Below are 144179 nucleotides of genomic sequence, written 5' to 3' on the forward strand. Positions count from 1 at the left end.
TCAAAAAGCATGTTGCAGTGCATTCTGGGAGCCACCAATCAAAATTCATCCATGGCTCCCATCATGCATTGCTGCATGAATAAATTATGAGCTTAATTGTCTTAGTAATTTCCTTTATTCTCATATTTTATTTTGTTCTGTTTCATGCAACTTTTTAGTAGCTTGTTTTCTAATGTTCGGAGTTGATCTGTTGATCAGAATATGTTGCTTGTCACCATCATTGAGATTCACAGGCTGATACTTGATATCTGTGTGTGCCTAAGAGAAAGATTTTTTATCATGTGAAATCCTTTATATTATATTGATAAAGCAGATCTTGTGCTGTAGAATCACAGTTCTGCTGTAATCAATAATGTAAATCTAACTCAGAGATTGGGCTCTAAATGAGTTCAGTGATTCCCAGACGAGCAAGTTTAGCTTTGGACTGAACTGTAATATTGCCAAACCACACAGTGTATCCATAGTATATTACACTTTCAATTACAGCCTGGGAAAAGATGTACATTATTTTCTGTTCTACCCCATACAATTTTAATCTACATAAGAAATGTAACCTCTTTTGCACACGACAGCATACACTATCCACATGAAAACCAAACAGTAAACAGTTAAGCAAGTTATCCATGTAAACACCCAGATATTTGTAAGAACAAACCTGTCCAATAGGTATGTTATGAATAGATATTGGTGAATAGTTCCCTAATGACCTCGGGTCAAAAATCATTTCCTTTGTTTTTTTAACATTTATGACAAGATGATTCATGTCACACCAATTCACAAAATGTTTTACCTCTGAATGATACACAGAACGATCAGTATTATTATACAAGAGGCTAAGCAAAGCTGTATCATATATTTAATTATGAGGTTACTAGGATCATAACTACATTCATTTGTATAGAGGAATCGGGGAACTAACGCAGCCCTGTGGCACACCTATACTTGTCCTTCTAACATTTGATACAGTATGGTTGACCTTAACCTGCTGTGTTCGATTGGTTAAGAATGAATAATATCATTTAATTAAAAAAGGGTTCACACCCCACTGGTTCAGTTTTTTGATTAGACCATTGGACTTAATTGTGTTAAAAGCGGAGCTAAAATCAACAAATAACAACCTTGCATATGCTTTTGGATTCTCCAGATGTTTCACTATAGCATTAGTAATAGTGTTAATAGCATCCTCTGTACCACGACCCTGTTTATAGGCAAACTGAAATGGGTCTAAAACTGATTTAACCTCTTTCTTTAACAAGGACACCATATATCTCTCAAAGCACGTCATGACACATGTCAAGGCTATGGGCCTATAATCATTATTTTCCATTGGACTCGACTTTTTTGGTATCGGAACAACAACAGATTTTTTCCAAATATCAGGGAGCTTATGACAATCCACAGATTGTTGGAAAATAGGACACCATGCATGGCTAAGCTCCTCCGCACATGATTTTAAAAGGTCCTGGTTCTGTTGACTTTCTTATATTAATTTGACTAAAAAGTGAGTAAACCTTTTGAGGGTCAATTTTCACTCTGAAAGAAGTATCTACATTTACAACAGTATCTAAAAAATGTGTATCTTTCTGGGTATAAGCCTGTGTATCAAGCCTAAGATAAAACTCATTTAACTCATTAGTCTTTTAGTCTCACACAGACATCATGAATCAGCGTATGAACCTCAACAATGGTGACAATAAACAAAAATCTTTTTTGTGACTTTAGCTTGTTTTGTGATGCTCAGAATTGATCTGTTTATCTGAAAATTTTGTCACCATTGTTGAGGTTCATACGCAGAATCTTGATGTCTGTGTGTCTTGTCTGGCTAATTTCTGCCCAATGCAATAAAAACAGTAAAAGCTTTAAAAATATCTAATATCTTTTATGCATTACAGAAATGAACAATATTCATAGATCCGTGAATAAGGCCACTGTATGACAATAAAATCATCAACAATGAGCAACCCAATTCCTTTGAAATGTTCTCTTAAAAAATGCTCACAACTTTTTAATTTGTAATAAATGTGCTTTAGAAACACACAGATACAAGAACCGAAGAAAAATTTAATACATCATGGGTCAGGAGCCCAACTAAAACAAGCGCTTACCTCCGTAACGGTGACTTCAAACTTTACAATTTTTAATAAAACATCAACACCTCATTAAGAAGTTTTGTATGAAAGAAATAAAGTCAGATTGGTGTTACGGCCAGCTCATTTCTAGCCACAACATAAAAAATGGATAACACACCACCGTGCAATCAATACAAATTAATTTATTGATTTAACAAACATAATAATCACAAATAACAAACATAAGTCTAGGGGGGAAAAAAGTATCAAAGGAAATAACAAAAACAACAATAACTAAATCTTAAAGCTACAAGATATAAGAAATATATAAATAAAGAAGAAAAGAGAGAGATGTCACAAGAGCTGCTCCTAGGAGAACGATCCCACCAAGAGTCCTTCTCAATAAACAAGTCCTTGTATAGTCTACACCCCTAATCATTATTAATTAATTCATTAATCTGAATTGACACAGATTTCCCACACAGTCTGCCACCAACAGGTAGGGAGAAACACTCAGGGTCTTCACAGTGGTTTGTAATAAGTGAAGATGCTGAGATCTAGAGAGATCTGTTAGTGTTTAATGTTCTGTTTCTGTTGTCTGAGATTTGTGAGGTTATCATTGTGCTGGAGAGTAGAGCCTGTGCTTCAGTCAGTGATGATCCAGAAACACTGATTTTGTGCTGTTTGCTTTTTTTTAAAGGCAGTATAAAATCAACTATAGTTGCTGATACAGTAGTTACATTAGCTCATATGTGTGCGGTTGTCAGCTAATGACTTATTGCAAGAGGTTTGCATTTCACAGAAAAGGTTTCATAATAATAATCCATGAAATACCTCTAAAGAGCTTATTTTTTCTTTTTTTTTGTAAGACATTTAAGAAAAATATGTTTTTGTTTGAACAGCCACTAGTCAATTTAGCTCAAATTTTCAATTAATTTTTTTTGACAAGTGCAGCAGGGACAACATTTCAAAAGAGAACATTTCCAAATAAATTATGGTTCCCTAAACTTTCCCTGAATGTTCTGTGAAGGTCCACCAAACCTTAAAAGAACTCCACATTGTGACCGTCTGTGAACGTACTGGGAACATTACTAGGCAACATCCTTAACACCAGTGGGGGCATTCTGAGAATGTTCTGGAAACGTAACATTTCTAGCAGGGTAAAGACATACTCTTTTTGTTTTTCATTTTTGCGATTTTTTTCATTTAAAATATTAGGGTAATGTCTGACAACCTCCTCAAACAGTTCAATGGATTTCATAGCCAAAGTCTTCCTTTCCTCACTGTTAGATGGTAAATATGTAAATCAGTTCAACCGTCTGAACAGCCAATCAAATTACAGTAGGTCAAGCCCACACAACATTATCAATATCACATGCTTTAAATGTTACTTATCATAAACAAAATTGCAGAATCAAATATATTCAGTCCCTTTATATGCCAAAAATGTCTTGAGGTGTAGGCCGAAAACGAGGTAAATTATATTGAAAGACCCAATGAAACTTGAAACTTGTAAAAAAAAAACTTTTTTGGTTTTATAGAAGATTCAGAGAATGGTTTTCAAGAGGGAGAAAATTTTCCCACCTTCACTAAAATTTTCAGAATTGTGTCAAATTTATACAAATGGAAGGATTTAGTTTGTTTGTGTTTTGATGAAGTGTGACATTTTAATCAGAAATATTAATTCTCTCCAGAATAAGCAGAATTTCCTCACATCGACGGCTTCTACCTTTTTCCACAGTTTTTTGAAGAATCTTCATGCTCTTCTGTTTGTCAACTGAATCACTTGGGATTTTTGCTACTTTCATGTGATATTCAACTGATTCATCATACTGTCTGCAGACAAATAGACGATAGGCATAATTGTAGTAAATATGCTGTTGCCTTTCAGGAGAAAGATCCTTTATCTCTGACAGGAGCTGCTGGTAAATCTCATCTGATCTCTTCCTGTTGTGTGCATATTCGTGCATTGATGCAAGGGCTATCTTTACTTTGTATGAGTAAGGGTTATGTCTGACAACCTCGTCAAAGAGCTTAATGGCTTTCCTAGCAAAAATCTCCTTTTCCTCACTGCCTTCCATGCTGTAAACCTTCCATTTGTAGCTGTTTGCCAAAAGTTTTGATGCTTTAACTGAAGAGGGGAACTTGTCCTGAACCGTCTCTGCTATTTGAAGAGCTTTATCAAAAGAAATCTCTTTTCTATAATACCTGAGAATAATGTGCAAACCCTCCAGGTTTCCAGTTTCAAGAGTTCTTTCTAGTAAATCTTGCATCTCCCTTTCAATGTTTTCTGATGACAAATTTTCCTGATCAGATAGTTTTAGTAAATAATGAGCATGAAGGAACAAACTATTCGGGTCTTTCTCATGTGCGATTTTCAGTTGCTCTACAATCTGTTCTGGAGTGAATTGTGCAAATTCCATGTTCATCACCATGGCAAGTCCTTTGTGCCATTCCTTCCTATCTGGTTGTGCTTTTAAAGCCATTTTAAAGTAATCAATCGCCTGGCGCTTCTTTGACAGGTCAAACTTCATCAGCGTCCAGCCCTTTTCTCCACTGACTTCAGGGTGTAAAGTGCATCCAGGTGGAGCAGGATGCATTCGCTGAAGCCTCTCCACCTCTTCTAGATATTCTTTGCTCTTCTCCATCTCTCCCAAATGGAAGTAGACCCAAGCCAGGTTAGCTTTGTTGACCTGCAGCCGGACTCCAGCTTCTTCTGTTCCCTGCTGGATCACACTTTCTGCTTTGTCCAGGTTCATCAGCGCCTCTGTGCTGGAGCCAAGAGCCTGATGGATGTAGCCCAGCAGGTTGTAATAGTGAACCAGCCAAGTGCACGTTTCCTGGTCCACATCATTCAGGTTGCTCAGTAAATCCTGGAGTGTATTTGTACTGTACTCCAGGTCCCATGTGAAGTGGCACTCCAGCTTCTTAAGGCATTGTTTTAGACTAGAGTTATAGACACATTCAGGAAAAAAAAAAGATTATTAATCTTTTAATAATGAAGTTACAAATGCTCTCTTTTTGTTTATGTACAATAAATCATAGCAGGCATGGGACAGATAATCAACAATTTCAAATAAGCCACAACATTTTTACACAATCTTGAGTTTAGTCTGGTAAATCACTTTAAATTCCTACATTAGACTTTTCATATTTGAATTGGAAAAGTACTTACTCCATAATAAGAGTTAGTGGTGGTCTGGTTTGAGATATGTTTCCTCTAGCAATGCTGATTTGAGCTTCATGTGAGTTGCTGAGAGATCATGGTGTACTTATAATGATCAAGCTCATTCTTATCTACCTGAACAAAGTCATTAAACGCGTCAGCTCCGGATTCTTTATCCTGGAGTCCTGTCTAAGGTTTTGTTTTTTACTTCAATGAAGTGTAGTTTACATAATGGCAGTGACAAAATGCAGGTGACATGCATAATTATTAGATCATAATTTCAGAATTTATTTATAACTTGAATCATTTGATTTTATGTCGGAGTGACCTACTGTATTTATAGCTGGCTTTTCGAATGGTTGATTTGATTTGCAAATGAAATTAAACATTAACAATAAGCAATACATTTGTTAGTGTTCATTGTTACAGTGTTTATTAAAGGGTTAGTTCACCCAAAAATGAAAATTCTGTCATTTATTACTTACCCTCATCGTTTATCTTCAGAACACAAATTAAAATATTTTAGTTGAAATCCGATGGCTCAGTGAGGCCTCCACAGGAAGCGATGTCATTTCTTCTCTCAATATCCATAAAGGTAAAGTTACTAAAATCATATTTAAATCGGTTCATGTGAGCACAGTGGTTCAATATTAATATTATAAAGCGACGAGAATATTTTTAGTGCGCCAAAAATATGGCCGTCGATTTCAAAACACTGCTTCATGAAGCATCGGAGCACAATTGAATCAGTGTGTCGAATCATGATTCAGATCGCGTTTCAAACTGCCAACGGCTGAAATCACGTGACAGCAGATTCGACACACTGATTCACTGTGCTCCGATGCTTCCTGAAGCATTGTTTTGAAATCGGCCATCACTAAATAAGTCGTTATTTTGTTTTTTTTTGGCGCTCCAAAAATAATCTCATCGCTTTATAATATTAATATTGCACCACTGTACTCACATGAACCGATTTAAATATGTTTTTAGTACCTTTATGGATCTTGAGAGAGGCCTCACTGAGCCATCGGATTTTAAGTAAAATATCTTAATTTGTGTTCCGAAGATGAACGAAGGTATTAAAGGTGTGAAACGGCTTGAGGGTAAGTAATAAATGACAGAATTTTAATTTTTGGGTGAACTAACCCTTTAAGAATTGTTAGTTTTTAGTTCATGTTAGCTCAGTTCCATTAAATGGTATTAACAAAAACAACTTTTGATTTTAATAATGTATTAAGTGTATAAGTATGTTTAATGTTAGTTCATGTTAAATAAATGTATTTAACTAAATGCAACCTGTAAAGTGTTACCAAAAACTTAGTTTCTGCTTCACTCTCAATATGTGCTACTGTTTACAAAGTTAAACTCACTATCATTTGTTTTGTTGCATCCAGCTGATTTTGCTGCTACATCTTTCCTTGTCAGATTCAGTGTGTATTTAAAATCAGTTAACTCTTTCCTACATGAACAGAAACAGGAAATGAAACGTTTTTACAAGTTCCATGTAACAACAATGGGATGGAAAATTGCTGCAGTTTTACAATGTGTCATTGGATAGAGATAACTCATCAGCTGATTCAGCCATTCTGTCAAGAAATACAGGGAAAGCTATTTTTATATTTACTTAATATTGTGCTCGTTAAATGTTGTAAATTCAGGGGTGAATAAAAGTGAAGTGTGACACTGTTTGTTTGAGGTTGTTATAAAATATGGCAAGTGCCTTACAAAATGGCATTTAAAAATGTTCTTAAGATAAATGAAAGAATTATTGAATATAAATTGTTACAGACGCCATTGTTTATTGGCTACTACTGACAAAGTACTCTTTATTAGAAAAGTAAAGCCACAACATTAATGTATGTATATGAAAAAAAAAAAACATAATTTTCCTAAGTTACCTTGTTTTTTGCTATTGATATTAAATGTATAGCTGTTAGATATGTAACGTGTGAGCAGAGACGAGGCAGAGAATCCAAATGCAAGCTCAAACATTTAATAAAACATAAAGGCAGACAATCCAAAGTCTTGTGTTGGTGATTTGATGTCATGGTAACTAATGAAGGTAACTATGGCGACACACATGGTACAAGCCAAAACAGGAAGTGAACACAGAAACAATGAGAACTAAGAATACATCATAAAAGTCCTCAAAACACAAGACAGTACAGGGATCGTGACAATATATCAAGCAAAAAAGAAAATATGATTTCTTCATTTTTTGATATTCTATGATACATGTACAATATACAAATAAATCTCCACCTTTATTTAAGCTGCATGTGGTTACATTAGCAAAAGTTGGTGAAGTTTCATCCATCATAAATCATGGTCAATTTTCATTAGTGTAAAGATGTATTAAGCAGTTCACACAAGGTGCTTTTTAACCAAGCAGCTTTCTCTTGATCAGTGCAATGAATCAATGACCAACTTGACCCCATTGCAAATTCTTTTGATCACGTGGATTCTTATTGAAACGACTGGTTTTCACCCCTGAAAATTCACGAAACAATGATAAATGTGACTGCACTTTTGCACTTGATGCGTAACACCTATTGAGACGTATCTAGTAGGTTGAGTGATTTTTAGATATTATTTACTCTTGTTGCGTAAATTAAGTGAAATAAAGAGAATATTTACTCATCTTTGAGAGCATTTTTTTAGAAATTCTGAAATTTGTCTACATCGAGGGTTTCTGCCCTTCTTCACAATTGTTTTAAGAATCATTATGCTCTTCTGTTTGTCTTGTGAAGTGTTTTGGATTGCTGCTGCTTTCATGTGAAAGCAGATTGATTGGTCTATGGACTGCCCATGCTGAAATAGATGGTATGCGTAACTATAGTACAGTAACTGTTGGGAATGAGGAGGGAGATCATCTTCCTCTGATAGGAGCTGCTGGTACATCTCATCGGCTCTCTCAATGTTGTGTGCGTAACGGTGCAGTGTTGCAAGGGAAATCCTTCCTCTGACACAATCTGGGTAATCTCTGACAACCTTCTCAAAGAGCTTAATGCATTTCTGAGCCCAAGCCTGCCTTTCCCGACTGTCTTCCTTCATGGCATGGAGAACACTTTACATTTGTATACATCTGCCAGGATTTTCAAAACTTTAGTGGAAGAGGGGAACTTTTCCCGAAGCCTTTGTCCCTCTTGAATAGCTCTCTCAATGGAAATTATTTTAAAGTATTCAAGAATATAACCCAAACCATCCAAGTTCCCTGTACTAAGGCTTCTCTCTAGAAATCTTTGTACCTCCTCATCATTGTTTTCGGCCTGCACCTCAGACTTTTTTAGTATATAGAGGGATTGAAGGAACAAATCATTCGGGTCTATCTCTGATGCCGTTTTCACCACCTCTAGAATATCAGCCTCCAGCTCTGGACTGAGTTCAGACTTTATATATGCCCTGCTCATGGCTACAGCAAGACCTTTGTGCCATTCCTTCCTATCTGCTTGTGCTTTTGCAGCCATTTTAAAGTAATCAATCGCCTAGCGCTTCTTGGACTTGTTAAACTTCACCAGCGTCCAGCCCTTTTCTCCACTGACTTCAGGGTGTAAAGTGCATCCAGGTGGAGCAGGATGCATTCCCTGAAGCCTTTCCACCTCTTCTAAATAATCTTTGCTTTTCTCCATCTCTCCCAAATGGAAGTAGACCCAAGCCAAGTTAGCTTTGTTGACCTGCAGCCGGACTTCAGGCTCTTCTGTTCCCTGCTTCTGGATCACACTTTCTGCTTTGTCCAGGTTCATCAGCGCCTCTGTGCTGGAGCCAAGAGCCTGATGGATGTAGCCCAGCAGGTTGTAATAGTGAACCGGCCAAGTGCACGTTTCCTGGTCCACATCCTCCATGTTCCTCTTCATCCCCAGAAGCTCATTTCGATGTTGCCCCAGATCCCATGTGAAGTGGCACTCCAGCCTCTCAAGGTTGCTTTTCAGTGGGGAACTGGAGTTACAGAGAAAGAGAAATTAACCTTACAAAGTCATTTACTGCTGACACGTTTAGATCCAAGGATATGGAGCTGTTTGACATTAAATCCTCAATTAAAGAGAAGAAGGAGGCAAGTCATGGCAAGGAACCTTAAATTAAAAAGTTTTATGTAAATCTTTAAGCATTTAAAGCTTAAATGAATCATTGGAAACAGAAAATAATGTAATTTATATTTTTATCAAACTTTTTATGGCATCTCTGATTTTTAAATATCCACATCAGAAATTTAAAATATCCACATTGTAAATCACAGTTTTTCCATAAATTAATTTTAAACACTTACTCCATCATGTTGGGCAGCAGTGGTAGATGTTGGTAGATGTTGTTTTCTCTCCAGCAGTGGTGATCTGCTCTTTGCATGAGCTCACGGATGTATTTATAATGAAGAAAACAAGATCAGTGAACACAGGCTCCTCCTCGTATAAGTTTCTGTTGTTCACAAGGTTTTGTTTCATGTGAATGAAAATGCACAAGGTCCACAGTACATTTCAGGATTATACGTAATATGTATGGATAAGGACTAAGCTATTTATGACATGCACTGTAAAAAATGAAAGTAAGTTCCTGTATTATATACAGGAAAAACAGTAAAAGCTCTTACCAGACATTTTATGTAATTTACAGTCAAAAACTGTAAACTGATATTCCCACAATTCCCTGTGTGACACTCCACATTTGAAAGTATTTTGTTTAAATAATCATGTTTCTTAATAGTTTTTATGTACATTATGGTTTATGTTACATCTTCTGTTGTTTAATGAATGTTTATTGCATTGTGTAAGTGTTGTGGGTTACCATGATGGTGTTTTGTGTTTGCGTGAATGACTCTTTGCACCTTCTTTATATTAGTATATACTTCAGCTCATGGAAAAGCTGTGATGTGATCTTCATGTGGCTTTCTCTTTTAACACCTGCATTATTATGGTGGTTGTCAGTATATGTTAAAGGTACAAAACAGATTTTAGCAGTAGTGTGCATTGTTGAATTTACTGGTTTACATTCAAATTTTCTTGTTTGTAAATTACAGTTTTATACTGTAAAATGTAGTTTGTTAGGTAAATGTGTTTACAGTTTTTATAAAATTATTCTGGCAACCACAGCTGCCAAAACTATTTTGTAAAAACTACAGAATATTGTTTTTACAATGTTATTATAGGGCAGACTGTTAATGATCTACATATAAAAACCATTGAAACATGATGATAACCTTATCAGAAAGCTGAAATAAATGCAAAATAATTGCACAATATGCTGGATTAATTACAATTTGAAGGAATCTGATTGAGTTTGAGTCACTGTGTCTCTAAATAGTTTTTATTTTGTACAGCAGCAAACAGGGCTGCATACTTGAAACATCACCTTTCAGCATTTCAGCAAGTGAAGTTACCCAGCACTTACATACTGTAGCATATAAAACAAAGATGCAAATTCATTCTGAAAGCATATCTATGATGAACAATATAAAACAGGATAACATTTTAAGTCATAAAAAACAACATTACCTTAAAGTCAGGGTGGAGGTTTATTGAGTAAAAAAGAAATTTGACTTGAGAATTGAGAATTGACTGAGAATTTATAACCAAATGAACTATACAAAATAAAGACGTATGGGGGGTACTCTCTATTTTTAAGATTGTGCATATTTATTGTACATTTCCTGTTCCGTTTATGTCTCTTTTTTTAGCCTCTCCTTTCTCAACGATTTGCTTGATCTCATCTGCTATTCTTCTTTCCTTTATGGCAAAAAGAGATTTGATGAGAGCTGGGTAGGCTTTATATAAACCTTGTGCCTGGTGCCATTCCTGCAAAAGTTCATAGGTCCGTTGTTTCGGATCAGCAGGGTAACTATTCTCGTGATTGTCAATAGTAGCTGTAGTCATGCCACTGTGCTGGGCAACACGTTTCATCACTTTCCAGCTCAGATGATCAACAATTTCTGGCAGGTATTCATTCATGTCTACATCTACACCTACACAAAAAAAGAAGACATCACAGATTTAAGCTTCTTAAGCTGCTATTTTTTTAAACCAGTGGTTCCAAAACGTTTAATAGAGAAAAATATTTTCAAGTGCAGAACATGCATCAATTATTTATAACTATCCACAGCTCCCTGCAATACTCAATTCTGATTCTTCAAATCACACCATCTAGTGGTCTGTTATTCCACAACAATAACACTAACCACTACAACTGATAACAGAATGCTCAAGCAGGTATTGTGTCATCTTGAGGTAATAAAATATCAAATTTATATTTTGTTCAGCACCTTATGTGGCAATTAGTCACACAAGCGGGATAATTTCGCAGTGGGGTCTTGTATCACCAGGTAGAGGTTTCTTTTGCATAATCTGCTGAGTGTACACCATCCCTTAGTCTATCCACATCCCCCTCCAGTTTGGGAACCACCGATTTAAATGTATTTTTTGTTCCTCCAGGCACTTTCCAGGAACAAATATAACAAATGTATTAACATATAAAATAGCATTTATTTTTAACAGTTCTTTTTTCCCCACAAAAATTAAATTCTTAAATTCTGCTTTTTCTTCATTTAAAAGGGGTCATGACATGGAATTTTGTTCCTTGAGGTTTGCTTATAATGATAAAGTTTTTTGCACACACACTGTTATGATTGGCTAATACGACAGCATAAAAAGTATCAACACCCAGTTGATATTGCACTTATAATGACAGCACTTTCCATATAATACAGACAAAGCATTATCAAATTGTTTACTTATGCTTTGTGATGTAGCTGCTGTTGAACATCTTTCAACAAAAATTTCTTTGTTAACTCTCCATTGCACTGTCTCTCGTTTACAATACAAAAAAACCTGCAGTCAAATGCTCAGGACAAAAAAACCCCTCCGACGTGATCTGGGACCCCACACAGATGTCCTTCTGACATCAGTACAGAGACGCAAACAAGCTGTTTAAACAGGAAGCGTCAAAGTGAATGTTTGTTTACACTTCCATTTGACTTGTCAGCATGTGGAGTATGTAAGAGATTGAAAGGGCATCCAGTGTAGACAGCATCAGTGATTGTAATGGACGATAGAATGCAGTCAGCCGCAAATCAGCTGAACGGCAGTGGGCGTGGCTTATGGTGCGACGATGTTGATGATTCGTCAATGTCTTGCTCTAGAGGCAGTCATATGCAAGATGTATTTGCCTGTGTGATTTCACAGAGCCTACAGCTTGGTAAAATAAATGCTTTGTTTATAAAGAGGAGGATGTTTTAAGCTATGAAAATTGCAGGATGTTTTACATGTCGTACATGTCAAAAGATCAAGGCAAATTTGATTTCTCATGGCATGACCCCTTTAATGTGAGGTTTTAAACTATACTGTCCCAAGGATTGCAAATGTTAAAATTGATGTGTGCGACTTTGATATTCAAAGTCATACATTGAATAAACATCAAAATTAAATAGTTAAAATGTAATAAAACTTAAAAAAAAAAAAAAAAAAATTAAAATATTTCTCTTTCATTTATGGGAAATGTGTTTATTTTATTTTTTTTTATTTTGAGGACTTCTTGGGGCCTGATGTGATACAGATATTGATGCATTTTAATAATCTACTTTTCATGCTAACATATATAAAGGTACATGCAAACTTACCTTGCAGAAATTTTTCCTGCATGAGAAAAAGGAAGACAAACAATCAGGCAAAAATGTTTTGAAATACACTAGAAATTAAACTGTATGAAATTTTCATATCATGATCGTAGTGACCCGAATTATCATGGTTATCAATGTTATCTTGGTATTGTTAAAATGTGCTGGAAACATTTGAAAAGTACTACACACAGGGAAATCATTTTGCCAAGATTTATGCCGAAACCCAACAAAAAAACAAATAAAATTAGCAGTAATAGCCCAAATAAATACAATAGGACAAATATACAAATAAAATAACTATATGGTTTATTTAAACAAATGATAGCCTTGCTTGTGCTTCCGCTTTCAGTATTCTTTCAAAAAGCTTACGCTGTATGTCCTACGCGTTCCCTATTCAACTGACGGAACGAACAGTTTAGTTTCTTTCCGTAAGTAGAATCAACATTGCCAAATGAGATTGGCAAGCAATAGAAAATGTCAGGAAGGTAACAAATCACTGGATTTGTTCAAAAGACGAGCAACATAAAATATTTTTTAATTTTTTAATTTGACTTCAGAGTTGAAAGTGGGTTTTAAGGGTACATGGGCTTAATGGGTACACTTACCCTAAATGCAAAATAACACTGCATAGTCATCATAGGGGTGTGCAGCAGAGGCACAATCTGTATCTGTATTTGCAACAATCCCAAAATTATTTGTATTATTATTCGTATAAATTCGGAAGTGGGTGGAGCTTTGCACGGAAGTTTGTAATTACTTAAGAAGACCGTTTTACTATGGTATTACAGCATATATCTGTTTTCTTTGTAGATATCACTAAAATATGCCTTGTTTAACTGAAAAAATATATATATATATTTTTATGATTATAACATTTAAATATCTTCTGTCTGAGCTGATAGTCTTGATGGAAGTGCTTCTAGATGTACGTGCAGTTGTGCTTCTGATGACACAAGTTTGAATCCTAACTCAGGGACCTTTTGTAAACATAGGCTATTTAACAATATTCAAAATAAAGCAGTAAGGGTTTCTACACAGTTCGGAAAAGTATGGAAATTGATTTAAATAATTTTCAGGCCTGGAAAGTATGGAAAAGGCAACAGGAACGTGGCTAAAGTTACTTGATTTGCATTTAGTTAAATTCATAGAATTTACACTCATTCCCTTTGCACACACATTGCGTGGCGATTTTAGAGATAATATCAGCTTTATTAATCATGTTTATTCTATCAAAAGAGTAATGTAACTATGGCTATTTTGCAAGTTCTTTACCAACCTACACTTCACCCAAAAGGCCTGTAGGTGGCACAAAGACTTAAATTTAACCAACTATGATAACTTCGTTAGATGGTAAATCAATACAAAACATGGTTTTGGTGAGCGCTTTGTAATATGTATTCACATTAGATTTTAAAGCAACACAATTCGTTTGCAATAAGACAAACCAGATTCAAATTGCCCGGCAAATTTGTAAAGCAAAGAAAAATCATTTCTAGCTGATCAACATTATGAAAACTGGTAAAACCTTTAGGAACTTCAAAAGATAAAACAGCGAAATTCCTAATATTACTTCCAATATTTCCAAATTATGTTCATTTTCATAGAGCGGGCCAATATCATGACGATTATTTAAAATCGATCGAGAGAAGCAGATATCGTTATCGTGATAAAATACGATTAATCGTGCAGCCCTAATTTAATTTAATTTAATTTAATTTAATTTAATTTGACTTGACATTTGATATTCAACAGTATCCTTGACATTTATTCAACAGTGCTTTTGATCTGCCTGCATTGACACTATTCTTTAAAAGGAAAAATTGTATACCAATTATCAATGTAAAGCTGCTTTGACGCAATCTGCATTGTAAAAAGCGCTATATAAATAAAGGTGACTTGACTTGACTTTCCCTGCATGCTCACCGGTTCCTATGCAGCTTGGAAATGTATGAAATTTGATTTGTGTAATTTCCAGGTCATGAAAAGTGTGGGGAAAACAAAACAGCATGGAGTCATTGTTTCAAGACTATTTCCCCTATTCAGTTTTCTAAATATAAAATAAGCTAATAATTAAAATAATAATAATAAATGACCGTACAAGCAGAGTGATTTCATTACAAAGATTTCATGTAGTGATTTAGAGAATGTCGTACACGACTGAATGAATTCAAAACTTTCTCTTTACCATAAGCAAGTCTCTTTTGAACTTCACTAAACAAATGTGCTTGTGCTTCTCAAACCAGAAGCAGATAAAGGAGCAAACATGTTGACTTAGTAGAAAATGTATAGCCTATGTATAGTTGATTATCTTGACAGAGTTTGTTTCTCAGAGATGCGCAGAGACCTAGCGTAATTTGCCTCTTGATTTTTACCTATTTGATTTGCGTTCGTGCTGTGCTAATTGCATTCATTCATATCGTGCAAGGTTTACGTCAATTAACCCTTTAACACGTACGATCACACCGGTGTGATCAGTCTTGTCTGGTCCCAGGAGCGTACGATCACACCGGTGTGATTAGAACGTTCAGCGCATCGCGTGATCAACTGCCAAATTCAAATGTGCGTGCGCGCTTTGGCTGGCGCTAAACCAGAGACGGACGCGTGCAGCGCTTTTCATATCACATATATGCAGTGTTTTCAACCAAATAATGTTTATTTTAGATTTCAGACATTTAAATACACACGAGTACTAACAAAACAATATATTTAGAGTTTGTAAAATACACAATGGTGTCTATAGAAGCGGAAATAACAACCCTTTCCATTATAATTAGACGACACGTTTTATTCATATCAGATACACATTGTGAAAGTAACTTTAAAGCTTACTCTATTCTTCCCCAGTTCACCGACTCACTTACTTTCATGTATTTCGGGAGAAGTGGATAAATTCACGGGTTGTAAATCCAACAGATCCGATTCTCTGTGCGGCGCAAACTAACATGGCGGCGCCCATCGCGCATATGGCTCAACTAACATGATGTTATAAAGGTGTTTAAACAGCAAAACACATCCACTTGCACATATTTGGCAATCGGAACATTAGATATTTCATGCTATAGTCAACAAATTTGTGAATATTATGAATAACAAAGGAAAAATTAAATGAAAGCAGATTATCATTCATACAGTGCTGCGGTGTGTCACATAACAAGCAATGACGCGTCACCATGGAAACCATAAAGTGATACGTTCTAAATAACGGTCGCTTCAAAAAACTCACGCTGGGGGGTCAGCCAGAATATTTAAAACTTACGTGCGAAAGGGTTAAATATACTGAACGGTAAAACATGTGTAGGATGTAGTATTTTATCCTGTGAAGCTCTAATTTCAGAGAGACGCAACAGCAACGCAGTTTTTTGATTTGCGCTCATTTCATTCATAAAGTTCACATGCATTCGATTCACACTCATATACGTAGTGATTTTAGAGGTTTATGTATCGCGCTATGATCCCCTGGTACTGATCACGATACAGACGTTTCTTTTTTTCAAGTTGAGTACGACAGTCCTTTAAAGCAGGTCATTTTAAAAAAGTTGAGCAAACAAATATTGCTGTGGCTGTGGCTGACTATTTTCTTGCTGGTTTGGTGTCTCCTGCCACAAATCCAATGACGCTGATAGTGGCTCTAATCTCTGATAGACATCAGATTTTAGTATCGGTACGGCACGCTTGGAACCTCAACTGAGGTGGTACTTTAGAAAAAAGAGAAATTACCTCTTCCTTTGCCATTGGTTTGTCCTTTTCTTGTCTCCGTTTATAGATGATAAAGAGAACCACACCAGCCACAATGATGATGATGAGTACCACAATCGGCACCACAATAGCTGCGGGCTCTGAAACACAGAAGAAACCATAGATAATTGTCTATTACCACCCTCTGTACTGTACTTTGTTTATACTGCATAAGCTTTACATTACATATTCAATCACTGCTTATACTGTGTGTGTATACAGAAGGGTACTCAGAACAGGGGCATTTTAACGAATTATCCCTTGGATATGCCTGTGGATGCTTGTAGCTTGTGAATATACATACCGCTTGATTTTGGAGTGGCATCTTCGCACACTGTGTTGTTGGTTTCTGTGCATTTTATTTTCACTTCATTTTCACACCTTTTGGATAAACATGAAGACAACAGAGAGAAGACTGAATACTGAGCTGAGAGCAAAGGTTTAAAATATAAAGTTTATTATATGCAGAACGCTAAAGAAAAAATACAGATATTGGAAGAACTGGGTCCTCATGTTCCCTCTAACTTTTGCTCTCCCTTAGCAAACCCTTTATAAATTAAATAACCATTTATAAAATAAATCTTTATTGGGCATATCCTTCGGGTGCCCTGCGTATCAGAAATGTGAAGCTCTCGCAGACTCCCTCTTTAAGCAGGTTTCATTTTACCCATAAACAAATAAACAAATTTTTATGACTTTTTATGATTTGCACAGGAGCAACATAAGAAGTGTGCGTCTAAACACCTCTTTTAAGAGGGAACACTGGTCTCCTTTACATTATTTCTTCACACACACACACACACATTCGTTTTTGTGAATTATGGGGACATTCCATAGGCGTAATGGTTTTTATACTGTACAAACTGTATTTTCTATCTCCCTACACTACCCCTACCCCTAAACCTACCCATCACAGAAAACTGTGCACATTTTTACTTCCTCACAAAAACTCATTCTGTATGATCTATACGCCTTTTGAAAAGTGGGGACATGGGGTAATGTCCTCATAAGTCACCTCTTTTTGTAATACCAATGTCATACCCATGTCACTGATATGTCACAAAAATGCGCGCGCACACACACACACACACACCTGTCGTTCTGTCCAGAGAAAAAAAAGTTATTTGGCTGACTACATACTTGCCACACGCCTTACAGAATTTGCAGTGGTCACCCTTGTCACAGTAATGGTCATCCAGGCACCTGCAGACAGTGTTGGAGTATTTAGAACATCTCACCTTCTCCTTCATGTTTGCTATTACAGGGAAACAAAGCACAAATTAGACGTTTTGTCTGTCCTTCCATTCAAGCCTTAAGAAGCACCATGCTACCCACTGAAAACAGTCCCACCTCTGGCATTAGAGATTTTGACTAATATTTTAGTAGTGGCTGACTGGCTACTGCCCATTTGTTAAATCTGAATGGTTATTGCATAGCATAATCGAAAAATGGCCATTCTGAATTGGCTTTTCCTCATTGCATCATCAAATAAGCAATCAAAAACATTTGCAGAAAATAACAATTAAAGGCACAGTATTAAAATTTAGCCACTAGAGGTCGCTTACTCAAAACAATAACAAAGGCATAGCTTGATGTTCTGGATGAGCTAATGTATTACATTTTTATTAATGCTACTGTTGTATGAAGCAGGGCAGGACCAAGAGCCTGGGACGTTGCTGGTGTTATTATGCTTATATGCCACAGTGACACTCCTATCGTTTTGTTGTTTATGCATATTTTATGATTAATGTTATATTTAACATCCACCTCCTCCTTGCCTGAACTTGAACTTTGTTACAGTTACATTTTATCACTTAAAATCACATAATTGTATTTCATTCTAATGAAACAGCCTCAAGTGCTGAATTTCTAGTCATACAGTCACTTTATTTGATAAATTAAAACTGGAGGGGTAACGCAGAGCTGTTTTACTTTTTACTCAAAAAAAAAAATCATACTAAAAATACATTAGAGTGTTTGAAGGTTATGTTAATGTTATTCTGTGCGTTCACTCAGTGGCTGGTATGAGACACTTGTGCACATTGGAGTAAGTTAGCTTGATATTAGAATAAAAGCTGGATGACTGCTAAATGGCAATGCGATTTGAAACACTGTATGGTGGAGAAAATGCTTTTTTACTGATTCTACAAATAAAGATCTTTCTGATTAAACTGTTAGCCACATGACAAAAGAGGTTTGTTTGATTTACTTTTTGGGTACAATCATGTTACTTGCGGCAAATCAAGAAATTCAAGAAGAGACTCAAACAATAATGACCTACCATTAGGATCGCAGACATCACAAAGCTGGCAGGAGTGATCACCGTTCGGGTGGTCCATATAGGTGCCAGAATCACACAGCTGACATTTCGTATTAGTTTTGTCTGTGGCTGTGCAGTGAATCAAGACCCGGAAACCTGTGACATACAAATACATACACTTGATTGCATTTAATCTTGACAATATCCTACCTATTCCGTTTAAATCAAGATAATTGGTTCTTTGAAATACTTTGAAATAATTTAAATATCTACTGGCTGCTAAATTTTTTATTTCTAACAGTACTAGCTGTCATCTCTTATCACTCTGCAGTCTGGGGAAACAAAAAGTGTTTTTAAAAAAATGCAGGTAAGAAAGATTAATGTGGAAGAACCTATGTACTGTACTGTAACTGTACCTAAATATGTTGTCTAAGTCGTCCATAAAAGTAACTTCGTTTGCAATTACTATACATCCATCTAAACTCAAATCAATATTTGAAGTTAACCACATAATAACAGGGATAGGCGATCACTGAAGAAAAATAAACCCCTGCTGAATGTACATAAACCTTGGCCTTACATAGCGCTATCCAAAACCTAACTCTACACTTCTGATGCGGAATAAGACACGAACCTCGATAAAAAACAACTGTTTACACCCTATACGATCTTACCTTTAGGACAGAGGCAGCAGGTTTTCCCCTCATGTTGGTAAGTCCCGTCTGTACAGTCGGCGCTTCTCCTTCGCAGGCGCCTGCCGTCTGATACGAATATCTGAAACGTGGAAAACGCATTTAACAGATAAGATAAGAAATTTAAGTTACGTTTTCTTATTAAAATTATTTTCAAGCAAGTTTTGTTAACCACCAGTTGGGTGACGACCTCACGACAAAACGAAATCGAAAGTGAAACTACTTGTTTATTATCATTTTTAGCCTAATATTTTCAACCAAATCGGCTTTAAATGGCCTGTTTTTATACTGACTTGAATACGATTAACAAAGATACAAACCAAGTCTATACGTTTACGTATTCCTCTAGTGATTTTAGTCGATGTAGAACGTTGACCTATATCTTTTTCACATATACAGTATAAAATTGAATAAGTGTTAAAGATATTACTTACCACACAGAACAGAAACACCAGATTAACGTACATGTCTAATGAGTAAACAAGAAGCGCGGTATATCCTTCCACCTAGTTACATGAACAACTCCTTGTACAGTGAATAAAGAAAATGAGGAGGAAGTGTTGAGTGTAGAATCCGATTCGTGAGCAAATTGTTCTTTTGAACCGGATCTTCTCAATCGGTCTAATCAAAGCCAGCCAATCTCGGTCCAAGCTTTTCTTGAGACTATAACTAGCTACTCACATTGAACTGCAAAGAGTTTTAATAAGTAGTAATTATTGTCCAGAGCACAGGAAGAGCACGATTTCCTGAATGCGGTGTGACGTAAATGAATAACCAAAATGTTGTTTTGAATCGGTTCATTGAAACGAACTGCTCAAAAGAATCGATTCGTGGTACCAGCTGCAAGAGAGCTGGTCATGTGATTTACAGTACTTTATTCAAATAATTGTTCAATGCAATGCCAGTTACCCTCAATTTGTCGTCACTTCCCCTGTGATTCACTGTGTGAATCCAGGACATGTCAGTGCAATTCATTTCACAATTCGTTTGGGTGTTGTGTTACCATAAGTTGCACCATCTTGTTTTTTCTGAGACACAGAGGAAGGTGACACTTATCAGGCTCAGGTGGAGGGAGGAGGGCGAGATGGTCATTTCATATCTACCCTTTCATACCTGAACAACAAAAACAAGTTTCTCAGCACACACACATTCTTTCATAGATGGACTCTCAGCTGTGTGACCCAGCTTCTGTTATTTTCTTATTGGTTGAGCCCCTGCTGCGAATTATGGGATGTTTTACTTCTGCTTTGTGACTGGCAGATGGCACCAGAAGACAATACTTCTCACTCTGACAAATATCTATGCGGCTCACGGTATGAACAAATGAAAACGAGTAGGCCTACTTTTAAATTTGGTTCCATGAAGAACCATTAACATCCATGGAAACTTTCCATTGCACAAAAGGTTCTTTATAGTGGAAAAATGGTTCTTTAGATTATTAAAATGTTTTTCACATTAAGAAAAAAGTGGTTCTTTTTAAGATTGTTCACTGTAAGGTTCTTTGGGGGTATTTGTGGATTATTTGCATCACTGCAAAAAAAAAAAAAAAAAAATCTTTTGGAACCTTTATTTTAAGAGTGCAGGAGAGAATTATTTTGATATGAGCAAACGTTTAAAAAACAATTATGACAACACTTTCCTCTTTCACTTCACCTTTGTAGACCATAAATCAGACAAATATTTTTTATATTTATCAAATATTCTTAAAACCCCTCACCAAATGCAAACCAGGGTGTCTGCCTGACCCTCCAAGGTAATAAAACTAGTTTCCATGGTTTTACAAGCAGAAGCTATGCAGGCCTCTGGTTAGTTCAGTCATTGTGAGTCAGGCTAAAAAGACAAGACAAAGCCTGTAAAAACAGACTCTCCTGCATTAATGAATAGATTAACTGTTCTATAAGTGAAATAATGCAAAATGTCACTTGTATTTTATGCATTTTTATGACAAGAACTACTAGTTCATGTAACCTCACTTATATCTCGTGTCTCCTATCAAATTAATGCTCATTTTTTATGTATGCAACTTCCTCTTTGGATGCAGTGTGTGTTTGTTGCATTAATGGGAGAATAAATGGACACAAATCCACACGGCCCAGTTTTTTTAATCACACTCGGTCTTAAAAGTCCCCACAGGAGGAATGTTGTCATTTGGAAAATAACCTTCTCATTGGTCAGGTCAACCCTAAAGCCCGAGATACACTGCACGATTTACTGCACGATTTTTGGCTGTCCCAGACGAAAGATTGCCATCGTGAAACAATCATGACGATTTTTGTGATCATAGCTTTTAATCGGTGGTCCTATGTCATACAGTAAGAGAGGTTCAAAGTTGGCCGTTTTCCTGGTCTTGCGACCAAAGATAATTTTCTGACAGTGTCAAAAATTCAGCATGATCATCGCACAGTGTGCTAGAACGACCTACGTCTGACCAGCCAATAAAAATAAAACATGAAATCAATGCGACATGGTGTTAAAACTTTAAAAAGGCGAGCTTGAGGTAAGTTTTTTTTTTTCATTTTAACACATATAAAAACTACAACTGCCAAAGTGTGACTCAACATTTAACCACTAGTGCACGCCGATGACGTTTTATTCTTCTAGAAACTTGCATTGTAGCCTACGAGTCAATAGGTGTCATTGTCGTACAGTCTACATGCTTGTCGTACCCAAGTTTAATAGATCCATGTCGCACAGTGTGATTTGTAATGATCTTAAAGGATTGCAATAATCGTGCAGTGTACTTAAGAGGTGTGGCTTCGACCAGAGGTTAAAAGCCAGAGCACCATACTCCTCCCTCTCGCTGATCCAACTGCATCTGTGGGGGCTCTGCCTCTGCAAGGCCTGTAGGCCTGCCCTGCAGCCATGTGCTTAACTGGGAGAGAAAAGGACTCTTCCCCATTAAGATTCAAAGTAACCATGCCAGTTTGTCATTGGTTCTTCATTCAACGCAGAAGACATCAATTGCAACTTCAGCACAATTGGACTGAATTCTCAGGACTTTCTACTGCCACAGTGTATCCAAACGCTCTTCAAAAAGGCAGAGGTATATCGTAAGATTAACTAACTAGCAGCAATTTAGTATAAGTTGTGAACCTCCTTTGTTAACATAGGAGCTTTGTAATGAATATTGATGATTCTTTCCAGATTTTTGATTCTTCCCCATAGCTCTTCATGTTTCCCAATTCCGGTCTCACTCAATCATTCCTCATTTTACCCATGTACGTGTGACTTGTATGTATGTGTTTGTTAGTTTAGTTATGTGTTCGTGATTTAGTTAATAAAACTTGTGCACAATACATATTTGGTTCTGACTCTCTGTCTGCGACAGATTGTCTCTTAAATGATCAGATCTTATTACCAGCTCTGAGCACTGTAAATGCTAAGAAAGATTTTTTCTGTGGCCATGAAAAATACCATTCTCTTAGAATTAATTAATAATCGATTGTGTTCACAGGATGAACTGATTTATTGATTGTAATTTTAATGTAGCTACATAAGTTAATCTGATTAACTGATTAAAATATTCATAATTAATAATCATAATGAGTTATGAATAATTATTAATATTTTCCCTTTGAGTTTATTTGCTACACATTCATTGATGTCTCACCTTCTTGGTGACACGAAGACCACAAAACTTACCTTAAGCCTCAACTGTGGAGTGGAGAACTGACAGATTAAGCTTTTTTTCTACATGACAAGCATTACAAGTTAGATACCCAAAAACAAAAAAACAATCTGGGGTCTAGTTTTTACATTAGAAAAATCGAGTCTGCATCTGCAAACCTAGGCAGCGGACTTGTTGCCTCACTGCCTTATCAGACAGTGACTTGTAAGGCAGCATTTGTGCATGAAGATACCTCACAAAACTGATTTCGGACAGGCAGCGTAACTGTTTAATGATCTACAGCAAAATAACACAAGCTTTGGTGAGAACTAAAATATTTAATTACTACAGTAGTAATTTCTCGCTAGAAAGACATCAAAAGTGGAAAATGTTGGTGAAAAACATTTACACACAAACAACTTTCTAGTGCACAGAATGGAACGCACAGGATTGTGGGATATCATCTGCCTTCAGATGAAGGTATCTCAGGAAACAGGAAGTGAAGCTAACATTGGTTTTAGATGTGCCTTGATGCCTTACCTTGAAATGTGTCCTCCAAAAGCAGCATTTTCCAGTTTTCGGATGTAGCCCTTCATTTGTGCTTGGTGTTTAAAGACAACCCATTTCCTCTTTTATGAAAGTCCTTAAATACTACACAGCCACAATAACCCAATAAAATCCTGTTCTTATGCTTGTTTGTGTTCATAACATGTTCTCTTTAGCTCTTTAAAAGTTTTATGTGGTTTTAAACAAAGCTGCATGGGAATGACTGTGTGTACAGGCCCGTCTAGTTGGTGCTATCTTTATCCTTGTATGTGTCGTTAGGTATTAGTGTGTGTGTGTGTTTATATCATGACGTGCTAATGTGTCACATCAACAAAGATTGAGAAGGTTTCTGGGGTTTTCATAATCTGGGGTCGACTTTAAGCCATTTCAGACCTCTTTATGATCGCCTTTGTGCGCATATGAGATGTGTGACAGTAAGCCGGGTTCATGGAGAGGACAGACTCCTCAGCGCTGATACGAGAAGTGTTGGTGTCTGTTATCTGAGCCCCATATTAATTTGGCTGTGACGGATGTTAGCCTGGTCTAGCGTGGCCGATCGTCTCTAGGGAAAACACGCCATAATCCTCTAATCCTTTTCCTTTCGGATTCTGTCTAATCAAGCGCTCTTTAAAATGAAAGAGCACACACACTCTGAATACAAACATCCATACATTGCAAATTCTTGTCCCTCAGAATCGGCCACAGCTCTTCTACAAGTTCAGTGCTGAGATTTTCCTTCAGACACTTCAAGACATTTCAGTCGAGTGTCTATATTTGTATTGTTTATAGATATTTTCAGGTAAGCTATTTGATTTAATCATGGAAACCTGAAGAGGTGGTGTTTATTTATTGATATCGGCGATAGTGTGCTGTCCACAAACACAACCCTAATGTCCGAGCTTGACAGACCTTAAAGGATTATTTCTGGCTCAACAAAAGTTAAGCTCAACTGACAGCACTTGTGGCGTTATCCTGATTACCACTAAAATTAATTTCCACTTGTCCCTACTTTCATAAACACATAAAAAAGAAAGCAAAAATCTGGGGCAATTCGTAAATGTAAAAATATTCACTGTTTCAACAGTAGGCTATAGCAAAAGATGTAAACAATGAGTGTTGTCACGATGAAACAGAAGTAGTGACAGCTTTTCTCCTGTATGAACACTGTAAAAAGTGAAAACCTACCATTGTTATGTTAAAAAGCCATTTCTACCTGATCTTACCCTAAAATGTAGTTTTGTTAGTGTAACCTAATATTTTTAGGTTTATTCAGAAATGTTAAATAACATTTAAATAAAACCAATTAATTTTGATGTTACCACATGAAGCACATTTTTAGGTTACCATTTTTTCAGTGTATGGAAAACAAGTAGGGCAGTGAATTGGTTAGTGAATCCATCAGTTGTTGAATGGATTTTGAGATGTGGGCTTTGCAGTCAAAAAATGAATGTGAACTTGCAGTCCATTGTGGAGGGGTGGGGTTTAAGTGGACTAAATGATTGGAAAAATTTGGTGTATATCACCAAAGAGAAGTCTGACGTTTTTGCTGGAGTTATGATATTAAAATTAAAAGGTGAATTAAAATTATATATATAAACTTTAATTCACCTTTTAATTTTAATATCATAACTCCAGCAAAAACGTCAGACTTCTCTTACAACCAATTATACAACTTTGTATAAATCATTTTAGGCATCACATTGTTTGCTCAAAAAATACAAATTTTAACAATCAGTTTAAAGGTGCCCTAGAACTTTTTTTAAAAAAGATGTAATATAAGTCTAAGGTGTCCCCTGAATGTGTCTGAAGTTTCAGCTAAAAATACCCCATAGATTTTTTTTAATTCATTTTTTTAACTGCCTATTTTAGGGCATCATTATAAATGAGCCGATTCAGGGCTACTGGCCCTTTAATTCTCCTACTCCCCGCCCACGGAGCTCGCGCTTGTCTTGAACAGGGCATAAACAAAGTTTACACAGCTAATATAACCCTCAAATGGATCTTTACAAAGTGTTCGTCATGCATGCGTCGGATTAAGTGAGTATTGTATACTGTTATATTGTTTATCTTGATTCTGAATGAGTTTGAGGCTGTGCTCCGTGGCTAACGGCTAATGCTACACTGTTGGAGAGATTTATAAAGAATGAAGTTGTGTTTATGAATTATACAGACTGCAAGTGTTTAATAATGAAAATAGTGACCGCTCTTTTCTCCGTGAATACAGTAAAAAAAAGATGGTAACTTTAACCACATTTAACAGTACATTAGCAACATGCTGACGAAACATTTAGAAAGACAATTTACAAATATCACTAAAAATATCATGTTATCATGGATCATGTCAGTTATTATTGCTCCATCTGCCATTTTTCACTGTTTTCCTTGCTTGCTTACTTAGTCTGTTGATTCACCTGTGCACATCCAGACGTTACTGGCTGCCCTTGTCTAATGCCCTTCATAATGTTGGGAACATGGACTGGCATATGCAAATATTGGGGCGTACATATTAATGATCCCGACTGTTACGTAACAGACGGTGTTATTTTGAGATTTGCCTGTTCTTCTGAGGTCTTTTAAACAAATGAGATTTATATAAGGAGGAGGAAACAATGGAGTTTGAGACTCACTGTATGTCATTTCCATGTACTGAAATCTTGTTATTTGACTATGCCAAGATAAATTAAATTTTTCATTCGAGGGCACCTTTAAGTGCTTTTATAAAATAACAGAGGTGAGAAAAAAGTCAAACGATTCATAAATTTCAAAATTCTAAACGTCTGTTAACGTTATGTTGACAAAACAAAGAACAGAGTGCGCACAGTCTCGCAACGGGACAAATGAAACTTACTTGACAATAACAGTTCCATAACATTTTAACGAACAGAAAATAATGTATAATGTTTCAATAATGTATAATTGGCTTACTGGCAGTCCATCAAAGGTCCATCTTTTTTTGTCATTTTTATACATGAGAAGCACATTCAGCGTGGACTCTGAGGCGGTTGACGTGGATATATTGAACAATATCTGTTTTTAAAACCGAATTAACATGCCCTGTATCACCAAACGATCGGTGGCATCGGCCACTGTTTGGAACCAGCTGATAATCACATTTTGATGATCCAAAGGACGCCTTCATGCTTACGCTGTGAGCGTGTACAAGGCGTGTACAATTTAAACTACCCTATAAAATAACTCCACTAACATTAGCCGCTGTTCAATTTGCATACTGCTGCCCTCTTTCTACTCTCTTCTGAACTCTTCCCTCTCCTTCAGTAAAGCACCAGGTGAAGGGTTGCCAGATGTCACACAAAAACAACCCCATTAAAATTATTGGGTACAGTGATTAACTACAGTAAAACTGTACCAGGGGAACTTATATAAACAATATAACTAGTATTACCAATATCCTAAAAAATTATAAAGGCAGGAAACGTATTTTATTATGAATAAAATAGTGCAATATAAAATATTTAAAAAATATAAATTGATTGATGAAGTAAAACAATAATTCAATTAAAGTTTAATTACACCTATGAATATTTAATATCAATCAAATGGGGGCATTTGGGGTTCTCATATATAAAAGGACAATTAAAATTCTAAAAGATGCATATATCGAATCGAAATTTGATTCAAAATCAAGAATCGATTTTTGATCGAATCGTGAGATTCCAAAAGATTCCCACACCTATAAAATAATCATCACATTTCTGCATTTGAATCCTCTGAACACTGGCCCCATTCATTTTCCATTTAAAGTGCCTCACTTTAACCTTGATTTTTAAGAAAAATCGTTTTTTTTGGTAATTAACATTACGCCACAAATGTTGTCAACCGGGCTAAATTTATTAAACCCAGAATTTTCTTTTAAGGACAACTGAGGCCATTAGGTTAGTTCTGAAACAAGCCTACACTTTCTGATTTTATCTCTGACCACAGCTATATTTTCTAAAAATGAAAAAGAAAATATAGTACAGCACCACTACTTCTCTCAGAGCCGTTTAGCTATTTTAAAGAAATGCAGAACCTGCCACCCAGGCCAGTTAATCCCCACTTCCTGTATCATTCTGGGCCTAATCCAAACATAGCACAGCTGTGCTCTAACAGCAAGTTTTTGCTAGATTAGTTTCACACTGTCCCAGTGTAGATGAAGGGTTGCAAGATCGAGCAAATACTTTTCAAAGACATGAACACGCCAATGCTGCAATTAGATGAACTACTGTAGTTTGGGTCAAAGCTAAGAGAATTTCCTAAATATAATCAATTCACATCGCTGTATAAAGCTGCTCGTAAAAATCCCCTAAAAATATTCATAGCAGGGTACAGCGTTTGCCATATTGTCGTGGCATTGCATCAGCAGCAAGTTCTAAGTAGTAAACTGGAGGCGTAGCCGTTCTCGGTGACTGAACCTCTTCCTGATGAAACAAACCGTGCTTGCCGACAGAGGAAAAGCTCCTCATTGGTCATTCAGGGCTTGTTTCTATGACTCCCCGATGGGCAACCAATTACGTTATAGTGGAACAGTTCCTGTCTCCATCATTAGCGGGCGTGAGTCTAGTTTTATGTTTTTATCAACATCAGACAAAGATATACGACAGCATGGAGTGAACGGACAAAGGGGCATAAAACCGACAAGGAGGAGAATCAAAAGGAATAGGGAAAACAGAGCGATGAGGAGAGGGGCGGATTATGTATCGTATCTCCTCTTCTCTTTGTTATGAGATTTATATTTCCCTTCATGTCTGCATGCTCTAATCTAATGACTGCTGAAAACTACAGATATGCAGAGACAGCATTACAGCTTGACAATTATATACAGGATAGACTAGTCAGATTACTGATTCCCACAGTAACTATCAAGATTTTTTATAATCGTAATTATAAGAGTCAATTTTAATATCAAGCACTAAGCCCTAAATTGCTGCCTGAACCAACATCTGCTTCAGAGCACTAAAGTGCTGTGCCTAAACCCATCACGGGGATTTGCATCATGTCATCCTAAAAATATCCTCATCAACCTGGAAACCGATAGAAGACCCCAGTTTTGAAAAATGTATAACACTCTGCAATATAGTAGTAATAATTTTGTGAAGTGCATTCTCTATTCACAACATAATAAAGTTATAACAGCCAGATGACAGAATGAGCATCCACCAAGGACCGTGTTTGAAAAATAAACTTCAACTTAAAGGGGACCTTTTATGCAAAATTCACTTCAAAGCAGTTTGCAGATTCTGTACAAAGTAACATCACTTTGTACAAGGCCCCACCCATAACTGTTGACGGACACTGCCGTTTTAGCATAGCCCCCACCCTGAGCGAATTGTACACAGTCCGCCATTGTCTCGACGCCAGAGCAGTTGTAGTGACAAGAATGTCTTGTAAGCAATTGATGCATTTTGTTTTTGGATGTAAGAGTGAACATAACAGTCTTCATTTACTTCCGACATCTGAGCCACTGAACTAGATTAGTTTGATTTTTGAAGGGAATGCGCCACAGATCTAATATACACATACAATTTCTGTCCCTAGCTGCTGTTTACGTTCACAGACATAACACACTGTGTTTGTGAACTTTGTTTTTGACATAACCTTGTGTATTTAACAATAAAATGTGAAGTTAGTTTAATACTCATGAGACATGCTGTCTAACAGCCAGCTTTCTGCCTGTGCTTCAGATGTGTGCGCTCAAATTTAAAACTGAAACCGCTTTAAAACACGTGCAGATAATAAACTTTCATGATGAAGAAGAACTGTAATGTCCGTGAGCATGATCGCAATATAGATAATCAAAACCAAGCAGATGTCTTGTTAGTATTTGGCAGACTATCCGATGCATGCAGGAGCTGTGAAAAAAGGAAGTGCTATTCTGGATAGAGGGCGGGGAGCAGCAGCACATTTGCATTTAAAGACAGGCACGAAAACAGCACGTTTTTGCTAGCACTCAAAAATGGGTATTTACAACATGGTATAATCAATGACCTGTGTGGTGTTTTGAGCTGAAAATTCACACACACTTGCTGGGGACATGAGACCTAAAGGGATAGTACACCCAATCTGAAGCCATCCTAGGTTTATATGACTCTCTTCTTTCAGACTAACACAATACGAGATATATTTAAAAAATATCCTTAGTCCTCCAAGGTTTATAATGGTTGTGAATTGGATCCCAAATAAAAAAAAAAGGGGAAAAAAGCATCCATCAATAAAAAAACAAAGTAATAAACTCCAGAGGGTTAATAAAGGCCTTTTGAAAAGAAAAGGCGTTTTTGTAAGAAAGATATCCATATTTAAAACAATTCAAATAACTAGCTTCTGGCGGACAACGTACGCATATTATGCAAGTCGACTTGCGCCAAATGAGTAACCCCTTGAAGCGATGTATGACGCATGTAGGAGTATCGTAAGATTAGACACCTCTCATGGTTTAAACAAGTAAGGCTGGGCAACAAACTCAAGCTGCTCTTCTCTTATATCGAAATCCTCCGACATTTCTCTTTAAAATTTCTAGTTTTAGACCTCTAATTCGTGCTGTTTTGTTTTGCTCTCTCCTCTGCGCCTCCGCATTAGTCATTGCGTCAAAGGTTGCTCTTATCGACTTGCGCAGTATACGTACGGTTGTCCGCCAGAAGCTAGTTATTTGAATTTATAAAGTTTTAAATATGGATATTTTTCTTACAAAAATGCATCGCTTCCCTTCAAAAGGCCTTTATTAACCCTCTTGAGCCATATGGATTCATTTTATGGATGAATGCTTTTTTTTTTTTTTTTTTTTATTTGGGTTGCCATTCACAACCATTATAAACCTTTGAGGACTAAGGATATTTTTAAATATAACTGTGTTCATCTGAAAGAAGAGATTCATATACACCTAAGATGGCTTGAGGGTGAGTAAATCATGGGATAATTTTCATTTTTGGGTGAACTATCCCTTTAAATTTCATCTTGTAAAAAGGGGCCTAATAAGTGCCCTTTAAGGAGAAGACTTAAAAAAAAAAAAAAAAAAAAAAAAAAAAAAACCCTGGAAATTCTCAAATGACAAAAACACATGTTCAAAGAAAATGAGAAAAAAATAGGGATATGTTGATATTAATATTCATGTTAACTAATAAATAGCAAATATTAAAATTCTGTGTTATATTTTACACTGTTCAAAAGTTTTGGGTCAGTAAGTTTTTTTTTTTTTAATAAAATACTTTTATTCAGCAAGGATCCATTAAATTGATCAAAATTGACAGTAGATATTTATATTGTTACAAAAATGTCTATTTCAAATGAATCCTGTTCTTTGAAACTTTCTATTCATCAAATAATCCTGATAAAATGCATCACAGTTTCCACAATAATATTAAGCAACACAATTGTTTTCAGCATTAATAAAAAAAAATAAGAAATATTTCTTGAGCAGCAAATCAGCATATTAGAATGATTTCAGAAGGATCATGTGACACTGAAGACTAGAGTAATGGATGCTGAAAACTCAGCTTTACCATCACTGGAATAAAGTACATTTTAAAATAGATTATCAAAAAAAAGTTATTTTAAATTTTAACAATTTACAGTATTACAGTTTTGCTGTATTTTTGATCAAATAAATGCAGCCTTGACAAGACTACTTTCAAAAACATTAAAAAGTCTTATAGACTCCAAACTTTTGAACTGTAGTGTATAATTTTGTAATAATAATAATTTAAAAAAAACTATAATTTTAAATGGTACAAGTGAATTTAGGCCTCACAACATTGTAATGTACAGTATGAAGAAAATAAATATTAATTTTCTGAAAATTATTTCCTGAAGATTACACTTAAAAAGGTAATTAGTTCACCCAAAAACAAAATTTGTCATCATTTACTCACCCTCAAGTGGTTCCATACCTGTATGATTTTCTTTCGTCTGCTGAACACAAAAGACGACATTTTGAAGGTGCCGGTAACCCAGCAGTTGATGGGCCCCATTTACTTCCATAGTATGGAGAAAAAGAAAAAAAAAAGAAAAAAAACAACTACATAAGGCAATGGGGCCGATCAACTGTTTGGTTACCGACATCTTTTGCGTTCAGCAGAAGAAAGAAATTTACACAGGTTTGGAATCACTTGAGGGTGAGTAAATGACAGAAACTCATTTTTGGGTGAACTATCCCTTTAAAGTGTTGTTAAATTATTAGTGTTTTTAAAAATTATGTTTAAGCGAACATTAGATGACAGCTAATGTAAATATTAGCATGTACTAAATATCTAACTGATAAAGAACACATGGTACTTACATAGTGCTTCGCTAAAAGTTATATTAAAAAAAAAAAAAATTACAGCTTGAGGTTTCGAAAGCGATTTACCTTTGTGAATTGATCTCAGACGACCGTTTAAGAGAGTTCTGACACTTCTGTTTTAATAAAAACACATCATATAGCATTTATTAAACATGGACACTGACTCCAATGACATGCACACCAATTTATCCTTTAAATGTTGAGTGTTAACATTATTGCAAACACTGTTTCCCTGCGCTTTCATGTATTATATTTTTTTATTATCTTAGGATAAAAAAGAAAAAATAAAGAAAAAAACATCGACAATTACATGGGATGTCGTGTTTTTCTGCATAATTTATCGTTATACACAGTGGGGGGAGGGGGAGTGGGCCGGGTCGGGAGACTAGGAAAAAGGAACGCTGGCATGCCGTAGCCTTTGTACAACAGCCTGAAGGACTACGTACACCAGCACACACTGTGCAGGAAGGGGTCAAAGGTCTTAGCGCCTGCGGACAGCACGAGAAGCATTCACAGTAAGGAGGGGAAGAGCGAGGGAGAGGGGGAGAGGGTGATTGCAGCACTGGCCTGGGTGAAGACAGGGAGAAGGAGAGATATGTGGTCTGCTCTACCTCTCCTCCCCTCCCCTCCCCTCTCCTCGCCTGATTGCCTAGATTTTTAATCGTCTTTGACACAAAAAAGGGATTTTATATACACAGAATAGCTACAGGACCCTCCCTCCCACCTCAGGCAATGGTGTCGTTATCCACACACAAAACTCATCAATCAAAATGAAGTAAAACAATGTATTGGTCAGGATATTTTCTTCATTATGATCAATGGCGTTCGACATGACTGTCCTCGAGCTGTTGGAGGGGTGGGGAGGAAGGGTCCTTTTCTCTTCAGTTTATTTTCAAGTTTTCTCCTTTTTTTTTTATTTCACTGGTGTTGGTTGTTTTTTCTTTTTGTCCGGCATGTATTTGTGTGTGTGTGTGTGTGTGTGTGTGTGTGTGTGTGTGTGTGTGTGTGTGTGTGTGCAGAAGCCAAAAAGTGTTCAGACTTTTGTAATCTGTGCGTGCTGTTCCTCATCAAAAGGTTCGTTTTCCGGGTCGGAATCAGTGGTGTCTGAATACCGGTAGTGATCTGGTTCATTATCACTCACATCCGGAGTGACAGAAGTTGAAGTGCTCGCTTCTGAGTTTGAGGGCTCCTCCACTGTCTTGGTAAAGTACAACTTCACCTGAGAGAGAGGGGCAAAAGACAGGGTAAAATAAATAAGAGTCCTCTGGAGTACAATTCAACTTATTTTCTTTTTATGTACACTACCGTATAAAAGTTTGGGTCTGTAAGCATTTTTGATGATGTTGAAAGAAGTCGCATATGCTCATCAAGGCTGCATTTATTGGATCAAAAATACAGTCAATAATATTGTAAAAATGTTTACAATTTTTAAAAAAAACTTTCTATTTTAATATTTTAAAATGCATTTTATTCCTGTGATGGAATTTTCTGCAGCAATTTACTCTAAGAAACAACTTTTATTATAAAGGCTGAAAACAGTTGTGCTGCATAATATTTTTGTAGAAACATTTTTTTTTTTCAGGAGTCCACAGTATTTTAAAATAGTAATAACATTAAATTAGGGCTGCAACAACCAATCAATAATAATCGATAATGAAAATCACCGACAAAAGCTACGTTTACCCAAATAATCACCCAAATAATCCATTTGTAATCGGATTGAAAAACGTTCATGTAAACAACTTAATCGATCCGAATGAAATTTCGATCGGATTGGAAGGGGTGGTTTATTCCTTCTCTAATCGAATCCTACAGCAAAAAATGACCCTGTAAACGCTTGAATCCGACTACTTTCTCAATCGTATTCAGAAGTCTCTGGGACAAAAGCGCATTGCAATGTTGACACGCATTACGCAGTGCGCAAGTTCACGTTCACATCTTTAGTTGTAAAGATGTATGCCAACAGGCAGTGGCGTAGCTGTATCCCTTCATCATAATATTGGAAATCTTTCTGTTTTAAAACAAGAAGGGGAGCCAATGGATATCACACAAGAAGCAACGTACAAACTTTGCTTAAGAGTTATGCCTGTGAAAAAGTCTCAACCTCGGTCAGTATTCACTACAGAAATTGAAAATAAAAAGTGATGGAGCTGTCTGACGCTGCATTAACGGAGCATATTCTCTCAGAGACGAATTTCAACATGATATGCTGATAATGGTATATAACTGTCTTAATTTATTCCATTATTTCTCTAGTGGCAGTACATATAGGCTAGTGAAACAAATGAGAATAATAGTATTTCATGTTAAACAGGGTTTTTTTTTTTTTTTTTTTTTTTTAAGTCGGTGCATGAAGTAAAACGGAGCTTATTTTTAATTATAGCACTCTTAAAGGGTCATGAGATGTTAACACATATGTATAGGCTGGACATCATTGAAAACACTAAAGGTACTCATTAATGTTTTTCATAAGTGAAAAATAGTTATTTTTGCATTTTTCAGAGCGATTTCTGTCTTCCAGTTTGAAAAGCTGAGTCGGAGCAATGTCACAAAATCTGACGTAATCGTATACTTTCGGCCCAAGTATGGGCATGGCGAACATGCTGACGTAGACTGTTTCGAGTGATTCTCAACATATATTCATGACATAAAGCTCATTTAATTGAATCACTGCGCTGTAATACGCATAAGATTATAATTGCGGTATTATGCATGACTAAGTATCACTTCTCTCGCCTCAGTCTCGTCATTCAGAGACATACAGTATCGTTGGTGCTCGTTTCCTCAGTGCTACAACACAATGTCACAAAAGTGCGGCGTTTGAATACAAACACATGAAAAATACGATTGTTATGATATACATGTGGAGCGTGCATATGATCGGTTTCAGCGTGGAGCTCCGCGATGAGTTTAATAACACTAGCCACGTGGCACATAGCTCATACAGAATAAAGTATCCGTGTTTAAAGTTATTTCACACATTCTCTTGCACCAAACATTAACTAGCACGCTGTAGTTATGCACACATAATTAATTTGAAGAAGACTTGATGAAATATATGTGCAAACTGGACACTGATACAGTGGTGTAGCCTATCTGAACGTGACGACACGATTATTCTAATAGACAAAAAACTGATTTTGAGACTGCTGTGCTCGTGAATGTAATCAAAGTAGCCTATTAGCCCTATTAAATATTCTTTCACATTTCTCCCTTGTGCTTGGGAGTTTGTTGTCATTTTCTCCATGCTCATATTCATTATTCTGTATAATGAGTGTGTTCTATGTCTGCGCTTCATTGGTTGTTCTCTCCCCTCTTCTCCCCCTCTACACTCCCACTTTTCCAGAGCTTTACACGCCCATTTTAACAGACTTTTTTGAGCTTTGAGGTGTGAACGACCAGGGTAAAACAGGGGGGTTTCATGACCCTTTAATAATTTTAATTATAGGCCTATAATTCATTAATAAACCTAAAAAAAGGTAAAACATTTTCAAAGATAGCTAATAGCCTAAATTTTTATTATCCTCACAGCACGTATAATATTAATTTAATAATAAAAGAAGCTGAACCTAATAGCTATAATAGACTAGAAGAATGTAACAGGCCTACATTAATTGGAAATACCAAATCCTCTTAATATCGCCTAGATTTTATGCTTTTCACAATATCTCTGGCTATCGTCGATACATGATCATCGTGTGTTGACAACACGGGTAACAGCAAGTGTGATTGATACAACGTCACACACGCAGAGTGTGCGCGCAAAAGTTTTCATCGGAATGTATATAAAACACAAACATATATTTGAGTCATATTACAATGTTTAGAGTACATGTAAACAGATCTGCAAATCGGATTCAATTAATTCAGATTAATGAAAATCGGTGTATGTAAACGTAGCCAATGAATGTCATTATCGTTTAAACGCAAATGCCAACCATTCACAGAAAACTTTCACTAGTCACATCAAATTAGAGCACCGAATAAAGCATTTCTATTAGGGCTGGTACAATACATCGATTATCGATTTGTGGTACAATGAATCTGGAAAGATTCTGAAATTTTCTGAATGTATTGCAATTCTCTCTCAAAAAGATTGAGCTTAGTTTTTAATAGCAGATGGCACTACGTGCTTTAGAAACATATGTAATGTTACTCTGCTTGCTTCCAGTTCCTTTACACACACAAAGTTTGAAAAGGTTGAAGTGATTTGCAAGGGTGTTTGCATTAATCTCACGTTATAAAAGCATTCTGAGTCAAGGTGCAAATGTATTTAACCACTTACATGACTCAGCCGAATGCACTATAGTACTCTCCAGCAGCCTTCTTCGTGAGCATTTGAGTGTGTGGTTAAAAACCAGCCTAGAGCACAATCTGCTGATAAAACTAAGCTCAAAATCGATTCGAGAGGGAAAATATCAGGATTGAAATATCAGTTTACTGTGTCCAGAGTGAATGTGTGTGTTCCTCTTCCTATTTGTTAAAGGTGCCCTAGAATTAATTTAATTTATCTTGGCATAGTTAAATAAGAGTTCAGTGCATGGAAATGACAGAGTGAGTCTCAAACTCCATTGTTTCCTTCTTATATAAATCTCATTTGTTTAAGAGACCTCCGAAGAACAGGCAAATCTCAACATAATACCGACTGTTACGTAACAGTCGGGATCATTAATATGTATGACCCCAATATTTGCATATTCCAGCCCATGTTCAAGGCATTACACAAGGGCAAAACGTCTGGATGTGCACAGCAGAATCATCAGACTAGGTAAGCAACCAAGAATAGCAAAAATGGCAGATGGAGCGATAATAACTGACATGATTCATGATAACATTTTTAGTGATATTTGTAATTTGTCTTTCTAAATGTTTTGTTAGCATGTTGCTAATGTACTGTTAAATGTGGTTAAAGTTACCATCGTTTCTTACTGTATTCACGGAGACAAGAGTCGTCGCCATTTTCATTTTTAAACACTTGCAGTCTGTATAATTCATAAACAACTTCATTCTTTATAAATCTCTCCAACAGTGTAGCATTAGCCGTTAGCCACGGAACACCATCAAACTCATTCAGAATCAAATGTAAACATCCAAATAAATACCATACTTACGCGATTAGACATGCTGCATGACGAACACTTTGTAAAGATCCAGTTTGAGGGTTATATTAGCTGTGTGAACTTTGTTTATGCTGTTCAAGCGCGAGCTCCGGGGGCGGAGAGCACAAGAATTTAAAGGGGCCACACGCTGAATCGGCGTATTTAATGATGCCCCAAAATAGGCAGTTAAAAAAATTAATAATAAAAAAAAAATCTATGGGGTATTTTGAGCTGAAACTTCACAGACACATTCAGGGGACACCTTAGACTTATATTACATATTTTAAAAAGATGTTCTACGGCACCTTTAACACTGAGTTTGTGTCTTTATTTTACGTTATCTTTATCATCAACTTCATTTTTAATGTAGGAATTTAAACTGTCCTTTTTCTTTATAGCTCTTCTGCACATCTCTCTTTTGCATACAGCACAGATTATAGATAAGCCTATATTCACTCTTTGTTTTTATAGCAGTTGGCACATTTGTTGGAAGGACAGCATTGGGCAGGATGTGGAATAGTGTGTTTTGTCAAAATAAAAAAAAATGAAAAGTTAATCAAAGAAATAATAGGCTAACTAATCGATTATCAAAATAATCCTCAGTTGCAGCCCTACATTAAATAATGTCTTTACTGTTACTTTTGATCAATTTAATGAGTCCTTGCTGAATAAAAATTCTACTGACCCAAAACCTTTGAATGGTATGGTGTGTTTGTATGTATATATAATTTGCAGTCATCCATGATTCACTTAACAAAAGATAAAATACTGAGATAAAGAATAATATTTGGCCAGTCATGTGATCAACACCCTAAACCCAAGATGATAAATAACACATGACTGTAAGTGTACATCATTTTAAACAAAATTACTGAAGTTGCACGATTTAGTTGAAAACATTAAATCATATTTTGAATTGTGATTTAAACATTTTAAACCTCACACTGCTGCAGTCTCATATTGCGGCAATATTCAAGCAATCTTGTCTCCAATCTCCAAATTAAGTAAAGTTTTGCTGCCAGCAGAAAGAGTTATTAACTTTATTAGAATATTAGATATATGTCACAATGTTTTCACTTTCACACAATTTCGTTAAAATCTTAAAGCCTTTATTTTGGCAGAAACCTAAAGCAATACCTTTGAGTTTCAGTGTGAAATTGACAATATTTTAATATATTCCTTTTTTTGGAGGGACTCCGATTCCTGTATTTTGAGTTTTATAACTTTGCGTTCATATTGTATTTGGCCATAAAGCTAATTTGAGTGATCTACTGTTCAGCGTTGAACAGCGTTTCCTCACCTTGAAGTTGGGTGAGAAGTATCGGTTAGCTTTGTCCTTATTGGCCTTATCCAAGTCATTCTTCGTTAAGGTAAGAATCAAGTAGTCTTTATCTCCATCCGCAATTCCCGCTCGCTCTCCTCCCCTTTCTGCGCCCTTTTCTCTTTCAAGTCCGCCCGCTGCGTTTCCTCTCTCCTTCTCTCTCTCCCTCTCTGCCGGAGAGCTCTGGCTCTGAGAGGAGAGGCTGTCCACGTCGTTGACCACCGACCCATTCTCCACTTTCTCCCCAGCTTCTTCGGGACCCGGGATGAAGAACGTGTTTATCCAGAAATGGAACATTTTATCCTGCGCACGCACACAAGCACACAAGCAAAGGTTTACATTTGGGCATTGGATGGCCATAAATAGCAAGTGTTTACAAACACAAATACACATTCCAACAACTGCACTTATAAACACATTTATATAGAGCACAGAAACACAAACAAGCCCAGGACAGTAATGCTCTGTTGGGAGGGAAAAAAAGAAATTGAGGAAGAAAACATTCAGAACACACGTAAAAGCACGTAGTAGCTGCTGAAGCAGAGACCAAAGACAAACAATAGGAAAACCACAAACCACCAGAAGGCAACGTCTCTCTGCAGCCATGGTAACGAGGGCAAGATCCTGCGATATGATGTACCAACGAGATTATGGTTTTGAGAGGAGGTCACAGGTCATAGCTTACACAAGAACTTACCTTCTTCATCATCTTGCTCTGTTTGTGGAAGAATTCCACTTTGATGTCGCCACAAACCGGAAGAGGCTGAGGGAACTCAAAGATCATGTGCTTGTCTTCCCTCCGCGTGTGGGCAGGGTTTGACGTGTGGATCTTTACCTTCAACTGATACACAACGAACTGAGGGTCTGTTTGATAGAACAGAGAGATGGGGAGAGTGAGGAAGGGAAGAGCAAATGGTGGATACAATAAATGAAACGAATAAAAGGTTAAGAGAAATTAAAAGGCAAGAAAAAAACATTGTATTGAGGAAAAGAGGAAAAAAGAAAGGTGTTAATAATCAAGGAGCCCACACTGAGTGAAATAACTCCACCCCCAGCTCTGACATCATCAGTCAAGACATGTCAGTGATTAGGAACGGGGTTGATGCAAAGGGAGAGAATATGCATCCAAGAACAAACCCCACATAACCAGCCGCCCAACCCCTGCATGCACCCAGCACAGTCAGCATGTAACACAGGGAGGTTCTTCTTTCAATCAAGTACACTAGGTGTGCAGTATGACAGTATGTCCTATATACACTACCATTAAAAAAAAAGAAGAAAAAGTTTATTTATTTATTTATTTATTTATTTTTAGAAAGTATGCATTTAATTGATCAAATGTTTTGTTTTTTGTTTTTTTACTTTCTATTATTCAAAGATTCCAGAAAAAGTACATGTAGGGCTGGGCGGTATATTAATATATATTTTTTATAAACTATATAGAACAAAGCAATATGATTTATATGGATATAGCTACTTTAGTTTGATATTACAAGCGCATACTGTATGCATTTCCTTTATAATCATTAAAAAACTGTCCCTCATCTTAGTTCATCACGACCTCACAAAGTTCTGTTATAATAAACGAAACTGACTGCACAATGAATTTCATTTTTACATAATGTCTACACTGTATTTATTTTGTTATAATGAAAGGATTTTGCGAGCGTGGAGAACTCAAATTCCACTCGCCCATCAAAACACCAGAGTTTTTGTTTAGTGCTAACTTAAACACTTGATTGGCCATTGAGTTCAAGAAATCAAATGATATCTTTTATGATTGGCAGCATTACTCAATGATACAAAACATGTTGTAAATAGAAACCTTACACACCGGATTGCTTGCCAAACCAATATGCTAATATTATGGAGAAACCTGATCCTAGACCAGCAGTTATGGGCAGCTTTTCCCTCTAAAAACAATCAGAAGCAGCACAAACGTTTGTGAATTAAGGGATTTTTTTTTTCTGAAATTTGATGTTTATCATTCACTTTTGATGTAATACTTAAAAATGTGCATAAAAACAGGTTGATGGAAACATAGCTAATGCGTGTTCCTCTTACATTTAGGCCTAGTCTGTGCCATTTTTATTTTTTTTAATTTAGCAAATTTAACTTCTGCTTTAAAAAGGATTATTTTGGTTTTAAATTGTAAAGTTGTTGATACAATGTTAGTATGTAATTTGATTTTATCTTTTTTTGCATGTAATATATAGTACAGCCTACATGGTTACATTAACTATATTTGTTTTCATAGCCTTCAATTTGAACGTTGTTTGCATAAAAACATTAGGCATGACATTAGCAATCCATGCATGAAATAAAAGCATAAGAAAATAAGTAACATTTTGCTGTTTTATTCAGAATTGTTTAAGGCTGTGGCAAGCAGGGTGAGGCCGAGAGCCTCGGGTACGGAGCGAGGAGAGTGGCGCGAGAGCTAAACAGTCTCACAGAGGGGCGACGACAGTGCAAAACGAGGGAGGACCAGGCCTAGGACATTTATGTTGGTGTTTTGTGTTTATATGCATCCGTGAGGGGCTACCGCTTCACTTTTGATGTTTATTTTGTGATTAAAGTTATGTTTAACATTCTCTCCAGTTCCTGCCACCTCCTTCCCTGTGCCTTGAACATCATTACGTATAAGCCATACGTAAATCTGCATAAATATGGTAAATTCACATAATAATAATAATAATAATAATAATATTAAATTAATTAGTATCTTTAACACTTTTTATACTACAATAAATTTGATTCTTTAAAAGTATTTAATTCACCCGTAGTACTTAATTCTTTACTGTAATATATAAAATTACTCCTACATGATGCCAATTTTAGGTCATACCACTCACCTAATGCACAACAAATTTATTCAGAGTAACTTGATTAATTTATAATTCTATCATTATAGTTAAATTGCTATTGCTTTTGTTCTTGATGTAAAGAGTACATCTCTATGGGTTTTTAGAGAGGATCAAATATTTGACTTCTCTTTACTTTATGTTTCTAGGCTCCTGCCTGAAAGAGACTAGAGCAATAAAAGCTATACTGAACTGTACTGAATGCTGCACAGGGCAGGGCCTGTCTGGCATTTAAAGATGCTTCTCTTAATAGTAGTAGTGAAGTAATGCCGTTTTACCCCAGTGCCAGCTGCCTTTCTTGAAGCCCTGGGGATTCACCTCACTCCTGTTTTTAACAGTATTGTCCCCTTAGAGAGAGAGAAGGAAGTTAAAAAAAAAAAAAAAAACACACCACCATTAGCCTGACCAAGAGCTCAGCTGCACCACACTGGCCTTGTCAAAACAGCCATCTCTACACACACACACACACAGGTCTGGAACTCTGGAATCTACCTCTGAATCATGGGAGTTCTGAGACTGACTCTGCATTTTTAATTCCAATTTTTTAAAAACTGAAGAACTTCCCAAAAATAGCAGTAATGTAGGGTGCAGTTCGGGTTGGCGTTCAGCCTGGCTGTGGCGCACAAGTCCACGAACGTGAACAAAACATGAACTAGCACACTATGTATGAATAGGGGGAGGAGAGGACAGAGGGCACGATCTGTGATGTCATTATATGTGAGACTGTGGTGGGTGGCAGGAGCTGATATGTCGAAACAGAGTTCTCAGTGGAAATTTTTAAAGAAAAGAAAACAGGAACAGAGAAAGACAACATACCCATGAGTGTTAGAGTGTTAAAGACAGAGTCAATAGATGTGGTACAGGGTTAAAATGACAAACAGCAGCAGCTCCTTGTGAGTGCGACCACAACCCATGACAGCATAACCAACGTCAGTTACATCAAACTCTTTCAAAACATCTCAGCGTTCAAAAATGCTTAATTGCAACACCATTTCAAAAAGGTTAAAGGAGAGTAAGACTTACTGCATGTGCCACCACTGAACATGGGCAGAGTCTGGAAAACCATTTTATGGAAGAGGAGAGCAACGGGTTTATATTCCAGCTTGTTCTTCAGCAGGTAGCTGTAGTAATACACATACCTGCGCTGGCTGGGAATGGTCACCCCCTGAAAAAGAAAAAAAAAAGGCTCAGTAGGTCAACAGAAAAAACGTTTTTTTTTTTTATCTGTTAAAACCCGGAAATGAAAATTAGCTGTGATAACTCATCATCGACGCAACAGCAGTTCCAGAGTGAAAATAGAATGCAGAACTAAAGAGCATTGTACCTTTTTATCCCTGGTCCTGACTTCCCCATAAAAGTCCAGTGCCTCTTGTGCCTCTGAGAACTTCCTACGATGCAACAGGTAGGCGCATATCATGACCCCGGTGCGACCTTTGCCTGCCTTGCAGTGGATGGCCGCCACGTGGTTCTCGTCCTCAGAGAGCCACTGGTCGAGATCCTCGCAGAAGGGCTTAATTAACTCCAACTGTGGCGGGTTGTGGTCCTCGAAGGGATATTGTGCCACTGAAGACACAAAAAGATTTCAGATTCCAGAATCACATTTATAGTCCTTCAGAAGAGGACAGGAATGAAAATGCTGGGTTAAAATCACAAACTTCACACAAGAAGTGCAAAAACGTGTCAGTAATAGAGGTGTCGCAGTATCTCAGTATTGATATCATGTTAATAATAAACATGAGATAATATGGTAAATCCAGGGCCAGTAACTATCTGGTTGACACTCAAACACAGTAGTAGACCAGCGTATTGCTACTACTGCAGCACAAAATCATGTTGGAGGAGATGAAAGGCAGAAGCAAGGAAAAAAAAATCTCAACTAATGCTATAAACTATACAGGGAGTCATTTGGTACTACATTACTATAATATTGAAAGCTAAAATGAACTGTTTTGTACAGTTAAAGGGATAGTTCACCCAAAAATGAAAATTCTGTCATTTATTACTTACCCTCATGCTGTTCCACACCCGTAAGACCTTCGTTCATCTTCAGAACACAAATTAAGATATTTTAGTTGAAATCCGATGGCTCCATGAGGCCTTCATAGGGAGCAATGACACTTCCTCTGTCAAGATCCATAAAGGTACTAAAAACATATTTAAATCGGTTCATGTGAGTACAGTGGCTCAATATTAATATTATAAAGGGCATGAGAATATTTTTGGTGCACCAATAAAAATAAAAATAAAAATAATGACTTATTGAGTGATGGCCGATTTCAAAACAATGCTTCAGGAAGCATCAGATCATTAATGAATCCATGTGTCGAATCCGCAGATCGGAGCACCAAAGTCACGTGATTTCAGCCATTGGCAGTTTGACACGCTATCCGAATCATGATTTGATATACTGATTAATTTGTGCTCCGATGCTTCCTGAAGCAGTGTTTTGAAATTGGCCATCACTAAATAAGTCATTATTTTGTTTGTTTTTTGGCGCACCAAAAATATTCTTGTCGCTTTATAATATTAATATTGAACCACTGTACTCACATGAACCGATTTAAATATGTTTTTAGTACCTTTATGGATCTTGAGAGAGGAAGTGTCATTGCTCCCTATTAAGGCCTCACGGAGCCATCGGATTTCAACTAAAATGTCTTAATTTGTGTTCCATAGTTTAATGAAAGTCTTACAGGTGTGGAACGACATGAGGGTAAGTAATAAATGACAGAATTTTCATTTTTGGGTGAACTAACCCTTTAAATTACACAAAGAACGTTTTTATAATAATAAAGTTATAATACTAACTTTATAATTAGATAATTATGTTTTTACTACAAATCATTTTTTGAAATATAAAAATTTAAATAGTGGCTGTGATAAAAACAAAACAAAAAAAATTTCTAGCTGACTAATGACTTTATGGTCACATGATTATTGATTTCAGAATTTATATCAATTCATAAAAATGAGAATCGATTCAAATCAAATCAATATTTTTTTTTACCCAGTCCTATAAAACAGACATCAAAAGAGTTGCTTTCTGTTTAAAACAAACAGAAGAATAGCTAATGAAATTCAATACATTTATAATGATAATAAAAATGCAAACTCATTTTCAATATTTCAGGTTTCAAAAACACATGACACCAAGTGTTGGCTTGCTTGTCACAGGTCACTGCATGTGATCAGCACAGCCCACAAAACTATCATTACTAGCAACCAAAGCTGCCTGATGACTTCCTAATGACTGATTTGGTATGAGCAATGAGTCATTTAAAAATGTTACAAAATAACAGAACTGAAAAAGAAAAAAAAAAGTGGCATTTTGGGGTTATGGAAACTACAGTTACCATGATAAACACACAAATACCAACATGAACTGTTGGAAATATGGAAATATCATACCTGTATGCAAATTCTTCCCAGCCAACACACAACATACCAGTTACATAATTTATTGGTACTTTTTGGTAATTTCATGACTTACTAATTGACAATATTACAACGTTGCATTGTAATTTCTTTTGCTCTTTGTTTATAATGAAGTGATATACAGCACACGCTGCCACATTTGCACGTGCAATTGAAGAGTGTGTGCTATAATCACAGTACTGACAGGACAGGAAGGTTTGTTTTTCTTAGGTGAGAAGCAACAAGTTACAAAAACAACGTTAGAATAATGACACTGACAACATTTCATTTGACAGCAGATACTGAATCAGGACAACACGTTTTTCTCAGGCACTCTTTACTTAAACTGCATCTCTGACAGAAGTGTCAACAGCTTTCACGCATATCTTTCAAAATAAACGTCTTGCATCAGAAGAAAACAAAACAAAACACAGAATTACGTTTGTTGTCGTTTCTTTGACTGCAGACTCTGCGACCCACTTTTGGGTCATGACCCATCAGTTGAGAAACATTGGTTTAGATGTTATCATGTGCTGCCCCTCATCTCTTTCTGAAGTTCTGTATCATAATCAAATCTGTGGCTGTCATATATGACTATGACGAAAGCTGTGTAGCGTATTCTAGCCTTAAAATCAAACTCAATCACTTCCATTTGTCTTCTATTTACGTATAGTAAAAAGAGGTATTATGGGCAAGTACTGTCAACACATTTCACACACACACACACACACACACACACACACACACACACACACACACACACACACACACACACACACACACACACACACAAAATCACTTAAAACTTTAATATTGTGAAATGGAAGTAGATGTACTCACCCCTACAGTTGAATTTGGATGCGTCGTAGTGTCGTTCAGCACATCTGGTAAGAAAAGCACAAAAGTTTACTCAATTTCTTTACAATAAACACTTATCCTTAACTTCTTCAAATATAACTAAATACTTACAGGTTATAAATTTTATAATGGTTCTTATGCTTCGAGTCAAGAAATCTGGAAGGAAAAACATCACCATATGAGAAAGACTGAAAGTCACTTTTTTTTTTCCAAAAAGCAATCAGATAAAACAATTTAGGAGGTTAGATAGTGTTTAATTCTAACTTATAAAAACACTTGATTAGTCAAATATACAGTAAGACAAAAGAAAAAAAAGTTTCAAATTATGTCTCCAATTAGACTTACCTAACAACATCATCGATGTTATTGCGATAGACTCCCTCCAACCTCTCAGCGGGAAAGCCCATAGCAATAATGTTGGGATATATATCTGATATGCGTGTTAAGAAAAATAAGGACATACAGACTGCACAACACTTCATAAGTCTGAAGTTCAACTCACTCACAAAGAATAATTCATCCACAAGCGACCACAAGCAAAACAACATGAACATTAAAAATGTCAATACATACATGCAGTAACATAAATAAACAATAGTATTGCTTATTTGGACAGATTCCCCAGAGTGTCATTACATGTCTGGTAAAACTGCTGTAAATCAGCAATGTTCCCATGGCCTGTACCTTACCAAAGACTTCAAAACCAACAAGGAGAAAACAAAAGCAAAACCTGTGATACAAAAGCTCAGCTGTCTGTATAATGTAAATGTCACTCTCACCATCATTAGAAGTTGACCTTTTAGCAAAGCGTCAGACTGTAGGCGCAGGAGTGTCTACTCTTTCCACCTACACAAAACAGGTCAAACAGTTTCACAACCCTGACCTAGACCAACCAGGTCAAAGGTGAACAAGCAGCCACTGCACTCAAATTAGGGCTGCACAATTAATCAAATTTCTGATCGTGATTACAATTCCACAAAAAAATGTCCACTTACATTATTCTTCATGCTTAAGATGAGTTTTTTATTATTACAGGTTATCTTAAGGGTTTTTTCCATTGTTTTAATTTTAGTATAACAATCTAATACCATGCATATTTTTACTTTTATTTGAGGCTTAATGCTGTAGAAAAGCAATAAAAGTTTTACAGGAAGAGTGTTTCCAGCTTGTTTATTTTTATATAAAAATATGGCATGCAGACACTTCAAACAATGGTATAAAGCTATTCAAAACACCATTTAAAGGTGCCCTAGAATTAAATATTGAATTTATATTGGCATAGTTAAATAACAAGAGTTCAGTACATGGAAAAGACATACACTGAGTTTCAAACTCCATTGTTTCCGCCTCCTTATACAAATCTCATTTGTTTAAAGACCGGGCGAATCTCAACATAACACTGACTGTTACGTAACAGTCCGGATCATTAATATGTACGCCCCCAATATTTGCATATGCCAGCTCATGTTCTAGCCATTAAACAAGGGCAGAACGTCTGGATCTGTGCACAGCTGAATCATCAGACCAGGTAAGCAAGCAAGAATAGCGAAAAATGGCAGTTGGAGCAATAATAACTGACATGATCCATGATAACATGATATTTTTAGTCATATTTGTAAATTGTCTTTCTAAATGTTTCGTTAGCATGTTGCTAATGTACTGTTAAATGTGGTTAAAGTTACCAGCGTTTCTTACTGTATTCACGGAGACAAGAGTCGTCACTATTTTCATTATTAAACACTTGCAGTCTGTATAATTCATAAACACAACTTCATTCTTTATAAATCTCTCTAAAGTGTAGCATTAGCCGTTAGCCACAGAGCATAGCCTCAAACTCATTCAGAATCAAATGTAAAAATTCAAATACAATACTTGCGCGATTAGACATGTTGCATGACAAACACTTTGTAAAGATCCATTTTGAGGGTTATATTAGGTTGTGTGAACTGTGTTTCAAATCAAATCATCAAATCAAATTTATTTATATAGCGCTTTTACAATTGGTAATTGTTTCAAAGCAGCTTTACATATTAGAAGCACAGAAAAAAAAAGGGAAGTGGTTAAAACTGTACAAACAAGCGTGGTAATATGTAACATATACAAGATGGTGCTACATTAAGCCAATGTCGGCTGACTTCCAGGGGTGGAAAAAAACGTGTGTTTTGCTGTTTTGGGGTGTTTATGCTGTTTAAGGCAAGCGTGAGCTCCAGGGTGGGGGAGCACGAGATTTAAAGGGGCCGCAACCTATATATCGGTGCATAGTTAATGATGCCCCAAAACAGGCAGTTAAAAAAATGAATTAAAAAAAAAAAAAATCTATGGGGTAATTTTGAGCTGAAACTTCACAGGCACATTCAGGGGACACCTTAGACTTGTATTACATTTTTTAAAAAGACGTTCTAGGGCACCTTTAATGTCAATTGTGATAATCGGAATTAATAACCGCAAATACAATTTCAAGGGGATAATCGACAACTATGATTTTTGTCAATCATGCAGCCCTAGCTCAAATGCAAGTCGATACTTAATCACGCAGCTCTTTTTTGTTTGTTGTGTTTTTGGACACGACAAGACAATGCAGTCTCCTTACAGGGCTTCGTTCATGTCCATTCTTTCGTTTCTCACTTCCCTTGCTCACTGTGCATCTGCAGGCATTTTTACTTGTGCTCTCGCTCCCATGATGTGTGCAGACTCCGGGGGAGGTTCACACCTCAACACGGTTGAGAAATAGGGAGAGAAGCAGGGCTTCTCGGTTCTGCTTGTTTCCTGTCGTACACTGTCAGAATAGAAAGCCAAAAGCTTTATAATTGGATGAGTCATGCTTATTTTTAGCCCAATTCCTTTAAAACGGTTAGCGACTCATATATCATAACTAATGTTAAATAAATCTAAAGCACTAAAATAGCTAATGTTCACAACCAACACAGACAGGACAAATCATAATAGACCCGAAAAAAGAGAGAAAGGTGGCTGAATTTGCACTGCATTGTACTGAATGTGTACGTGGAAGGGAAAATGTCATGTTTTTAAGGTAATCGCACTTAAGAATAAGACAGATGGCGAATACAAGGACTCTCAAAGCAAAGTTGTGAGAATTTACGCCCCTCTGAAAACAAAACCAGTAATCAAACTTCTTGCAAACAACCTGATTCTGTCAAATCAGTAACTACAGCAGATGCCCATGTTTCACAAGCCTTGACAACACTTCTGAAAAAATGCGGAATTCACAGCTTCATGTCACTGGGCAAAATGATGCACTGATTATTATTTTAATTTTATGCCCAATGACCAATCAATAGCTGACATGTATCTAATGTATACCATCAATCATTTCAAATGCAAAAAAATAAACATTTAAATATCCAATATCAACCAATGCAATACACACACAAATATACATATTTATGAAAAGTAAAGATGGAACATCACTGTGAATGAAACATCCATCAAGGCATGTTCATCACATGTAAGTAATGCGTAGCAGACCACAGACAGAAGAACAAGGCATCTGCATCGCATCCTTCTCCCTCATCAGCTGCTAAGCAATATCTCAATGTCAGCCAAGTACAGTCACACCGATATAACTAGTGGTTTTGACATGTAAACCATTTACACCCAGAATACTAAAACACCATCCCCACCCTTTCTGAACATAGCAGCATGCAAGAATTCTGACACGACACTTCAACCACACACAGATGAAAAAAAGAAATCTCTGAAAGCAAAGTCAAAAGAAGTGACGCTGTGACTTTTTAAATCAGCAATTTAGAACACAAATTTAACGTCTCTGATGAGCAGACTAATGCGTTAAACTCTGCAGCTCAGACAGCTTGTATGACATTTGACCTTTCCCAGCATGCTCAGTACTCCAGTGGTGTAGCTTTTCAGAATCAGAGGTGAGATTTACTGCAGTAATGAAAAGCCTATGCTGGACAACCAAGACCATCACATAGTTTAATAATGACAAGCTGGAATTCTTGATAGTTATATTTCAACCTCATTTATGGATCTGATAGATAGGCGACTCTTATACTTAAAATCTTGTTCCATTCTAAAACGACAGAAGACCATTTACTGTCAAACACCTGACCTGCCACACTTCCTCAAATCTACAAGACTTAGCGGCAGTTAACTCCAACCGCTTTCTGCACAAAAACTGCACGAGAACAATCACATCTGCTTCTCTGTGCAAATCGTGAAAGTTAGGACCTCACACTTTAATTCTCCTGCACCAAAGGTGCTTGCACACAGGGGCCAAATTGGTCAAACAAAAGGCTGCCTGATATCAACCAGATGAAAATGAGGAAGAGGTCTAAATGCTGAAAGCAAATGGAGATCTGTCATAATTCTTTTAACAGCCATGATGAGTTCACAACCAAAAGGGAATTTCCACCTTCTGTTTTATTGTCCATATAAATGCATTGGAAAATAAAATATTGCTTCCATTTTGTTGTGGATTGATAAAAGATAAACATTTAGGCCAAGCTGATTAATCAGGTAGATATCTGGACATTGAGACTCAGTTCAGTTTTATCAGTTCCTTATAGAACTGATAGCTTTGTCAATTTTAAGTGCTCTCTAATCATGGGTTTTTTAATGGCCGATATCGGTCAACCACTAAATAATAAATAAAATGTTTTAGTCATCAGAATTATGATTGTCATTTATCATCGCCCACAGCATTTGGACTTAATGACGAAGCGTGTTCCATTGCCGACTTGAACAAATGATTGAGTAATTACCTTTTTGAAAGGCTAAAGATGTGACATTTTCTTGTAAAATGAACCAAGTCGGGCCTTCCATGGAGTCCCGGGTAACCAAACTTCTCTCCACAAGTGTGTTTGGAAATCAACTGATTCAAATATGGCCAAGAATAACAAGGTTAGAACACCCTCCACACTGCATTATGTTCACTGAATAGACCTTTCATGTCTTTACATGATCAATAGTACTGTCATTAGCCAGTAGAAGAAATCACAGATTTGTCAATACACACTGATTTGTGCAATCTCTACAGCAAACTGTTGTCATTGTTGTGCCAAGCACATATAGGACCTGTCAAATAGCAAAACACACTACTATTCAACAAAATAATAGAGCATCCTATACTGTATGTAATATTGGCAATCTGGAAAGAGACTGTCTGCCATCACAGCCATGTAGCTGTCAAAGAAGAGATCTGATCATGGGTATCCTACAAGAGAGGTTAAAACAATACAAGAGCGTCATGATCAAGCCTTTTTAAAAGGATTTGTCTAACATATAAGACATTAAACAAAGAAATACATTAAAAAGAAGCTATACTAATAAATCATTCTCACTAAAACTTGACGTTCACAAGATACCACACACACCACAAAATGTAAATAATAACACAAAAAGTAGTTTAGACAGTAAATATGATTAAGGATACAAGTAAGGTCCAAATCGAAGCCATCCTCCTGGTACCTCCTCTTATTCCGACTGACTATTTCTTTAATTTTTGCAGTCATTGCCATGACAGCAGTTCAAAACACTTCAGTTTTATTCCGGTTTATTGTTAGAAAGGGGGTTATATTTGTTCGGGATGGTTCTGTGCCTCTCTCACCCTTGACTGTGTATGTGTGCGCGCGGGCTGGCTCGGTGGGTCTCTCGCAGACGGGCCTCTATCCGCTCCGGCGCAGCAGGCCCGACTCTCCCGGTCCTGATCGCTCAGTCCTCCGAGCTGCTGAAAAGGTCCTCCGATCCCGCGGCCCGGTCAAGCCGGAACGCATCCGATATAATGACAACAACAATAAAACAGAAGTCTGTGTGTCCGGCGCGCGCGCCGTGATCAGGTCCAGAGAGAGGAGCGAATCCTCTCCATCTCCGCGCGAAGAAAACACACTTGCGAGCCTTCCCCGACTAGCATCGCCCGCTAGCCACCACAGCTAAACCCCCCCCTCCCCAAAACCCTCCTAACGAATGATCATCGTCGTCGCTGGATGGCCAAGTTGGTTCCGTGAAAAATGACAATTGACAGTCTCCACCTGAACTGTGTGTTAGATATGCGACGGTAGCCGTTGTAGAAGCGTGAAGATGTGCGGTTTATCGGCGGGACTCATCTCTCCTCAGGGTGCTCCGCAGCTCCGCTCTCAAACTGCCATCATGGCTTCCCACGGAGGAAAAAAGAACGTAGACCCGGCACGTTTAACCAGAGAAAAAAACATATCCTACCGCCAACGGCAGAACTAGTGCGCGGACGCGTGCCGTTTAGTGTTTTATTAAAGTCGCTTGCAAAAATATCAGCCAAGGAAAAAAATAAACATGTACCACACGCTGTGTGGAAGGAAAATAAGGTGATTTCCAAAACGCGATAGTAATAGAGCGACGTTCACTTTGAAGGGCGGAAAGATATGAATGTGAGGATGTATGCAGTGCTTCTCCCTGTCAGAACGGTCACGTGCACGCACGGTGTCGGCACATTGTTTCGTTCCTTGCAGAGCGCTGGTCTCACCCCCACATACATCCAATAGTGTGAGTAACCTATATTTTCGTGGATGATTTTTACAGCGGAGTCTGTGGGGGTTGAGGGCCTCTGAAAGTACTCCAGGGGCCCCATGGAGAAGATTTACATGACTTTTCCTGGTCTAGAAGTCACACTTTTAAAATTAATTTATTAAAAGGACATTTTAGTGATCTTGAGGCCCCTTGGAAATTTGCTGAGGCCCCATAGCAGAACCACTGAACTAATGATTATTGATCAATTGTTACTAGAATTGTTTATTATATGCTGTTAAGCAACATAATGTATGATGTTAATGGTTCTAAGTTAATAAAAATTGTTATTGAGAAGATCTAGCTTTTTATAACCTGGGTTGACAGAGAGCCTGGGTGGGGTTTCCTGCATCTATAATACCCCTGGTGCATTAGAGTTAGCAGGCCAACTTGCAACCAAAAAACTACCCCATTAAACATCTTCAGCAGCATTTTCTGAAATGCAAGCATAACTTATAAACTTTTGATTGCTGTATGCCAGTTCATGCATTTGATACCTTGAAAATTATATTTAAGATTAAACCTCTGTTGTTTTGGGTGTGTTTTGACCTATATACTTCTAATATTAAACTTCTAGTAATATAGTGAATGTATTAATATATTTATAGATAGCAAAAAATAACCTGAGGGAGGTGGCAAAACACTTTCCTTTTAACTATTTATTTCTGATGGAGATTTTTTTTAGGCACATAGGGTCAAGCCATAAGAGCTGGTTAAAGCATTGACACAGTAATATTGTAGGCCATAAACACAAGAACCACACTTGATGTTTAACAGGAACAGAAGAATGTGCTTTCACAAAAAAAACAAAAAAAAAGCTAAGCAATATCTGAGAATCTTGAAGAATAAAGGAATAAATTCTGTAATTTGATTAACACGTTAAAGACCTTATGAATTTAAAATAACCATTTTGTGGGTTTTTGAGGCCATGTATAGTGAATGCCTAAATGTTGAGGAAATTCACCTATAAAATTATATATACACGTTTACAGTAGCCGAATTCGGAATAGCAGACTTTTTAAAGCAGGGTTATTATTGTTAAGTAAAACTATATTAAAAAACATTTCACACAGAAACATAATATATATACAATCATGTCTAAAATCAATACTAAAATAACATTGATATAATAAAGATGAGCCAGAAAGATTAAAATTAGTATGGTAGTATTCTACATGCCACCTAACCTTCTTGTTTGAATGTGAAATAACTGATAAACAATTTCATGGGGTCTTTAAACCCACATGGCACTCAGATGCTAAAAACCTTTTATTAACAGTGTTTCACAACCCTGTTCCTAGAACACTTCCAACAGTACACAGTCTCCCTAATCAAACATGCTTGATTCAACTCAGCTACTTGTCAATATTTCAAAATGGGTAAGGGGGGCATCAAAAATGTGTTTGGGTGGCTTCAGGAACAAGGTTTGGGAAACACTGTATTATTAACACAAGGCACTAGATTTAGGGAAATGGGTGAGCGTGTCCTTAACCCAAAGTAGGTCTCCCTGCCTCTAGTGGCTTATTTTACAGATGCTTGTTCTCTGGGAAAATCCATGCCACACATCCTGTACATACTCACTGTAACCTTTTCAGGATTGCACAACACTGCAACTGTAGTTAGCAGATTTAAATAGGGTTACCTAGAACATATTGGATATAATGCTCTCATCCACACTAAGTCTAATTGGGAATCCTCTAAATCCATTTGGGAATGCCCAGGGTCTAGCGGAACACGCTCACAGCCCTACTCCCTAAGTCGATCCATCAACTTAGGAGCTATTCACCTGTAACAGATTTTGGGATCTATATTCCAGGGTGCATTATGCATGTTCAGGCCATGACCTCATATAAACTGATTATGAATTGCTCTTTGCATCACACGGGAATGAAAACGTCCAAGTCCATGACAACAGTTTGGTTACAAACTGTAACCATTAGCTCAAGTTCTATTTGCATAATCAGCTTTTTTTCCCCTGGGTGCCATGTGGTTTCTGTATACCGATGACCACCAGATGGCAGAGGAGCATCAATGTTTCTGTGAATGCGCTGTATAACTTTTGCCCTTGTTTCAGAGAACAGGAAGCAAGCTGTATATACAGTCACACTGTGAGCATCTAAAAAAGCAGCCACATGGTCACAATTATGTAATCACAGTAAAAAGATTTAATTAAAACAGATAAGATATACAGATATCTACGTGACATTACTGTATATTGCATTTGCTGTTAAATCTTTAATTAAACAGTATTATCCATTATTGTTTTTGAATGAATAAAATAAATATTTTCCCTAGTATGCTTTGTATCCCCAGTATGGTCCCCAGATAACAGCCCCTTTCTGTAACATGTAAACAAAATTATTCTGGTTATGTAATAAAATCTGACTGCAATTTGGGCCACATGAAGACTCCAAGTTTGTGGTCAGTATGATTATTAAAAAAAATGTATTCAGCAAGAATGCATTAAATTGATCAAAAGTGACAGTAAAGACACTTACATTGTTAAAGAAAAATTATATTGCAAATAAATGCTCTTTTGAACACTTTCTGTTCAGAATCCTGAAAGTTTCTACAAAATATTAAGCAGCACTACTGTTTTTAGCATTAATAATAATAAGAAAGGTTTCTTGAACAGCAAATCAGCATATTAGAATGATTTCTGAAGGATCATGTGACTGGAGTAGTAATGCTGAAAATGTATCTTTGCCATCACATGAATAAATGACATTTTAAAATATATTTTAAAAAATCTTACCGTCCTAACACTTTTGAATGGTACAGTAATTGCTTAATTTAGATTACAACTGATATACTTTTTCATTTAAATGCCTTCTAAAGCACACAAGGCACATTTCTATATACAGTTCAAGAACAAGATCTTATAATCTCTTTGGGATTGACAATCTATTAATCAAGGCACATCAGTTTAAATTTCACAGTTGAGAAAACATGTTTATATTTCCATTTAAAAACAATGCTATAGTAAAATAATTATTCACAGGAGATCATGAACACCTTTGCCACCAGTTCACTGTAAGTGCACACCTTCATTTCTCAATGCCTTGAAGCAGTTCTAGAGGCAGTGTGAACCACATGCTCTGTGATCTTCTGAGGTTTTCTGTGTTGAAACTTCTTGTATGTGTCATCACTGGTCTTTATGTAGGGAATTGTAATACTCTGTGAGGACCTTCCAGGCTTTAGGGGCCATGAAGCCCTCGGGAGGATTCTCTCCACTGCGAGCCAGCTTGCGCATCTTGGTCCCGGAGATGAACTCAAACTCAGCATGTCTGAATTGAAAAATAGAGGTAAAAGCAGCCTTACTTTCATCCTTCACAATCATTAAGCAACCTTTTTACATGGAAATGATGTTTGCTTAAGTTCCTGGTTATTGTGAAAAGACATTTATATGCCTCATGTCTGGTCATACTCTCACACTCTTACAGGAACGCCAACCTGGAGGGCAAAACAAGGCTTTCCTCCATTGCCTGTTTGTAATTTTTACCAGGTTTGCACTAAGTACTAATGTACTGATGTACAGTGATATAAAAACAAAAAAAACAATTCAGTATACACCTTATTGATGATGCATACTATAAACAGGCAAGCAGATGAACCCTTGTTAAGCTTTTTTCCATAGAAAATCATTATAAAGAAAATGCTTACCCAATCATCTGCTTAAGTGTTTAGAATGTCCTGCAGTTTTTAGTGATTGAAACAATGCAGCAGGTGCTGTATATGGATCACAAGTGCCCAAAACTTGCATTTTGTTCAAATATTTTTGTTTTTCTTAGAAAACTGATGTTCTGTGGATGTTTTGCCCTCCAGGTCTCCGTGTCAGTCAAGTGACTGAAAACAATGAATTGGAATTTTCATGCAATCAGCATATTTTAAATTAAAATTTTAAATGTAAATTTACTCACTCTCCAGCCATCCTAGGTGTATATGACTTTCTTCTATCAGCCAAACATGATCAGAGTTATATTAAAAAATATCCTGCCGCTTCCAAGCTTTATAATGGGAGTGAATGGTACTTTTTTAAGCCAAAAAAAGTGCATCCATCCATCCATCCATCATAAAAGTAATCCATACGGCTCCAGTTGGTTAATAAAGGTCTTCTGAAGTGAAGTGAAAAATGTGTTTTTGCAAGAAAAATATCCAGATATTTTTTTTTTAAAATAACATAGGTCTGAAGTAGTGTTTGGCTGAAAGAAGACATACAGTATACACCTAAGATGGCTTGAGGGTGATTAAAATATGGGATAATTTTCATTTTGGGCCCGGGTAAACTATCCCTTTAAGAGATGCACATTCTTCTGTTCCTGTTAATGTCTTATGAAGTACTGTAAATGATCTGTCTTTACATTTAAGTAATTTTTATTAATTTTGCACAGTGCCTTAATCGATGAGCACAATGAATTGAAATGTAAATTAATTTCTTTAGATATCTGTAAAAACAATTCTTTGCTCCAAAATTTGTTTCTACTGTTGTTAATATATATATTTTATGTACTGTGTCATAACCACAGTCACTTTATGGATACCAATAACAGAGATTTATAATCAGGATATTTTAAAATATTTTAAGTACTGTTAAACTGTTGCACTTTATTCACTTCAATCTCACCTATCTTTGTCATAGAAGTCCATTGCTTTCTTGATCTTGTTGTACGCAGCCACTCTGAAGGGGATAATCTCCACTGAGGTGAGTCCAGGTGCCATGGACAGAACTTTACCTCCATGAGTTGGATCATACAGGTCCTGTCCTGACTCTGGGTGGGGCATCCCAGCAGGATCACGACCCACAATGTAGAAATTAGAACCTGCAACCATCCTTGCACGACAGTGCCACTGGACCTGACAGACACACGGACAAGGTTAGTATTTGTAAGGGTGGCACTTATATGTTATGGGTGAAATGAAATGAGTTAATGAGAATCTTAGACTATAAACTGGCCATAATTTTAGATAAATCTCGTAAAAATATAGCTTCCGTTCAAACTATTTTTTTTTTACATTTTTGAAAGTAAAATACAGTAAAAACTGTAGTAATACTGTGAAATATTATTACTATTTAAGTTAACTGTTTTCTATTTTAACATGTATTTTGATCAATTTAATGGATCCTTGCTTAAAAAAAAAATCTTTTAAAAATAAAATAATGACCCCAAAATACTGACAGTAGGATAAACTAAAAAGTGCATGTAAATATGTATGTAAGGCTAGAACTTCTTAAAAGGGCTTTATATGTTGTTGTACATAGGCATGTATGAAAGAGCAGCTTCTACGTACCTCTGTAGGCCCAGCGTACATCATAGGGGAGGGAAAGATGGCTACAATGGTGGATTGTGGGTCTAGAATGCCATCTTCCAGCACAGCAGCATGTTGTTTCATTCTCCAGTCCAGAGGCACGTCATCATCTTTGGTCCAGCCACCCAAAGGATGCAAAAGTAGCACGGGCCTACGATACCCACGTTCCTCCAATCGCCGACGCGTGTCGGTCATTAGCAGGGCGTGGCCATTGTGCACCGGGTTCCTCAGCTGAAAAGCGAACACTGCGTCTGGGAAAACAATGAAACCAGTTAGTGCTTTGATTATTTGTTCCGTAACCATGGTGTGGACCAAGTGCAGAATATCATTAGTTTCTCAAGATGGCGCTATGAACCTACAAAGCCAGAAATTCAAGTCTTATGTGGAGTATCAAATTAACAACCCTGATTTCTTATTTGACTTTTTGAAATTGACACCAGCCAATGAATGCTTGACATGTGGTAAACATTTGACTTTTTTTGGCAACACCTTATCAAATACCTGTCTATTAAATGTATATTAATACATTGTAAATCCAAACAGTATAATTAACTTATAATGGAAAGTACCTTTTACTCAAAATGTGCCAAAAAGTTTAATTATATTTTTTTGAGTTCATTCAACATCTATCAGAGATTTAAGTTAACACTTTTTTTTTTTTTTTTTTTTTTTACAGCTCCGCTAAAGTTTAAAGTTTAGGGAAATTGAAAAAATAGATTCAACCATAATCAAACATTTTAATGTCAAACATACACCCTCTAGTGGCGTACTCAGAACTTGCACTCCGATGCTTTCCCTATAACCTAACCTGTGGCCAATAATGTGAGCGTAGCTGACACTGATTAGACCAGTCTGCAACATTATTATAAACAGCTGAATACTTGCATAATTGCAAAATAAAAATGCATGTATTTGGACTTGAATTGACCTGCTGTCAAATCAAACTGCCCTGCGAACGTCTGGGTATCTGTGCATTGTAAACCCTAATGCTAAAAAAAAATAATAATAATAATTGGTTTGAGTAGAACAAACTTAAATTAAATGAGTTCAGTCAAATGAACTTTTATGAGTATTTAGAACTTTCTTTTTCTTTCAAGTTCACAGAACTGGTATATTTGAAGTTAAACGGAACTGTTTCATTATTTTGAGTTTTATTAACTTTTCTTTTAATGTAGACAAACTTAAGTTTAACTGAAACTGGGCTGGGATTTCTATTTCCCAGCATGCTTTGCCCATGGCACTCGAAAGGGAGAGTAAATGCTAAAATTAAGTGTTATATAATGTTTTTTGTGCAAGATTAATTTTAAGTAGGAGATTTAGTCGTGATTAATGTTTTGTTATGCTAATTTAGAAGAGTTTCTGTGGCTTGGTTTGAGAGCAAGCATGTTAAATGCTCTTTATTGCTGTACTTGTTTATTAGGTGCTATGCCATGCTATTATTACAATGTTAACAAATTAGCAAGTTTTAGCATTTTTTGAAGTAGCTTGTTATAGTTAGCAAATTTTACACTAATAGAAATGTTTACATTAGGGTTACACAATAATTTTAAGTTAAATGTATGAGTGTACTCAAGTATTTGAAGTTAAGAACAATTAAAATGTGTTATATGAGTGGTACAAAATAAATTTCTGCCAGTTCTGCTTACTTACATGTACACTTTGAATTTCTTAACTTAAAAATTGAGTCAACTGATTGCCTCAATTTTTTTGAGTTTTGCCAACTTATTTGGGTTTACAGTGTACTTAAAACTTTGAGTTGCATTAAATTAAGATGAACAAAACACTAACTATATTTTGATTTAAATTAATGTTTATTTGTATTTTTTTTTGAAAAATTAAATAGCTATGCTTACTGATGATATTTGCAAACTTACAAATATAGAGGCAATCAGTTGCCTCACATTTTTTGAGTTAGTAGAACTTATCCAGGTTTACAGTGTATTATAATATTTTTAATATTATATGGGATATAATATTAAAAATATTATAATATTAATACACCAGAACTTTGTGGCTGTAAGAAGCATGCGTGCTTTTAATTCCTTGCTTAATATACAGCCAATACCCCAATCACACCCTAGATCCAGAATGACAATAATTTTATTTTTATTTTTTTGGATATGCATGAGTACTTTAAAATGTAATTCAGTTTAAAGTGTCTCCAGAAAATCACTCTGTATGCGCAGTTACTCTCTCTCTTAACCCATCTTGTAACCCATCTTACTCATCTTCTTTAACCAATTTGCTTTACCTGCTTTCATCTCTTTAAATCTCTGCTTCAGCTCCCTTGGAGTGAGACGGTACTTATCCAGCCCATCATTCCATCTGATCCGCTCCAATACCTCTAGCTCGCCCCCCACCAGCCAGTCACCGCTTTCCAAAACCATCTATTTACAGGTAAGCGGTTAAAGAATGTAGTTAATGTGCATTTGTCAGTTATAACAATCATTTATTACAACAGTTGTATTCTCTTTTTTTAAAAATAGCAAGTATTATAAATTTCATTAAGAAATACAAATTTCTATTTATTATTTAAGAAACAATTTGTGCCATTTCGGAGCCCTTTCTTCTGGTAAAAAAATAAGTTAACTGTATTCATTCTTAAAGGTTTCCTCAATACTTTAGTATTTTTATGTATTCATTATCATGGCATTGGATGAAAAGTAATTGATACCTTTATGTAAGGGTGTTTGGGACAGAATGTCCCCCACTGGTGAGCACATCGCTCTTCCTTTCGATGCTCAAAGAACTCTGGGCTGTGTAAGATGGCGACGCATTTTCCCTGGTACTCCAGCGCCACAGCCGCACTGCCTTGAAGACGTTCTTTAATCTCGGTGGCAACAGGAAGGACAATGGGTACTGAGAGGTTGATGGTGCCCCCTATATTTAGGGATAAGCAAGTTAATCAACACATATTAAAAATAATTTTGAAGAGATCACTTGTCTTTATCCAAAGCGATGTACAAATGAGGAGAAAAACAGAAGCAGTTAAACCAACAAAAGGACAACAATATGTAAATGGTGTGACAAGTCCCAGTTAGTCTAGCACTTTTTTTAAAAACAAATAGAAAAAAAAAAATATAAATAGTATCTTGAAAATGGCTAAAGACAGGAAAGAGTTAGAAAGGTCATTACATCAGCAAGGAACAACCAAGATAAAGGTCTGTGAAAGTGATTTTGTGCCATTTTGGTGCCGTTCACTTGCAGAACCCAAATGCAATTTTAAAAAATAAGCATTGGCGAGTATATGAAACTGTGTCACTCGCCATGTGGCTGGTAACATTTTTATTAACTCTTATTAATTCATTTTTATTAATTCTAACAATGTATCAAACTGCCAAAGTCACGCCGCCCAGCGGCGAACCATTGAAATTTCGAAACACTTATGGTGTAACGAAGCCTCGTTTACTGAAATCACTTGACTTTGGCAGTTTGATACGTGCTCCGAATCATGATTCAAAACAAAAAATTTGTAAAGCTTCGAAGCTTCATGAAGCAGTGTTTAGAAATCACCCTTCACTAGATATTGTTGAATAAAGCTGTTATTTTGTTTTTTTGGCGCACAAAAAGTATTCTCGTTGCTTCATAACATTAAGGTTGAACCACTGTAGTCACATGAACTGTTTTAAATATGTCTTTAGTAGCTTTCTGGGCATCTGAAAGTGTTAATTATCTTTCTGGCAATGGAGGCCTCACTGAGTGTCACGATCACCGTCAGTTCCTGTCACTTCCTGGACTACATTCCCCATAATCCTCTCTGCCAATCACCTGCACTCACTCCACCAATCACTCCACTAATCACCACACCCAGCTGCCATGCATTACCTGGACTATAAAAGACTCACACACTCATCATCTGATCGCGAAGTCTTGTTGTCACTTGTGTCACATTTCTGAGCGTTTCCTTGTATCCGGTTTGCCTGTCTGTGATTGATTTTGCCTGATTCCTGTTTTACGACCCATTGCTGCCTGCCTCGATCCTTGCCTGTACCCTGACTACGACTCTGCCTGTTCCTTATTGCTCCTGTTTGTTCCTGTTTGACCCTGCCTGAACGACCACGCTCACTTCTAATAAAACGCTGCAGTTGGATCTTACTCTGAGTCCTGCCTTCGTTACACTGAGCCATCGGATTTAATCAAAAATATCTTAATATGTGTTCAGAAGATGAACAAAGGTCTTACGGGTGTAGAACGACATGAGGGTGAATAATTAATGACAGATTTTCATTTTTAGATGGACTAACCCTTTAAATTTCTGTACCTGAAAACTACTCTCAGACCTACCAGAAAAAAACTGAAAAGCACTGTTTATTTCATTTGTATCTTCATTATATTGTATTTATCTTTGTGCTTTTAATCAGATTATTTGTTCTTATTTTATTACTGACCGTTTTTAGCTGTGGTATCGACATTGGAAAAAGAGAATTGTGAATTTTCACAAATTTTGGTGTCATAACCGCCTGTTTTTGCAAAAACAGTTTTATGGCCAGTAAAAAATATTTATGGTTGGTACATTGGACCATTGGCAGGTGTGGCAAAAAGTTAGTTTTAGGCCCTGGGTATAGGGGTGCAGAGCCAGTGGTTTTTCTATAGGTAAACATCAGTGCCTTGAATTTGATGCGAGAGCCTATTAGTAACCAGTGTAAACTGATGAAGAGAGGTGACGTGCTCATTAGCATCATTATCCATCATTAGCTGCCTGCTCTGCTTAATGCTGCTAACAATGTATCTCAGTACACTGAATGTTATTTGCTTGCATACAATTGAAAATACTGCCTCCTCCCCTAACCGATGTTTGCCGAGCAACCCAATTAAACCGACAAAGCGTGTGAATTTCACAGGAAGCCAGATCATTGCATCATTCGGTCTCCTGAAAGCAGCACTGGCACCTGTTATTTTATGCATGAAACATCTTCTAAATAACAGTACAAAGCTCAGATCAGCCTTCTGCTGTTGGTACCATCGCCAACATAAAGACAATTATCCTGACTAATTGTGATTGCTTGTGTGTAGAATAAAAATGAGTTGTACTAATAATTGGAAGGAGATGTTTAGTACTGCAACAAGAGACTGCTGATGGCTTAAACATTTGAGACACCTTTTTAAATGTGTGTGCTTGTATGTTACCATCCAGAAGGGTGTTGAAGTGAATGACTTGTAGGTATTCTCTCTCCCTCATGAAGCCCTTTAGAGGGCTGGCCCATCCTTCAGCCAACACCTGCACCCACTGTAAGTCCAACTACACACACAAATACAGAAAGCTGCGTTTACAAACGGAACAGTTAGCTAATATCATATTCTTGAAAATGTCTGTTCTGATTGATTGCCTGTAGGAAGGATTATGTAACAACTCTGTGGAATAATAAGTGAGAATACGTTTAAGGAACAGAATTTAAAATCATTATTGTTGTGGGTTCTGGAATACATTTGCATTGTAATAAGGGATCACTGTTCACATCTGCCATGTGTCATCCTGTCAATAATTCACTCATATTTATGAATACATGAACATGAGTGGTCCCTGACCTTGAGGACTACTGCTACTGGTTACCTTGGTGATGCTGATAGAGGGCAGGGTGTTGGCGTCCGCCTGCGCCAGCTTGAGTCTGTTCTCAGGAACAAACAGTTCATTAATCTCCTCTATAACTCCACTGGGAATGATGCTCTGAGAAAGAGAGAGAAAGAGAGATCAAAGGGTTGAATGAAAAAAGTATCTTCCAGCTAATGGTGTGTGCAAATGTTACCTTGAGCTATTTCGATCTGACCCTTAAAACAGACTTTCATTGCTGTAATTGCAATGTAATCAGGTTTGTTCAGTAATAGTAGAGAACTTTCTTGTAAAAAAAAAAAGTAGCTCATTTAAATTTTACAACATGAAGTACAACATGAAGATTTTAGGGGTTTTGTTACAGTTATTAATGTGGAGGTGAATAATATAGTGTATAATAACACTACACTATAATACGTGTATAATAATTTGTACTATAATAGTATAATTTTTTCTCTTACATAAAATTTGCTTCAGGCTTCACTTGGAATATAACTCATTTGTTCAGCCTAGGAAAACTGACATCTTCACTCTTTATTAAAATAATATTAAAGTTTTGTTAAAGATTTGTAAGCACGTTGCATTGTTGAGCTTGGAGGCAAACAGTTTTATTTGTGATAACACAATGAAACATGCAAAATTATCCCCTCCGGATATCACTTTTGTACGGAGCCATTAAAAGGACATGGTGAATGAAAACATATGAGATGGGAGGAAAAATTATTATGCTTTTGCATTCTCTCTAATATTTTGCATTCCACTGAGAGACTTTGCATTTATTTTGCTTCTTTAAAAAAAAAAAAAATACAAATAAGAAATGTTGGGGGGAAAATAACACTTTTAAAAAATGAAACTGAAAATGAAAGGCAAGTAACCATCTTAATAAGTGAGTCATTTAATCATTCATTCAAACGATTCGTTCCAATGGCTGATTCATTCAAGAATGAGGCAGTTGTTTATGAATGGATCATTGAATCTTTGACTCAAACATTTATGATTATTTTCAATGTTGAAAACAGTTGTGTACTTTTTTTTCAGGATTCCTTGATGAATAGAAAGTTCAAAAGAACAGCATTTATCTGAAATACAAAGCTTCTGTAGCATTATACACTACCGTTCAAAAGTTTGGGGTCAGTAAGAATTTTTATTTTTATTTTTTTGAAAAGAAATTAAAGAAATGAATACTTTTATTCAGCAAGGATGCATTAAATCAACCAAAAGTGGCAGTAAAGACATTTATAATGTTACAAAAGATTAGATTTCAGATAAACACTGTTCTTTTGAACTTTCTATTCATCAAATAATCCTGAAAAAAAGTATTGTACACAAATATTTTGTACAATTGTACACATTAAATGTTTCATGAGCAGCAGATCAGCATATTAGAATGATTTCTGAAGGGTCATGTGACACTGAAGACTGGAGTAATGATGCTGAAAATTCAGCTTTGCCATCACAAGAATAAATTACTTTGTGAAATATATTGAAATAGAAAACAGTTATTTTAAATTGTAATAATATTTCACAATATTACTGCTTTTACTGTATTTGTAATTAAATAAATGTAGCCTTGGTGAGCAGACGAAACTTCTTTTAAAAACATTAAAAATCTTAGTGGTTCCAAACTTTTGGACTGTACTGTATGTACACGTAAAATGATCACTCAGGTTAGAAGCAGCGATTCTATTTAATTTGTTCCCAGACAGAGCACACAGATTCAACTGAAAGCGTTGCTGCTCTCAGCCACATTAAATTTGTCACATGGCGCTTTCTTAGGAAAAACCCAATTTTACTCCTCCAGGGCCTAACCTGCCACTGTGCAAGGCAAACAGGCATTACGGCAATTTTGCACCGGCCCGAGCCAATGACCTAACTGGTTCCACTTGTGCATCATACCAATATACATTTTTTTGTGACAGCAAATCAAAGTTATTAATTATGAAGGCTAGATTCAAAATAAACCGGTAGTATTATTATCATACTTCAAAACTATCTAAAGTTTTGAATCTCTGTAGGAATAAAATGTAATGGTTTTTAATGCCTTTCAAGGCCTTAATTTTCACAAAATCCATTTAATGACTTTTAATGCAAATCCTCTTAAAAATCATTCATATTATCAATGTTGAAAACAGTTAAACTGCTTAATATATTTGTGCAAACCATGATACATTTTTCAGGATTTGATCAATAGAAAGTAATAAATAAATAAATAATTTATTAAGTCTTTACATTCACTTCTGATCAGTTCGAATGTATCCTTGCTGAATAGAAGTATTCATTTCTTTGAACCCAAACTTCTGAACAGTAATGTATGTATTTTTTTTCCAAAGGAAAAAATATTACACATGGGGTTGGAACTACATGAGGGTGAGTAAATAATGACAATTTTATTTTTGGGTAAACTGTCCCTTAAAGAAAGAACCAGATTCAATTTTACTACAACTAGAGTAAAATATCCTGCTTTATCTATTATTGTTGTGTCCTTCAGATAGATATGTAGCCACAGGCTTGTAATATCTATCAATGGCTTCAACCTTGGACTTCTGACCGTAAGGTACTTTAAAGATAAAGGTACATGCACCAATTGGGAAACGGTTATTTTCAAGGCTGAGCTCCTGACTAACCTGCTCCTTTAACAGATCCACCACCTCTTGAATGCATTCGTTCACTGTGAGCTCTCCAGTCCTCAGAATAAGCTCAGGAGCTTCTGGACTCTCATACTCAGAATCTATGCCGGTGAAGCCTGAGCAAGAAATGAAGCAAGGAAAACAGGGGAAGATGGAAATGAAAGAAGAATGTTGAGTATTATGTTTAGACTGCTCTGTTTGCAGGCTGTTTTCATGTCTCTATGGTTTTGTACATCTTTTTTTCCACTTAATTTTTGGAACAGCACAGTTTGAAAGTTTCTATTTTTTCGTATTACCTTTAATCTCCCCAGCTCTTGCTTTTTTGTAGAGTCCTTTAACGTCTCTGCTCTCGCACACCTCCAGAGGAGCGTTCACATACACCTCAAAAAATGGCAAACCTGCTTTCCCATGGATGCTTCGGGCCTCCGCACGGTCCTGTAGAGTAAAGATGTTGAGCATTATGAATTTTATGGAACATTTTATTAAAAATGGTCAAATGGACCTTTTGTTCTGCAGTGCATTCATCCTAGAAGACACATGTGATTTGAAGAAACCCTGCATAGATTTTGAAAACTTTCTAATAATGTTGTGATTTTGGTTTGATCTTTTGATTCAAATCAAAACCTAGTTCAAACAATTTGTATTAGTGATAAAATGATCAAGTCGCTGGTGTGGTTGCTCACTTTGGTGAACGGCGAGATGAAACTTGTAATGCAAACAAGCCCAGCATCTGCAAACAGTTTGGCCACCTCAGCAATACGCCTAATATTCTCCTCACGATCTTCAGAAGTAAAGCCCAGGTTCTTATTTAGGCCGTGACGGATGTTATCACCATCCAAAGAGTAGCAGGGAATGCCGTGAGCGACCAGATATTCCTCTAAAGCGAAACCCACTGTTGTCTTACCAGCCCCTGATAGACCTACAGACAAACACACACACACACAAAGGCAATGAAATAAGAGATTCCTTACACTTGGATATAAAGTGTGTTGCAAGTTTTGCATTATGTATTTACTGTTGTACGTGTGTCCATGCATTACCTGTGAGCCAGACTGTACATCCTCTGAAACCTCCTCTGGTTCCCACGACCTGCCCTCTCTTGCTGCGGCTGACATGATGAGCCTGGTATACCACATTAGTGGACTTTTGCAGGTCCTACAAACACACATGCATACATGCCAACGTTTAGAACAAATTTTGGTGTAGTATTAGTATTTTAAATACTGTACCTGAGCACAGGAATACACAAGGAATACACCATTTACATTTATGCTATAATCAAACTACAAGCAACAGCACAATTAAATACAAATAAACAGTGCTTTTCAGGTATCTAACAGTAGTTTTCAGGTACAGAAAATATAAAACTTTATATTATCTTCACTGCACTGTAAACCCGAATAAGTTGGCAAAACTCAAAAAAAAGAAGCCTCAAAATTAAGTTAAGAAATTCAAAAGTTTAAGTAAAAACTGGCAGATTTTTATTTTGTATTCATACATTTTAGTTGTTCTTAACTTAAAAATGTTTGAATACACTCATACTCAATGTGAACATTTAACTTAGCTAGCTATAACAAGCTAATTCAGAAAATGCTAATTAGCTAACATAATAACAATAGCATGTTATAGCACTTGCTGAACAAGTACAGCAATCTAAAGCATTTGATATACTTGCTCTCAAACTAAGCCACATGAACCACTTGACACCATGATGGTAACTCTCCAAAAATCCACATTAAAGGATTTGTTCACTTTCAAATTAAAATTTCCTGATAATTTACTCACCCCCATGTCATCCAAGATGTTCATGTCTTTCTTTCTTCAGTCGAAAAGAAATTAAGTTTTTTGATGAAAACATTCCATGATTTTTCTCCATATAGTGGACTTCAATAGAGCCCAAACTTTTACAGTTTACAGTGCAGCTTCAAGGCATGATCCCAGATGAGGAATAAGGGTCTTATTTAGAGAAACAATCACTCATTTTCTTAAAAATATATAATTTATTTATTTATTTATTTAAGTTTTAACAATAAATGCTCATCTTGAACTAGCTCTCTTCTTCTTTTCTATTTGAATTCCAGCAGTGTAAACACTGCTAAATGTATTACTGCCCTCCACAGGTCAAAGTTTGAACTAATTGTTATATACTTGCACTAGAATATTGTATATGACAATTTAGTTCAAACTTTGACCTGTGGAGGGCAGTAATACACTTAGAAGTGTCTACACTGCTGGATTTCAAATAGAAAAGAATAAGAGAGCTAGTTCAAGATGAGCATTTATGGTTAAAATGTATAAAATTACAAAGAATTTTAGAAAATGAGCGATGCTTTCTCTAGATAAGACCCTTATTCCTCATCTGGGATCACTGTAAACTGTAATTTTGACCTTAAACCATTTGGGCTCCATTGAAGTCCACTATATGGAGAAAAATCCTGGAATGTTTTCATCAAAAACCGTAATTTTTTTTTCGACTGAAAAAAGAAAAGACATGGACATCTTGGATGACATGGGGGTGAGTAAATTATTAGGAAATTTTAATTAGAAAGTGAACTAATCCTTTAACAGAAACTCTTCTGAATTAGCATAAAAAAACATTACTCACTACTAAATCTCCAACTTAACATTAATCTTGCACAAAAAAAAGACTATATAACACTTAATTTTAGCATTTATTTTCCCCTTCAAGTGCCATGGGCAAAGCATGCTGGAAAATAGAAATCCCAGCACAGTTTCAGTCAAACTTAAGTTCGTCTACATTAACTCCTGGTTTCACAGACAAGGCTTAAAGGTTTAGTTCATCCAAAAATGAAAATTCTGTCATTTATTACTCACCCTCAAGCCTTTCCACACCCGTAAAACCTTCATTAATCTTCAGAACACAAATTAAGATATTTTAGTTTAAATCCGATGGCTCAGTGAGGCCTTCATAGGGAGCAATGACATTTCCTTTCTCAAGATCCATTAATGTACTAAAAACATATTTAAATCGGTTCATGTGAGTACAGTGGTTCAATATTAATATTATAAAGCGATGAGAATATTTTTGGTGCGCCAAAAAAACAAACAAAATAATGACTTATTTAGTGATGGCCGGTTTCAAAACACTGCTTCAGGAAGATTCGGAGCACAAATGAATCAGTGTGTCAAATCTGCTGTTCGGAGAGCCAAAGTCACGTGATTTCAGCAATTGGCAGTTTGACACGCGATCTGAATCATGATTCGATACACTGATTCATTTGTGCTCCGAAGCTTTCTGAAGCAGTGTTTTGAAATCGACCATCACTAAATAAGTCGTTATTTTGGTTGTTTTTGGCGCACCAAAAATATTCTTATCGCTTTATAATATTAATATTGAACCGCTGTACTCACATGAACCGATTTAAATATGTTTTTAGTACCTTTATGGATCTTGAGAGAGGAAGTGTCATTGCTCCCTATGGAGGCCTCACGGAGCCATCGGATTTCAACTAAAATATCTTAATTTGGGTTCCGAAGTTTAACAAAGGTCTTACGGGTGTGGAACGACATGAGGGTAAGTAATAAATGACAGAATTTTAATTTTAAGCTAGTCCTAGACTAAAACGCATGTTTGAGCTGTTGTAACTGAAAGCAACTTGTACTACTTAAATGCCTTAATTGAACTAAGGCCTAATCCTGGCTTAGGCTAAGCCCTGTCTGTGAAACTGGGCCTAAAAGAAATAAGTTCATAAAACTTTTTTATTGTTTTATAAAACAATAAAACAGCTGAAAACAGATTTTGAGAGCACTTAACATAAAAAAAATCTTTTACTTCCTTTAAACCCTCCCTATTCTTAAGAAAACCCAAATTCACTCATTGCAAATTCATGTCAACACCATTGCTGAGTATTTTTTCTTTAAAACTGCTGGTATCTGTGATGTCACAAACCACCTTGTAACCAATCACATCAATGGGCCGGTGGGCTTTAGCATATCATTAACAGCGAACTAGCAGGGGAGTCTCTAGAGGAGCCAGGTTATCCCGTCAATTTTTCTGTTGATATTAAAAATCATGCAGATTTAGCAAACTGGCGGGTACATGATGTTTATTACGATGTTATGATGAACTATATGCTTTTCTCCACTGACGTTCTGAGTTCAAAGCATTTCTAAGGATATTGATTGTTAGAAGGAAGCTGTCTGACTCTGAGATGGTGAACAGGAACATGGTTTGTGTAACATTAGCAACACATTATTAGCTGTTTGATAGTCAAGCAAAAGCATAAGCATATTGATTACCGTTAGGTGTCCAATGTTGTAAAGAGTGATACCATTGTGCAGTTTACCTTTTTTTCACAGGGAAAGAATTTTTTTTTAATGTTTGCTAGAATACTCGCCAAGACAGGCATGTTGAAATACTTTTGGTGTGATTTTTGTCTGTTCCAGTGCAAGACTTGAAAGAGAACTCCGTATTTGTGAGCTGTCTGAGATAAGCGTATGCGAGCCTCGGATGAGTACACAGACAAATCTTTTTACAATTCCGATATATCTATATTATTCTTAAAGATGAAACAGATATAAGCAGAATCATATATACGCAATAAATCCATAGTGAAGAAAATCCATAGTGTGCTGATAAGAATTAACTGTTACTGTAGGAAATGTACAATAGAAATAGGGTATGATGGAATAAGTACTTAAAATATCAGTGTTACAGGCAGCTATTGGTCTCAAATTGGGAGTTATTAATACAACGTGGTTAGTGTTCAGTCATTGTAGCCATAACTTTCTACATTTCTCTCTCTTACACACACTCATGAATTGTATTGCCTCAGTCCCCTGCAGAGAGCCTCACTGAGAAAAATACTAGTGCAGGACAAGCTGCAGGAAAACCAACTCTGGTTTATAAACAGACCATTATATTCATTAACTATGAATGTACCTGCATCAACTTTGGACAGGACAGTCACACCCCCATACACAGGGTCAGTTATAAAAATCTTGCTGGCTAATACACGTCAGATAAAAAAGGATAAATCACGCAATAACAACTCAGTCAATTATGTAATTTAGCTGTATACTCTCTCACACACAGCCTTTTATTCATACCCCCGTCTCAAATTTACTTGTGGAGTGCTTGAAAAACAAATAGATTCATTCATTACACAACCTACTGGTATCCAGTGAATCCCCCTAACAGACCACCTCTCTCAAACACACGCTTTTCCCTTTTATTTTCTCTGTTAAGCCAGACATGCAGTGCCAGTAGGCTTTTATGAATGAACACTGTAGAACTAGCCTAACAGCCTTAATATGTGAATGACTTGCATTAAATAAACTGAATAATCTCTGACCTCTGAACAGTCTGACAGATTCTGGATCTTTGTCTTTCTGACTGCAGATGTCATATTTCAGTAAATTCAAACACAACAAATCAGGGTTGAGAAATCTTGTTTGACGGTTTGTCTTATAAAAAGATTAATATCTGACTCTGACACCTGGCTATCTATCACAAAAGGAATGTGGAGGGACTTATTATTCTTTTTGAGTAGAAAATGACAGTGAAGGCAGCCATTTTAGCGGCTTTATTCCAATTTTAATCGCCAAAATGTAAGTTTTTCAGCTATCACTTGAAGTGATTTCTAAAATTTTAAAATATATGTTAAAGGGTTAATTCAGCCAAAAATGAATATTATGTCATTAATGACTCACCCTCATGTCATTTCAAACCCGTAAGACCTTCATTCATCTTCGGAACACAGATTAAGATATTTTAGATTTAGTCCGAGAGCTTTCTGTCCCTCCATTGAAAATGAATGTACGGTATACTGTCCATGGATCTGGATCATGGATCTGTTGTCAATCCGCGTTCACGACTCCGCAGTGACGCTGCTTGTGACAGCGGTTGCTGCTGTGTAGGAGCTTCTTCCATCGCCCTTAGCGAAATCCTGAGACATGTTTGCGAAGGTTGTTTTGTTTACAGCATGCGTCTCCTTCAGACTGTAAACGAAGCTCGGGCACACCAGATAACACATCAGCAGCGTCTAACCCGGATTGACAACAGATCCGAAAGAGAAGACAATGCTGAATAAAGTCGTAGTTTTTGTTATTTTTGGACCAAAATTTATTTTTGATGCTTCAAAAACTTCTAACTAACCCACTGATGTCACATGGACTACTTTGATGATGTTTTTATTACCTTTCTGGACATGGACAGTATACCGTACAAACATTTTCAATGGAGGGACAGAAAGCTCTCGGACTAAATCTAAAATATCTTAAACTGTGTTCCGAAGGTGAAAGGAGGTCTTACAGGTTTGGAACGACATGAGGGTGAGTCATTAATGACATCATTTTCATTTTTGGGTGAACTAACCCTTTAAAATGTATTGAAAACATGCATTAAGAACTATGGTTTAACTCCTCCATTTTACTCTTATCTTTGAGAAGGACGTTTTTATATGAAGTTTAATACAAAGTTAAAAATTTATCTGTGTTTATAGGCTCAATATAAAGGTATATTAGCCAACATACACGAAAAACACCCAAGTGTGATACTTTTTTCCAAGTGCAGGTTGCCTCACTGACTGAACTCTGATCCATGACACTGATTAACTGACATGAACTCTAAAACAGAGCACAAGCATGAAGCATTTCATATTGTATGGAACTGCAATTTCCAAATATTACAAAAAATAATATGTGTAATAATTGTACAATTCTTGCTGATTTTAAGTGTGTGTATATATATATATATATATATATATATATATATATATATATATATATATATATATATATATATACTTAAAATCAGCAGGAACTGTACAAATATTAGGAATAATGTTTTTTTTTCCTCTCAGTGGTTTTGTATGATGGTTTTAAACATTTATTTTTAAAAACATTCTTAAATTACAACATTTTTTGTGAATTTGGTACTCCAAACTATTCCAGGATTATCATATTTTAGCGATATAGCGTTAACTATATAATAAAGGTAGATTTCTTTAAAAAAAATCGGGATGTCACATTATTTTAAATGGTATAAATGAATAGACAATTTATTAATTTCCGTACTTATTGAGCAAAATAATGGTTTTGTATTTCTGTATACTATAATTTACATTTTTTTCACAAAATGAACATTCATATTTGTTTTAGTCTTTAAATTTAGCTACAAAGCCAAGTTTAATGACAGGTTCTCAATGTGACAACTTACCCCATATGCACCAAGAACAAAGTGTGTTCAATGAAATGTGCAATAAAGCTGGTAATGTTCAATAGAGTGTGAAAAGTAGTAAAAACATGTGAAAACACATTTCTGTTTAGTATTCATCAAGTTTACAGTATCATTTCAGTATGCATGCCGTCTAAATGTAGTTTCTGGGTATTTGTAAAGCCAGTATGTCTAGCCTAACACAGACTTGAAGCAGACCGCCTGCCCAATATCTCCCCAAATGATCGAAGGCAGTTATATAACACATTTAAAAAAAAGTTAGCTGACATTATGCGAAGCTCATGTTCCTGCATCTCAGACAACCCTTACTACACACACTGAATGCCTAAAGAACGACAACGAAGAAAAATACAGCCTTGACAAAATAAACAAACAAGTTTTTCCTGCTACGGCTTTCTGTCTAATCTCACCGGTTTTAGTGTTGTGTTTCCAGGCATATCGCTCCGGTGAAGTGTGCTCTGGTTTGGACTCAGAGGCGGGACGGACTGAACGCGCAGGTGAACTCTTTGTAGGTAGTTTGTGGAGAAGCAGAAAGAGAAGCGTTTTTAAGAGCGATACGAGACACGTCGCATTCCAACGGCCCAGCTTTCGTCCCACCTCCCGGGACCCACAATCTGCATACGACTGAATGGAGAGCAGTGTACCGGTATGAGACTGTAAGGCACGGAGGAGGAGGGCTCAAGAGCTACGGGATAGAAATGGGCGGAGAAAAGAATGAGAGGAGAAACGAAGCCCTTGTTCTGCGTTCATGTGTAAAATAAAAATGATTTTGGGCAGAATGCAAATGATTAATGACTTTCAAGGAGTTTCTTTTTTTTCTTCTTTTAAATAGTCGTCAACTACCTAAAAGACATTTTAAACAAAACGTTTTTTATGATATAGAAAAAAATTAAAATGAAATTTCTTAAGCGTTACATTAGTTTACATCAAATAACAATGAACAATATCTTTGTAAATGTTAATCGCAACATTTAGCCTACTAATATAGTTCTTAAGATCACATCTGTTAACATTAGTTAACGCACTGTGAACTAACATGAACATTTCTATTAACTAGCAATAAGGTTAATAATATCCGTTATAAAAAAAAACTAGTTTACTAGCTAGTTTATGTTAGTTAATGAATAAACTAATGTTAACAAATAAGACCTGAGAAGGTGCAGTTTTATGTATTTCTGTAACAAATTGACATATCATATAAAATCTTTTAAAGTCTCCCAAAACTTTGTCCATTGAGTTTCCCTGACATTTCCAGTCCTTCCTGATAAAAAATGTAAAAACATATTTCTAATAGTTGATCATAACTACAAGTCATTCACTATAGACATTTCCATGACTTATTTTTTAATCAATTTCCATAAAGAAAAAACAAATGTATGTTGTATGAGCCTTCATTTTATTGGCCTTCATTTCATAGGAACAAAACTGCATGCAAATTCAATCCACTTTTAAATGTGGTCTGCAAACAAAATCAAACAGTCTTTGGTTTGAACAGATCATATTAAATTATATACAGTTGACTGAGAAATTAACAGAAATACTGTAGTAGTAAACAAGACCAAAAGCCTCAGGAGTCTCTACCAAAACCAGTAATTTACAATTCAATCATGTAAACAGAGTACAATCACTGGTTCATTGCTTAGAAATGCAGCCATGATAAAATGTTATCTCGTATATATTTTTAAATGTAAATACTTTTACTAAACGTGACATTGTAGTACTGAAATGTTTTTTATGTGAAATGTAAAAAGTGCTTATTATTTGTCTTTTATTGCCTGTAATATGTCCTTTTTTAAAGATCACTACTAATTTTTGGTCTCTTTTTGGTCCATGAATTCAGTCCATTCATAACATCAGTAAGTGATACTGTGGGGGTAAATTTGGTAATACATGTAAATTTTTACATGTATTTTAAAAATTACTTCTAACAGATAGTATGTATGTATAATGTCTATCTTTTTCTATCATATACTGTTCTACTGAGATATAACCTATTTGAAATATTATTATTTTTTTTTTTTTTATGCTTTTTCAGTTGATGCTCACAGTGTCAGTGAGCTGGCTTTTGTGAGTTGTATTGTTTGTTTATCTTCATGTATAGTTCATTTTGCACACAGTCTCTTGGTCACATCCATCCAGCAGAGCACGGTAGCGTTTCATCACATCCTCATACATAGGGACGGGGTCGGCAAATCCAGGCAAGGTCAAAGATTTCTCATTTAGTCGCACACCCATTCTAACCCCCTCCGGGCATTTATACAGCACTACCAGTAGATTGGCAGCATATGGCACAATGTGCCCACTGCGAAATGTTCTATTCTGTTGAGTTGCAAAGTTAGTTGATTTGAGAGGGGTGTCATCCTTGAAGAGATCCAGCAGGGTGAGGAGGGGTATCAGCGTCTCAGCATGGCCGACCTGCACTGTTACAGCCTGCAATACAGTACCATCCGAGCTGAGAGAGAGAGAAGACAATAAGTAAAATGGAATTAAAGGGTTAGTTCACCCAAAAATGAACTTTCTGTCATTAATTACTCACCCTGATGTAGTTACACACCTGGAACACCTTCATTCATCTTTGGAACACAAATTAAGATATTTTTGATGAAACCCGAGAGGCTTTTTATCTCCCATAAAGAGCAATGTAATTACCGTCATTCAAGGTCCAGAAAAGTAGTAAAAACATTGTTAAAATAGTCAATGTGACTACTTTGTGCATTTTTGATGCTTCATAATATTAAGGTTGAACCACTGTAGTCGCGTTGACTAATTTTAACAATGTTTTTACTACTTTTCTGGACCTTGAATGATGGTAATTACATTGATCTCTATGCTCCTCTCAGATTTTATCAAAAATATCTTAATTTGTGTTCCGAAGATGAACGAAAGTCTTACAGGTGTGGAACAACATCAGGGTGAGTAATTAATGACAGAAAGTTCATTTTTGGGTGAACTAACCCTTTAAACAGAGAAAAGACAGAACAAATTTTATCCACTGTACTAGTTTAAAATTTCTATAATTCACCAAAAATCACTACAAAAAAAAAAAAAAATCGTATAAAAACAGTAAACCTTTACTATTAGTTCTCCCACATTACAAAAAATAAAATGGGAAAATATATTTTAAACCATTTAATAATTTTGTTTACATAATATTATTAACAGAATTGTAACTTTTAAAATATTTTTTTAAACACTTTAACAAATGTGTTAAAAAACATGGCGCTAGCAACAGCAAGATCATGGGTTCGATTCCCAGTGAACTGAACATGGATGAACTAATAAAAAAAAAAGTATGCCTTCACTGTGTAAGTTTATTTGAATAAAAAGCATCTACTTAAAGCTTATATATGTAAATACCCTCAAGGTGATGATACACGTGGCAACTTTTTGAGCAATGTTGCTTGGGCACTTTCCCATTGAGAATGAGCAACTTTCTATCGGATACTTTAGATCGGGCGTGGGCAATTTTTTGAGATCCTCCAATCAGAATGCAAGCAGCCGATCACGTGACAGACTTGGAGATTTCAGAAAAAAATTTAAACAAGATGGCGGCCTCTCAGCGGCAGTGGAGCAAAGAAAAAGAGAGTGAACTTATATCTTTTTACGCTGGCAAGTTGTCATGTGTCAACCCAAAACAGAGAATTTACTTAATTTAATGCTTAAAACACCAAGTGTCCAATTTAATGTCTGTTTGCTGGAATTCTGCCATTGAATATTTTCAGTCAAATACTAAAAAGATGCAGTTTGATGACGTCTGTAGTGGAGTAGGCTTGTAGGCAGGGCATATGGCATGTGAATGTAGTTTTTGACGCGATTGACGTGGGTTCGAATCCGCCTTTTGCCAAACTCACTCTTCTCCCTCTTCCTATCACAAATCAGATCGGAAAGGCATTTATATTTAATAAAAATGAAGAAGATATTTGAAAAGTTGAAATAAAGTTCCCGACAAGTGTTTATAATAACGTATTTATTGGGTTGGCAATAGATTTTCTCCTCTCTGATTAGTTGCTGCCATCTGTCCGTTGCCCTAATAAGTTGCCCTGTCTCATCAGTTTGCCCGTTGATGGCAACATTGCTCAAAAAGTTGCCATGTGTATCATCACCTTGAGAGTAGTTGAGAAACTGACATAAAACACATTAAAAAATGTTTTTAATTTAGGTATGTGCAGCTGCCTTTAGCCATGAATCAATGTATCGACACTTTACAAGCATGTTCATGACCCTAAAATTCGAGCAGAAAACCATAATTTATCCAGTATTTCAAACAACTCAAAAAAACTAAATGGGTCAAATTCACCTGCAACCTAATGCAATAGTTAATCCTGCCACTAAAAACAATGCAATATAATACTCTACATAATCTACCTTAGAAATAGTCCTGAATGCATGTCCTCCAATTTTAAGAAAGAGTTATCTCAAATTGCCCTTTCATTACAAAGCCCAACCTACTTGAATTACAAAATGGAAGGGATTTTTAGATGGCATGAGAGAATAGGTACTTATACGTCCCTGTGGGTTTGTCCCTTCCTACTGTTTACTACCACTGATTGTAGAGGAGTTCTCCACAACCTTTGAACATGAACAAAGGTGATCACTGAAAAGAAAAAAAGAGAAAAATCTATATACATATATCAACGTCCATGTCTTTATACTGAGAACAATGTGAATGTGTGAAGTGAATGTGAACAGGGAGTTCACCACTAAAACCCAACTTCTTGCAGAAGAGAACCAGCAATAAACACCACCTGCACCACGCAATCATAAAATCATTCATAAAACACATTGATCATAAATGGGCCGGTGCAGAGATTTCTAAATATGTATGTTAAAGCCATCACGTCATAAACATACATTTGAGAGAGCCAATTAAAAGCTAAACAAACAAAAACTTTCACTGCAAATAGGCTGATCGATTGGCAAATGGAGGAAGATTTGTCAGCGATGATGTCAGTACAAAGTAATATTATGAGTTTGAGTTTACACAGAACATGGTTTCGCATTCTACTTTTGCGGAATGAGCATGACACAGCATTTTAAAAACATGACGCATAGTTTATCTTTTAGAAAATGCATCTCTTGACCTCTTGCATTTTTTTTATTCCACTACCAATATTAAAATACAAAAGCATACTCTGTATGAATCACCACTTAAATGTACTTTGAGAATTCTGACTGTTTAAAAACTGGTTAACAATTGCGAGGACTTCAGAAGATGCAACATCTGGAACAAATGCACATTCCCAAATTACTACATATCCTAATTATTGTTAATACGTTATTAATTTTTCCAGGAGCTTATTGCTTCTACCTTCAATTAAACTGCTAACAGTGATTGTAAATTAATTGCCTAAATTATTACATTATTTGCATTCTTTAAATTGTAATGTTGACATGCATTCTCTGTAAAGCTGCTTTGAAATTATATTTATTGTGAAAAGGGCTATACAAATAAATGTGAATTGAATTGAATATAACATATGACTGTTTTTACGTTTTCCTTTTACAAAAACTGCTCCAAATAAAATGGTGTAAACTGTAAACCTGAAAAAAGATGTCAGGACTGGTAACTTGCTTGGTTGGCAAGAACATCATGTCTCAGATGGGCCTGATTGGTCAAACATTTGTAGATTTGTAGAATATTATAAAAACATTTGTAGAACATTTTTTAAAATGCACTCAATTGATCTAATGTTGCAACATCCTTCTGACATCAAGCAGTCGGTTTCTAAATAACAGGTACCCTGGAAAATGACAAATGTTTAGGCTTTTCTCACACATGGTAACCAAAATACAACATTGCCAGGGTTCAACAGAACTATCTGAAACCACTTCTTTAGAATTAAAAATAGATCTTAAAAATGACTATGAAAAAAAATCAAAGTTACTAGACAACACCTGTCTGAATATTACAGCCTAAAGAATTCAGTTCTGTGAGGGACATTCATATCTGTATACAATATTTTACCACCTAACTGAGTATAATCATTCGATTAGCTTTTTTACTATTACCTACTTTTGCATTTGCTTAGTTATCAGCATCAAAAACGGAAAAGAAAAAAAACAGCCTGATTATCGAGAAGTGACTGAAAAACCTGTTTGGTTGGATTTTTTGGAAATGTTAAGAGAAAAAAAAAATCATTTCTCACTAACACGCTGTTCCAAACTTGTATGACCGTCTTTTTCCTTCAAACACTAAAGAAGTTTAGTATAATATTCAAACTGCTCTTTTTAATTAAAACTTTTATTCAGCAAGAACACATTAAACTCATCAACTACAAATAAATAAATAAATGCTGTCCTTTTGAACTTTCTATTCTTCAACACTTAATATTCAACATTGTTGAACACTGTTGAAACTGAACTGGACAATGGCATTTTTTTTTTTTTTTTTTTTTTGCAAAACTGCTTTATAGACGAAATTTAATAATTGATTATCTTTACAATGGATCGGAATCAACTGACTTCAACTGAACTGCAGCTGAAATGCATTATTTTCCTGTTATCGATAAAGTTGCTTTGAAACAATCTGAATTGTATGAATCGCTATAATTAAAGGTGACTTGATCAAAGAATCTAGAAAAAAGCGTTTTCTGGCATGGGGAATGGCCGGGCAAAACATCCATAGAACTGCATTACAGGCCTGTCCATTTTCCATCTCAAAAGAAAAAAACTAAAATATGTGAATAAATGCAAGTTTTGGGCACCCATGATCCATATCCAGCACCTGCTGCAGTATTTCAATCACTAAAAACAGTGAAATGTTCTAAAACACCTAACGTGAAAAACACTTCAAGTGACAATGTATTAAATAAGTGATATTGAAAGAACAAATTCAGCATACACCTTATTGATGATGAGTACTATATACAGGCAAGATGAGCCCAGAACACAATGTGTTAAAAGGTTGTGTTTTATTTATAAAGTTTTTCTATGGAAAAACGCTTAAAGAGAAACTGTGTGTTTTGTTTATATTCTGGGTTAACCTGCTTGCCTGTCCTTTACATTCAATGCTGTTAAATTCTGGCCAGTTGGCAATACCTAGAATATCATAATCAGCTGCAGGTGGTAGATCCTTTTCCTATTTAGCACCCAAACTTTGGAACAGACTTCCTGGCATTGTTCAGGAGGCAGACACACTCTATTTAAATCTAGGATAAAAACCCATCTCTATAATCTAGCATACACATAACACCCAATCACATTTCTATAATTTAAATCCCTTTGGATTGTTAGGCTGCATGAATTTGGTCAACTGGAACTGGGAACATTTGGCCAGACTGAACCTGGTTTCTTACGAAATTTTTTCTCCATTCTGTCAACTGATGGAGTTTGGGTTCCTTGCAACTGTTGTATTTGGCTTGATTTGTTGGGGACACTTAGTATTCAACAATATTATTGATTTGACTGCACTGACACAATCGGATGAGAATTGAGCTGAGCTGGATGATGACATCACTGTTTTCTCCAGACCTGCTTTATAGCTGAATTGAACATCATTTCATAACTGATGAACTTTACTCAGTCATTGAACTGAACAGAACTGACTTCAGCTGAACAATGACACTTGCCTTTTTAGAGCTGCGTTACAGCAGAATTGAATTCTGTAATCATCATTGACAATTATTGTATAAATTGCTATATAAATCAAGGTGACTTGACTTGATCTGCCTGTCAGAAAGTCTAAATGACGCCTGCTGATAGGTAGACTTGTAGTAGACTTGAAATGTAGACTTGGTGAGTATAGGAGTCTTGTTTCAAAAAAACAAAAAAACTACCCAACTCCAATCTTTTGAATTGTTGTGTAATTATGAACCATACGGTAGCTTTGTGTGAAATACAGAGTAAAATTTACAGTGAGGCATACATTCAGAAGCATTTCATCAAATAAATTTCATAAATATGAATAATTATAAAAAATATATTATAGGGACAACAGCAGTCGAGACATTCTGTTTGGAACAACAGGAGAGCGAGTAAATGATGGCTTTTTTCATTCAAACAGCAGAGCAATGTCAAAGACATGGGTTTGGTTCCCAGAGAATGGTTTGGATAAACACGTCTGTCAAATGCATAAATGTAAATGCAAGGACGCATATCCTTATTTGTGGATACCCTCAGCCATATAAATTTATGACACACATCCCCCACACCCAAGTTTGCTTAACTTTCAGTATGACATTCAAACACAAAAAAGGATGTGTAACAGACCAAAGAGAGTGAACAGGGGGATTGCTGAGTATTACACAAGAGAATTATATAACTAGTTCCTGTTAAGATGTTGTGTATTCTGTGTAATGTGGTGTGTGGGGCTCTGTGTGTGAGGCGTATTTGTATTATGATGCTAGTTAGGCTATACGTTTAACTAGAAATACAGATTTTATGCATGCTCAACTGCTCTCAAATAGCAATATTACTGGTTAGGCAAACACTCGCTCTCTGGCTACGATCACACATTGTATTTGGGGTAGACAACAATGCTTACTAAGAGGTTTGACGCTCAGTATCAGACAGGAATGGATCAAACAATGGGCAGGTAACCAAAGTCAAAGTCAATGTCCTTCTCATGACAGGCTTGAAATAATGCCTGGGATCAGGGTGACAGATAACATCATCGTCTCTGTTCTCTCAGGTTACACAAATTATTATTTTTTTCCTTCCTTCTCATCTAAGACACTTTTTCGATCACACAATGCCCACGTTTTCTGCTATTTTTTTTTTTTTCAAGTTTGGGGTTAGTAAGAGTTTTTTTTTTTTTTAAATGAATACTTTTATTGAGCAAGGGCACATTCAATTGATTAAAAGTGACTTGAAAGTCATTTATAATGTTACAAAAGATTTCTTTTTCAAATAAATACTTTTTGTTCATCAAAGAATCTTCACGGTATCACGGTTTCCACAAAAAAACACAAAAAAAAACAAATAACAACAGAACGGTTTTAAAATATTAAAATAGAACACCGTTTTAAATTAAATTATAAATTAAATTGTAATAATGTGTCATGATATTGCTGTTACTGTATTTTTGTCAAATAAATGCAGCCTTAAAGGTGCCCTAGAATCAGAATTTGAATTTACCTCGGCATAGTTGAATAACAAGAGTTCAGTACATGGAAAAGACATACATTGAGTTTCAAACCCCATTGTTTCCTCCTTCTTATGTAAATCTCATTTGTTTAAAAGACTTCCGGAAAACACTCGGATCTCAACATAACACCGACTGTTACGTAACAGTCGGGATCATTAATATGTATGACCCCAATATTTGCATAATGCCAGCCCATTCGACGCATTAGACAAGGAAAAGCAGTATTGACGTCTGGATCTGTGCACAGACAAGGTAAGCCAGCAAGAACAACAGCAAAAAATGGCAGATGGAGCAATAATAACTGACATGATCCATGATATCATGATATTTTTAGTGATATTTGTAAATTGTCTTTCTAAATGTTTCATTAGCATGTTGCTAATGTACTGTTAAATGTGGTTAAAGTTACCATCGTTTCTTACTGTATTCACGGAGACAAGAGCCGTCGCTATTTTCATTATAAAAAACACTTGCAGTCTGTATAATGCATAAACACAACTTCTTTCTTTATAAATCTCTCCAACAGTGTAGCATTAGACGTTAGCCACAGAGCATAGCCTCAAACTAACACAGAATCAAACGTAACCATCTAAATAAATACTTTACTCACATAATTCGAAGCATGCATGCAGCATGCATGACGAACATCTAAAGAACCATTAGATGGTTATATTAGCTGTGTGAACTGTGTTTATGCGATGTATATATAGTCGAGAGCTCGTGTGGCAGAGGAAGCGCATTTCTTAAAGGGGCCGTGCTGAAAAAATCAGTGCATAGTTAATGATGCCCCAAAATAGGCAGTTAAAAAAATTACTTAAAAAAAATCTATGTGGTATTTTGAGCTGAAACTTCACAGACACATTCAGGGGACACCTTAGACTTATATTACATCTTGTAAAAAAACAATCTAGGGCACCTTTAATGAGCATAAGAGACATAGGTAGACTAACTGTCTACTGTGATTTCGTTCATACAGCATATATCATTCTCAAAATTTCCTTAAGTCACTTCAATTATAAAATGTGGGTTTCATTCAATGTTTTTCATAAATGAACCGTGTACGAACGAAACCAAATTTGTCACTTTTACAACCGTTTCTCTCAAAAACAGAAAGAAATGTGTAATTGCAGCTTTTTCTCTTTTACTCATTTCAAATGGATTCTTAAAAATAAAATACACAGAAGTAAACAAAAGGGTGAAACTGATGTTGAGTAAGGCTGTCACATTCACAGCTAAACTTAGACACAACTAGCTAAGAAAACAAAGTCTTTCCAAGGGCCGTCCATTTGTACCTGCTGAACTTATTCAATTTCTTCTCAGCCATAATAACTGATACCGCAGTGAAAGCAGCTACCAGATACTTTATTCTATTGAGAAAGGAAAGCTGGTCCCCGTCTCTTTTGTGGGAATAAAACTTCAAAAGTATTTTTTTTTCCACCAAGGCCATTTGTGAAACAAAAGTAAAAGGTTTTAAAAGATTAGTTCACTTCAGAATTCAAATTCCCTGATAATTTACTCACCCCCATGTCATCCAAGATGTTAATGTCTTTCTTTCTTCAGTCGAAAAGAAATTATGGTTTTTGAGGAAAACATTCCAGGATTTTTCTACATAAAGTGGACTTCAATGGCTACCAACGGTTTGAAGGTCCAAATTGCAGTTTCAGTGCAGCTTCAAAAGGCTCTACACAATCCCAGAGGAGGAATAACGGTTTATTTAGTGAAACAATCTGTCATTTTCTAAAAAAAAATAAAAATCTATATACTTTTTAACCACAAATGCTCATCTTGCACTAGCTCTGCGATGCACCACACATTACATTGAAAGGTCACACTTGATGTAGGTGGAATTACCGCGGTAGGGTGAAAAACTCCATCTCATTTTCTCCTCCAACTTCAAAATCGTCAGACGTTGTTGTTTTACTTTTTTTTTTTGTAAATGCAGTTTGTCTGAACATTTGCACGCTCGCTTTGTTAACACTTGCTCGGTACTTCCACCTACGTCACGCGTGACCTTTCCAACGTGATTAGAAAACAGCCAATCGTTTCGCTAGACAAGACAATTATTCCTCAGCCGGGATCATGTAGAGCTCTTTGAAACTGCACTGAAACTGCAATTTGGACCAGTAACGTTAGTTGAATATAGAAGACGAAGCCATGTGGAGAACGTTTATGATGGATGGATGCACTTTTTGAGCTTCAAACAGGTGGTTTCCATGCACTACTATTATAAAGCTTAGGAGCATCAGAGTGATTGTTAATATAACTCCAATTGTATTCATCTGAAAGAAGAACATCATATACACCTAGGATGGCTTGAGGGTGAGTAAATCAAGGGGTAATTTTCATTTTAAACTGAACTAATCCTTTAAGAAACACCAGCACAACGGCAAATAAATGTAGATGGATTTTTGAATAAAGTTGAGATAGCATAAATTCTTTCATTTATGCATTATATAAAAAGACATGTCACAGTGTTCTTACTTGATTTGGGATACAACTTGGTTAAGACGATGGAAGAGATCATGGAAGAGAATGCAGCTGGACTTGCTGTTGATATCATGTCCATAGCTTCGCTTCCAGTACTGTTTCAGGTCACCAGAGTACTCCATCACCTTAAGAGATACAACACTGTGCCTTCAAACATTTTCAGGAACGTATTTTCTCTTAAATAAATTCTCTTATATAAATTAAAAACAATCACAAACGACTGTTTCTACTCTGAATTAATTGATTTGAAGATGGCAAACTGAAAATTAAAGGGCCTTTAACCTGTCAGAATTTAATGACAGAACAGATTTTGTTTAATTTACCATGAGAGGAAGAAATACTCCTGATATGCTCAAATATAACCTACTAGGTCCTAAGATAAGCAAATAAGGGCAAACAAGAAAAACTGCTCTGTTCCAGTACCTGTGCATCAACCTCGTCAAACAACTGGCACCAGGGTGAGTTCACTTTACGGATAGTAAACTCGTATGCACACAGGTAGAATGCCGCTTCCACTGAATCTACAAAGTAAAATAAATATTAAGACAATGTGACATTTGCTAAAGCATTAGAGAGTAGGCCAAATTAGACAGTACATCTTTGTAAAAAAAATAAATAAATAAATAAAACAAAACTCGGTAAAATCTTTGATAAAATTATGTGCTGGTGTATATGGCAATCTGATATTTTTGTACTTTCTTCCTTTGTGGGGGCCAAAAAAAACGATCAACACTGCCATCTAATGGTCGTGATAAAGACTGCAGTAGCAACATTGTTCAACGTTCTTTCCTCTCTCACCATCTCTCACTCTGTTAGTGCACTGATCTGAGTAACTCTCTGAACATTCATGTTTTTATGTTTTTAACATGACTGCGGTATAAAGCAAGGCGTGGCCGAGAATCGCGGGCGCGATTGCTAATGAGAAACAGATATCAGTGTCACACGCGAGCCCCAGGGGATAGAAAGGAATGAGGACATTTCAGTTTCATTCATTTCAACGCCACGCCGATATTGATCCTCGTTTTATTTCTCCTTTTGTCCCAAAGTTTGCCGTGGTCCATAATGTTTGAACGAAACAACAACAGCTTGCCGTTAGACGTTGCCATGGTTACAGGGATAATATTACGTCATTGACAGGCGACAAGTGACAAGGGAGGGACGGGCACTATTTAAAATTGTGAATTTCTCTGAATTTACAAATTCTTGGAAACATTTAGGATAATGTAAGTACACAGCTGAATAAAATATATAACACTGCGCAAGTGGGTTTTGGATATTTTAATATAAAACATATATATTGTGCCTTTAAATTATATGGATACTGTCCCACATTTTTTCTACATTTCAAGTGAGAAACTGAGATAGGAGTAGGTATTTTAAAATTATAAACATACATATTTCAGCTTTTAACAGCAAAGGTGCTGGAATTCAATTGCTTCTCATGAGGTTTTTTTTTTTTTTTAATTTCACCAAAATTTGTGACTGTATGCTGAAAGTGCTAACTTTGTTTTCTGTGGTTACATTTTACTATCTAAATTATGGTACAGATTAGTGATATGGTTGCAATCCATGTCAAATTTTGAACTTTGGAAGCCTAGCCTTGTCAATCAGTTTGAATTATGGGCTCACTCCACCAGTTTTGTCCATTGATTTTTGACATTTATAAACCATCTTCGAGAGCCTCTAATCCAATTGGATCACTGCAGAAGAAATGTGAAAAGACAAACAATGAATTGCGTTATTAGGAAAATTATGGTTCTGTCTTTAAGTTCTCATCTAAACATGTGAACTGAGGTCAGCCTAACATGCATTCGGGAAGGAAGATTGTGCAGTAATATACGCGTGTGCAAAGTTCTGTGGTTGTGGTTGCATGAAGTGCGTAACATTTAGAGCCAAGCGAATCTGAATCATGTGTTGTGACATTTAAATGGCTCTTTCCATAAAACATTAAAAAAAATAATGAGAACATTATCACACTTTTAAACTGCACAATAACATATTGGACGCTGCTTTATTTCAGCACTTCAGCAGGGACTGTGTAACCGGGTCATGATCATATTATGCAATTACTGACCATCAGTGATGCTAGTGTAAGGGACCTCCAGCCTGTCAGCCATTTTCTCCATTACTCTTTTCATCTCAGGGCCTTCGTTGAAACGTTTCACTTCCTCCAAGGCACTCTTGTTGTTTTCCACTTCCTTAACAAAACGTTCGCACTGGTCAAAATAACGCATCAAAGCGTCGTTCACAGCAGGTTCCAACTCAACTGAAGCAAATAAAACATAAAAAGAAAGCCTTAGCAGAACTGACATTATGGGTTTATAACCATGGCACTTTGACTCTTAAAACTGGAATTGCAATATGTTACTCTGTAAACATATTTAATCAAGAATGTAATGTGTGACCCTGGAGGTAAATTTGTAGCAATATAGCCAACAATAAATAGTATAGGTCAAAATTATCTATTTTTCTTTTATGCCAAAAATCATTAGGATATTAAGTAAAGATCATGTTCCATGAAGATATTTTGTAAATTTACTACCATAAATATATCAAAAATGTATTTTTGTGAGTGGATCTGCATTGCTAAGGACTTCATTTGGACAACTTTAAAGGCCATTTTCTCAGTATTTTAATTTTTTTGCACCCTCAAATTCCAGATTTTCAAATAGTTGTATCTCAGCCAAATATTTATTTATTCAGATTTATATCATATGTTGTATAATTCTCAATTTAAAAAAACTGACCCTTATGACCTATTTTGTGGTCCAGGGTCACATAGGTTAGTTAAAAAAAGTATCGTTCAGAATGGATTTTTTTTTTAGGTTTTCTGTGTTTTTGTAAGCATATACTATATAGGATATATAATGTTTAATCAAGGCAAGAAACACAACCTAGGCACATTGATGAAGGTCCACAAGAGCATATTTAAGTTTTTAGATACCCCAAAAATCAATATAAAATTAGTTTGTGCCTCCTTAGGATGTTTTTTAAAAGATAAATGATTTGTGTAATTCAACATTTGGGCATCCATATGACTTTAAAATGATGTGTCATAGATAAAATACCGCATTATTGAATAAACATTACTGCAGAGCAAAATTTAGGTGATAGAACAATAATATCAGTGATTATTATATATCAGAGAAGGACAAGGCTAAAGCAAAAGTCTCCATTTGTTTATCACTGAATCATTGCTGTCAAGGTGAAATAACTAATCATGATAATAAATAAAGATAGATTATATATTATATATATATATGAGAGCATGAAGAAAAGCAACAGGCATGTGTGATGGAATTGTTTGGTTGATTACACCAGATTTGAGCAAGTCTAACTTAAACATGTGGAACATGTGGCTGGAAAACAATGATTTAACAGTATGGCATGCAGTTGATTCAGTGCTTGCGGTAACTGCAGGGCTGGGTCCTCATGCATTACCTTCTATGCCGAGTCCTGTCATTAGTCCCTCTCTGAAAGCGATGGTGCTGTTCACACACCTGTGCTTGGAGCTGGTGGTTAGATTCACGCGTCCGTTACGCAAATTGTCCTTGGTCAGTAAAGAGGGGAACCATCTAATGAGTCTCTGCGCCAGGTACCTGTGATCCTCACGACCCTTGTCCACCAGTCGCCCGTCCATCTCATCCTTGTACCACATCTCCCAATGTGACTTTATCTCTGACAAATACTTTAAATTGTTGGTCGCGTTACGGACGACAAGATCATAAAAATCGCGCATCTTCTTAATGTTTTTAGTGGTAGGGAACCTCGTCCCGTGCCGGACTATAGCTGTCAAATGAATTTCGCTGCATGTCGAGGAAGGCAGCTTCACGAGAGAGTTGTTTATGGCCAAAATATCGTCGATTAAGTGCGTGTTAACCTCCTCATAGCGACCTTTGGTGCCAAAATACCTGGCAATCGCTGGTATGCTGGTTTTTGTGGATGAGTGGATGCTACAAGAGGACATAAACGCCCAGTAACTTATAATGCAATGAAAAAGAACAAAACACATTGTTGTTACCACTTGTTTGACCATGTTTGTGTTTTGGGATGCGTTGCTCGGCGTCTCCTCTCCGTTGCCTAACTGAATAGTGACTCATTTCAAAAGACTTTACTCTCAAGCTGGTGTTTACACTGAGGTCCTCGAAATGTTGGCCAAATAGTAGCTTTCCCTGTTTTTCTGCTTTCTCTGCATCTACACTGGTAGTGCAGGTCCTAAAAAATAGTGAAACATATCTTAAAGCAGTGGTCTCCAAACTTAGTCCTGGAGGGTTTAGCTTCAACACACCTGAACCAGCTGCCCTTACGGAACAAAAATATATATACTGCAAAATATAATGCGATAAATTACATAATTAATCTCCATATATGGGAAACTAGTGCTTATATTTTTCAATATACTGCAATATATGCATTGACCATGTATGGCTATATATTGATACATATAAATGAAGACAAAAATAGCATTACTTTCATAATTTTTTGTCCTTTTATTGTGTACATATACTACACATACATGTTCCCATATAAATGTGAACGTATTGTACACACATATATACACACATTCATGGAATGAGTTACAATCAGTGGATACAACAGACTTCTAGCTCCCAGCATGCTTTGCTTCTGACTGTTAAAGGAGAGTATACATGTTAAAATGAAGTACTATTTCATGTGTTTGCTCAATATTGATATAGGGGGAGATCTGTTAGTGTTTAAAGTTGTATTATTTTGAAATTTAAAAGGTTTTCTGGTATGTGTGAGATTTTGGGGTTACCATTGAACATAATTAAGACTATAATAACTTTATTTAAAAAGTAATTGTTGCGCACGCTATAGCTCAGTGATAGTCTCTTTGGTATAAACTTTAGTACATGCAGGTGTGCTTTTGTTAACTAACTTGAAAATACGAAACACTTAAAATGTAAATAATTATAAAATATAATAAATGTGTTACATAATATATTTTACCATATATGTGTTTATACTATATGAGTAAATATATCTGCAATATATTATGCATGCAGTACCATATCATAAATCTATATATTATGAAGTATATTACTGAATATAAAATTACATACATTATATATATTAGTAAATATATAATCATATTTTTCAATATATGAAAAGCAGCAATTCCTTATGTATTATTCAATATATTGTAATATATTTACGCAATATATTTTTTTGTATATTTTCAAATATACTGTTAAATCATGTAATATATTGATCATTCATAGGGAAATATATTTTCTTTCCATAAGGGTAATCAAGGTCTAATTAGGCATACTAGAAACTTCCAGGCAGGTGTGTTGAGGTTAGTTGGAGCTAAGCTCTGCAACAATGGCCCTCCAGGCCTGAGTTTGGATCCCTAAGGATTCCCTCAAGAAATATCAAAGTGTTATTTCCATTCCAGTCATGGAATTCCATACATTCTTACAAATCGGAGAAAATTCTATGCTTCTTAATATATATATAAAAAAAAAAAAAATTAGTCTACTAAAAATAAAACTTTTTGTGAAGGAAAATTTGTTCCAAAGTGAGTTTTCAACCACTGATGAAGAAAATCAAATGTTATTGACATATATTAATATACTACAAGTGTCGGTTTGGGGTAGTATGTCAAAATATGTTACTGTGTCATAATTAAATAAAGTCTGGTTAATTCACTTTCTGTAAACTCACAATTAATTAAGTAAGAAAACATGTAAACATGAATTATATGTTTAACCAGCACAAACCCACCTGAGCACTTTAAAGCATTTTATATTCTAAAATAACATGCCATTAGAAAATGAAGATTCGGGTGCTCTGTGTTTTAACCACATATGACCTCAAGATCTTTATTATAAGTGTCAGAAATTAACTTTTTGTATTAAGGGACAATATTTGGAATTTATTTTTTGGTAAAGATTTGTGAAGCTATTTTCATATGGCTATAAAAAATATGCCACTTATTTTGGTCAAGTATTTTACATTGAACAAATTCAACTTGAAAGTGAAAACAGGTCACTATAATGCGTTTGTAGGTCAACTAAACCCATACAAAAAAAACTATCTGAATATAATCCAGCTGAACCGGTTTTGTCACGGAAAAGAATGTGGCATAAATATCGATTTCACGTGTGAATGTAAATCCAGTGTTACATTATGGTTGGACTCGGAGAGGGGGCGGGGCGTCGAGTATACGTCACAGGCAGTGGGATCCCCCTCCCCCTCCTTTTTCTTCTTAACGTAGCAGAGACCGCTTTTTAACAGTCCGCCCACTGACGCGAGCGTCTCCAGCTTCGTATACGCGGCCAAAACCACCAGCTCCATCACAACACAGTTACCCACATCTGACGGGATATTTTACTCGACAGCGGGATTGTCACGAGAGGCGTGTTGTTTGGCTTGGATCGGCTCAGGATCTACAAGTCTTCTTTGGAAAAAACAACAACAACAACAACACGGTGAGTTGGACTCAACGGAGCTGTTGATCTCTACTTCACCAGGGCCTTTCCAAGAACACGTTTCTTGTTTTTTGACGTCAATTAGTCCTCTATATGTAAATAATAACCGCCCACTGTGGACTATGGGAATTTATTTTCCACTAGGGTCGAGTGATCCTTTTCTGTGTAATCTCTTTTTAATCGCTCGCCTAGGCATCTGGACCAGCTCTACCGTTTCTGAAGGTAAAGAAGCGTTATGACACGACACGGTGTCAGTGCTAGCTTTTGTCGCGTATGAGGGGAAAGCATTCGTTGGTAATAGCGCGTGACTTCGATGGTCGTAATCAAGTGTAATGTTTTTTTCGCGCCAGACGCGTTAGGTTACGAAAAATCCGCAACAAATAATCACACTCAATATCAAGCTCAGTGACATTCTAGACTGGTGTGAAAAAGTGGGTGATACAATTGTTATAGGGTGACTGGCCCACATGTTGCTCTTTGTGGTAGTTGTTTAAGCCACTTAGTCCGATTTAACATGTCCTATTTAAAACATTTGCCAAATATGCCACCGAACGATTAAGCAGTAGGAGTAAAATCTTTGCGTGTCAGGGGAGCTGCCACTCGACCTGCCACCGCTAGGGGCAGATATGTTAGTGATATATTAGTGATATATACTTTTTAACTAACTAACTAACTAACTAACTAATAAATAAATATTGAATGGGTTTATAGCTAATATGCGAGACGCTCGCGTTCTCAGTGTTCGTTTACTCATTTGCTTGCTCATGACAAATAGCAACACAGCGAAAGGTATTTCGAATATTTGGACCTTTTATTGAGAGTAGGCCATATTTACCCGTTGAGACGTGTCTTAACAAGCACCTGTAAGATCTTTTGTGATGTTTGAGTCGACGGAGGCGCGACATGCGAAAGGTATGTTTAGAAAATATGCTGTATTTTTGTAATCCGCTAGGTGCGTTAGTGTCACAGAAACGACATACTTTGCCTTTAAACGTATCAATTTAAAGCTGCAGTCCGTTACTTTTTTTGGTTAAAAATTATCCAAAATCAATTTGAGCAAGTACATAACCAGCCAGTGTTCAAAACTATCTCATTATCTTAGCTCGATTCACAACAGTAAGCTTGTAATAATGTTTTATAATAAGAGCGACATGGTGGATTTCCGCCGGAAATTTGAGCATGCAGCAGTTCCTCTGTGCGTCATTACGTCACGTCCGTAAACAGAAAGGAAGGAGTCCAGGCTAGTCGGTTTTATCACGTGAGGACGCTGCTGGTAGCAGATCATTTATAACCTGTTCTCACAGCAGCTGAAATAATTAAACTTATCATTTTGATGGTGGATTGTAATCCAGAAAGGTCCAAATGACAATCATCAGTGACAACTGAGATTCACCCGTAGTCAAAAAGCAAAAAACTTTGGACTGTTGAGTGGCTACAGAAATTGAAATCTACAGGTAACGCTAATATACACATAGTCATAGTAATGCTGATGTTGTTAACATTAACAATTTGAGAACAAAGTATAACAGTAATAATAATTTGCATGGTTTCGCATGATTTGAGCTAAGTGATCGTTAGATTTAATCATCATTGGCAGCGCAATTTATTGTAGGCCTAATGCTTTTTTTCATCAGTTAGTCAGAACAAATGTGGCAGACATGTTACTTACTTGTCAGATAGGGGTGTAACGATACGCTCAGGTCACGATACGGAGTACACAATACGATACGGATCACGATATTTTGAACAAAATGAAACTGAAATTCAAACAAGATTTATTAAAAAAACATTAACAAATTTCAATAATTTTCCTTGTTGTTCATACAAGATCACATTTCAAAGTTTAATAAAAACCTTCTGTATTCAAATTAACAGTTGAATAGGGCTGTCTGTCACTGAAAAAAAAAAATGTTAAATTTAACATGAACTTAGAATTATGAATAGTTAAATAGTTCACATATCCCGTCTAAAAACACGTGGAAGGCGCGGCCGCACCGCTTCTCCTTCTTTCCAAAGCGCTTGCGCTCCCGTGGCGTCGGTCGTTGCTATGCAACCATGAACTGAGCTCTCCAAGAGGATCAGGATGTTTCTGCAAAGGATAAATGATTTCTAGCCCTTGCATTAGTTTTACTACGAGATATATTGATGGAGAAAGATATAAAAACCACCATGTACAGCTATGATCAGCTGTTCGCCTGAGCTTTTGATGTTTTGTTACGGAAAGGCCATAGCTGATTGGTTGATTCTTGTCACACGACCTGCGGTGCGCTTGCGGCATTCTGAGAAGTTGAGAATTGCATGCGCGTCGATCCCATTATGAGCGCGCCTGCCACGCGGCTACATTTGAAAATAATAACTGACTTGCATGCGGAAAAGACGCAATATGTGAACGGCGCCACAGAACTTAAAGCAAAGCATCGCAAGCGTCTTTTGCTTTTCTGTGAGCACAGCTGTTGCTGTGCACTGCGGTGAAAGAAAGCCACGACTTTTCTCACGTGACCATGCAAGAGACTGACATGAGAAACGTTTAAACCTGCTTGCAAGATTCGATGTGTGCCCGAAACACTTACTGAACTAGACAGCTGATTGAGACACACCATCTACGATAAATCGTTACATCCCTAATACTTATAGTAATTTAAAAATGTGGTAGGATAACTCTGGGAGTTGGAAGAGGTGTGTTGCGAATCTGCCTTCTCACATCGCGATACAGGTTCGTGGACCTGCGTATCGCGATTTCGGTTTCATATCGCATATCGTTACACCCCTATTGTCAGATGATATTTTCCAGTGAAAATTCTTATATTGGTCACACTTTCAAGACGTAGAATCTTTGATTCTGAAGTACAGTATCCACACCGGTGCGGTGACTGACAGCAAACATTAGATTCATCCGCGCTGACGAGCTGTGTTGAGGTACAACGTACGTACAGATAACTGTTCCGCATGACTGCAATTGCAGGTTTCAAACAAAGATGGCAACAAAGAGGAAAAATCATGGACTGCAGCTTTAAGACAGATACGACAAATAAAAAACGCTATGGCAAAGTATTTTTTAAACTAATATTTAAAAATAAGTATAACATAAGTATTAGCAACTTATTATAAATAATAAATAAAATGTAATTATAATAAATATATGTAGGATATAATAAATAACAATATCAGCATTCTTTAAAAATAAGTTGAAATTTTTAATTTAGTCAGTTTTGTCTCTCATACAAGGTGATTTTCGGCGATCGAGATCTGGCAGCAGCAGCTAATTTTTCCTCTTGGGCGAGCGATCCGCTCACAGCTTATCCTGCCCATGAAATCCCCCATATGTCAGCAAACCAATGAGAACGCAGGACAACGATGACGCTCCATAACAACAGCACGAAAGCGCAAAAGCTGCAGTAGATCAGCTTACCCAGAAGTCTCCGTAACTGGCAGATTTAAAGAAAATTACCGTCGTTTGGCAAATAAATAAATTACGGACAGTTACATATGCATTTCCAATCATGTCGGCTTTATTTTACACATCAAACAAGGGATTTAATAGTAATTTATAATTACTATTAATTTATAATGTTAATATTAGTTGCCGAGTCCACAAATGGCTTGGGTATGCAGAGTATTCACAGCTTTTATTTATATAATGTGTGTTTAAAAAAAAAAAAGTTTTTCGAAATGTATTGTAAAGTGTGAGTCTGTTATAACGCGATGACACAGAGAGCAGTCGAGCAGCTGTTGCCATGGTTACCTCCTAAGCAAATACGATTTTGTTGTACACACTTACACTTTACAATAACGTTCATTAGTTAACATGAATTAATAATGAACTGCACTCACAGCATTTATTAATCTCAACATTTACTAATACATTATTACAATTTTGTTCACATTAGTTAATGCACTGTGAACTAACATGAACGAACAAACAATGAACAACTGTATTTTTATTAACTAACGTTAACAAAGATTAGTTAATACAGTGACAAATGTATTGCTCATGGTTAGATCATGTTAGTTAATACAGTAACTAATTTTTAACTAATGAACCTTATTGTAAACTGTTACCGTGTAGACATTTAGCGCAGTCGGTCTACTTTCAGAGCGGTCATACTGAAACGGATTTAGAGAATTTTTTTTTTTTTTTTTTGCCCTTCACACTTGTTATAAAATCGGGTATGTACAAAAAATCAGATTTGGACTAACAATCTGAACGAGGCTTCTGTAGCCTAATTTTTGTTTACTAAAACGTTGTTCTAAAATGCGTATGTAAAAAAAGTTAAAAGATACAATTAAAACAATATTTCACTATTGTTTTTTACACAAATACTTTTTATTGACCTCATTTGGGTGGTTTCAAGCCAAGCATTAGTCCTATTGTTTCCAACATTGTTCAAAGCATGAATGACTTTCCTTCTTCCAGTCTTTTTTTTTTTTCCCCGTGGAATAAAAAAGGGAGACGTTAGAAAACCATTCACTTCTTTTCCATCCTTTTCCATGAACTAAAAGGAATAGTGACTGAGTCTATTCTGACTAACATCACTTTGTGCTCCATGGAAATAAATTCATATGGGTTTGTAACACAAGGGTGAGTAAATGAAGACGAAGTATTCATTTTGGGGTAAAGTGTTCTGTTCTGTTGACACGGTGACAGGCAAAATATTATTTGTACCTGAATTCCAGTGAGTTCCTTGTACTCTGAATCCATTCAGATATACATGAGTGACCCCTTATCGCTCTTCCTTGTGTCTCTTGATATTTCTCACTGATTGATTAACAATTGTTCACTAGAGCTCTAAAACTACTCCTGCGTCCTTCACAGTTGATACTTAATGTACTGAAAGCAGTGAGGACTTTGACCTTGTTCTTTCTGCTTTACATGGATGATATCTTGGAGGGGAATATTGACCCTTCAGAATGTTGTAAAACCACATAGCCTTGATAGGAGAGAGGAGTTAAAACAGTTGGTCTTAGAAAATTGCCTGATCTTTTTGAGGGCATGGAGGGAAACCCAAGGTTACAGAACGTTTCAGTCTAAAGAGACACACAAGAGTGCCTAAACCACTATTTTTCTAAGGAATGACTTGAAACTGGGCCACATCATGGAAGCCATAGTGAGGAAAAAAATGTTTCTAAATACTGGAAAGGAGAACAGAGTAGTCTCTGAGATGTGTTACTCCATGCCTATATGTAATACTGAACAAGTCAGATGTGATGTAAGATTAAAACCGGCGATTCATCTGGTTTTGCAGTGTATGAATGAGGATGTGAGATTCCTAAGTTTCTTTTATGCTCCACCCTTTCTCTTTCCATGTCTCCTGTGGTTTCTCTTTCTTTGTATCTCTCTGTTTTTCTTTTTTTACTCAGACACACATCCTCTTGTTCCTGTTTTTTGCTTTCATACAATTTGTCCTACTTAAAGTGAAACGTCATACGGTCTAATTATAGGAAGAGGTCTATATTTTTATCATCAATATCCCAAGGAGATTAATAACGACATTCATAAGCAGGGCCGTCCCTTAAATTCATAGGGCCTGGGACATTTTTTTTTTAATGGTTTGGCTCAATGAGTAGTCACTGTATCATAGAATACATTAGTAGGTTCCCCTTGTTGTCACAGATCACAAGTAAGAGTGTGTGTGTGTGTGGTTGGGGAAAGTCTGGTTACACTATTTTAAGGTGACATGGTTACGTTGTACTTACTCAGTTAAGTACTGAGTAATAATTAACTACATGTACTTACTATAAATTTACAGCTAGGGTTTAGTTTAGGGTTAGTTACTTGTAAGTAATTATGCATAATTTACTGTTATTACTATAGTAAGTATGTGTACATGTAGTAAATACTACATCACCTTAAAATAAAGTGTTACTGAAAATTTCAGGACTGTTCAGGCGGGTTGGCTTTGTCTTGTAGTCATCTGTCTGTTTCTCTTTTTCTGTCTGTTAAGGGTGTGTTCACACTTGTAGTTCTGTTTTGGTCCGGACCAAAAAAGAAAATAATACATTTATTTTTGTTCACTTGGCGTTAACACTATCATTTTTTTTAACACCGAACCTGAAGATACAAAAAAGAAAACTGTATTTTGTAACGTAACTTCCTGAACATCCAAAACAATGCTGTGTGCTGGGCTAAATGCACTTGAACATTTCATGTAGTGACATCACATCCTGGTTTTGGTTCGTTAAGATGTCTTTAGTCTATGCTGTGTTCATATTTCTGTCGAACCGCACCAGAATTCGTTTGTAAGCAGACCAAGAGACACACCTTTTCAGGGGTCTCGGTCTACTTGTTTGTTGTGCACCAGGGTTCAGATGGCAGCATTCACACTTAGCGCGGTTCATTTGATTAACAGAGCAATCGAACCAAGTGTGAACACAACCATAGAATCCTCTAAAGCTATGAAAACCAACTGCGGCTTGTAATGCCTTGCAATCGTGTTTGTATGAATGTTAGACAAGCTTCTTTTAGATGGCAGGTGGTGTTTTGATGTGGTTTTAAGTGCAAGACTCTGGAGTATTCCAGCGGTGTTTTCAACCAGTTAATGCACTGATTACACACTTCACTTCATCACATGCATAAAAACACAATTACTGAACTCAAGGCATATTAAGGAGGTTAAATATCAGAATTTAATCTTATTAACAACATGTGCAGGCACAGTGCAAGTATAATGAGGTAATAACTACTTTAACACACATTTTGGGAGACCTAATCACCCAAACGCCCTCAATACCCTTCTGTTTGTCGCGTAGAAGACTGTGTTCTTGTAATTTGAATGATAAAGATGATACTATAAGACTTTTCACTCTTTACGCACTACTTGGTTTCAGTGTGCCAGTGTTTATGAATGTGTGTGTTTGTGTGTTCAGTGGTTCATTATGCTGCGGGCAAAGAACAGAAGATAAATTGTGTAAGCCAAAACAAATATTTCATCAAACTGTCCAGAGTATACTGTACATTACTGTTACATGACATTGCTGGTTGTATTTTTATTCAAATTAATTGTGTGACATTACAAACCAAATATAGAGAAACCAAACATATAAGGAAAAAAGTGAAACAGAAAAAGAGAACAAGGAAGAGAAATTTGGAAATATGTGGCAGGAAATTTAAGTTTGAGGAAGCGCTTTACAATTTGAACGTGTGACCTGCGGGAAGGAGACAAAAACATCCAAGTTATGTGGAGGTCAGATAGTTGCTGCTTAGGGGATGGTTATGAAAACATGCATACTAATAAGATTAATTAATGAAAACATTTAAAAATGCAAATGTATAACAGGCAGAGCTGAGGTTATGGGAGGTTGTACCTAGAGTCACAGGTGTTTAGAGGAGCTGGGATGGATGAAGACATTGGTCAAGGTCACACTAAAGGAGGAGCACATGTTTTGCATAATAGCAGTTACATTGTGTTTCATTTCAAGAAAATAAAGGACTGTATTTTGGTAATAAGAGTAGCAGCTGCTCTGCTCCTTTTCATTATCTACACACACAGGCAGGGTGTGGGGAAAAAAAGACCTTCAACAGACTTGTGGACAACAACCTTTTTTTTTTTTTTTTTTTTTTTTTTTTTTGAGGGAATACCAAAAATGATGCGTGTATCTATATTGCTGGGTCAGGAGTAATCCTGTTCTCTCTCTCTATCTCTATCTCTATCTCTATCTCTCTCTCTATCTCTCTCTCTCTATATATATAATAGATACAAACCGATTCCAAAAAAGTTGGGACACTGTACAAATTGTGAATAAAAACAGAATGCAATGATGTAGAAGTTTCAAATTTCAATAGTTTATTCAGAATACAACATAGATGACATATCAAATGTTTAAACTGAGAAAATGTATCATTTTACAGGAAAAATAAGTTGATTTTAAATTTCATGGCATCAACACATCTCAAAAAAGTTGGGACAAGGCCATGTTTACCACTGTGTGGCATCCCCTCTTCTTTTTATAACAGTCTGCAAATGTCTGGGGACTGAGGAGACAAGCTGCTCAAGTTTAGGAATAGGAATGTTGTCCCATTCTTGTCTAATACAGGCTTCTAGTTGCTCAACTGTCTTAGGTCTTCTTTGTCACATCTTCCTCTTTATGATGCGCCAAATGTTTTCTATGGGTGAAAGATCTGGACTGCAGGCTGGCCATTTCAGTATCCTTCTACACAGCCATGATGTTGTAATTGATGCAGTATGTGGTCTGGCATTGTCATGTTGGAAAATGCAAGGTCTTCCCTGAAAGAGACGACGTCTGGATGGGAGCATATGTTGTTCTAGAACTTGGATATACCTTTCAGCATTGATGGTGCCTTTCCAGATGTGTAAGCTGCCCATGCCACACGCAACCCCATACCATCAGAGATGCAGGCTTCTGAACTGAGCGCTGATAACAATGTGGGTTGTCCTTGTACTCTTTAGTCCGGATGTCATGGCGTCCCAGTTTTCCAAAAAGAACTTCAAATTTTGATTCGTCTGACCACAGAACAGTTTTCGACTTTGCCACAGTCCATTTTAAATGAGCCTTGGCCCAGAGAAAATGCCTGTGCTTCTGGATCATGTTTAGATATGGCTTCTTTTTTGACCTATAGAGTTTTAGCCGGCAACGGCGAATGGCACGGTGGATTGTGTTCACCGACAATGTTTTCTGGAAGTATTCCTGAGCCAATGTTGTGATTTCCATTACAGTAGCATTCCTGTATGTGATGCAGTGCCGTCTAAGGCCCGAAGATCATGGGCATCCAGTATGGTTTTCCGGCCTTGACCCTTGCGCACAGAGATTGTTCCAGATTCTCTGAATCTTTGGATGATATTATGCACTGCAGATGATGATAACTTTAAACTCTTTGCAATTTTTCTCTGAGAAACTCCTTTCTGATATTGCTCCACTATTTTTCGCAGCATTGGTGTAATTGGTGATCCTCTGCCCATCTTGACTTCTGAGAGACACTGCCACTCTGAGAGGCTCTTTTTATACCCAATCATGTTGCCAATTGACTTAAGTTGCGAATTGGTCCTCCAGCTGTTCCTTATATGTACATTTAACTTTTCCGGCCTCTTATTGCCACCTGTCCCAACTTTTTGAAATGTGTAGCTCTCATGAAATCCAAAATGAGCCAATATTTGGCATGACACTTCAAAATGTCTCACTTTCAACATTTGATATGGTATCTATATTCTATTGTGAATAAAATATAAGTTTATGAGAGATGTAAATTATTGCATTCCTTTATTCACAATTTGTACAGTGTCCCAACTTTTTTGGAATTGGGTTTGTGTGTGTATATATATATATATATATATATATATATTTATAGAATATCTACTTTTATTTTTCACAGAAGAAGTCATAGGGGAGTTGAAGTTGAGGTGAAACCTCACAATAATTGAAAATGGGCTACTTTCCCATAGACTGTTTTCCCATAGACACCAGGTTTATTCTTGCTATATTATTTTGGATTTAATAAGATTTTCCCCAATAAATTGGCATCACATTCACTAACAACAACCATAAACATTCACCATGCTATGTAGATTATGGAATTTTGGTCAAATACAACTATTTTGGCTGTGTATAAAACATACAATATGCTTCAGTTGATTATTCATATATGTAAATATGCATTACTTAAATGAAAAGACAAGGCAGTGTCTCTGTTGTGGAGGAAACTAATAAAGAATAGCAGTCACAGCGGAAATCGTTCTCCCCTCGACCATGTTTAAAGTTTATGACCTGCCCATCTCAGGAACGTGGGTATCAAAATTACCCCCGAGCTTTACAGTTGTAAATATGACTTGAGAGGGCATTCATGTCCAATGTCATTAGTGAAGGTAGCATTCATTTTCAAATAAGCCTGAAGAAATTGATTAGCTGGATCAGATGTGTTTTGGTCTCTCGCCCTACAGGAACTGAGGGCCCCTGACCTAATGCTTAAATGAAAATAAACATGACAAAAATGGCATCTGTGGCAGATTCTGGTTTGCAGTGCTATGTAAAGGAACACATCTGTGAAGAGGATGTGGGCTGTAGATGTAGGGTAGTGTAGCAAGGAGAACACCAAAATGGTGTGGTGTCTTAGTCTTTGAAGCACTGATGAATTGATCTGTGCCATCCGGAGTCACGGAGATGGACACTGAAGATGTCTCCTAATGGAAAAATACACACACACTTGCAGAGCACAGTCAGAGATTCGAGTAGATGGTTTGCTTTCCTTTTCTAAAAAAACATTTGCTTTCCCACAGCCTAGAGCTAAAGCTTGTGAGAAAGTTGAGAACTAAAGCTCTCAAGGACAGTATCTCTCAGTGATTGTGGTTACACAACTGGTTGTTCATACACCTGCATCTTCCATAAATGACTTCTTAACAGCGTGACCTTTGATTTGGCGTCTTAAGATGTTGAATATTCACATTTTTTGCTTTACTGAGCTCTCTGACAACATTGAAAGATAATTAGTTAAGTATTTTATGTAATCTGTTAAATTAGAATTTTTAAATGTCATCATTCAGATTAAAAATAGTAGTGTTTTCAGATAACAAGTAAAATGCAAAATGGTTCCTAAAGCACAAAGTTCACAATTTATAAAAATGTGCAAGAGTTCTCGAGATAATATTAGTGATAAGTGCATGTACACTTTTGCAATTTAAAGGGTTAGTTCACCCAATAATGAAAATTCTGTCATTAATTAATTACTCCACCCTCACATCATTCCACACCCGTAAGACCTGCGTTCATCTTCGGAACACTAATTTTCATAAAATTTAATAGCTCAGCGAGGCCTGCAATTAACACTTTCAATTCCCAGAAAGCTACTAAAGACGTAATACAGTTCATGTGACTACAGTGGTTCAACCTTATTGTTATGAAGTGACAAGAATACTTTTTGTGCACCAAAAAAAAAAAAAAAATAGTGACTTTATTTAACAATATCTAGTAATCGCTGATTTCAAAACACTGCTTAATGAAGCTTCAAAGCTTTATGAATCTTTTGTTTCAAATCAGTGGTTCAGAGCGCGTATCAAACTGCCAATGTCACATTGAAAGATTGAAACGCTGTCATAACGAAGCCTCGTTTACTGAAATCATGTGACTTTGGCAGTTTGATACACGCTCTAAACCACTGATTCGAAACAAAAGACTCGTAAAACTTCAAAGCCTTATGAAGCAGTGTTTTGAAATTGGCCATCACTAGATAGAATCTAAACTAAACCAAAAGTACAATGCCACAAATTTATAACTATATATTGTATATAATTCAGAAATGACTGATAGAATTGTATGGGTCGTCAAACGAATTACTTTTACTGTCATAAAATTTTAAATGAAGTAAAAAATTTAAATATTAACCAAATTGTCCAGTTGTAAGCAAATCTTTATATCCAGCTAGTGTGCTTGCTGCGAGAATAGAGGCAAATGAGCTGTTTATCTCTGCCATGAATTTAAAGAGAACTGCGGCTTCTCTGAAAATGCACACAGTGTGATAATTAGAAACCAAGAGAGTGTGCTTAGTTGTCCTATTTGTGTATTGACCTGCACAAGTGTGTGTGTCTGTGCTATTGCATGACTAACTGCAGTTAGTGAAGAAATCAGTGTGCTGTTTGGCCCAACATTGGTCTTTATGTAATATTGGCTATGTATAGTCCTATAAGTATTCTTTTGTGATAGCAAAAATGTCATAAATTTTGTGTTTATCGTGTTAAACAAAAGTGTCACCAGTGACACACATGATTGTTTCCACATTACCATCAGCTGGACTGCATAATAAAGAACATTATTGGACAATATTGTTAGGATACAGATTTCAATGGCCAGATGACGCTTCTGTTCCTTTTTCTTGCTTGCCGATTTTTTTCCTTTTGTTTGCATGCACATATGTCTAGGAGTTGTGTCCTTGAATGTGTGTTCTGTAAATATTTACCACCTTTTGTGAATAGGAACTGAGCCAGGTGTGTTAAGAGGCCATGTTTGTTTTAAGATGATTTAAAATGAATGAGAGGTGATGAAAACTGTGCAGCTATACACAAATATAAAGCTTGTATGGCATTAAATTTTTACTATGTTTATTCAGTTTTAGTCATGCAAAAATGTTGTTTTTAAAGATGAGTTGGTCAATACACTGTGATCTGTTCTGCTGTTGATATGTTTTGTGAATGTGCATTTTTTGCTAAATTTTCTGTCCCCTATTATTTTAAAGCTGCTGTCTGTATTGCTTTTTTTGTTTGTTTTGGTTAAGAATTATCCAAAATCAATTTTTCAGCATGTACATAACCAGCCAGTGTTCAAAACTATCTCCTTACCTTAGCCCGATTCACAATGGTAAGCTTGTAATAGTGTTTTATAATTCCGGTGGAAAGGCGGGTTTTTGCGGGAAATTCGAGCATGTTGCTGTTTGTCTTTGCGTCATTGTGTCACGTCTGAAAACGAGTCCCAGCTAGTAGGCTATATCGCATGTGAGACGGATCATTTAGGCTAGCCTTTTCTCACAGCAGCTGCAATAATTAAACTTATTCTGATGGCGGATTGTATGGTATGACAAATTAATGTTTAGATCTATAGGTAACGCTAATACACACCAAATACATATAGTCACGCAATGCTGACATTGTTAACTAACAATTTGAGAACAAAATATAACAATAATAATAATAATTTGCACAGTTTGACGTAATCCGAGCTAAGCTATCGTTAGATTTAATCACCTTTGGCCGTGCGATTTACTGTAATGTTGTTTTTCCTCAGTCAGAACAAAAGTGGCAGACATGTTACTTACTTGTTCAGATGACATTTTCTGGTGAAAATTCTTATTTTGGTCATACTTCCAAGACTACAATCTGATTCCAAAGCACAATATCCATGCTGGTGTAATGATTGACAGCAAATATTAGAATCATCCGTGCCGAGGCACAATGCACGTACAGATAATAATTCCGCAAACAACTGCAATTGCAGGTTTCAAACAGAGATGGCGACAAAGAAGCAAAACTATGTACTGCAGCTTTAAAAAGAAAGAAATGATGAAATGCGTTTAGTTTTAAAGGAAAATGTTATATCATTACTCAATCTTTTGCATTGTTTTTAAAATTAATTTTCCTTATTTTTAAAAATGCTTCTCTGTTTTGGGCTTGTCCTCCCACCTAGATTTTAGAATTACGTGCTATAAAAAGGTCTTATATTAAATATTATGTTTTGTTATTTAATGTTCACAGAATTTTACAGAATGTTAGAATAGTATGAAATGGTATGTCATGAAATTCCTTGGAATTCTATGAATCTGTATGACATTAAATTCCATAACATTTCATGATATTTCATTTTCTATGATATGCCATTGCATAAAATCCAATTGAATATCTCCTTGATTCTGTAATTATCAGGCAGTGAAACTGGGCAATGAGTTAAGGCAATGATTAGATCCTTAATCCAGTTTCATTTTTAAGATTCAAAGGATCACCAGCATATATATTTTTTTTTTTTTTTTTTTTTTATGGTCACATCATTAAATTATGAAGATCAGCTGTTATATGACTGACATGTGACACCCTAGGAAAAATGAGTAAATGCTAAATCAGTGTTACAATATCTATGAAATGAAAATGTAAAGGTTTTCTGACAAGAGAATGAGCAAAGGAAAATGTCTGAAGTAATAAAGGTGAAGACGGTAGGTCTTGAGAGGTGAAAGTGATTTTGGTGTTTTCTTGGAAGATTGTGTTGTTGTGTTCAGTATTGTGTTTATCAGTCACGCAGGTTTTTTTATTGTACTGTCAGCTGTATGCTGAAGTCAGTGTTTATCCACGTGGGTGTTCTTGCACAAGCTGGCCAACATCTGCTTTTGTTTTTTTTTTCTTGTATCAGATGCTGTCGCTTTTCCATTCATGGATGTTTTAGGCGTCACCACTTTGAACAGTTTTGGGGGGAAAGGCTGTGCGTTTGGTTTGTGTACAAAGCATCTGCAAGATTATCTATAAATTACAATTTATAGATAATCTTATTGATTAGGTTTTATTCTAGTCAAGGTGAGATTTATTTATTCACGTTGTCAGTTTGTTCATGGTTCATTTAAAGCTTTTTAATCTAATGTATCATGATAAACTTCATAAAATACATACTGTTTACCACTGACTGTAATGAGCATAATTAACAGCAGAATACTCATTAATAATTGTATTGAATATAAATGCATTGTTTTAAGAGTGTTGAATAGAAAATGTCAAGTGGAGAGGCAGTAACACTTTTCATTTGTTACCTTACAGGTTTCATTTGTTAACATAACTTCATTAGTTACTGTGAAGTAAGAATGAACAATACTTCTACCGCATTTATTAATCTTAGTTAATGTTAATGTCGTCATTTACATTTTTACGATCAAATTTTGTATCTGGTATCTGTTATCTGTTGTATATTAGTTAATGCACTGTAAACTAACATGAACATTTTTAATAACTAACATTAACAAAGATTATTAAATAATGTAACAAATGTATTGCTCATCATTAGTTCATGTTAGTTAATGCATTAACTAATGTTAACCAATGAGACCTATTGTAAAGAGTTACCAGAGAGGCTGTAAAGCTATTTACAAGTTTATTGTTGGCTAATATATATTACAGAGTGAGCTGGTGAAACCGATCAAGCCATGTGTACTGTATTTTAAGAACGTTTATATAACGGAGTTGAATTTTCTCAAGTGACTCCTGTTGTCTAACATCTAAATGTTTATGCCTTGTCAAAATTCAAAATCATAGCCTTCAACTTGTCCTCTTGTTGTTTAACAGGATCATGTTGAAGTTTAACAGCCTAAGTTAAAATGTAACTTTTAAAATGCAAAAAGATATTTCAATCAAAGAAGTGCTTTGGCGCTGTTAACAAATACTCCTTGTATTTCTCATAAACGCAATGTGATGTAACATGATAACTTACAAATAATAAGGAAACAAGATGACCTCATTAATGGCAGAACCAGTTTAGTGACAGTATAAGATGTAAGGGCTGATGGACAGAACATTAAAATAATGAAATTAAAACAAAATGAATTTAAAATGAAACAAGAATACATACTGTGGAAAATGGAAAACTAAATCAGCTTTTACCCACAGGTCAGTTCACTAAGAACAACACAGATTTCTATCACTGCTAAAAGGATGAAAGCTAATGGTTGGCTGGTCATCTGACAAATGCCCTGTGGTTATCTGGCATAATTTCCAAGTTGCTATTTACTTGTTGCTATTTACCTTCTTATTGCTGACTGGTTATTCTTTGTGTGTGAGAGAGGGTATTTTTCCCCTAAGCTGATTTAATTACCAAAGGTCTTCCAGACATAGTGTTGAGTCAGAGACTTTTAATCTCTCTCTCTCTCTCTCTCTCTCTCTCTCTCTCTCTCTCTCTCTCTCTCTCTCTCTCTCTCTCTCTCTCTCTCTCTCTCTCTCTCTCTCTCTCTCTCTCTCTCTCTCTCTCTCTCTCTCTCTCTCTCTCTCTCTCTCTCTCTCTCTCTTTGTTTGTTTGTTTGTTTGTTTGTTTGTTTGTTTGTTTGTTTGTTTGTTTGTTTGTTTGTTTGTTTGTTTGTTTGTTTGTTTGTTTGTTTGTTTGTTTGTTTGTTTGTTTGTTTGTTTGTTTTTTGTTTTATGCTCAATTACACACGTGCACAAGTTATAGCTTGGCAAGTAGAAGTCATAATTCCAGAGAATTCCAGAACATTGAGGGTGCGTGTGGCGTAATTGTTATGTAACAAGTAATATAATATCTAACTGTGCCCTGTGTCAATCTGCATATAGTCAAAGCTGAAAATATAGATTTTTATTATTATTATTTTTTTTTTATAAAGTTTGTACAACTCTAAAATTAGCTACATTTTATGGGCCTACCAATAAATTGGAACAGAACAGAATAGCAGTGGCTGGCCAGTTCTTGGTTTGGGAGATTTCCCATTTATGTTTCTATTTTCCGCAGCTTCGAACCAAACCAAACAGCTCAGAGATGAATTACAACATTACAAACTTCAACGAAAAAAAAGCAAATGACAACTGGAAAAAATCGACTGCATCAAGGAATGACACATCCCATTAATCATTATGAAATATTTTAATATATTTATTAACAGTATATTAGTATAGTATATTGGTAAAATATTTACATGTATGCAAAAGTTTGGGGTCAGTAAGATTTTTTTATTTTATTTTTTTTCTCTGAAAAAAACATATTACTTTCACTCAGCAAGGATGCATTAAATTGATCAAAAGTTACTGTAAAGTCATTTATAATGTTACAAAATATTTCTGCTTCAAATAAAAGCTGTTATTTTACTCTTTCTGTTCATCAAAGAATACTGAAAAAATGTATGCAGGTTTCCACAATAATATTAAGCAGCATGTTTTCAACATTGATGATAATAATAAATGTTTCTTGACCACCAGATCAGCATATTAGAATGATCACGTGACCAAAGAAAATGGAGACGTTTTTTTCATTTTTATTTAATTTTTATTTTTTTATTTATTTCTATGTTACAGTTCCTGTTTTTGGGCAACACTGTCAAACAGGATGCATGCTCTGGACACACAAATGTCTGCATAATTTTCAGCAAAGATTATGTTCTTTTCTAGGACCGCTAAGGCAAATATTTGCTTTTTCTGTATACACATCACAATCTGTTAGCTAACTTCAATGTTCTTTTCTTTTTTCAGGGCCATACATTGGTGCACGCTGACACTAAGGGATTCATCATCCTTGAGACTACAAAATTTGTCAGACTTTGCCATTGCTCCGTTTAACACAGTGGAGGTGGAGGGGTAAAAATCTGGACCTCTCAGCTACACTCTTCCAATGTCCCAGAGGCGCTATGACTGCTTTCGGGGCACCAAACTGCTGAGTGTGGGCTCAACTCCCCTCCCCAGCCCCTGAAACGGCCCTCCTACTCCCTCTCACCCAGACATGAAGGAGGTGAGGCTGTGGACAGCTAGTGACGTCTCTGATTGGCTGACCGATGAGGGCATGCAGGAGTACACAGATGCGTTGCGGAACGTGGACGGCCCTTCACTCTTGCAACTCTCGGAGGAAGACTTTAACGCCTCGCCTTTGTCCCTGGTTACCGGGGACAGTGGTCGACAGCTTTTGGAGCGCATAGAGACTTTGCGCTTCACCAGCCACATGAAGGCACACAAGAGCAACAACCATGAAAACAATCACCACGCCAACGGTCACGTCAGCGGCGCCCTTGCCAACGGAAGTGTTAGCAACGGCAAGATTCTCAACGGCGTTCCAAAGAACGGCTTGCACTCTGATGTAGTTCGCATCTTGGTTCCACCGCTGCCTGAGCAGGAGCGCACGCCGTATCCCACTGAATGGTTCAAAACAGGTGTGGCCTTCCTGTACGCTCTGTGCTGCTTCCTCACAACAACAGTTGTGATCTCAGTGGTGCATGAACGCGTCCCACCCAAGGAAGAGTCCCCGCCCCTCCCGGATAAATTCTTTGATCTGTTTGATCGTGTGGAGTGGGCGTTTTCCATCTGTGAGATCAATGGCATGCTGCTTGTGGGACTGTGGTTTACACAGTGGCTTCTGCTTAAACACAGGTTAGTTCCTTATGGCCAATTTACACCACACAGACAAACGCCAACAAACAAGTTGGCCGCTAGATTTAGAATTTTATGAAAAATAACTCATGTTCACACTGCCCAAACAAACGCTGATTGAACGTGTTCAGTGAGGTGAATACAAACCCCGACCAACGCCAACAGACGCTGACAGGGTAACACACTGATCCGACAAAACCCAACAGACGTGTTTGTTGGCATTTGTCTGTGTGGTGTGAATTGACACATTATGCCAGTGGTTTTCAACCTTTTTGATTCCAAGGCCCTCCATTGTCCACAATAATGACGTCACATCAGGTCGTTCTTCATCAGTATATTGGGGTATATCTGTTATTTTCTCTAACTCTGACCCTGATTTCTCTCTGTTTGCAGGTCCATAATCGGCCGTCGGTTCTTTTTTATTGTGGGAACTCTGTATTTGTACAGATGCGTGACCATGTACGTTACAACATTACCTGTGCCAGGCATGCACTTCAAGTGCTCCCCAAAGGTAACCGCTGAAGAATGAAACTTAACCATTATGGTTAATGCTGGTCTAGTTGATCCAGAATAGGCATACCGTTGATTTTGAAGTGGTTAATGGATGTGAAATCAAAAATCTTCCCCTCTGCCATAGCTATCACTTCCCATTCACACTTTTAGAGCTACAGCAGAGATTATCGGTGAATAATGACCTATAGTTTGGTCACAAAGCTTATAACCTTGATGCAGCACATAAGTATTGTTCACCATTTTTATGTTTCTAACAAAGTGATTTTTGGTCACTGTCTGGTTTCTGGTTTCATTTTATGAAAATATGTTAACAAAAAAAAAATAATAATAATAATTTTATGCTATATATATATATATATATATATATATATATATATATATATATATATATATATATATATATATATATATATATATATATATATATATATATATAATATATATATATATAGACAAATTTGTGTGTACTATAAGCAAATAGAAGACAAAATAATTACTTGAAGAGAACGACAATAAAGTAGTGAAGAAAACAGTTGTTTTCTATCTATACAATCTATATATGTGTTTGTGCATGTTTATGTTTATGCTTATGTGTGTGTGTTCTAGCTCTTTGGTGACTGGGAGGCCCAGTCACGGCGGGTAATGAAAATGATGGCAGGTGGTGGCCTGTCAATCACTGGCTCTCACTCTTTGTGTGGCGATTACCTGTACAGTGGACACACAGTGATGCTGACATTAACGTACCTCTTTATTAAAGAGTGTGAGTACACACATTCATAATTTGGTTTGTTGATAACTCCATCTAGTGGACATGAAGAGCAATAACACAATCTAGCATACATAAAACCAAAGATTACATCTGTTTGTTACTTCTGCCTACACTGTAAAAAAAAAAAATACACAGAATTCAGTTTTTTATTTTATGGGTGACAGATTCTCCACGGAGGTTCTGGTGGTATCACTGGCTCTGCTGGTGCCTGAGTGCTGTCGGTATCTTCTGCATCCTGTTGGCTCATGACCACTACACCATCGACGTGGTGTTGGCCTACTTCATGACCACACGCCTCTTCTGGTGGTACCATACAATGGCCAATCAGCAGGTAAATTTGGAGTTGAAACTGAGAAACCTCTGCTGATTTACCAGATTGAAGCATCTTGTGCTTGCTTAATATTTCATACATTATTTTTTTGAAAAAGCATGTTGTGAATGTGTCTCATATGATTCAGCAGGTATCTGAGGTATATTTCAGTCATAACTGTAATGCTTTTAGTGATATGGTATTCACTCCACAATAAAAAAAATATATAATCGAAACCTTAATTTTATTTTCTACACTTTTTTTAATCAGGATTTGCCAGCATGCAAAGCATTCAGCTTCGAACAAAAGTATGTCTGGCGTTTTGAGCAGTGAGTGGAAACCAACAACATTTTTATAGCCCATTTAAGGTGTTTATTACAAACAAATTTATTAAATAATAAAAATGAATAAATGTAACTGAACAAAAATTTGCGTTGCATTTACTGTCCTGTGAAAACAGAAGGTGCTGCAGTACCCCCACTTCCCACGCCCATGGAACACAATCGGAGTTGTATTAAATATACGCTACGTCCTGTGCCTTCCTATTCAACTTATGAAAATTAACATCAGTTATGCTTTCTTCGTAAGTTGATTCACGAGTTCACATATCCATATAATTAAATGGAGTAAAGTTTTGCGTATTTGGCGTGCTGTCCGGGGAGAGGGCTCCGAGCTCTGAATTTTGGCCCGAACCCAGAGTACTCCCCCTGGTGTGGTAAAAGTAGATAGAACTATAAGTGAGGAGATGGGGTGGAGGAGGGATGCTGATAAACTCTCAGATGAACAGAAGTCAGTCTGCTGAATTTATACCTTTTGACATTGGTTGAGTTGATTAACTGAATGCTCTCCACCTGTGCTAATTAGGTTACTTATCTGAACTTGCTCTTCCCGAATTTTGTTAATAAAACATCATATACGGAAGGCGTTCTGGTGGAAGCTAGATATTTTACTTTATAACTTGTTACATATGGATATTTTCTATTCTAACACAAACGCATCGCTTCAGAAGATCTTTATTAACCCCCCCGGAGCCGTGTGGAGTACGTTTATGAATGATGGATCGATGTACTTTCTTGAGCTTCATATTTGTTGGTCCCATTCACTGCAATTTAACACTCAGATGTGTCAGGATATTTATTAAAATATCTCTGATTGTGTTCATCAGAAAAAAGAAAGTCAAATACATGTGGACAAGAGAGGTGTTTGTCAATAAATGAGAACTTGTTTGAAAAAGTAACAGATATTTTGTAGTAAATTTAAAATGCATTACTTCACTTGTTAGTTAAAAAAAGTAATCTGATTATGTAACTTGTTACTTGTAGTGCGTTACCCCCAACACTGCATATAATAATAATATTATTATTATTATTATTATTATTATTATTAATAATAGACATTTATCAAGACATTGGAAAAATAAAAAAATACTGTGATTATATGTACGTAGATGGTCTTTTGATTATATTGATCAAGGCAGTATTTTGATTTTGAGGGTGTGCAGCTGAAAAAATGAATGTTGCTGCAATTGATGGGTAACTTTCTTCCTCCATCTGCATTTGATCCATTTCTGAAGAACTGGAAAACAGTGGTATTAAAAAATCTATTTTGTCTCCTAACTTAATCTCTTGTGCTGTCCTATAGGCTCTAAAGGAAAATTCCACTGGCAACCTGTTCTCTCGTGTGTGGTGGTTCGGCCCATTCCAGTACTTTGAGAGTAACGTCCGTGGCATTGTGCCTCGAAACTACCAGCTACCATTCTTGTTGCGAATATTGAAGAGCACCCGGGTTAAGTACAGTAAGCTGGACTCCCGTGAGTCGTGATCCGTGAATCCCGATTGGCTGGAGCTCTGTGAGACTCTGAGAAACTGCTCTTCCCATCAAGCCCTGCAAAACTGGTTGAGCACTGTGACGCATATACACCGATCATTTTGTATTATTCGAAGCATTTCAACATCCCTAGCAGGTATGTATATGTAGAGCAGAGCATCTAACAAGTGGATTCGATTTGCTGCTCTTTTTGGTTAAAAATGACCAGGCCTTGGTGTCATAGAGAACTGAGCCTTCCTGCTGTCTTCTCCATGGACTTGGCCTCGCAGAATATGTAATTTAAGGTTCATTTACCTGCCAAAACTGTATTGAATAAACTGGAACACTTCTAGAAACAGATTTTCTTTTTAAAAAGCATCTTTTTGTAATAACTTTATTAATTCTGGAGCAAGAATTTTTTCTAAATATTTCGCAGGTTTATTTTCCAAAAAGTGTCGTCCAAATAGAATATCTTTTTTAGATTTGTACCTTCCTGATAGCTGAAACCCGTACAGCTTCAGTGTTTTCTAGTGCCTTTCTTCCACACACGCATATACACATGTAATATACTCATACACACACATCCATACATCCACGATATACATGCTTTAAACATTTATATAACGTGTTAACCAACAATGTTGTCTGTCTGAATGTTTTTCTTGACCCGTAATCATTAAGAGGGGCAGTATGTTTTTATAGAAGCTATGAATGTGGGAGTTCAGTTCTGCCTTTCGCATTACAACAATCCTTCAAATCAACCCTGAGCACACTTCCTTGTGTATTAATTGGATAACTGTGTTCAATTATTCATTACTGAAGATTTTCTTTTTCTTCTCAGTATCATCCATTGGAATGAAGTGTTTCGATCAGGATATAGTGCTCGTCTGACAAAACGCTGCTCAAGTTTTGTCACGACTAAAGGGCTGTTCACACAGGACGTGTCTTTGCTTTCAAAAAAGGGATGTGCAGTGAAATGTAATGCAGTCGTTTTAATAGTTTAACTGTTTCTAACTTACAAAATGCAGAGGTTGTGGTCAAAAATGACTGTGTAGTGTGTGTTTACATAGCAAGACAATTATTAATCTCATTTTAACCATGAGATATTTTTTTTTGACTTAAAAAAAAATTTTAATTGAGAATCACTGCTAGGATTTGGAAACCATCATAATATTAAGGAAAGTCGGACTGTCTTCCTTGACAGAAAAGATTCACGCATACAAACTGAATGTTTACAATATTACACATGAAACTAATGATGTGTGTCGATGGGGTTATTTGTACATTAAAAATAACATATATCATTGTTGTACATTGTACAACATGACATGCTCATCTGTCATAGTTAACCACCCCCATCCTATTTTTGTGGTTTTAAACTATAAAAGTGGTTTGTTTGGTAACAGAAGGTATTTGAGGTATTTCTCCTTTTAATGTGAAGTGAGTTTGCTCAAAATGTGCTTCCTCTAGCCAAAGGGAGGATCATCAAGTCTCTCAATAAAAAGCCAGAAGTGTTGTAAATGTTCTGGAGCAAGAACCAAATAGAAACTGAAGGTACACCCAGGTTTTTGTGACAGGTAGACTGAATGATAGGTGAGACGGGCCTGCAAAAGGACTGAATCTAGTCTCTGAATGTACAATAAGTGACAGTCCTCAGTTGAGAACTGGAGGGAAATTCAGAAGCACTTTAAAATGATGCCCAGCCACACAGTTCTTCTCAACACTGCACTTCAGTGACCTGCACGCTGATAAACCTGCAGGATGAAAACACTATTTTATTATTCCCCCAAGTAACAGCCTGATTGATGATGGTTTTATGCTCTGTCTTTCATATGAAACTGACAGTGGGATAAGATCTATGAATGTGCAACACGTACTAATATGTAGCCAAAGTGCATGTATAATTTAGTGTGGATATGGATGGCTGAAGAATGCCATGGAGTTTTATTGTTTAGGGTTTTTTTTTTTTTTTTTGAGACCATAGAAAAGTCATTGAAACCAGTGTTGGGTCATAAAAGATTTTAAGTTCTATATAATTAAGTGTTTATTTAATTGGTGAAATCCAGATTGTTCAGCTGTTAATTTGCTTTGTGTTACACTGCCAACTGAATGACTTGAGAAGTGATATTATGACTCTAAATGCATGTTGTTGTTTTTTGTTGTTTTGTTTTCCTTTCATTGTCAATCATAAATCCAGCATTGTCAAATTACTTTACTTTGTTGTCTAATGTAAACCAGGTTATTTGTGCTAAACAATCTCTTAAAATGAGACAAGGAGTGGAGCAGATATTGAATAAAACATTTAATATTCTGTATTGTCTAAATTTCATTCATTTTCCATCACCTTCCTCCAAGCATTGGTTCTTACTTTAAATGCTAGTAGAAACTGACACTGACTTCAGAAAACATTTAAAGGGTTAGTTCACCAAAAAATGAAAATTCTTTCATTTATTACTCACCCTCATGCCGTTCCACACCCGTGAGACCTTCATTAATCTTTGAAACACAAATTAAGATATTTTAGTTCAAATCCGATAGCTCCGTGAGGCCTCCATAGGGAGTAATGTCACTTCCTCTGTCACGGTTCAAAAACACATCTAAATCAGTTCATGCGAGTACAGTTGTTCAATATTAATATTATAAACCGACGAGAATATTTTTGGTGCGCCCAAAAAAAAAAAAAACTACTTATATAATGATGGCCGATTTCAAAACAATGCTTCAGGAAGCATCGGAGCACAGTGAATCTGTATCGAATCTGCGGTTCGGAGCGCCAAAGTCACGTGATTTCAGCCGTTTGGCGGGTTTGATCCGCGATCCGATTCATGATTCGATACACTGATTCATAACGCGTCGATGCTTCCTGAAGCATTGTTTTGAATTCGGCCATCACTAAATAAGTCGTTATTTTGTTTTTTTGGCGCACCAAAAATATTCTCGTCGGTTTATAATATCAATATTGAACAACTGTACTCACATTAACTGATTTAGATGTGTTTTGAGTACCTTTATGGATCTTGACAGAAGAAGTGACATTACTCCCTATGAAGGCCTCACGGAGCCATCGGATTTGAACTAAAATATCTTAATTTGTGTTCCGAAGATTAATGAAGGTCTTACGGGTGTGGAACGACATGAGGGTGAGTAATAAATGACAGAATTTTCATTTTTGGGTGAACTAAACCTTTAAAGCGGAACTCAGTAAGATTTGCGAAGCTCCCCCTACAGGTTCCTTCAGTGAATCACTCTGTCGTAAATACTCCAAGCGCAGCTCTGGACTACAACGCTCACCAGCGCAGTAGTTTTGCAAATACAGTACAAGAAATCTCGATGGAGGTGGGTAATTTTCGAAATTGTCTCATAAAGTCATAATAGGCCTAATTACCGTAAAGGATTTTGTCACTTTCGCGTGAACGTGAACATGAGGCGAGATTGTGTCGGGTCGGCGCAGCTCAACTTGCAAGTGCTGTTTTTTGGTGTAGACGTGCCAGATTAGTGCACTCCTCAAACACACCACTACAAGTCAATTAACCATCGTAAGGACTTAAACTATTTATGAAGGTAAAAAAGTTACTTAGTTCTGCTTTAATGATGCTTTATTTTGTCACCTTGTTATCTTGCAGTCATATTATTCTTCCATAGAGGGGTGTTCGGGGCAGTTTAGCTCTCAAATATGACTGTGGAATATGTGACAAACTCATTGGTCCCAATGCAATATATGCAAAACAATGGAATTTCAATTCTGCACTCTTCTTAAAAACAACACCTGCAAAATTTTATAAGTAATCCTAAATGTGGACTGTGTTTGAGTTGGGGAGGTGTCATCATGTATAATGAAAATCCTGTTTGAGAAAATGCAAGCTCACATACAGAACGATGCACGAGTGCGTCATGATGCTCTTATGAACGTGTGTTGCAGATCAATATTTTCGTAAAAAAGAGGTAATTTTTTTTTAGCACAAACAAAGCACTTGTGTTGCTTCATAAAACAGGTTAAACCATTGGCGTCACATGGAGTACTTTAATGATGTCTTTCCTACTTTTCTGGACCTTGAAAGTGGTAGTTGTGTTGGATCTCTATGGAGGGACAGAAACCTCTCAGATTTCATTAAAAAAATCTTCATTTGTGTTCTGGTAAAACAAGATTGTTAGAACTGACATGCAGAAATCATAATACATACCGTATTAAGGCACAAGTATAGGGTATTGTTCTCATATAAATAAAGAGAGGCTGCTTACAAGGAGTTACAAGATAAACACAATGACATCTTAGATTTTCCACAATGGCCATGAAGAAACTGTATTTGTCCAGTTGCTGATCTGGAATCTGTAGGTGGCAAACAGTATGGCTTTCTGCATAAACATTTACTCAGAATATTAACCAGGCAAAGGAGCTGTCAAAGCTTGTACAACATTCCAAAGCCCAGTCAAAGATATACAGTAGCATGGTTTTCTTTATATGGGTTCTGTGGTCTTCTGCCACTCTTCTTTTGTTTTAAGGTGAAGTGAAAGTGAGAGCAGATATGTCCATGATATGTGTGCAGTCTTATATTCTGAATATTTCATTGAAACTTTTGGTCACTTCCCTTCAAGAGCATCACTTGTGAGTTAATTAGCTATAAGTGACCCATCAAGTGCATCCTTATTATTCAGTGGAGTTTTTGTACAGTCCGGCTAGATGAAACATAAGATGCATAGAAGTCAATTGTATTGGCTAAGTGCATGGCCGCATGGTTATAAATAATTCAGACATGTCAAGATACTGTTAAAAGGCCACACCTAATGCAAAGGCACTGAGAACAAATACTGCACTGCTCATGACCAGTATCTTACAGCTACAGTAGCAAAACAATGTTGATGTGTGAAGTGTCATTTTAATATTTTATTATTACATTTAATTATTACAAATTTTAATATTTTTTTTCATATTTGAATTTGGCTATGATGGACAATTAATTCATTGATGAAAAATATTTATCTCAAACTAAATGTGCATGTGCACATTGCAATACTTAAAGGGTTAATTCACCCAAAAATGAAAATTCTGTCATTAATTACTCACCCTCATGTCATTCCAGACCCGTAAGACCTTCGTTCATCTTCGAAACACAAATTAAGATATTTTTGATAAAATTCAAAGGCTCAGTGAGGCCTCCATTGACAGAAAGATCATTCCTTTTTCAATGCACAGAAAGCTACTAAAAACATACAGTGGCATGAAAAAGTATGTGAACCTCTTGCAGAATCTGTGAAAATGAGAATTAGTTTAATAAAATAAGAGAGATCATACAAAATGCATGTTATTTTTTGTTTAGTACTGTCCTGAGTAAAATATTTTACGTATAAGATGTTTGCGTTTAGTTCACAAGACAAAACAATAGCTGAATTTATTAAAATAACCCCATTCATAAGTATATGAACCATTGATTCTCAATACTGTGTGTGGTTACCTTAGGGCTGGACAATAATTCAATATCAATATATATCGCGATATAATTTTTTTCGATAACGGTGATATGATTTTTAAACACATTTCCGGTATTTCGATATATACATTACAACATTTCTCACTTACTTGAGGCGCAGCCGTTAGAAAGAGCAGAACGCGATTGGCTATTTGAGTGATGACGTACACCACAGACACGCTGCCATCAGCGTATCTATTGGTTAATATGGTTTGTTTAAAATAGCAACGTGGAAAACAGACAGAGTTCAGATAATGTATGTTTCAGTCGATGGATGCACAAAACGTTACAACAACGATAATCAGAAAGCGTGGACAAAACAGTAACTCTTTGTAAACTGTTAACAGCGAGTGCCGTATGCTCTAATGTCTAGTCATTTACGCCGTCATCACCCGGGTGTTGATAGCGCGCGAGCGCAGGTGAGACCTGAACAGCACACGATGCTATCTGTTTAAACTAAACTCATTTAAGCTTTGCTGATTTAAACCTTCAAGAACAAGACGCGAAAGAGAACTCGCACGCGCTGTGAGAAGATTTGTGTGCGCTCATGCGACGCGCGCACACGCTTATTTCAGTCAGCGCGCAAATACTGACTTCTCTTTCACGTCTTGCGCATCGGCGGACAAATTCATACAAAAATTACGTCAACATGCCCGTCTTGGCGAGTATCCTAGCAAACATAGTCGGTTATGTCTTAAGTGAACGTATAACAGTCGAGAAAGACATGCATGTGTAACAGTATATGTAGCTACTGGATCGTGCATGTCTTAAAAGGGAAAAAAAATATTCCTGCTGCCTGTTTTTAATGTTAAATCAAACAACAAATAACAAAGAAATCACTCACTGCTCTTGACTGAATAGTTTTTGTAACTTCAATAATGATTAATATTATTTATTTTATACAGTAAAGATAATATGCAGTGTTATTTTATATTTGATTACTTTATCCATTCTGTACCTGAAAACTGCTGTTAGATACCTGAAAAGCACTGTTTATTTTATTTGAATATTTGCTTTATTGTACTTATTTGTGATGTACTTATTTGCTTGTAGTTTGATCGTTTGTTCTTATTTTCTTTATTTTTATTTGACAGTAGTCAAATAAACAGTAGTTTTTAGGGTCACGGTTTCGGTACGTGCTAATAGCACATACCGAACTGTACCAAAACCGTGACCCTAAAACCGTGATACGAACCGAACCATGAGCAATTTGAACCATTGCACCCCTAGTGTCATCAACACTCAACAATGTTCCTGCCCCAGCAATGTGTTTTTGTTGTTTCTCACTGTTTTTTTTTTCTGTTTACTTTTCATAATCTTTATCTTGGCTGAAGCACTTTTGTTTTAATCTATATTAAGGATAATAAAATCAGCCTACGTTATAGTTTAATGTTAAAGATATTAATATTACAAAAGTGAGTGAGTCTTATGTTTATTTTTTATGTTTGTATGAAGGCTAAATACAAATAAAAGCTGAACATAAATTTATTTGTACTGTTTTTATTTCTTAAATATTATATAGTTTTATAGGAAGAGATTTCATAGATTTGGCAAATTCATTTTTCAGACGTTGTGGCCGTTCTTGGCAGTTTTTCTGAGGCTATTATATATTTCATATCGATATCGGAATTATATCGTATCGACCGAAATTAAGAATTATATCGTGATATAAATTTTGGCCATATCGTCCAGCCCTAGGTTACCTGATGATCCACGCTGTTTTTTTGTTTTGTGATGGTTGTTCATGAGTCTGTTGTTTGTCCTGAGCAGTTAAACTGAGCTTTGTTCTTCAGAAAAATCCTCCAGGTCCTGCAGATTCATCAGTTTTCAAGCATTTTTGCATATTTGAACCCTTTCCAGCAGTGACTGTAGATTTTTGAGATCCATATTTTCACACTGAGGAGAATTGAGGGACTCAAACTCAACTATTAAAAAAGGTTCAAACATTCACTGATGCTCCAGAAGGAAACACGATGCATTAAGAGCCGGGGGGTGAAAACTTTTGAATTTAAATATCAAGGTAAATTGTACTTAATTTTTCTGCCGGGAAACATGCAAGTATCTTCTGTTACTTCCGAAGGGCAGTACTAAATGAAAAACAATGATATTTAAACAAAAACTTCATCCTGTTCAAAAGTTTTCACACCCCGACTCTTAATGTGCCGTGTTTCGTTGTGGAGCATCAGTGAATGTTTGAACCTTTTTTAATAGTTGTGTTTGAGTCCCTCAGTTGTCCTCAGTATGAAAACACAGATCTCAAAATCCTATAGTCACTGCTGGAAAGGGTTCAAATATGCAAAAATGCTTGAAAACTGATGAATCTGCAGGAGCTGGAGGAATTTTCTGAAGAACAGAGCTCAGTTTAACTGCTCTGGACAAACAAGGGACTCATGAACAACAATCACAAAACATAAAAACAGTCATAGATCATCAGGTAACCACACACAGTATTGAGAATCAATGGTTCACATACTTATGAATGGGGTTATTTTAATAAATTCAGCTATTGTTTTGTCTTGTGAACTAAATGCAAACATCTTTTATGTAAAATATCTTACTCACGACAGTACTAAACAAAACATATCATGCATTTTGTATTATCTCTCTCATTTCATTAAAATTATTCACATTTTCACAGATTCTGCAAGTGGTTCACATACTTTTTCTTGCCACTGTATTTAAAACAGTTCATGTGACTACACTGGTTCAACCTTAATGTTATGAAGCGGCGAGAATACTTTTTGTGCACCAAAAAAAACAAAAAACAAGCGACTTTGTTCAACAATATCTAGTGATGGGCGATTTCAAAACACTGCTTCATGAAGCTTCAAAGCTTTACGAATCTTTTTTTTTCGAATCAGTGGTTTGGAGCGTGTATCAAACTGCCAAACTATTGAAATTTCGAAACAAATTTTTTGATGTAACGAAGCCTCATTTACTGAAATCACATGATTTTGGCGCTCTGAACCACTGATTCAAAACAAAACATTTGTAAAGCTGCGAAGCTTCATGAAGCAGTGTTTTGAAATCGCCCATCATAGATATTGTTGAATAAAGTCATTATTTTGTTTCGTTTTTAGCGAACAAAAAATATTCTCATCACTTTTTAATATTAAGGTTGAACCACTGTACTCACATGAACTGATTTAAATATGTTTTAAGTAGCTTTGAAAAGGGAAATGATCTCGCTGGCAATGGAGGCCTCACTGAGCCTTTGGATTTCATCAAAAATATCTTAATTTGTGTTTCTAAGATGAACGAAGGTCTTACGAGTGTGGAACGACAGGAGGATGAGTACTTAAAGACTGAATTTTCATTTTTAGATCAACCATCCCTTTAATAAAACATAACCAAAAACTGTTAGCTTTGATTAGCATTGTTTACATGGAGCGATTTCCCAAAACACAAGCGTCTTACTGTCATATTCAACACGTAAATACACATCACTTGTGTAACAAATATTAAACCAAAAACAATGTTTACACGTATGTTCATGTAGACAAAAAAAGCTTCGTGGACAGATTCATAAATGCCCAGTCGGGGTTCAAGGGCAGCTCTGGCATCCAGGCTAAAATTTCACACATCCGCACCTGTTGTCGCTCCCAATGCGCCTCCAAGCAAAGATAGGCCTACTGTATTGATTGTTGTCTTTGTTAAATCTGCATTGAGAAGCTATCGAGGTTCGTGTTAAACTGCTACAATAGTTTAAAGAGTCGTGTTTGTGAGCAAAAAGCGGTGAGGTCATTGTTTAAGCTGTTACACATTCGGTTGAACAGGCAGCTTAGGTTTGTGGTTTCTTTCTGCAGCGGGGTGGTGTCTATTCGGCTGCTCACCACACTGCCAAGAGAGGACAGATTCATCTTCTCAGACATTGCCGCGTCTCTGATTGACTGAGAGATGTCCGTGGAGGTAGAAGAGGAACGAAAGTCAGACCCAAAAGGGAGATGCGCAAGACTGATTTGGCGTTTATTTCCTCACGTTTTCCTCATTTTATCACTCATTTTATATGCGGTTTTAGGAGCGCAGATCTTTCAACAGATTGAGAAAAGGACTAACAATGAGTCGGAACGGATCCGTGCAGTGGTGCAAAAAGTGGTGGAGACAGTGCAGAATCATACAGGTCTTACCTTAAGCTTATATAAATTATATATTTAAAAAATATATATATTATAGCCTATATACGTAGGCTGTAGTTTTTCTGTGCATTTTGATGATAGACAACATTAGAAAATGTGAATAATATACACTTGTAATGTAATTGTTTAAATAGGCTATTACTTTTAAAAATGTTATTTTTTTTTTAATAAGCTATATTTCATTTCATTTTATGATTTAGATACCTCAAAACAGGAAGAGTTACATGGGGAAATAAAAAATATTTTGAATGAATTCCAAAAGGAGCAGAACTGGACCTTCTCTCGTTCTCTTTTCTTCTGCTGTACGGTGTTCACTACTTTAGGTGAGTAGTTATTTTTCTGGGACTTCACAAAGTTTGTAAAGTTTTAGGTTTTGTCGGGTTTGAACTTGAACCAAGATATTTTAAGTCTGAATGTAGTTTGTCTATGATTGTTGTTGCATTTAATGCACCATTGAGTTTATTTGCCTGAGAAGTTCTGACCTTTGACTGTATAGTCTCTTCTCAGCACACACAACTGCACTGTTGCCCACAGTAACCAGCCTACCCAAGATAAGACACAAAACAGATGTCCCCAGGAAAGAAAATGGTTATTTCCTAAATGAATTATTTGCAGAATATGGGAACATTTGAAATTCATAAATTATTTGTTTATATTGATTTTTTACAACATGCATTACTTTTTACCCTGTGCTCTTTACATCCAGAAATATGTTTCCATATCCATTAAAAATCAGTGAGTGTAAAATGTACACTGTAAGATGGATGAGACCTCTAATGATGGAGGAGACACTAAAAAGATTTTTTTGTGTGTGGTGCATTGTTCATGGAATGGACAAAAACCATAAAGGGATGTAGATCATATATTAGGTTTTTGTATGATTAGTTACGGTCATCCACCATTATGCACTTCCAGGCAAGCATATATTGAAATACATGATCAATATCTCATAATGCTGATTGAATTTTAAACACAATTATTGATATTATTATTGATATTATTTTAGCTTAAAACATATTGTGACCTTAAATGAAAAACACAAGTTTCAAGACACTGTCTGTGTATAATTGCTTAAATTATTTCCAATAAAGCATTAATGGGCCTCTCTTCAGAGAGGCATGTAGTCAAATCATAATTCACTATACAGAATCACATGGAAATAGTACATCTTTTATCTATCAGTGGAACATTTTTGTTGTTCAACATTCATGCTTGTGGAAGAAATCTCTGCCTCTCAACACTAATTGTAAATTGCAGCTAACCACAGCTCAGATATTAATTGAATGTAAACTTCCATCTTTCAGGACATCTTAAAGAAAAGCATTATGCAAAAGTGCCAAATGCTGAAGCCTGTTGCTGTGGATGTCCATTATGTGAAGGGCGTATCTTTGGTTATCTCAGCTAACCTTAATGAATGTTGGGTTTTGAGGAAGCTGAGGCAGATGATGAGTTCAGATGGGTTCATTTCGTTTTCTTTCTGTTTCTTATTCTTTTTGTACATCAGCAGCTCTGACACTTGTTCTGATGAAAAAGGGGTAGGTGATGATGTCAGCTGCAACAGTAAGACCTATTTGTCCTCTGACAAAACGATTACAGATGCCTTTCCAGGTTGAACAACTTAATATTTTTAATTACTTTGAATTGTTTAAATATTTGGCCTTGATACTTGGACAAAAAGGGACAGCAAAACATGCATGGTTGTTTAACTTTGGAAAGAATTTCTAAATGTCTAGTGTCATTGTAGCAGAGTTGCACACACTGTCTGTCTCTGCTTTGAAGAGGGAATTACTGTATGAGACTCCATGGAGAATGGGGAACTTAAACAACAATAGTTTGCATTTTTTTTCCTAGAAAAATACTTAGCTACCATGTGACATCCTGAAAATAACTAATCAAAATCTTAAATAATTTATTGCCTTCTATTATGACAATGACTAGTGTAACCCCCATTCCCTGAAGGAGGGAACGGAGACATTAATGTCAGTGACTAACAAATTGGAATTGAGATCTCGTCTGAGTGCTCCAATCACCTTCAAGTGGTAACAGAACAAACCAATGCACATGCGAGTGAGATTTGCATCATGAGCCACTCCCTCGCTTCCGGGTATATAAGGCAGCGTGCAGATACTCACATTAAATAATTTCACCCATTACATTTAGGACAAGAAAGACTTATGTCTAAACCACAACATATGGGCATCTGTTCTAGTACAGGGGCTGACCAACCGGGCATACACGCAAGTACTAGACCTGGTGTCAGATGCCTCCACCTGCATCTGACTGCCAAGGATGCTAGAGGAACTCAGGTTCACCAACCAGGGAACACACCTGAAAATCAGAATAGGTGCTTGTACCCATCCTCAAAGGGGAATGGTGTAGCAAGCGAGACACCGAGCCATTCTTCCCACATATTACCTGTTTGTACACAACACTCGGGAAGACTGGCTCCACTCAGGGAGTGTAGAATCTCGCGAATGTTGCCCACACTCAAAAAAATTATATGTTGGATTTGCTTAACTTTTTTATGTCAACAGGTTCCACGTAACTGGGTTATGTTGCATTTAATTAACATTGTTTATTTCAGTAAACTTAAGTTTATTAAGTGTTCACCACCTGATCCCTGAAAGGAGTGCTGGGGTTTCAGGATTACGTGAGAGTCAGCCGGCCTGAATTCTAAGCACACTTCATTGACCGAAAATGCCTGCAGGTCCCACACCCTCTTAATGGATGTGAGCACAGTCAGAAGCACTGTCTTATGCACCTGGATCTTTATCTTCACTGACTGTAAGGGCTCAAAGGTTACTCTCTAGGGCTGCTAAAACCAGAGAGAGATCTCAAGAGGGGATAAGGTTCGGCCAACGAGGATTCAGCGTCCTGGCACCTCTCAGAAACCTCACCACCAAGTCATGTTTCCCCAACGACTTACTGTCTTCTACACTGTGATGTGCGGCAATAACGGTAGCACACACTTTCAGGATGGAGCGAGACAGCCTTCACCCCAACCGTCTTGCAGGAAAGAAAGCACAACACTGACAGGGCAACTACATGAGTCTTCCCTGTGGGAAGAACACCATGAAGGGGTTTCACTTGAAATCATAAAGGCACCTTGTAGAGGGGGCTTTTGTTGAAGCGATCTTCACATACCCTTTGGCCGCCCCACCATCAAGGGCAGTGAAAGCGAAGGAGGTAGTGGAGTGGCTTTGGGCAGAAAAAGGTGCCTTCCACGACTTTTTGATATCCTCATGCACTTCGGGGAAGAAAGGGAATGGAGTAGACACTGCTCTTAAGCATGTCCTGAAGGTTCAGGACATGGTTCTACTTAAGCTTGTCACTTTGGAAAAAATGGCAGACAGATCTGGATCAGACTCGAACAACACAGCTTTCCTTGAAGGGGGAAGCGCAGCCGAATCCTCAAGCCCTCCCTCCAATGCAGTGATGGACATTCGGTCCTTCGCAAGAGCTCCAAATGAGGTGCTGGGTCCTCCCTGAGAAGAACCAGCAATCCCAACTGGAAGCTCCACAGCCTGTGATGAGAAAAAGAACTGGGAGGACAGCAAGGACTCACCCTGCGAACAAGCTCCCACTGTGATTCACCAAAGTTGCCCTCTGCTGTGCAGAAGAACAAGGACTCCACCTTTTTTTATGGTATCTTAGTCTCTATCTCAACATCGCAATGGTCATCTTCCCTCAGTGGGTGTATGACTCATCTACAAACACTACCTCAGCATGCTTACAGCCCAGACATGTGAGGCAACGATTATGGCTGTCAGACGGGGCCAGGAAACGACCAAATCCAGAAACAGACAGGTGGAATGACATCTTTAAAAAGATGCCTCTTGTTCTGATACACAGTAACGATGATTGAAGAGCAGAGAAAACAAACGTCTGCTCGGCTCCGAAGAGAAAGCTTAATGTGAGTATCTGCACGATGCCTTATATACCCGGAAGCCGGGGAGTGGCTTGCTATGTAAATCTCACTCGCCAATGTGCATTGGCTTGTTCTGTTACCACTTGAAGGTGATTAGGGCTCTCAGGCGAGATCCCAATTCCAATTCGTTAACGTCGAATGTGACTGACTGATAGGGAACCTCTTTACATTATTTAAAGGGTTAGTTCACCCCAAAATGAAAATTCTGTCATTACTCACCATTATGTCATTCCAAAAATGTAAGACTTCATCTTGGGAACACAATTGAAGATATTTTTGATAACAGAATGCTGTCAGATTTCCTTCAATAGACTGCCTTCGCAACTGAAACTTTGACATTTCAAAAAGTTCGTAATGACATCGGAAAATTAATCCATATGAACCGAGCGGTTTAGTCCAATTTTTATGGAGAGAATCGATCACATCATAAACAGATTTTAACTCACATATAAACCTTAATCAGCGAACGAACATAAACAGAAGCTCAACCTAACTTAAATGAAACCTCTTCCGAAAGCTCAAACATGCTACATAACCAATAAGATTCAGTCTTGTGTTGTATATAGCACGTTTGAGCTTCCAGAAGAGGTTTCATTTAAGTTAGGTTGAGCTTTTGCTTATTTTCGCTGATCAATGTTTATATGAGAGTAAAAGCCTAAATTAAATCTGTTCACCATAAAAAGTGATCAAGTCCCTTTAGAAAATTTGGACTAAACCACTCAATTCATATAGATTAGTTTTACGATGTCTTTATGAACTTTTTGAAGCATTTCAGTTGCGAAGGCAGTCTATGGAAGGAAATCTTACAGCATTCTGTTATCAAAAATATCTTCATTTGTTTACTGAAGATGAAGGAAAGTCTTACAGGTTTGGAATGACATAAGGTGAGTAAATGATGACATAATTTTCATTTTGGCGTGAACTAACCCTTTAAAGTAGTAGTAGTAGTAGTAGTAGTAATAACAACAATGTAATTAAGAATATAATAATAACAGTAATAATAATAATATTTACTAATTAAAATTAAATAATTTAACAAAAAAAATAAACTAATTTATTGCCTCATATTATGACAACCTCTTTTTAGTCCACGATATTTTAAAAAGTGAATAATAATAACCAATTAAAATTTAAAAAGTAAATTAATAATAATAACAATTATTATTATTTATAATAATATACATAATAATTATCAATAATAGTAATAATAATGATGTAATTCAAATTTTAATAATAATAATAATAATACTTATCATTATTATTATTATTAGTGTTGTTGACCTCTTGTATATAAAGAGCTGTTCCTTTGCTTAAACTTAAAGTTAAATTGCATTACTCATGTACTGATAAAAACCTTCAGCAGGTGGCAGTACTGAGACGTGTTGGTCTAATGAGTGAAATTATGAATTTCTAACTCTCAGTTCTGCTCTTGTATAACAGGCTATGGACACATGTATCCTGTGACCCGTGAAGGGAAGATGGCTTGTATCCTGTATGCGATGGTGGGCATCCCTCTCATGCTGCTGGTCATCACAGATGTGGGTGATATCTTAGCTGTTCTCCTCTCTAAAGCGTACACTTGTCTCAGCCTGTTCTTCAGGCGATGTATGGTACATCGTTCATGGAGCCTTAAAAATCATGAAAAGGCGTCACCTCTCCAACAAGTGCAAGGTGCTGATACTGACAGCACTTATACATTCAACCAGGATATCGTGGTGCACAAGACAGTGAACATACGGCAGGTGATAGGAGACCAGTCTTCCTTCAGACGATCATCCTTACAGCTTCGTAACAACAAGGAGATCTTTAACCGCATTATTGTTAAGGAGAGCTTCAGGGTCAAGAACACTTTGACAAAATCCTTCTCATGCTCGGACCTTGACCATATACCTTCCCCAGAGAACGGCTCCAAGTTATTCACCGGCATCGGAGAGAAGATGGATCACGTTAACGTCCCTCTTCTGGTCATCTTGCTGGTGGTGTTTGCATACATGGTGGTCTGCAGTCAAATTTTGAAATGCTGGGAGAGTGAGATGAACCACTTTGATGCCTTTTATTTTACCTTCATCACCTTGACCACCATTGGCTTTGGTGACATTGTGCCTAAACACCCAAATTTCTTCATGGTTACCTTTTTGTTCATTATCATGGGCATGGCCATTATGAGTATGGCCTTCAAACTTGGCCAATCGCAAATTGTTAGCTGTTACAGGTGGTGGATGACTTGTCTTAGCATGGGCAAGGTAGGAATACACAAAGATCAAGAGGGTAACTGAAGGCAACGGGTTTTTGTGGCTTTGCTAATGGCACATGAAATTACTAGGAAAGCATGACCACTCTCAGTACAAGATGATAATGTGTTTTAATGTCTTTCACTGTCTGCCAGTTTGATAAAATGGGTTGAATGTGGGGAATGGACCACAGTCCTACTACAGTATAAAACAAGTATAGAACAAACAGTGAAGCATGCACTCCTGTTAGCTATCTGAGCCAAAAGATGAGACTGGCCTCTGTGACTGTATTATCATATGCTTGTATTATTAGGAAAATTGCACGAGACTTTATTTTTTGTATAAATATATAGCTTATCAGAAATGCACTGACATTTATTCATGTTCATGCAAGATGTATGTACTGTATTCATGTATGGATATTCATACAAAACTTTGATGGTATATGTTGCCCAGTGTTTAATTAATGCCAAATAATAAAGAATGTAATATGTTTTACTTCTCTAAACAGTGCATCATCTTTCTCTTATTTAAATTCTGGTGTGTATGTAAAATTAATTTACTGACTCATACGAAAGCTAGTATGTATTTGAATGATTGAGCATCTGTAATATATTGCCTGTTAAAATTTAAGACTATCAACTGATAATCTGAAACCATGTGAATAAATTTATCTTTCTGTGCCATTTGATGAGTTTTTATTTCCGTTTACAAAAATATCAATATCAATGAAGCATAATAAGGAAAGGATGTGATTTTCCTCATCTGGTACTAACTGCACCAAAGTAAATGGATAAGAAACACATTTACATGTATGCATTTGGCAGATGCTTTTATCTAAAATTACTTGCATTGAATTCAAGGTACAAATCTCATCAGTTTATGCATTCCCATAGGAATCGAACTCTTGGAATTGCTAGTTTGAGCTATTGGGTGTTCTATTAACACACATGATCATAGAAAATACACAGATAAAAGCATCTGCCAAATGCAACACGTTCCACATTCACCTCCTGCAACGCAAGATGCCGCTGTTGTAAAACTGTTGCAAGAAGAGAATGATTTCTGATAACAGCTTGGTATCCGACCGATTCTTCTGTTTAATGTTAAACTCAACAAGTGTTTGCAAATTTCCCTCTGTAAATAACTTCATAACACTAGTTAAGATGGCTAAAACAACAGCATCGCAATCTTAAAGCACATGTATACGACCGTGGGGACTTATCATATTAATATGAACACAATATAGCCTGCTCGCTCCAGAGACATCTCTGGATGTAATTTGGTTAGAGTTAGAAGGTCCAACCACACCTTAACCCTACCCATAACATGTTCTTCTATCCATTATCTTCACAAAGGTGGAGCTGGATGTCAATTGGCTCTGCAGAGCGAGTAGGCTACCGCTTGTTTAACTTTCAAAAGATCTCAAACATATGTTGAAACATATTTAATACTCTATTAAATGGAGTAACACATAAAAATAAAAGCAGTAGGTTAAATAAAGCGCTCCCGCCTTTCTCATTCGTCCGTGGCACAGCAGCACACCCCATTTGAGTCCAGCGTGACGTCAAACAGCAGTCAAGCAACTAAAACGCTCCGCATCCAGCGTGCCTTTCACCCGGGATCTGACAGCAAAGCTCAATGCAAATGTGCTTATAAGGTAAGAATTTAAACCAAAATGGATGTATTATTCATTAGCCTATAGATATTTAGACTTAGAAGATGCAGGAGAAAGAAAAGACTATTGTTGGTAGTTTATTATTTTCAGAGCTTCAGTGCATTGATTTATATATATATATATATATATATATATATATATATATATATATATTTTTTTTTTTTTTTTTTTTTACTTTGATATGTGCCATATTTCTTTCATATTAGTAATCATACACTGAAGTTCTGTTTTCACAGTATCAATGCACAGCCTATTTTCTCATGTTTTTATGTCACTGGAGGCTTTTGACATTCGTTTTCTTACTGTTGCAGGATCTCTGGCTCGCTCTCTTGGCAATTGGATTTAATAAAAATGGGACTATTTGATGCTCTTAGAGATTTTAGTTTATTAACATGGCTAAGAGAAGAAAGACAGTCTCGGAGGCTGATTCTGTTTATCGTTTTCATTGCTTTGCTGTTGGACAACATGCTGTTGACGGTGGTCGGTAAGTGCTACTGTTGCTCACACCTGTTACATGACATGTGAAAACACACACATATGATGCAGACAGAGTGAACATCCCTCACAGTGACTGACCCTGTTCATGCAAACACTGCGTATAGCCTACACATATGCATTTTAGGCTGCTATTATCACATATTAGTCTGTTGACACATTTAATATTAAATATCTGTAAAATTCACGATTTAATTAGATATATGTTATTATAAAATTGTAAATTCAAAAATGTGAATTTAAACAAAACTTAAACGTTTTTAAATACTGCACTTCTGTTTTCTTCTTTGTCAAAAATAGAGAACTGGTCAAAACCAACTTTTGATTCCCAGTAATGGGCTTTTATGTGGATAGAAATGTTATTTCTCGATAAAATAGGGCGGGTCTTCTAAAATAAAATATATATAAACCTATAAATGTTCTGCATATATGTTAATGTATTAATTCATTTTAAAACAATTTTTGCACTACCAATTTAAATGAATTGTTTGAATTATATTCTTTCAAAAACTTTATTTGCCCGTATTTTAAAAAAGTAAAATGAAAAATCTGATAATACGCTTATGATAGAAAATGAAATACGTTCATCTCTATCCTAAACGATTGTTTCCCCGTATAAAGTAAACTAAATTGGCGGCTGCATCAGTGGCTGCAGTTGATCTGAATTAAGGAATCATGTCCTCGAGCGCTGCCAGAGCCTCGTCCGCGCGCGCACTCATTAAATGTGACAGTGACGCGCGCTAAACTGTCTGTTTGTTCTCACGTCCGCGAGCCAAAAAAACGGGCACGTCAATTAAGCTGGAAATAGACGCTATGAATATGGCGTTTGTGTACATACAGATGGAACCAGGCGAAAACTGAACCTGTGGCTCTTTAGCACAAGTGTTGAATGAAGAGTCTTTCGAGTGTTATCGTACACAGTGTCCCTGTGGGTTATTTGTTTACGCAGGATAATGTCAAACGCATCTAACGGACACAAAAGGTCAAATGTGGTCTTACACAGCTAGGTAAATCGCTGCACTTCACTTTTTTTTCAGGCAAATGGTAGCTCATTTATTTATTTATCTGTCTAAAACTGATTGGTGATTATGTTTTAAGAGTAGGCCTACAACAAAGTTGGATTGCTTACTGTGAAACCTCAAAAATCGTTATTGTCGATTGGTATAACCTCTGTCTTATGGTTATTATGATCTCTTTCCACTCTGTAGTGCCTATTATTCCAAGCTACCTGTACACAGTGGATGACGAGGCCGCTCAGGTGGTCCGGAATCACTCCATGTCCCCTCTTTCTCCATCTGGCACCTTCCAGAGCATTGTGTCTTTGTACGATAACACAACACGCCTGACAGGCTTTAGCCCGCAGATGAGCACGGCTGGTCCAATGACCCCGGCCCCTACTTCTGTGACACCCCATCAGAATGGGTCAGACTGCCCCAAAGCAGATGACCAGCTTCTGAACGAGAACGTGAAAGTGGGTCTGTTGTTTGCCTCTAAAGCAACAGTACAGCTAATCACTAACCCCTTCATAGGGCCCCTAACTAACAGGTGGGTTAAGGCAAACCACACGTTTAACTTTGAAAGTACAGCAACTAGCATTTCTCTCAAAATGAGCATGAGATTGTATGACATTTGTGTGTGCAGTGAGTGTAAATGGAGTGTAAGTAAGGTGAATATTGCAGTGCAATTCTTTTTCTGCCTCTGTAGTGTGATCGCTCGTGCATGAGCTGTCACCCCTTCGCATGCTCAGATTTGGCCAGTCCAGTTTAATTCAGCACCGCTGCATTGAACGGATCCCACTAGAGCTTTGCAAACTCCTGGGATCAGTCAGCTGTAATATTTTGCAGCGATGACTGATACACAAAGTGTTTTATTAATTCACAAGATGTGAAGCAGAGGCAAAAACTAAACAAAAAGCATTATTTATATGATAATATAATTACATCTTAATAAAAGATGCCAACACTCCAATATGTAACACAGCTTCCTCACACAAGTTCAACGTTTGTGGAAAAATGATGGTGGAAGGTTTTTAAGTTTCATATGAGGAGAGATATTCCTAAATCATTTCTTATCTAATTGCAGAATAGGATACCAGATCCCAATGTTTGCTGGTTTCTGCATCATGTTTGTTTCTACCCTCAGTGAGTACATGAAATTTATTTCTGATGTTGTTTTCAACATCAATCTCACTTCTGAGTATCTTTATGGAAAGAGGGGAGAATATGCCACATATTTATGAAATTCATGATTTAAAACTGATGTGTCATATTTCTGTAATAAATACATCTGTTTCTCTTCTCTCTGTGTTTTTCTCTGTGTGAAGTGTTTGCGTTTTCGTCGAGCTATACGTTGCTGTTTTTGGCCAGATCTCTACAAGGTGTCGGCTCTTCCTGTTCTTCTGTGGCAGGTAACAGATTTTGTGAAACGTTGCATTAGATTTCAAAAGGATGCTGTCAAAAGCTGCAATGTAATGCTTTATGATACCATATTTAGTGCACAATTTGTAAACCCGAGTGCACTAAAACGAATTTGACTTTGATGTTCTCAGAACTCTGCATGAATAAAGCCACTGTTAATGTTAATGGTGTTCAGGTGCCGGTGTACAATGGACCCCGCTTCCATTGAGAGATGTGTAAAGCCTTGGATCTAGATTACACTATAACTGACTCTTGCAACTCTTGATTAGTTCTTTCATTGGACGGATCATAATTTATTGAGTGTATTTGCTAGAATTTAAAAGGCTAACATTGTTAGCAATCAAATTTGCCTCAATCTTTTAAAAAAGTTTGAACACAGAATTCAAAACTTACACCCAAAATGAGCATTTACTCAGATAAATGTGAAGAAGAAAATATTTTACTGAACAAAAAATACTAATATAAATAGACAATTTTTTGGATATAATATCTTTAGGTTTCTATTGCTCTTCTTGAAGTAGACATTTTTCCCTTTGTCGCTGACCTTTACCCTCTGTACTATTTTTCATTATGCAGGTATGGGGATGTTGGCAAGTGTGTACACAGACGATGAGGAAAGAGGAAATGCTATAGGAATTGCCCTGGGAGGACTAGCCATGGGAGTTTTGGGTGTGTACTGTATGTTTAGGATTTTTCCATATTTTGACCTGCAATTCTTGGTTTGCACAGGTACCATTGGAGATCTTGATTGAGTCCTAATACTAATCTTACTCCTTTGAGCACATACAAAGAAAAGAGAGAGATGTTAAGTTGGGGGTTATGCATAAAGTGCCCTTGAGTTTAAAATCGGGAGTCAAAACTTTAAGTGCCTTGTTTAAAGCCCAGGAGCAGTGGTCAGAAGAAATGCCCTGAGTGGGGCCTGAACCTGGTGCTTCCCGTTAATGGTGTCATGCTTTAACCACTGTTACAGGATGTTTAATCCTTGATAGTCCATTATTTTATTCATAATGGCAAGTAAAGCACTAAAATGTATTTGATCCACTGGATGAGATCTTGCAAAACAGTGAGATTAAATTTTGCATTTGTCATTAAAGTGTGCTCATACTGTACCATAATCAAGTGGAAAAATGGAGCACAATAATTTTGATTAAAACCTATAAAACTATATTTATCCAGATAGTTCAGACTCAAAACACTTTTTTTTTTTTTTTACAGTGGTTTGGTAACCTTGATTATGTAAACTGTTATACAGGGCAATTGGCATTGGATTTGTGGCCTGTGATTTTCAAAGTAAAGATACTAAGTTTGAAGTGCAGTGCTTGCATAAGTCTGTGAGCCATTAATCTTGACTAATATATACTGTATGTGTGTATGTTGTGCAGTTGGCCCTCCGTTTGGCAGTGTCATGTATGAGTTTGTCGGTAAGACGGCTCCTTTCCTTATCCTGGCAGTGCTGGCGGTGCTTGATGGAGGTGAGTGAATCAATCTGTTCTTTAAGCTCTCCAACATTTCGAAACAATGGGAATGATGGAATCAGTCGCAAACCTTCATGTTATTGTGACACAAATGTGTAATTAAATGCTGGTGACAGAAACTCGTAATGGAGATTCTGATGCTCAACAATATTTGCTTCTTATCTGAAGTGTATGTGTTTTTTTCTTCTTCTCATTTTCATGAGCAGCTCTGCAGCTGTTTGTGCTTCAACCTTCAAAGGTTGAACCAGAGGTGAGTACAGTACCTTCTTTCCTGATCTAAAGATCACTAGTTTTTGGGGGTTTAGCAGTGATATATAGTAGTAGGTAAATAATCACCTAAAGGTCAAGCTCTGCTTTCGGAAGGATTTGTGTGAGAAAAAATGAAGAATGTGTGTTTAGGGTTGAATACTTGGGTTTTATAACTCTATTGTTATTTACATTGATATTTAGGATTCTATGGCTCGGTTTCACAGACAGAGCTTAGATGATTAAGCCTTAGTTTAATTAGCTTTTATAAACGTGCCTTATAAAAAACATTACTGATGATGTGCATCTTGAGACAAAACAATGGCACTGACTTACTTTAAGATTGCTTTCAGTTGAAGCAGCTCAAACATGCATTTTAGTCTGGGACTAGCTTAAACATTGTCTGTGAAACTGGAGGAAAATGTCTTTTAATGGGATAATATCCTGAGCAAGAGAATTGCTATGACCTAGCAATCAATTACCACAGCCTATTTATTAATCATGACTTGGGCTCAGTTTTATAATTGCTGACGTTTATAACCGTAATGGGAAAATGTAACCTCAACAAGAACTGAATCTTTATATGGGATTCCTCTTGTGAGCACAAGCTTTGGGGATATGTGCGTTTCGTACTGTGATTGCTCTAGTCTTATCAGTAACAGGACTAGAATGATTTGCAAGGGGAGTTTGGGTCTCTCACGCTGGGTATTTTTAAACCACAATATTATGGATTATATAGCTTACAGTTTATGTTTGTGTAGATTGTACTGCATGTTGATGGCAATGTGGGTCAGTGTATTAGGAGTAATGTGTATGTGTTCCTTGGTTTGCGTCACAGTAATGGGAATTGTACAGCGGAGTGGCTGATCCAATCAAAGGATGTCTGACTTTGATCAGTGGTGCTGATGGGTATCAGTTACTACGGAGACCCCAAGCCCCTACAGACAATGTGTGTGTATTTGTGTAGCTTTTCTTTGGGTGATTTGTGAGTTTTTGTCATCTTTCATGAAGAAAACTAAAGGTAAATGTTGCTATATAACATATCTGTCAGTTAGTGATGTAAAATAGTAACCAAGTCAAGTGGAGCTAGACATTTCATGCTGTAAAAGAACATTTTAAGGCAACAAAAAACAAATGTCCTTCTGCAGGCTCTCTAAACTAATTAAACATACACTAAGAAAAGCTCTTATGTGATATAAAGATGAATGTATATTTTCAAAATATCTATATCTCTTTGGTCATCATAGCACAGTTATGGCCAGACGTTGATGGACCTGTCAATCTTAAACAGTCAGTCAAATCAAATGCATGGACATCAGTATATTTCTGCTCAGACAGATCCTTTTGTACCCCCCTTGTCAATATCAATATCCAACAGGATTATGGGAAAGAATAGCAGTGAGTGACAACTAATTGTTTGGGGCCTGTGATCTTCAACGAGACAATACGCAGAATTAATTAACCTGGTTAGGGCAGTACAACTGAATGTGACAGGGTGTTTTGAGTGGGATGCCATGTCCACAGAGGAGCAGTGTGTGCTCTGAAGTGGAGTAAAGAAGTGCTGATTTAATGAAGGGAATAATTGTCAGTCGTTGCCTGGTGACTGCTCAAAAAAAAAGAAAAAAGAAAATCGCTTGAAAGAGTGTCACTACGGACATTTTTCCCAATACACTGTTATGATATCCTAACTAGATTATCAAATTTTAAAGCTGAAGTGTGCCACTAACATCATAATGACTGATTATTTTCAAATTAGATTGGCCCATTCGCCAGTGGTTAAGCAAACAAATTGTAACGCCCCCAAATTCACGCCATTGGTTGAACCAGTGTCGCTGTTATGATGCTGAACAAACAAAGAAACGTTTCAAATCAACCTAGAAATTATGGTAACACTTTACAATAAGGTTCATTAGTTAAACATTAGTTAATGCATTAAGTAACATGAACTAACCGTGAGCAATACATTTGTTACTGTATTTGCGAATCTTCGTTAACATTAGTTAATAAAAATACAGTTGTTCATTGTTTGTTCATGTTAGTTCACAGTGCATTAACTAATGTTAACAAGATTTTAATAATGTATTAGTAAACGTTGAAACTAACATTAACAAAGATTAATAACATGTTAACTAATGAACCTTATTGTAAAGTGTTACCGAAATTATTTACTCATTGTCTCTATGTATTATGCTGTGATGAAGGAAGCTATTTTAACAGTGAAAAAAAAAAAAATATATACACGTCATCTTTTAATCACATACTTTAATTGATATTTTTCAAACAGTCATAGCTAAAGTTATTTCTGAAATCTTTCACTCCCTTCAATAAATGTAGCCTAGGCATTCGCCCTAGAGATGCCACAATTCCCACATCAATATGGAGAGTTACGGCTGGTGTATTTTGTCACTCACAAAGTTGTCTGTGATCTTTTCACTGATCGCTTAGAGGTGTCATAAAGGGAACAGAATGCGAATGGGGCATTATATATATTGTTTTGTGTGACTCTCAAGTAGCCCATCTCCATGGGAACTGCTGTGGTGACTATAGGGTGAGATTCTTCAAATAACATTATATTCACTGACGTACATCCCTTTTTAAAAAAGCGCCTGACCTTAGGCCTGGATTGTTAATGGAATGAGATCAACTTCTAAATAAATACATAATATATATCCTACTAAATAAAGTAAACATGTAAAATCAAGATATTTGGCTTTAATTAAGAAAAACATAGCAGAAAGTTTGTTTCTATTGAACATTTCTTTTGATTTTCCCCATAGGAAAAATGGGTGACTGTTAATCGGAATTTGTTTCTTGACACTGACGACTATGTTCCTAGTATATGACATGTTTTTGACTTTGACTGTTTGTTTTTCCCCCTGAATGACCAGGGCCTCATGGAACATTGATGTTAAGGGAAATTTCTTTGTAATAAAAAAAAACTGCAGAAAATGTTTATTTGAATGAAAATATATTTGTTTTTATTTATTTTTACCAGAACCAAAAAGGAACTGCACTATTTACCCTCATGAAGGATCCATACATCCTCATCGCAGCAGGTCAGGCCAGTAAACACAAATAAACTGTTCATTCCTACTTTTAAAAAATAAAAGTGCAAACCTTAATATCTATGCATAAATCACAATTTATGCTTGCATTTATATTATCTGTTCAAAGGGGGATGTTTTTGTTAGGAATGCATTCAGATCTGTGTGTTTTTGGATACATGTAAAGAAAGAAACTAATTGTTTAGTCAATTATTTGATCACTGGTTGTGTTTTAGGGGTTGTGACACTTTCAAGAGGGTCCTCTTTCTGTGATAGAAGAATAAGAAAGTGTGTGCATGAGAAAGAGAGAGAGAGTGAAGTGGTCAAGAAACACATCTGTGTTTGTCTCTGCCTCCCCTCCTCTCCAATTACAGTGGCCTGAGTGCAGGGGCAAGATGATGCTGTTTATTATATTTGAGAAAGGAAAAGAATTGGTGCTGGGGGAGGGGGGGGGGATGACAGAAAGAGGGAATTTTTCAGAGGATGAGTCCACTTACCCTCCTCATTTTCTTTTTCAGGTTCCATTTGTTTTGCTAACATGGCCATTGCTATGCTGGAGCCGGCTCTGCCCATCTGGATGATGGAGACGATGTGTCCCAGGAAATGGCAGCTAGGTTGGAGAATGTGCCTCTTGTTAACGTACACACTTACACATTTCTTCAATTCCTGTCTTTCCAAAGGAATTGTCACTGTTGGCAAGATGGAAAATAAGTCATAATTTAGAATGAAAGATGGACAAAGAGAGAGAAGCAGCAAGTAAAGTCAAAGTATGTTTTATATATTAGTACATTAATGTTACATTAGAAGGACTATTGCTAAATATGGTGAATATCAAGAAAAATGTCCAGGTTGTTACTTACAAAAAAATACAAAAAACAGAAACATTATATTTTCTTTTGATTTTTTTTTTACATGAAAAATGTTTTTTTTTTATTTTTTATTTTACATTTATATGATTTAATTAATTAATTAGCTTTTATTCAACACACGACCCCCCTGCAGTTCACTTACAAACCCCAGTTTGAGAAACCCTTGCTATAATGCAAAAATAATGTAATATGATTGTAAATTAACATCTATTAGTACATATGAAGACTTCAGATGCAAAAGCCTCTAAGTGCCATCAAAACATTTCTTCTAAAAAGAGCTTTTTTATCAAGCTTGTATGTTTAGGTTCAATAATTTTACTTTAATGGCAATTAATAAGTCCTTTTCATTGCCATTAAAGTGAAATAACTGAAAATAAACAAATGAGCTTGATAAAAATGATCATTTTAGAAGAAAATTTCAGATGGCATTTAGAGGCTTTTGCATGTGATGTTTTCATATACAAGTACAATTTTAGGCAAAAATCATATAGTATTTATTTTACTGAACTTAATTCATTGTTGTGAAATGATTGGGCATGAACGTGATGATTTTCATTATTGTATTAATGGGAATTAATTTTTTTATTATGGCAATGAGAATTTTAGGGAGAATTTTGTTTTTTTTTTCATTACAATAATATTGTAATGAAAAATAGGTCCAAAAACTTAATTTTCTTAATGCAAAAATGTATTTATTTATTCATTTATTCATTCATTCATTCACTCATGACTCTGATTTCTTAGTGAGATTTACACAATTGCTGATAAGTATTAGGAAAAATATTTTTTTTTTAGGTATCTCTCGAGCTTTTGTGAGTGAAGGGATTATTTGCCAGACATTGTTTAGAAACTTAGTTGGTAAATTCTTTTCACATACTCCCAGAATTGTGTAAAGAAAAAGTGGCAAAATTTTACATTAAAGTTTCAATGGTTAACATTAATTAATGCATTAACTAACATAAACTAACAATGATCAGTTTATTTTTTTACAGCATTTATTAACCATTTATTAACATTTATTAACCATTGTTAATGTTAGTCAATAATAATGTTAATGTTTGCATTAACTAATGTTAACAGATACAACTTTTAATATTAATATTTTTAATATTTAATATTGTATTGGTAAATTTTGAGATTAACAATAACTATGATAAATGCTGTAGAAGTATTGTTGATTCTTAGTTCATGTTAACTAATGTCAACAAATGAAACCTTACTGTAAAATGTTACTCTTCAGTAAACTCTCGTTCTCCATATAGAACCCTTCACACTCCACTCTGTAAAATAAACAGTTAGTGTCTTCTGGGTTTCTCCATGGTTTCCCTGCTGTTTACGAAGCTTTGATAATAAAGAGAAAGAGAGAGAGAAAGGAAAGCAGAGAAATAGGGCAAGTGAGGGCTGGCAAGGGAGTGTCTTTGGTCTGGCAGGATATTGAGGTGTCATTGGCAGGCAAAGGAAACGCAAGAAAGCTAATGAAAGAGAAGGAGCGGGAGAATGAGAGAAGCAGCTTCATAACAGCGTCTGTGAGACGAACAGCAGCTTTGAGATCAAACTGATATTGTGTCGTCTTATCTGAGCTCTCCCTCTCTCTCTCTCTCTCCTCTCTCCTTTTAGGGGTTGCATTCGTGCCAGCCAGCATCTCATATCTAATAGGGACCAACATCTTTGCCGTTTTGGCTAACAAAATGGGGAGGTAGGAGAGGGAAATTAATGTGTTTTTTTCCCCTACTTCTCTTTCCTTATCTTCCTCCGCTCTGCTATCAGCTTCCTCTGTTTTGAAACAGCTCTAAATGAGTTTCTGTCGGCAGATTTTGTATTTGTGATTTTAAGCATCAGTCTCAGTATGCTGTTTGTTTGTTTATTGTATACTATGCTTATAATGAACCACAAGAACTTATAAGAGGTGTATACATGTCTTTAATGTCATGTCTGCAGGTTCCAAAATGAACTCTGTCAAACCTGCAATGGCCAGTAAATTGAGAAAATGATTGGCCATAAATATTTCTTTCTGTATTTTTTTAATTAAAATTAATATATATAATTGTTTTTCATTTATTTGTAAAAGAAAATACAGTAAAAACAGTAATATTGTAAAATATTATTACAATTTAAAAATAATGGTTTTCTATTACTCCAGCCTTCAGTGTCACATGATCCTTCAGAAATCATGCTAATATGCTGATTTGATGCTCAAGATACAGTTATTAATTTTGAAAATAGTTGTGCTGCTTTATATTTTTTCGTTTTGTGGAGACAAGATTCTTTTTTTTTTTTTCAGATTGCTTTGATGTATATAACGTTCAGATTGCATTTATTTGAAACAGATTTTTTTTTGTCACATTATAAAACGTCTTTACTGTAACTTTTGAACGTTAGTGTTTTTTGTTAACTTCCATCAGCCATAAAGGGTATAACAGACTATCGTTCTTAAAGTCTCTCTCGCTCTCTTTTTAGATGGCTGTGCTCACTTATAGGGATGCTACTGGTTGGAATCAGCATTCTCTGCGTAAGTTCTTCTAGACTAAATCTGTCAGGATTAACTTTCCTCAGAGACACATTAACACCTGTGAATATTTCAACACCCTATCTTTCTGTATTTCTAATAGTGTTGTGGATTACAGAGGCCTAAAATATTTTGTTGCCCACTAGCTTGAGGGCTGGAAAGAAAGTTTATTTTGAAATTAGAGCTCTGACTCTCTTTGCCCTGGACATATCCTGCTTAGCAGGAAGACAGACTGTTCTCTTATAGATGCTTATCAGATTAGACTGGAAAACAAGTTCAGATGAGAGTCAAGTACACATTTGTAGTTTTGCTTATGGAAAAAACATCACGGTTTTAGAAAAGAATAGAAACGCTGTTCTCATGCTCTACAGAATGCTGTTTTTCACATAATCGATAATAGGTTCAAGAAATATATGGTATGCCCTGTATTGAGCTCTTCTAATTGTCCTACAGGTGCCTCTTGCAAAAGACATATACGGACTCATTGTGCCAAACTTTGGAGTTGGATTTGCAATAGGTGAGTATAAATAGAAGTATTCATAGTTTTCAGTCACATGACGGGAGCAATAGACCTGGAGGGCAAAACATCCATAGAACTGCAGCACAGGCCTGTCAATTTTCCATCTGTTTCAAGCCACGATTATTTAGATCACCTCTCAAAAGAAGAAAAACAAAAAAATGTGAAGTTTTGAGCACTTGTTATGATCCATATACAGCACCTACTGCAGCACCTACTAATGTGAAAAACATTTAAAGCGCCTTAATGTACTTAAACATATTAAATGATCAAATTCAATATACACCTTATTTATGATGCAAACCCTATACAGGCTAGCAGATAAGCCCAGAATATGAGCACAATTAGCTAAATGGTAAAATGTTTTCTTTACAATGGTTTTCGGTAACACTTTATAATAACTGCACACTATGAAGCATTAGTTAAGCATTAGTTAATAGTTATTTCATCACTTATAAAGCATTAATAGACATTAGTAAGTAGTTTATAAATACAGCTATAATTGTTTTATTCTTGATTTATAAGCATATATATAATGTGTTTAATAATTGTATTTTCATACTTTATTAATAATCAATTTATCATTTCTAAATTAAGTATTACATTATTTACAAACCAGTTATTTAGGAGTTGTCAGTAGTTCATTTAGGAAGTGTAAGTAAATGATTAATAAACTATTTAAACATTCATTTATACATCTTATTATTTATACACATAGTAATAGTTACTTAGTGTGCTAATAAATGTTTTATTAACACATATTCCTACTGCAATTCATGATTAATTCAGGTAGTTATAAAACATTTAGAAGTAGTCAGTTAACTATTTTTGTGAGCTCATCTAAAGTGAGGACTATTTATGCTTTGTAAAGCTTTTATAAATGAGATTTAAAGGTTCAGTGATCTTCTGCACTGCTGTTCTCTAATGTTTTAAAGTTAGTACCGAGGTAGTTTTGACACTAGGAATATGTTAATAAAGCATTTATTAACACACTGAGTAACTAATGCTATATGTCTAAATAATAAGATGCATAAATGTACATTTAAATATTTTATTAATCATTTACTTACACTTCCTAAATGATCTTATGAACCACTGACAACTCCTAAATTACGGCTTTGTGAATAATGTAATACATAATTTAGAAATGATAAATTGATCATTAATAAAGTATGAAAATACAATTATTAAACTCTTTATAGATATGCTTATAAATCAAGAACAAAGCATTTATAGCTGTATTTATAAATGGCTTACTAATGTCTATTAATGTTTTATAAATGATAAATTAACTATTTACTAATGCTTAACTAATGCTTCATAGCGTGAGTTATTCTAAAGTGTTACCTGGTTTTCTATTGAAAAACGCTTAATGAGAAACTGTGCTTTGCGTTTATACTCTGGGTTCATTTGCATACCTTGTAGCCTATAATATTAATCATCAATAATGCATATATTGAATTTTGTCTTTTAATATCACTGTCTTACTACATTAGTTATTAGTGCAAACCATAAAAATGACTGGAGAGCCTTGTTTTTTTCCTATAAACATCACATGAAAACTATGAATTGTTCATTTTCCCTATATAATAATTTCCTAAAATATTATTGAACTGTGTTAATGTAACTTACATCAGACCCACTGTAAGAAATAGTCCATATCTTGTCGTCTGCAGGTATGGTGGACTCTTCGATGATGCCTATCATGGGTTACCTAGTAGATCTGAGGCACGTGTCTGTGTATGGTAGTGTGTACGCCATTGCTGATGTCGCCTTCTGCATGGGCTTCGCTTTAGGTAATGAATGAAATGAAAATTAATTTTAATTCTTAATGCCTTCATTAGTTTTCATTAATTAATTGTAATTTCAATTTGGAAGTTTTTTAGAGGAATGTGTTAATGCTTGTGTCTGTTGCGTAGGTCCATCTGCAGGCGGAGCGATCGCACGGAGCATCGGCTTCCCCTGGCTCATGACCATCATTGGCATTATAGACATCCTGTTTGCTCCTCTCTGTTTCTTCCTGCGAAATCCTCCTGCCAATGAGGAAAAGATGGTCAGACCCCACCATATGTCATTCATCAATTCAACATACATTACATTCATTCCAATCTACTCACTTTTAAACTCAAATATGAAAGGAGTGTTATAGCTGATATCCATATTATCCATTTTACATAAATTGTACTTTAAATTTACATATTTCCAAGTGAAACAGAATATTTAATGAGAAAAAAATGTAGGGACTATGTTTTTTATCCAAAGTTAACTGGTTGGATGATAGCTGTTACAAAACAGAATGGAGCTAGAGCAAATACATATCTGTTAATAGTTTTTAAATAGCTAATATGATCAAAAAATTGAGTCAGAAATAACGACAAGTTATTTTAGAGGGAGTGCAAGTTATTATATTTTGTTTAAATATTACAAAGACACACCATGCACCAATTAATAATTTACAAAAATCCAGGACAATGCATTAAAGTAAAAAGCATCCATTTCATGTTTTCTTTAACACATGGTTTGTAAAATAAGCTGAAACAAACATTACAATGCATTTTTTAGTAGATTCTGGTGAATACAGTCCAACTGTTTCAATTTTAGCTGATAAAAGTAAATTATTAACTGTGAAAACAAGTACAAGCAAGTGCAATCTTTGATATGGTTTATTTGCACTTGTATGTATCCTGGCTCATATCCATATTCTCTTCATTACTATCATTATTATTATTATTCCAATAATAACCATAAATTCACTCTCTATCTGGCATTCACATACACTTTCATTTCATCCCTAACTTCATGTCACTGACCTAATAGAATATGACTGCAACAGGAAATTGTTACATAATAGATACAAATAAAAACTGCCCTTAAGCTAAGATCAAAGAGTGATGCTGATCCAAACAGACTCAAATGCTATGTGATCAAAGCCAAGCATCATGGTCTTTCTTTCTCAAGAGGTGCACTACACTGCTCCTGAAGAGCACTAACATGCACACGCACACAAGCCACATCTGTACGCCTCTGTGCTTACGCACTCTTTATCAAAGCCTCTTTCAATCACAGTGCAGTATACCCACCATCGCTCACTATCAGGGGCGTACTGCGAATGAGACGAACCCCACACACAGCTGATGAAGTCAAGTACAGGTGTTAAATATTATCGTAAAATTAAATAATATTGTTGATAGAGACAGTAAGGTTGTGTTTACAGTGTTAAATACTTTACTATTTATTTGTTCTGTAAAATTTCTGTTCATCTTAAAGCTGTGGAAACTCTAGACAACCAGATTTACACTGAGTCATCCAGTTTATATGAAATAAAAATGTGAATAAACACTTTTCAAATTGACAAATAGATATCTAGAATAGCTAACATTTTAACCCTCTGGTGGTGCTCTTTGGTCATTTTTGACAGAAATTTTTTTTAGTTTTGTTTTTCGTTTCGAATGGTACAAAACTCGGTAAAGGTTTTGGCACTTGATATGTGTACAAAAAAAAATAT

At 36.2% G+C, this 144179-nt stretch overlaps 8 protein-coding genes and 1 pseudogene across 10 annotated transcripts in view; 3 read left to right on the top strand and 6 right to left on the bottom strand.

The window, feature by feature from the left end:
* Positions 1-2197: 2197 nt before the first annotated feature.
* On the bottom strand, positions 2198-5319 carry LOC137006897 (interferon-induced protein with tetratricopeptide repeats 2-like). Its single transcript, XM_067368036.1, has 2 exons — positions 5245-5319; positions 2198-5015 (listed from the first exon to the last, which is right to left on the bottom strand). The coding sequence occupies exons 1-2, from the start codon at positions 5247-5249 to the stop codon at positions 3737-3739; spliced, it is 1284 nt and encodes a 427-aa protein (XP_067224137.1). The 5' UTR covers positions 5250-5319; the 3' UTR covers positions 2198-3736.
* A 1900-nt stretch (positions 5320-7219) lies between these two features.
* On the bottom strand, positions 7220-10579 carry LOC137006469 (interferon-induced protein with tetratricopeptide repeats 1B-like; annotated as a pseudogene).
* Positions 10580-10719: 140 nt separating this feature from the next.
* Positions 10720-20292, bottom strand: fas (Fas cell surface death receptor). The gene is made up of 8 exons (XM_067367264.1): positions 19957-20292; positions 19505-19604; positions 18852-18986; positions 17711-17825; positions 16875-16951; positions 16553-16671; positions 12836-12851; positions 10720-11185 (listed from the first exon to the last, which is right to left on the bottom strand). Exons 1-8 carry the CDS (start codon positions 19987-19989, stop codon positions 10860-10862), a joined length of 921 nt encoding a protein of 306 aa, XP_067223365.1. The 5' UTR covers positions 19990-20292; the 3' UTR covers positions 10720-10859.
* Positions 20293-32901: 12609 nt separating this feature from the next.
* Positions 32902-51648, bottom strand: ptena (phosphatase and tensin homolog A). 2 transcript variants are annotated; one of them, XM_067366640.1, is made up of 10 exons: positions 50914-51647; positions 45846-45930; positions 45612-45656; positions 45483-45526; positions 42553-42791; positions 42252-42393; positions 41507-41575; positions 39065-39231; positions 38347-38670; positions 32902-33166 (listed from the first exon to the last, which is right to left on the bottom strand). In XM_067366640.1, the coding sequence occupies exons 1-10, from the start codon at positions 50996-50998 to the stop codon at positions 32981-32983; spliced, it is 1386 nt and encodes a 461-aa protein (XP_067222741.1). In that variant the 5' UTR covers positions 50999-51647; the 3' UTR covers positions 32902-32980. The 2 variants fall into 2 exon arrangements, with proteins under 2 accessions (XP_067222741.1, XP_067222744.1); XM_067366643.1 differs by lacking the exon at positions 41507-41575 and having other exon boundaries at positions 50914-51648.
* Positions 51649-53909: 2261 nt separating this feature from the next.
* Positions 53910-73334, bottom strand: papss2a (3'-phosphoadenosine 5'-phosphosulfate synthase 2a). Its single transcript, XM_067368241.1, has 12 exons — positions 73107-73334; positions 66539-66653; positions 66182-66417; positions 65795-65933; positions 65496-65614; positions 62875-62988; positions 62451-62562; positions 59998-60203; positions 59575-59710; positions 57306-57574; positions 56641-56870; positions 53910-55303 (listed from the first exon to the last, which is right to left on the bottom strand). Exons 1-12 carry the CDS (start codon positions 73131-73133, stop codon positions 55162-55164), a joined length of 1845 nt encoding a protein of 614 aa, XP_067224342.1. The 5' UTR covers positions 73134-73334; the 3' UTR covers positions 53910-55161.
* Positions 73335-74079: 745 nt separating this feature from the next.
* On the bottom strand, positions 74080-88370 carry minpp1a (multiple inositol-polyphosphate phosphatase 1a). Its single transcript, XM_067367491.1, has 5 exons — positions 87710-88370; positions 86343-86534; positions 84692-84789; positions 84263-84393; positions 74080-75148 (listed from the first exon to the last, which is right to left on the bottom strand). The coding sequence occupies exons 1-5, from the start codon at positions 88302-88304 to the stop codon at positions 74788-74790; spliced, it is 1377 nt and encodes a 458-aa protein (XP_067223592.1). The 5' UTR covers positions 88305-88370; the 3' UTR covers positions 74080-74787.
* Positions 88371-90522: 2152 nt separating this feature from the next.
* On the top strand, positions 90523-113947 carry sgms1a (sphingomyelin synthase 1a). Of its 2 annotated transcripts, XR_010892529.1 has the most exons (7): positions 90523-90723; positions 107382-108269; positions 108663-108780; positions 109389-109542; positions 109716-109882; positions 111503-111824; positions 112509-113947. XR_010892529.1 is itself a non-coding variant. In XM_067367744.1 (6 exons), exons 2-6 carry the CDS (start codon positions 107629-107631, stop codon positions 111680-111682), a joined length of 1260 nt encoding a protein of 419 aa, XP_067223845.1. In that variant the 5' UTR covers positions 90523-90723; positions 107382-107628; the 3' UTR covers positions 111683-113947. The 2 variants fall into 2 exon arrangements, 1 of the variants encoding a protein (XP_067223845.1); XM_067367744.1 differs by having other exon boundaries at positions 111503-113947.
* Positions 113948-121029: 7082 nt separating this feature from the next.
* kcnk18 (potassium channel, subfamily K, member 18) lies at positions 121030-127472 on the top strand. Its single transcript, XM_067366905.1, has 3 exons — positions 121030-121252; positions 121469-121591; positions 126637-127472. The coding sequence occupies exons 1-3, from the start codon at positions 121030-121032 to the stop codon at positions 127470-127472; spliced, it is 1182 nt and encodes a 393-aa protein (XP_067223006.1).
* Positions 127473-129059: 1587 nt separating this feature from the next.
* Positions 129060-144179, top strand: part of slc18a2 (solute carrier family 18 member 2) — a 16716-nt gene continuing 1596 nt past the window's right edge. Inside the window, exons 1-15 of the mRNA XM_067367992.1 lie at positions 129060-129087; positions 129417-129589; positions 130809-131145; positions 131683-131741; positions 131924-132007; positions 132594-132686; positions 133400-133489; positions 133699-133742; positions 136734-136794; positions 137301-137396; positions 139269-139347; positions 140109-140160; positions 140611-140674; positions 142351-142470; positions 142594-142727. Of these exons, the coding sequence (XP_067224093.1) occupies positions 129457-129589; positions 130809-131145; positions 131683-131741; positions 131924-132007; positions 132594-132686; positions 133400-133489; positions 133699-133742; positions 136734-136794; positions 137301-137396; positions 139269-139347; positions 140109-140160; positions 140611-140674; positions 142351-142470; positions 142594-142727 (1446 nt within the window). The 5' untranslated portion in view covers positions 129060-129087; positions 129417-129456. The remainder of the gene's footprint in view (positions 129088-129416; positions 129590-130808; positions 131146-131682; positions 131742-131923; positions 132008-132593; positions 132687-133399; positions 133490-133698; positions 133743-136733; positions 136795-137300; positions 137397-139268; positions 139348-140108; positions 140161-140610; positions 140675-142350; positions 142471-142593; positions 142728-144179) is intronic.

This window comes from Chanodichthys erythropterus, chromosome 18, assembly GCF_024489055.1.
Source record: "Chanodichthys erythropterus isolate Z2021 chromosome 18, ASM2448905v1, whole genome shotgun sequence".
NCBI classification, from domain to species: Eukaryota; Metazoa; Chordata; class Actinopteri; order Cypriniformes; family Xenocyprididae; genus Chanodichthys; species Chanodichthys erythropterus.

Coding starts and splice junctions, on each gene's coding strand:
- fas (XM_067367264.1), bottom strand. CDS start 19,989: ATGTACGTTAATCTGGTGTTTCTGTTCTGTGTG. Junction 19,605..19,956: donor TGGTGTTTCTGTTCTGTGTG/GTAAGTAATATC, acceptor TCCACGTTTCAG/ATATTCGTATCAGACGGCAG. Junction 16,672..16,874: donor TGCCACTCCAAAATCAAGCG/GTATGTATATTC, acceptor TCTGTGTTTCAG/AGCCCGCAGCTATTGTGGTG.
- ptena (XM_067366640.1), bottom strand. CDS start 50,998: ATGGCAATGACTGCAAAAATTAAAGAAATAGTCAGTCGGAATAAGAGG. Junction 45,931..50,913: donor CTTCGATTTGGACCTTACTT/GTATCCTTAATC, acceptor CACGCATATCAG/ATATATATCCCAACATTATT. Junction 39,232..41,506: donor GAAAGGCAGCTGGCACTGGG/GTAAAACGGCAT, acceptor TCTATCAAACAG/ACCCTCAGTTCGTTGTGTAT.
- papss2a (XM_067368241.1), bottom strand. CDS start 73,133: ATGCCTGGAAACACAACACTAAAACCG. Junction 62,989..65,495: donor TGGATCTGTTAAAGGAGCAG/GTTAGTCAGGAG, acceptor TCTCTTTCTCAG/AGCATCATTCCCAGTGGAGT. Junction 59,711..59,997: donor CCAAACACCCTTACATAAAG/GTATCAATTACT, acceptor ACCTGTAAATAG/ATGGTTTTGGAAAGCGGTGA.
- minpp1a (XM_067367491.1), bottom strand. CDS start 88,304: ATGGTCAAACAAGTGGTAACAACAATGTGTTTTGTTCTTTTTCATTGC. Junction 86,535..87,709: donor GACAGGACTCGGCATAGAAG/GTAATGCATGAG, acceptor TATTTGCTTCAG/TTGAGTTGGAACCTGCTGTG. Junction 84,394..84,691: donor TTGACGAGGTTGATGCACAG/GTACTGGAACAG, acceptor GTATCTCTTAAG/GTGATGGAGTACTCTGGTGA.
- sgms1a (XM_067367744.1), top strand. CDS start 107,629: ATGAAGGAGGTGAGGCTGTGGACAGCTAGTGACGTCTCTGATTGGCTG. Junction 109,543..109,715: donor GTACCTCTTTATTAAAGAGT/GTGAGTACACAC, acceptor TATGGGTGACAG/ATTCTCCACGGAGGTTCTGG. Junction 109,883..111,502: donor ATACAATGGCCAATCAGCAG/GTAAATTTGGAG, acceptor GCTGTCCTATAG/GCTCTAAAGGAAAATTCCAC.
- kcnk18 (XM_067366905.1), top strand. CDS start 121,030: ATGTCCGTGGAGGTAGAAGAGGAACGAAAGTCAGACCCAAAAGGGAGA. Junction 121,253..121,468: donor GACAGTGCAGAATCATACAG/GTCTTACCTTAA, acceptor TTTATGATTTAG/ATACCTCAAAACAGGAAGAG. Junction 121,592..126,636: donor TACGGTGTTCACTACTTTAG/GTGAGTAGTTAT, acceptor CTTGTATAACAG/GCTATGGACACATGTATCCT.